We start from the raw sequence: 144,179 nt of genomic DNA on the forward strand, positions 1-144,179 counted from the left end.
TTTGCTATGTGATATGTCTTATGCCTGAATTCTTCTTTGTCTAATTTTAAAGTTCCTATTTATGCCTGCTGGATCTGTTAGCGTTCTGATTTGTATTAGCAATTCATTTCAACGGAGGAGAAAATCACCTCTATATTGCCACATCTCTGTATTTTCTATTTCCTTCTGCCTATCCAAAGACAGGAGCCAAGTCCTCTTGCCAGAGCCCAGCATAGTGTGTGGCAAAGGTGTCAGGAAGATGAGGAGAATGATAACACACATGTACACACAAAATCATTAAAAATCAGAAAACTCAGGTAAAAAGCACGTTTGTAGGAGAGGGACGCCTGAGAGGCCTCTTTTACTACCTAAAGAAAAATGTTCACCAGCGAGTACAGGAGGTAATCTAAAGAATGATTGACAAGTGCAGACAAAATCTGCCCACTGAATTCCTATCCAGTTGACTCTTAACACTGAATTTACTCACATGAAGTCATCCTGGAGCAGTGTGGTAGAGGGTGTGTGAGAAGGTGCACATGTTAGGGCTGGGAGAAAAGTAATTGCGTGCAAGAAAGATGAGAATCAGCAAGATAGAAGAATCTGATCAGCAAAGCAAGGTGAGAATTCTAGTTATTGTGATCTGCACTGTACATGTTAAAATAATAATTACTTTGTTCTCCAGTATTTGCTAACTTCCCTATTATTTGTTGAATTCTCTAATATTTCTCTAATATTTCCCACCCCACAAAACAACAAATTATCAAACAAGATGAGTTGTTTATATTAGTAAGCACAATTTATTTAAAAATCAACACAAGAAACTTTGAAACACAGCGCTATATTCAGACATCACTTTCTAGCTCTGTTTAATTACCACGTATGTTAAAAACTGATGACATCCTCTAAATGACAGTTATAAACCACAATTTCTGGACAGAAAGAGCCCCATGAAAACTTTACTCAGCCTTTTAGGCAGAATGTGGCACATGAATTATTTTTACAATTGTGTATACTGTATGTTTGGCCATTACTTAATCAAAAATTTCATGTAGTATCTTTTTTTTTCTTTCTTTCTTTTTTTTTTTTAATGACCAGTAAGCGGATCCTAACCCTTGACTTGGCGCTGTCAGCACCAGGCTCTCCCAAGTGAGCTAACCGGCCATCCCTATATGGGGATTTGAACCCATGGCCTTGGTGCTATCAGCACCACACTCTCCCAAGTGAGCCACGGGCCAGCCCCCAGGTAGTGTCTTTTTAAATGTACATGCTGAGACAGACCTGGCTATGCCTTTTCCTTAAGAGGGATCTGACATTTCTGAATGAACAAACACTGTAGACAGAACTTTACTGCAGGAACTACAAAAAGTTCAGACGGCCCAGGATAATTTCCATATAAACTACAATTAGCTGAAATAATTGGGAAAGATCCTTTAACATATAGCTTTTCTTCATTTCATTGCATCTTAATAAGCAGAACTTCAGTACTGTAAATGCTATTTATATGAATTTCATTCACATATGTCATGATTTTTCTAACTACCCACTTCTATGGCTACAAAATTTTTCTTTCCTGAAAAATCTGTTCTCTCCCACACCTATTCTGCTTGTCCCTTTGTTTCCTAGAGCCTATATTTCTTCTCTAAGCGGATTTATTTTCCTTTGAGAACAATTACTGGGAAGCCGGCTTCAGAAAGGGACTGGAAATGTTTTTCCTGTATTTTGAAAGAAAAAATTTTCCGTAGAAATATCTGTTCGATTATAGAACAGAAATTAATAGGAAATTAGAGTATGGTAGACAGAGCTTTGCTTGAAAGCCTCTATTCTACGACACGTGGAATCCTGCACTGGTGCCATGCAGGTGTCACAAGGCAATGAGGACACAGTCACATGAGTTTTCCAGCTACCTGCTAGGTGGGGAGCATCCATGCTACAGCATGCTACAGCTTTTACTCCTCTGATGCTTGTGGGCCTGCAGGAGCATCCTGAAAGCACTGCAGCCCAGCCTCACTTTGCAGACATTCCTTCTCCCCTTCCACAGAATCTTTAGGATTGGAATCCTCTTGGCAAACGCTTGTTTCAGCCTCTGGTTTTTCTTCATTAACACAATTAGAATTGACATTGAGTTTGCCATCTGATAAAAAGAAAACAAAATTGTCATTTTGTTCCTACCATCTATCAGATACTCTTCTAAATCCTTTACCTGTATTAATTTATTTAATCCTCATAAGAACTACATTACTATCAATACTTTACAAATGTGGAAACTGGAAAGAGAGGAGTTTGGCAATTTACTCCAAGTTTCCAAGGAGCAGAAGCAGTGTTGGATCTGAGGCCTCTAAATCAGGATTGTTGTTTGGAATGTGACAAAATCTGCATTTGAATGTAGCTTTCCTATTAATTAGCTTGATGTCCTTGAGTAGGTAATTGCCTGTTGTTTCCTTATCTGTAAAATGGGGGTAATAAAGCCTATCCATCATTTTGTGAAGAATAAAGGTGTCCATAACACTTAGAACAGTGTGTGGCACGTGGCTGAGGCTTAACACGTGGGCGGTCCCATTCTACTGACAATCCTATTCTCTCATGACGATTTGGTAGTACATGAACAGCTGGATTCTCTGTCCTCAGCACATAGGAAAATAAGTTTGGTCCAGAAAACTGGAGAAAGCACGGCAGTCAGAAAACCTGACTACACTTTTCACTATAAATGGTTTAATTTTGTACAAATTATTCAATCCCACCACAAGTGTTTCTCAGCCAAGCAGTAAAGGGTCATGGTTGCTTGAAGGGTGGAGGAGGAATGCCTAGTGTTAGAGTCACCTGGGCAACTTTTGCAAACTACTTACATTTCCCCAGATTATGTGATCTATTCTCCAGGGTGGGGAGTGAAGGTGGGGGTCCAATATGAGAATCATTGCTGAAGCAACTCACTGGTTTTGATGAGTCACATAACTTCATGAGGGATAGAGAGAAAAATAATAGGAAACTCACTGCTCTGACATTTGTGGAAATTTAATCTGTATATTACATCTGTAATTTAATCTGTAATTTATAAATACACTGTAATTTCACCTGCAGTTTTGAAATTTAATTAAGAAATTTTCAGGCTTCCAACCTTAAAATCTTCTCATGGCCATTAGGGGAAATTTAATTATTTCCTTAATCAAAGACCTTACAATCTTTCATGAACAAAGTATAAGTGAAATGGGACTAGAGTTCTTCCAGGGCAGTGTCCTGAGGCAGAATGCAGAATGTGGAATAAACTACATTCCTCAGGATTCTGTCTCCTTGTTTTCCATGATGTCTAGGCTGACTATATCCTGTGCATTATCCCAAGGACTCCAAAAAGAGACACGTTTGAGTTGAAGTGTGATCCTTGTGTTGGTCCCACTTCCTTGGTCCCCAGAGAAGACTCAGTTCCAGTGTGCCCCATGTTCACATCATCTATCACTGCTTTCCCCGCTAGGAAGCAGAATGAGCTCAGGTTTTATATACATACTGCTCTCCTCTTGCCTCTTTTCTTTGGCAGCCTCCAGTTGTTGCTTTTCATAAATGTCCTTCAGATTCTTACAGATTTTCTTATGTGCAAACCAGTGTATCTTCTGGCAACTTTGATCGCAATATATTACCTGAAAGCAATTGCAGGTTTATTTTCATTTCAAGATCTGTGATTGCACAATTTCCCAACTATGACATTAAACCAAGAACTACACTGTAAAAATGTTACATTTTCCATACTTTATTTTAAAACCACGAGGTGTGGGTGTATATTGATGTAGATTTGTACTTGTTAGCTTGCACTTTAAAACAATAATGGATATATAAGTCTACCGAAGACTCTAACAAATGGCTATGAAGAACCTACTATGTGCCGGAACTGGTACAGTACAACCACAAAGAAGACAGTTATTGTCCCAGAGGAAGCCAGGGTTGGGAAAGAGCAGGATGAAGCAGAACGGAGGGGGATAGACACCTCACACTGTGATTCACAACACAGTTAACAGCGATGGGAGCACAGAGGAGACACTAACTCACTCTAGCCGGAGGGAGTCAGGATGGACAGAGACGTGGGGAAGAAGCATTCCAAGTAGAGGGAATATCTTGTATAAAAATGCAGGAACAGGGAAGTGAATGACATGTTCAAGGACAGCAAGAAGTTTTTTTAAATGAGCTCATATTTTTGTAAGTGGGAGCTGTGAAGAGATGGGAATGAACCTTATTAAACAGTTATTATATGCCAAGCACTGTGCTAGATGTTACACATGGGTGGTGTTATAGATTATATTATTGGCCCCAATTCTTCACTCATTCCTGCATTCATACACTTTCCCATGTGATTTTAAAGTTCTTTGCACTGAAGAGGAGGAGATTCGAGTTTGGAGATTTGGCCATGTGACTTATTTGAGCCAACGACATGAGACGGTGTGGCAATTTGGAGGCCAATCCTCAAGAGACCTCATGTTTCTATTGCCCATGTGTACCTCTGCCACTGCCAGGAGAACATGCTCAGCCCAGCTTGCTGGTCCAAGGAGGATGAAAGATACGTGGAGCACAACTGCCCCAGCTGAGGTCAGCCGACCACAAAAGTGGGAGAAAGAATGAATGATTGCTGTTGTTTGTTTGTTTGTTTAAGATGACTGATAAGGGGATCTTAACCCTTGACTTGATGTTGTCAGCACCACGTTCTCCCAAGTGAGCTAACCGGCCATCTGTATATGGGGATCCGAACCTGTGGCTTTAGTGTTACCAGCACCACACTCTCCCAAGTGAGCCACAGGCCAGCCCAATGATTGTTGTTTTAAGCACTGAGTTTTAGAGTGTTTTTAGATGCAGCAATAGTTAACCAGTATAGGTAGTCTCATTTAATTCTCATAACTCTAGCCCCTTTTCACACATAAGGAAAAAGAGGTTCAGAGAGATAAGTAATTAAAGGATACAAAACTGGAGAAGTAGGTTACAGGAGATAGTCATGGGTTTCATACGATATACTGAAGAATTTCAACCTTAAAGTCAACAGGAAATTAATGTCACCTATGGGGTTAAGGTAACATGCATGTGTGTAATATCTGGATGTGAGAAGAACATGATTGGATATGTTCATTACAAAGATAATTCTGGCAGAAGCAGGCAGTATAGCCCATAGGGATTAAAGATTGGTGACAGCCAGGAGGAAGTTGTAGTTATACAAGAAAGAGTTGATGAAGAGATTAAAACCAACATCAGAAGAGTTACATTTGATATTTATGAAGTGTCCCATTCTAGGTGTTCATATCCACACCAACCTCAGTCCCCTTGCTCTACAGATAATTTTTTTCTTATTTTTTCATATTCACTTATTCATATCCTTTCTTTCTGTAGAGTGGTCATGATAGAAGCTGAGGAAGACTGGCAGCTTGGCAGAAGATAGACAGGGCACAGAACTACATTTACTCTATAGTTTTCTTCCAAAACTACTTTTTAAATAGATAGAATACTTTCATGTACTAGAATTTACTAGAAAATTAATGTCAATTGCTATATTTATAGACTATTAAAACTCAATCATCAGCTTGGCTGAAATCTAAAGTAGAAGTCAATGAACTTAAAAGAACCCCGTTCTTACCATTTTGCATACTGAGCATCTTTTACTTGCTCCCTTTTCTCCACAGGTTGTGCAAAATTCAACATCCACGAAACCCACCTGACCAGTGATGGCTTGGGTAAGCACAGAGAATGCAGTGGGATCAGAACCCTAGAGAGGGCATGAAGAGAAAAAAACCCTCTGAAATCATCATGGAAAAATGACAGAGATGTCACCCCATGAATAATGTTGTCCTACAATTTTGACAAACAAGGGAAGAAATCATCAAGGACAGAGATTACACAGAGTTTATGACAAAATGACAAATATCCTCTTGAGTATACCTTTTTCTATGCAAAGCATACAGGAAGTAAGTCATGGATCTCAGTAACTACAGAGAAAATAATGGCCCTATTCTAGAATAAAAGTATTTTTCAATTAGGTTTATTCAGTAAGCCCACAGGGATTTTGGATATAGAACAATGAACTCAGAATTTTCTTCTGAGAATTGACATTAAGACAACATTCATATCCTGTGGGACAATTATAGAGCACCCCACAAATGCTTAACTACCTAATTCTTAAAAGTTTGGTGTGATTTAAATATTTTAAAGACTATATGTTTTAATTGTTCATTTGATGTTGGTCTGCAATTCAAATAGTTAAATTATCACTTTTATGATCCAGATGTTTCAAACTCTTTAATAAACATAGACCAATTGCATCAGAGTATTAAGAAAAACAAAAAGTGTAAAAATTATTACAGGGTTATGGAAAATTAGAATGAGTTGTTAAAGAGAATTTATAAGTTCTGGGGGAGGAAATTATGAGTAAATATTTAACTGTGTCTGAAACGATGCTATTAAAACCTATCTAGCATAAGCAAAAATAATTCCAGGTTATCTATTTTTCTTATCTATTTTTAACAGTTTCTTGTTCTGAGTTTTTCAAATTTGCTCATATATTCCCAACCAAAATTTTTGCCACATGTCATTATTCCCATTTTTGAGCTTTTGTTTTTTCTTCCTAAGAATATCTGTTTTTCTATTACCAATTATACATAAAAGATTTTTAAAAGTATCACCTGGAAACAAAGTTCTACATTGTTCTGCATGCTCAAGATAGTCAAAATATTAAAATGTTCAAGAATTATTTAAAAAGTAGCACTATTAAAACTGTCATGTTCCTCCTGTATACAAATAATAATGACTGAGTTTGCTTTCATGTAAAAGTGCTAAGAATTCAATTTTGGAATGAAAATAGTACAGTGGTGAGATAAAACCAGGTGAAATGAATCCTCAGATACTAGATAATTAAATTAATAATTTCAACAGGAATGAAGGTCTATAGTAGTTGTGCCCAAATGCTGGAATGCATCAGAGAACTTATTAAAAGTTCAGATCCATCCCACTACCCCATACCTTAGAATTTCCAAGTGTGTAGTCCAGGTACCTGCATTACTACCAACATCCCCAGGTAATTCTAAAATGTACTAAAAGTATGAGAATTACTGGTACTTAATATTACACTGAATGCTTATAAATCTATATAATTATTTTGCCTCAAAAGTAGAGTATTGCATCAGATAACAGTCTGCTCCACAAATCAACAGAGTATGATATATTCAACACTGGCATATTCAACAATGATATACTCCAACCATTACATTTTCATGTACAAACATTTCTTCACAAAACTGCCTGATGCATGTTCAAAATCTCCCCCAAAATGGGACATTTGTGGAAGTCAAACCACATACTAACATTCTCACAGATGTAACTGAAGGTAAAACTAAAGGATATTTTGCTAGGAGCATGGTTGTTCATGTGCACTATTGCTTCAGAAAAAAATTAACGATGGTACAAATGAGTAACTACATGGAATCTTTCTTGTAGTTGTGTGACAAGAACTTTCTCATTATACAAAATCCTGTCATCTACTTTGTTAACTAAAAATCTCATTAGGTGCCAGAGCTCCTCCTATGGAAAGATATTCAGCCTAAAAATAAACAGGATGCTTTATTCAGTGTGTGCTATAAAATCAGAGACATTAGTTAACCTTCTACAAATTAAAATACACACTGTCAATGGATAAAGCAAAATACCTTTAATAGTGTAATTTGCTATGCTGGAGCAATATTTCTTAGACTTAGCCATGCCTCACACTTCCTGCTGAGTATTGTGACAGGCGGAAGCCAGAGTCCCATGCTAGGCAGAGGGAATGGAAACATGAGTAGGAAGCGCCAGGCATGAGCACTCTCAGAAAGCAACATGGATAATTCTCAGGCGGCCAGCCCAGAGAACCATTCATTGTGTTACAGGGAAAGGTTAGCATTGCTTCAGAGGCTTATGAACTTGCAGTATAATGAAATCCATTAGGCAGTAAACAGTGGCATGTGTGTCCCAAGATCTGGGACACACATAACCACAAGCATTCAAAATAAAGTTTCCCAGAGAGTAGAACATAACTCTTATGGAACAAAAATTTTTAAAAGAGAAATCTTTCTAAAATGCAATAAAATACTATCTTAACCTTATTATAAACCTTTTCTTGATGACTCTGACCACTAGGATAAACATTAATCATTATATTCTACAAACTCTAATTACATCATCCATTCATATGGGGCTAAGATGAATTGTTGATCTCTACCCTGACCTGCCTTGACTTTTTAAAAGTACTCTTGGCTGCTATTTTTAGTTTTTCTGTTTTATCCCATGAAGGCAGAATGTCACCTACCACTAGTTAGTGCAGGAAACACCCCCTAGCAGGCGCTGCTAGTTGCTTCTCTGATATCAATTCCCCCAACTTCCTCACAAACCTCAGCATAATTTCATTCAGAGCAGCAGTGTTTGGACAAGTCAAAAATATTCATCTCCCCAGACTACTGCACAGCCAAGAATGGTCACATGATGCAGGCAGAGGATTTATGGGAGAGCTCATGTTTTCCAGATATACACCCATTTGTTCTTCCTGCCTTCCTGGCACAGGAATGTGAGCCTGGAGGAAGAGCATTAAATGCCTGGCAACTATGAGCTCATAAACATGAGTATGAGAACCTACATGGTTAAGGACTGTTGGGTAGAAAGATGAGAAAGTGCTTGGGTCCCCAATCCATTTTTGAGCCACTGTGCCATACCTGGTCTACCTACCTTTGGACATTTGAGTATGTGTGAATACATAAACACTTACCTATTTAATTCATGATTGTTTGGAGTTTGATATGTGCAACCAAAACACATTCATAACTGATAAAAAATTCTCATAACTTGCTAACTTTAACCTTCTAAAAGCTTAAACACCAAATAGCCAAGTCTATTACAAAATAAGAGTAAAGAATATCTAAGTGGAAGTATGGGGAGCTCTCATAAATTCATTAATGCATGGACTTTATGAGATCATCTTTTCTGCTCAGTTCTTTCTTGTTTATTTCATGGTTCAGAGTAGGCAGTCTCAATGTATAAAGGAGCACCTGGAACCCATTTTTAGCCCTGATTTTCCACACTGAGAATGATACAACAGCTTAGAGAAGGCACAAAGAAGGGAACCGAAATTGCCAGAGGGAGGGAGAAAGCCATGGATGGGCTGAGGATCGATTTCTTGCCTCACAGATAAAGGCTGAGAAGAGATTTGAATGAAGTGTATAAAAGTATGTATGGAGCTAGCTGGTTAGCTCAGTTGGTTAGAGTGCAGTGTTATAATATCAAGGTCAAGGGTTTGGATCCCCATACCCATCAGCCAACTCCAAAACAAGCATGAATGGGTATTGATAAGGTGAACAGAAACCTATTCACAATAGGGAATGCAGGGAGTATCTTACGAAATGCTACTTAAATAAATACATGACAAAAGGGAATAAGTAATTTAAAGAATAGATGATAAAGTTAACAAAATTCACTTCTCATAGCCTCATAGCTGCGAAGTATAAATAGATTTTTTAAGTATGAAAAATTTCTAATCAGAGGCATTAAGATGGACTATAAGAAGCTGGGACATACTTTGAGATTGCTGTCAGAGACCACAATGGGCCTTCCCATGGTTCTTCCAGCTACATACCCACTGCCTGGACACCATCACCCTAGACAATTAATCCATACATTCTTCCAGTGTGAGACTCTGTACTGGTAGTTCATAGAGCTACAAGTGTATGTGTATCTGTGTTACATAGTGGATAGGTACCCACCTTAGGGGTTTCATAGAGGTATTTAGAATGTAAGTTTCTACTATAAACATCTATGTTCTAATACAGGGAAATACTGTTTACTAAACTGCAAGCTATAAAAATGTAAGAAGAAGATAATGAGAGGGAAAATGGATAAACAGAAACAGGTCTGGCAGGCAAACCTAACTTCACGTTCATTCCTGAAAATTTTCTGAAATAATAAAAATAAATACTAAGAGAACTTGCCTTTAACAGTATAATATGTGGTAATTAGGTCTTACTGATAGTATTAGCTTAGTTAAGAGGAGCCTTACAATTTCAACGGGAGCAATGCTTCGCACCAGCTGCTGGAGGAGTGTAGCTTCACAGTAAGGAAATTTTCTGATACTTTCTCTAATGATCTTTTCTTGATATATTGGAAAGCCATCAGAAGCTCGGCCTTTTAACAAGCTGAAAGATATTTTTTGAAGAGTAATTGGAGTTGAATCACTAAGCATTCCCTCCTAACTGAACCCAACAGCTTTTAGTAGCTTCTTCTTTGTTACTTAAGATTTTCACTGGTTTTTCAAGTAATGATGATGAACTTAATTCAAATTGCTGTTCAACCTGTACATTAGACTAGGCCTGATCAGGTTCTGGGGTACTGAGATGTACATGCAAAGTGACCCCCACCATAAAAAAAACTAAACATTGTTATTGAATTAGCTAGTTACTTATTACTATGTCAGTTATTTCTAATGACAATAAAAACTTTCATCAAGTCATACTTTTCTGACCTAGTTCCCTTCTCTCAGTAAAGCTGCAAGAGGATTTGATCTCTGGTGGTCAGAAAATAACAATAACACATAGCTAGCTCTCCAAGGTACGGTAACAGAGATACACTGAGTATCATTATGAATCCTGAGCAGCAGCCTACAGCATAAGGAACTTATTCTCAAGTTTTGGTATGGGTCACTTTCTAGCTATATGATCTTACACATCCTATTTAATCTCTCCAAACCTCAGATACCTCATCTACAAATCAGTGATAACAACAAAAATACCATTGTAAAGAGGAGAGAACTAAATAATCACTCAAAGTGTTTCTTGCAGACTAAATGTGATCCCAACAATAGCAATTGGAGCTAAAATGTTTAATTTTTAAATCCATGACGAGCCTTCATATAATAAATTATCATTCACTTGACTGCACTTTATACATGACATGCTAAAAAACAGTACCTCTTGATCAAGGTGTCCAGTTTATTCTCTCCATCTTTCAAGAAGTTAATGCATTTCTGAAAGATACAGCTGATGTAATGCATTTTCATAGCCAATACTTCATTCATGTCTCTTTGCTTCATACATTTCTCACAAATCAAGTCCATCACCTTATAACATTTATTCAGGGCTGCCTCTTCCACCAGTAGAGGATTCTCATTTATAAGCATCACAATCTAAAAGAAATTCCAGGGAATTTAGAAACTCCATGAGATACTTCTCTGTGCACAAATTAGGTAGTTGATTTAGTTGATTTCAAAAGATTACCAAATAAAGCTTTTCTTAGTATCCTATACTTACTATGGTAATTTGGATTAGAATGCAAATTGCCACTTATCAGTTATAATACAAACACAGAAGGACCCTGATATCATGATTCTCTTTAGCTCTGTATATCAGAATTACAATGTGATCTGTCATCTAGTTAAACCAGGGTGTTAATATGCAACTCACAGTATATGGTTTTACTATCTTTGTTAAAAGCACTTTTACTAAAGATAAACATGGCATATTTGTACATCCTTTATACATAAAATGAAATAATTGAAAAATCACTAGTTTTGCTAATATTACTGTATATAGCTCAAGAATTTCACAGCTAGAAATACCATTCTCATTAATTCTTATTAATTATAGTTATGAATTCCTTAGTGACAGGAATACATTCTGAGAAATGCATCATTAGGTGATTTCATTGTTGTACAAACATCAGAGAGTGTACAAACATCAGAGAGTATACTAACTGAAACCTAGATGTTGTAGCCTACTATACACCTAGGCTATATGGTATAGCCTATTGCTCCTAGGCCACAACCTGCACTGTACTGTAGGCAACTATAACACAATGCTAAGTATTTGCGTATCTAAATATACCTAAATGTAGATAAAGAATTTTTTCAGCTCCGTTATAATCTTATGGTACCATGGTCATATGTATGGTCCATAGTTGACCAAAATGTTGTTATGTGGTACATGACTGTACACAAAAGTAAGATTTTTACAGAAAGAAGTCTAAAAATAAAATATGTTTTACTTTCCAATTAACTACATTTCTCTGTGGAAATTTTCCTGAGGATGCTCCCAGTCACCTACAGTATTGATAACTGATCAAAGAAGAAAATAAATAGTTATAAAAGAAAGAGAGCACACCCAGGGTCCGAGGCAGCACACCCAGGGTCCAAGGCAGGAGCCAAGGGCAGCCACTTGGAAGCAGGCAAGACAACATACCTGGGATCCTAGGCAGGAGCTGAGGGCAGCCCCCTCCACTTGGAAGCAGGCAAGACAACACACCTGGGATCCTAGGCAGGAGCTGAGGGCAGCCCCCTCTGCCAGAAGCAGGCAAGAGAGCATGCCGAAGACACCACTTTTGCATGGGTGGCCCACCACAGACACTGACACAGCCACAGCTGTCACAAAAGTGGCTCACCACCACAGTAGTAACCACGGCCACCATGTAGGCAGCCCAGAAGACACTCAACTGTATAAACACAAGGAGAGTCACCAGCAGAGACCAGAAATAGAAGAGGATGTCTCTCTCCTCAAAGCCTACTCCAGAGTAATAGAAAAAACTGCTCTACCAGATGACCAGACGTCAATGTAGGGATACTAGAATTATGAAAATCCAAGAAGACAGGTCACCACCAAAAGAATACAGTAATTTTCAAATACCAGACCCTATAAAGCAGGAAAACCTTGAAATGACTGAAAAGGAATTCTGAGCAACAATCTTAAGGAAACTCACTGAGAGATGAGAAGACTCAGACAACATAATGAAATGAGAAGAAAAAAAAAAAAAAAAGCCAGGATATGCAGGAGGAAATTTACAAAGAGATTAATACCTTAAAAAAGAATGTACCAGAGCTCATGGAACTGAAAGATTCATTCAACAAAATAAAAAACACAACTGATAGCTTACGCAGCAGGCTAGAACAAGCAGAAGAAAGAATTCCTGATCTTGAAGACAGTCTTTTTGAAATAACCCAGGCAGACAAAAAAAGGGAAAAAGAATTTTTTAAAATGAAGGAAATCTAAGAGAGCCAGCAGACAACATTAAGCACACAAATGTTGGAATCATGGGTGTTCCAGAAGGAGAAGAGAAAGGAAAAGGCATGAGAAATTTATTCAACAAAATAACAATGGAAAACTTTGCAGGTATTGGGAGAGACATGGACTTTCAGATCTAAGAGGCCCAAAGATCCCCAAACAGATTTGATTCAATCCAAAAAGATCTTTTCTGAGGCAGATTATAGTTAAACTGAAAAGCTCAAAGACAAAGAGAGAATCTTAAAAAAATCAAGAGAAAAGCATCAAGTCCCCTATAACAGAGCCCCTATCAAACTAACAGCAGATTTCTCAAGAGAAACCCTACAGGCCAGAAGAAAATGGGATGATATATTCAAAATAGTAAAAGAAAAAAACCTGCCAGCCAAAAATACTATACTCCACAATGCTATCCCTCAGAAAATGAGGGGAAAATAGTGTATTTTCCAGACCAAAAAAACTTGTAGAGTTCACCACCGCACAACCAGCCCTACAAGAAATCTTCAAGGAAGTCCTACATCTGGAATCTGAAAACTGATAATCACTACCATAAATACAAAAGAAAGAACTAAACCCACTGGTAGACTAGAAATGCAAATGAGAAAGAAACTAAATCTTACCATCACAAAAAACCATAATGACAATGTAATAATGCCCCTGCTTTATTTCTGATTTTAGTAATTTTGGTCTTCTCTCTTTTTTTTCTTGGTTAGTCTAGATAAAGGTTTGAAAATTTTGTTTATCTTTTTAAAGAATCAACTTTCAGTTTTGCTAATTCTCTCTATTGTTTTTTACTTCCCTATTTCATATATTTCTGTCAAAATCTTTGTTATTTCCTACTTATATTTGCTTTGGTGTAGATTGCTCTTCTTCTATTTTTTAAGGTAGAAGTTTATATTACTGATTTGAGATTTTTCTTATTTTTAATATAGGTGTTTACAAGTATGAATTTTCCTCTAAAAAATAAAAATAAAATAAAATAATAACATGCAAAAAAATAAAAAATTGAAACAACCAGGAGCACTTTTTCTTTCATGTATTATTAAAAAAGAAAATAAAAGGAATAACTTTAAAAGGGGAATGCACAGATTAAGCTCAAATTTAGTATAATAAGGAGCATTTTTTTATTGGCTTTGGTATAGGGTAGAATACTTCAAGTATGTCTGCATGGGACCTGGTGGCATAACAGCAACATAAACGTGTGTAATGTGCGTGATTGTATGCACAGAGCAGAGTGTTAGTACTAGCTAACCTATGCGTTGTGGCTCAATACCTATCCCAGGGATTATAATGCTAGGGAACAACTGGTAGTAGATTTCATGCATTAGATTCTTTTCTTTAGCCATCTGAAAGATCATCCTTAGCCATGTGAAAGATCATCTGGAAGCTTAAGTAAGAGCCTTACTCCTACTTGGAAATTTAACATAGACTAAATATCCTTATGAAACTAAAAGAGGATTTGCATTTACTTTTGACAATACTAGATTAATATATAACCTAGTACTTTACTTAAAATCCAGCACTTAATAATAAATGATTAGAAGTAATGAAGTAAGTATAATCAGAATTCTTGTTAATAACTTTGCTGATAACTCCCCCTATCAAAACATGTATCAAAAATTAATTTGTGGCAGAGAAGAAGACTCATTAATTACCTGTTTATAATTTTGCTAACTGTAATCATTTTAAGTTGTTTGATCAATATTTTTATATATGGCATTTATAATCAGAGTATGTGATTTTAAACTTACAAGTGAGAATTCTTTTTAAAAAATCTCAAATAGAACTCAGATTGAAAATTTTCTTTGGAGACATTAGACTTTATTTATTTTGTAATATACAGCAAATATACACAAAGAAAAATGACATCATGTGTTAGACACAGGTATTGATATCCAACTTTGTACCCCACAAATATGTACAATCAATTATGTTTCATTGGAAAAAAAAAGAGATAGAGAAATAACCACAGCATTACCATGAGCTCACCAAAACATTGACACAGATACACACAAAAGAATAACATTTGGACTAGTTTCCTTCCTTTAATCTCTGCAGCATTATAAAGTAATATATTAAGGAAATCCTTATTATTAATTACTGAGGAGGAATAATTGCTGTTGGCAAAAAAACTAGATGAATCTTACCTCCCAATGAACTGCTACCTTAGAATATGTTTATGCAGAGGCATTTTGAATTCTTTTTTTTTTTTTTAATCCCATTTTCTAAGTTGCTAAATCAGCAATTCTGGACTTGAAAATCACATTAAAAATCAAAGATGGGATTGCTCTGTGCACACCTGCCTCCTGTCCACTTAGAGACCCTGCTCAGCTCTGTTGCCATAGTTCTTTGTGATTTTGTTTTTCTCCTAGATAATCTCTGTATTCTGGGCATCGGCACTATTCCCCAAGTCCCTTTTGAAAACAAACACATCCTTGTTGCTTTAGCAGCCACTTAACCCAGACAAAAATATGGCTGTGTTAGGTGCACTATAATGAAAAAGTGAGTTGTGTATTGGGGAGAATTTCTGTGCCTGTTTTAAAAGGTGTTTGACATTATACAGTGGCTATTAGTTACTTTTTTATAATACTCCATAGGAGGAACCATGCTAGCTTGAAAAGAGTAGATCAATGAAAACGGACCACTATAAAATCAACTTAGCAGGTTTTACATCCAAAATATGGGTAAAAGGAAGGGTTTCAAGTTAAGAGATTGTTTATACCTACAAAAAGCAAGGTCCAGTCTGAAGAAAGCTACTACAGTCACAGAATAGTCTCTTTTATAAGACTAAGTACTTGAAAAATATTATGTAGGCTATTTCAGATTATATACTTTTACAATTTGTCTGTATGAAGGTACTTCAACAAGTTCATGGAAAGCCTTATATTCTATTTTAATTCTATTTTTTCCACAAACTTTTTGAAGTACCCTCATATAAATATGTCCATCTAATCTACACAAAACACCTGACTTTAAAGAATACTCTTAGGATATTTGAACAGATATGATGTTGATGGGGGTGGGAAAGGGAGAGAAGGAAGGGGAAAAGGGAGGAATTGGTAAAGGGCCATGAAAATCAACTATACTGTATATAATAAATCTTTTTAAAAATTAAAAAAAAATAAAATAAAGAATACTCTTTGGACATTTAACCCTGACAGACTGGGTTCCATGTAAACATCAAAAATTATTCCACAGACCCTTATTGCAATCTGAAGGGGTAGAAACATATATATATATCTATATATATATACACACACACACACATATATATATATATGTATGAAAGTGAATCAGAAAAATACAAGTAAATTGTTCAAACCAACCTAAACCATAACATCCTGTAATGCTCAGGCACCGGGGAAACAAGAGTCTTACAAAACCACACACATTCTCTACATTGACAGACATCGTACCTCTATGAAAAAACTGTCTCCCTACCCCAGCCTGTCCCACACCTAAGAGAAAAAAATGACATAAAGAGAGAATCATCGCTACTGCTGGGAGTTCTCTCTTCCCCATGTGTGCTGGCAGGGAGAAATCCACTAACACAGAAGAGGCTACATCTTTATAACAGGCTAAATTCTAAGCCCTGTGTAATCTCCACTAGAAACATGAGCATGGATTCACAATTGAATTCCTTTTTTGTCCACTTAATATCTCAAGTGTAGCTCAAAGACTCAAGAAAGGTCCACAAGGAAGCATCAATAAAGTAATAAGATCATATACATTTTGGAATTCATATGTTCAAATGAGTATAGTCTTCAAAGGAGTTACTTTATGAGAACTGTCCACTTATTTTATTTAATGGAGCTCAGAATATTCCACAGATTCTTCTTTTGTTATAGACTTCTAAAGAAATCTATCTTACTACATTATGTAACATCTTATATTAAGAGAAAACATCAACTTTTGACCCAACTTACTATCTTGTTCACTAAACAACTCTGAATTACTATCAAATACATATATTATGGAGGCTTCCAGTCAAGATGGTGGAATAGACAGTACCCAGCATCACTCTCTCCCACAAATCAACCAATTTACAACTATTAAAAGCAATGACAGCCAAGATGGGGCTGCTAGAGCTCAGGGGAAGAGGAGGAGAGACCTATGGAATTCATGAAGGCGGAAGAAGCCATTATGAGAGAAAGAAAGGACCCCTCCAACCATTTCAAGCCTCAGCCTCTTCACGTCTGGCCCTAGTGAGCACATGGAGCAGGAGCTGGCAAAAGCCACAGCTGCGCCCTTCAGATGAAGTTGCTTGGAGTTAGCAGGGGAGAAGCGGGCCTTGGTGGACCTCAGGCCAGAAAGACCACTAACGGGGTTCCTGTGGACCCACACACGAGTGAGGAGCAACAACAACTGAAAAAAGGAGCCACTCAGAGGCCAGTGAGTCATTGCAAGGGACTGGCATGCTCCTGTCCCATGGGAAGTGTTTGGAGTGTGGGTAGTGGGGGAGAAGAGCCCATTGGGGGAACATTGGGACACAGCCTGGACAGCTGAACAGCCCCTCAATCAGCGCAGGCACAATCAGTGCAGACTGGTCAGGAATATAGATCTGCAGGGGGAGTGGTTTGCTGAAAAGACTCAGGTCCAGACCAGAGTTTCTACACAACCCAGGTGTACTGCACAAAAAGCCTTCCCCAGGGAATCAGCAGCCAAGGAGCAATTTAGCTAAACTACAGGGTTCTAGCGCTGGTCCATGCAGGAAGTTCCCCCATTTTAGAAGTAAGCAAAGGACAACAAATTAGTTCCAGTGTAGAGTTTAAGTAAAGGAAACAGTTAATAAACCAACAGAGAACTGAAAGAAAAAACAAAATACCCACAGACCAGAGACAAAGTTTGATATTAACTAGTAAAGGTCTCACTAAACCTAAGAATACCTATAAAACCTAGAAGGACCAGAAGCCCCCTCGGCCCCCAAGCCAGGAACAGGGGAGGGCCAGGGGCCTCAGCCATGCCCTTCAACACCCACAACCAGCCCAGAGATGACCACTAAGCCACCACAGGAAGCACCCCATGCCCCCAAATCAGGACAGTCGGGGGCCAAGGGCCTTGGCCATGCCTCCCTGACACCCACACCCAGCCCAGAAATGACCATCAAGCCACTGCAGGAAGTGCCCCAGGCTCCCGAGCTGGGAGGTGGGGGCCAAAGGGCCATGGTCACACCCCCCTGACACCTGCAACGAGCCCAGTGACGATCACTGAGCCGCTGTAAGAAACACCCCAGGCTCCTAAGCCAGGGCAGTGGGGGCCAAGGGCTTTGGCCACACCCCCCTGACATCTGCATTCAGCCTAGCAACAACCAAGCCACCACTGGAAGCCCCCTGGTCTCCCCTGCAGGAATGAGGGGGGTGCCAGAGGCCTCAACCACAGTCCCCCTCCTTCCTCCTTCTCCCACCCTATTTCCTTCTATGTTCCCCTCTACTCCTTCCACCAAACTGCTCTGCAACAACATCTTAGAATGTAAAAACAGATGGAGCCACGGACTGACCCCTCCTCCTGCAACCAGGCAGGCTGCCACTGCTACAGGGCCCACCCAGGGTCCTGAGGTATGGAGCAGGGGATCAATCCCTCCTCCTGCAACAAGGCATGCCACTGCTGCCACAGGGCCTGCCCAGGGTCCTGAGCCATGGAGCCAGGGATTGACCCCTCCTCCTGCAACCAGGCAAGGAGCACACCAAGAACACCACTTCCATGTGGGTGGCCCACCACAGCCACCACAATAGCTACAGCTAACGCAAAAGTGGGTAGACACCACAACCACCATGCAGATGACCCACCAGCCATTCAAGTGCATTGAGACAAGGAGAGTCACCAGTGGAGACCAAAGAAAAGAAGAGGATGTCTCTCTCCACAAAGCCCATTCCAGATTGATAGAAAAAGCATCTACTCTACGATAACAGTGGGTGACCTAAACACACCTCTCTCAGTACTGGACAGATCATCTAGGCAACAAATCAACAGAGTAACCATTACTGTTTCAGAAGGAGAGAAGAAATCTAGGGTTATCAGAGGTGAGAATGGGGAGAAAAGGGGGATGGGCAGAGATTGGATAAGGAGCATAAAGAATAAGTATGATTTGTAACAATATATATGCTAGTAATATTGATTTGATCAACACAAGTCAACATCGCACCCCCAAAATATGTATAATCAATTATGACCCAATTAAAAATACATTTGTAATAAATATATATATATATATATACACACACATACACACTATGAATAAAAGCATATGATAGACACTGAGATTAGAAAAAAGCCAGCATCACTGTAGCTCATTTGTAGTTATGTAGTTTTCTGTGATGATTCATTGAAGAAAATATATTCATTTGGATTGATAGTTTTAAAAAAAAAAAAAATCATTTTGTAAACAACAAAAGGCTGTATTAAAAATTCGGAAGAAAATAGTGGTGAAAATAGTTCAGAATGGCTTTTGAAGTTTCCCAGCTGGAAACTCATTACCGGCCCTGCACACCAGGACCCAGCTGCTGTTGAGTGTTGGCTGCTAAGGGCTCAGACTGCCGCCTTCTACAGAAAACGGCCCTCATTCAAAGGGAGCCACTTCACTTGGTACCATCTGGGAGGCTGTCCTTTCCCTCTGGGGATAGGCGCTGGCCAACAACAGACTGAAAGATACAGAAGCCTGACTCGCTGGCCTCTCTGGAGCCATTCCCGCTGCAGAGCTCTCCATGGGATGAGGTGGAAGCGAGGCTTCAGCCCAACCCACCCCTTTGCCTGGCTTTTCCTCCAGCTCTAGTCTCTTTCCCTTACTCTATTCCAGGTTTTGGCTGAGACTGTTCTTCAATGAATAAATTGACCAAGAGAGCCCATCGCAAGCTCTATATCTACAAAACTCAACCCAAGACAATTATGATTCCATACCATAAGAGCAGTTTAAACTCTGAAGTAATACTAAATGAAAAGAATTACAATAATCACCACACTACCTACCTTGACAGGATGAAGATTTGTTGTGGTGATAATTTTGTGCAGTGGGCCTGCCAACTTTGGGGGCAGCTTTGGTTCTTTATCTAGTCCCTGGGGTTTAGTGTAATAGTCCAACCTCTCTCGGGGAAAGAAATTGTTGATTATAGTCACACAATCATGTTGCCCTTTTAATAGAAAAATAGAAAAGTTGTAATTTTATTATTAAAAATAAGACGTTGTCTGGATTTTTAAATTAATTATGTTGCTGTTTTCTTGTGAAGTAAAACATACATCAATATCTGTATTTTTCAGGAAAGGTGAGAAGAGGAGGAAGAGGAGGAGGAGAAGAAGTATTATATTTTACAGAACATGTATAAGCATTTCTTATAAAGTCGAGAAATAATATTTAAAGACAAAATCTACAAGACATAAGATTATGTGGATGAAAAAAAAGTATTCAGCTTTCTCATTTTTGTATAATTGACTCTAAATGTTTTATAAAAGTTGCTTGTAATTTAAATGTCTCTTCTTCCACCTCTACACAAAAGACAGTCATGTTTCCCTAATCACATCTTGCTATAGTCACAAAAATTTTAAGTTTGCTCTATATAAAATATTTCTATTATTATAATTATTGTTAATATCATTAAACTAATTCCCCCTCGTCCCAAATTTGAGAAAAGTTTGGCCTCTCTGTGAAATGAATTAGAGAAAAAGCTTTTGCTCCCATAGGCTTGGAATCTACCTTACAGCTTCACATAGATCTCTCAGCCACTTCTCTAAGCCATCTCTAGTGTTGAAAAGGACTCTATGGAAGCCTTCCCTGGTGAAGCAGGTTGCCTGAAAGTGTGTCCCTGTCACCTCCCCCTCCCAGCTCCCTGTCCACTACCTCTCAGGAGCCGGGAAGTGGCCACTCTGGGTGGGTGGGCACAGCCTGCAGGGCAAGATCCCGAGAGGACAGACTTCTTCCTCCTTTCTGCCTGACGAGGGCCAAGGGACCTGCGGCAAAGAGTCATGGCCAGAGCGCCCAGATGCCCTGGCTCCTGCTCCTGGAGAATGGTCTGCCCTGGGCAGCCCACAGAGCCCCTGCCCATGTATACACCATCCCGGGAGTGTCTGTTTAATCCTGCCGACAACAGGTGACCTGCAGGGGGACTGCACTGTCAGCCAGGTGGACGGTGGCACTCAAGGCTGGCAGAGGGCACTGCTTGCCCCTGGGAGTTCCTGGAAGAACGCAGGAGTGGACAATTCCCCCTTGTGCCTCAGCTGGTTTGTTGACCCTGAGCCACCAGGTAGAGATACTACAGCACTGCCCTCCAGGGCTTCTTGTCCCTACCAGCTTTATCTGACTGCCTAGGAGGTACTGAGCAAAGTGCCCAAGGGGAAGGGACAACTCTGAAGAGTATGCAATGCTTCCTGGGCTGGAAGTACACTGGCAAGGCTAACCTTAACAACCACTGACCACCACCACAGCTTGTAGATGAGAGCACCTAAGTTAAGCAGATTGAATACAGTATGTAAATAGACTTTGAAGAACCGCAGAAAGATTCATATTTTAAAAACAAATAGATAAACTGAAAGAGGGAACGCTGGTTACTACTGAGAACTAAACTAGTAATGTAGAAGATCAAGTAGATGAAGTATCTCAAAACAAAGAAACATTTAGAGCTAAAAATCATTATGGAAGAGATAAGAGAGCTGAAGGACAAATCTAACAGTGAAAAATAATAGAAATCTCAGAAGGAAAAAGAGGAATGGATGAAGAATTAAACAAATGGCAGAAGAAAACTTCCCTGATTTGAAAAGAGAATTTAGAAGTGATCACAAAATCATTTTTGGTATTCCATGCTATTGTTAAGGATCAAAACACCAGTTTCTTTCACTTTGGGGGGAGGGGGGGGAAAATGGAGATGAAGGCAAAAAGGAAAGGTCTGTGGCCTGACAAGGCAAAAAGTGGAGAAATAAATGAGTTATAAGAATTTCCCCTGTTAGGGGTTGACAAAGAGGCACATACAGCGCCTGGGGATGAGGGATGAGATAGTTTTGAACAAGTCAATCAAATTAAGGAAACAAGTACACACACACAAAAAGACCAAGTAAAATAAGAAGTAAAAATGAGATTAAAAAGGAAGAAGGTATAGAATGGCTATTGCATCAGTAAGCAACAGTTTCTGCCATAATGCCTTTGCTGAGATAATTGATTAAATTATTAGTATCTTAGATTACATTAATTCAGGCAATAGTTTTCTACCAAAGGAGGTGGTGGTAGGGAAAAAAAAAATCAATGACAAACCTGCAATGAACATATTGGAAATAGAAGACAGTTGAAATGTTAAAAATATTTGGTGAATATTTTTAGGTGAATTTGGGGTCTGTTACTATAAACATGGGTCACAAACATGGTGTAAAAACCTGGGTTGTAAGTATTTCAGGCTTTGTAGGACATATGGTCTCTGTCTCATCTGCTAACTGTAACTGTTGTAGCACAAACCCAGCAATAGGCAACATGTAAATAAATGGGCATGGCTCTGTTCCAATAAAACTTTGTTACAGAAACATGGTGGGCTGAATTTGGCTGGTAGGCCACAGTTCAACAACCCATGGTACAAGACAGACCAATTTGTGATAAAACGAAATGGGCAAAAAAAAAAAAAAAAAAAAGAAGGAAGGAAGAATGCAATCAAATGTATCAGTAATTATATTAAATATGCATAAGCTAATACTTGTTAAAAGAGAGACACTATCATTTTGGGTTATAAAGCAAAATCCACCTATATGTTTATAAGTAACACGACTAAAATAAAATGATAAAATTAAAAGTAAAGGGATAAACAAAGAGATTATTGACAAATATAAAAATCAAAAACAAAAAAGGAAAATGGTTATATCAGAAAAAAATGGAACTAAAAGAATTCAACGAGACAAAGAGTAACATTACGCAGAGATAAAATCAGTAGTAACATCTTACTGAAAAGTGAAAAGCTAAAACCACTTTCACTAAAAATATGAAAAAGACTTGCCTATTATCACTACTACTATTTCTTCTTACTTTGAAGCCTGAAGCTAATTCAAATAGAAAATAAAATGAAACTGAAAAGTTAGAAAACCCAGGAGACTCTTAATAAAGATGGTAAGAAAAAAAAAAATATAGAAATCAATAGCTTTTCTCTTTATTACCCATAACCTGCCACAAGTGACAGAGTGTGATTTCTCCCAACAACTTGGCAATAAATACAAGTTACTTGAAAATAAATTTTAAAAGAAATGACTGATATAAAGGAATCTATTAAACGTTATTGAAAAACCGAAAATAAATCCCCTTCCCTAAAAAAGAAAATGTAAAGACATACTATGTGATTGGATGGGAAGCTGTAACATCATACAGATGTTAATCCTCTGCAAATAATTATAAAAGCATTTAATAAAATAAAATTTAACTTACCACAAAGGTAGTGTTTCAACTCAGTGAGAAAATTGGGGGTTTTAATAAATGGTATCATCACAATGAGCTATGTATCTGGGGAAGATGAACTACACAGAGATAAATTCTAGAAGTACAAAAAAAAAAAAAGAAAAGAAATCATAAAAAAAAAAAATCTGGAAGACATTTTGGAGAATACCTGTATAACCCCAGGTCAAGAAGACCTCTTTTAGCAAGATAAAAAAAACATGGAACCTATAAAGGAAAAACTTTGACTATGTAAAAATAATTTTTTTTTTCCATTTCAACAATAAGAATTTATTTTTTTTTCTCTTTTTTTTTTTTTAATTAAAAATAATTTTTTTATGGCAAAAATTCCCATAAAGTTAAAAGTAAAACAAGACTGGCATAAAATATTTGAAACACATTAGGTAGATAAAGGGTTAGCATCCGTAATATAATATACATAAACATCCTCAAAGCAAGAAAAGACAATCCAAAAAAATAAATAAATCAAGAATGTAAACAGGCATTCCACAGAAGAGAAAATCCATATGATCAACAACAGAAGCTTAACTTTACTAATAAAGAGGGGGAAGTAAAAGCACAATATACCATCTTTTTAACTACCAGATTGGCAAAAAAATGAAAAAAAAAATGATAATATCTAGTTCTGATGAAAATGTGAACATGAATTGCTATGCCTTTTCAGAAAGCAATCTAGACTTACATTAAAACTAAAACTATCTACCCTTTGCCTCAGCAATTCTACTTCTGGGAATATATCTTACAGATACTAAAGTACTAATATGTAAAAAAATAAAATATCAAGGATAATTATTACAGTATTTGTGGTGAAGTGGTTCAAAAGAACATGTAAAATCTGTCAATAAGGCAGAGGTGGACGAACTGTGGAACATCTTTACCCTGGGATTTACGCAGTGGTCGAAATACCTAAACTCATTTATGCCTACTGCGATGGGAGGGACTTCCACGATATACTGGTAAGTGAAGAAAACAAGTTACAAAGGAATATTTACTGCATGATTGATCACATTTTTAAAAAATGACAAAAATCTTGTATATGTGTGCACACGTGCATACACTGATCCACTTGAAGAAAGCAAAGAGGGGAGAATGAGTTTTTTAAAAGGCTAATTATATGGAAAATAGAATGCTAACTGAAAGGAAACAATGTGATTTTCTGTCTATGAAATTAGTCTATACAGATGAAAATAAGAGGAAAACATTACTCTTATTTTAGAATGGGATTGTGGACAATTTCTACCTTAGATTTTGTTAACATCGTCATATTAAGAAAAAGAAAAAAAAAAGAGCATTGTATTAGTGGTTGAAAGAACAGGCTGTTCCTCACCAGCGCTATGATCTTAGGAAAGTTACTTAACCTCTGTCTGAACTCTATTTTGTTACATCGTGGAAATAATGAAAACTTATAGAGTTAAATAGAACCTCAGAGCTCATCTAATTCCCTTGCTTAGCTGCACACAGATCAGAAAACTGAGAACCATGCAGGTGAAGGGATTTGCCTGTGATCCTGGAACTAATTAGAAGTAGACATGAACTCAAATACAAGTCTCCAGATTCCTATGTTAGGGTACTGTTTCCACTGCACTGACATTCAAAATTAGCTTAGAGGTGATGGGAGCAACCAGGGACCCCTAACTGTGGGAGATAAATATTTCTCTGAAGCTCTCACAGAAAGGCCATAACTTTCTCAAATCCTCATGAAATTAAATTAAAATAAAATGAGAATATTTGTTCTCACAAAGCTATCATAAGCAACTGAGTATCTACCTTAATCAATGGCAGCTGCTATTAATAGTTTTAAGAAAATTTAGTAACACAATTTAACACAATATACAGTTACCTTCCTTCGTACCTAATTCCCACTGTACCTCAGCTTAAACATAATTTCTCTCAAAACCCCCTTGGAATGGATAGAAGATCCCCCTCTTCTATGTATTTCTATGGAACCCTTAAGTTCCACCTTAGAATTTATTTTCACTGTCATTGTATTAGCCTCTAAGTGTCATGAAGGCATGAACAACCTCCGGCTGTTCAGCACTGTAACCAAGGCACCTAGAGTGACACTTGGTAGACAGTTTGTGGACATTAAGTATTTGTTTAATAAATTATTAGTCCCTGCAAGGCCACTTACCACACTACCAATCAATCAGACGTTTTTATCTTTGCTTTTCTATCAATGGACTCTCTAAACTGCCAATTCAATGGGGCTAAAATACCAGTGATCAAGTATTCACTCCCACTCTCTCCTAAACCCCCACATTATGCCAAATAACAGGATTAACATGCTAATAATTATTTGGCACACAAAATAAATATTTATGGTTAGTGAGTATGATAATGAAGCAGCTGCATAATATTATCAAACACTCCTTCCTAAGAAAGAATTGCATCATTACTGTGGTCAATTATTATTAACCACAGTAACTGACAGCATTTATTTAGTGCTACATGCTAAGTTCTTTAAGCCTATCATCTCTTTTAATTCTAACAATAACCCTGTAACCATTTTAGTGAGGAAACTGAAGGTCAGAATCATTAAGTGCCTCGCTATTAAGTAAAGACAGAATTTCAACTCAGGATTGTTGACTTCATCACAGTTCATATTCTTAAACACTAGGTCAAATCACTGATGTTACAGAAATAAAATATACTCATTCAAAGCATTTGACTGTAATTAAAATGGCCCCATCACTCCTTATATCTCGCAAAATAGAAATTCAAAATAGCTGTTAATTTTCTACAAGAAGTCATTAGGTGTTTCATTAAGTTAGAGTGGCCTATAAACATTTTGATTTATATTTATATTTATATTTATTTTTATTTTTTGTTTGGTGGCTGGCCTTTAAGGAGACCCGAACCCTTGACCTTGGTGTTATCAGCACCACGCTCTAACCGAGTGAGCTAACCAGCCAGCTCTCAACATTTTGTTTCTGAAAACGTGACAGTATTTGCACTTGGAGAAACAAAGTGGTATTTATTTTAAATAAAAGAAATTTGGGGTATAATCTAATTGAAACCTATAGCAAAAACTCACCCACAAAGGCTGCCATCTGAGCTGCTGTTCTTCCCACAGAGTTGACAACATCTGTCTCTGCACCAGCTTCCAATATTGTCCATGTGATGTCTTTATTACCTAGAGTTAAAAGGGAACATATCTATTAATACCAAAGAGTGCACAATTTAAACTCCCTCTTCTAAACTATCTGTCCCTCTTTTCCCTTACCTTGAGTTTCTGTTGTGTGGATATTTTTGGGTTTTGCCAAAATATGAATTATAACTACAGTAAAGAGTAAAATGCTAAGACCCTACTTAGAAATTAACCTTATTTTCTGGAAAACAAATCTGGCAATACAAAAATGGTAGAGAGTTGAATATCACTTTTTTAAACAAAATAAAGTACATTTTCTAATGATAATGCTTAGTGTAAAACTAAAACAAACATACAAGATATATCAAAAACAAAGACAGAAGAGATAAAATGAATAGAAGTCTCCCCTTTAGTATCTACTAACCCACTCTATCCCTCAAACCTACAGGTTCTGGAATAACTAATAACCATTGAAGATCTTCCCTTCCAGTCTTTTTTCTATCTAAACATGCACAGTTATTCTATTCACATTTTTTCACTAATGGAATCATTATGGATATTTTTTTGTTATAAAATAAGTTCAATGAATAGCATTTTCCATATATTTTGCAAGTTTGAACTATGACTTCCTTAGGAACAGTTCCTGGAAAACACTGCTGGGTCAAATACTGTGCATATTTAAAATGCATTTTGCTAGGCTGTTATCCAGCAAAGTTAGCCTGAATGCACTCTACAAAACAGAGCAAAGAAGTTCCTGGGCATTATCACTCTTTCTTAACCTTTGCCAACATAACAAGTGAAAAATGACAATTTATTGTTTAATTTGCAATTCTTTGATTATTGCTGAAAATGTTTTATGTTGATTAGCCAGTTGTATTTCTTTTGTTCTCTGTCCAATTTTCTATTGCAGTGTCTTTTTCTAATTGATTTATAAGCACTCTTTATATAACCTTTAAGATACATAGTAAATATTTTCTTTAGTTTTTCATTTGTATTTTATCTCTATTTATGGTATATTCTATATATAAAAATGTTAAAATGTTATTTAATTAAACTGGTCAATGCTGTCCTTTTTGGATTCTATATTTTATATAATGCTTAGAAATGCTTTCATGTTCCAGGATTATAGAAACACAGATTACTGCTTTTAAAAGTATGAGATTATTATATTACATCTGTATTTTCCTAAAGAACTTCAACAATTACAGATAACTACTTAATTTTAGATAATATTTCTCAGTTGTCTTTATTCAGCAAATAATAAGCAACATAAATAGAGTAAGTTTTTAAATGGATTTGTCATATTTAGTACATAAATGCCAGTGAGGCAAACAGACAACTCTATCATAGCAGCTATTTGATTAGGAGAACAAATTTTTATAGTACTTTAAAAATGTAAAGACATAGAACATCAAAGAGCTAACTTGAAAGAATAATAGATTCAGCTCTTCAATTCTACCAAAATATATTATCAACATAAAGACTCATTAATTTAAATAAGTAAAGAAACAGATCACCAAATTAATTATGTAACTTATTTCATGCATTATATAGCTTTTCAAAAACCGATTCCCACCATTCCTTTCTATAACACTTGACATTAAAATTACTAAAATAAAAATGTATGTAATTTTTTAATATATATATATACTCATAACAAATTTCTATACATAACTAATATTAACAAATGGAGTAAATGCTAAAACTTCACCAGAAAGTGCAGCAAACATAAGGGTTGTGTATCCATGTTCGTGTTGATGACAGTTTACGTCAGCTCCATGTCGCAAAAGTAGTTTGCACATATCAAGCTTTCCTTTATATGCTGCATGCATTAGAGGAGTCATTCCATTCTTTAATAGAAAGAACAAAATGTATTAATTTTATTTATGTACCTTTTCCTCACCTATGAACAATTCCTGTAATTAAATTAAAATCATAAAATAAACATGAATTAATAAAATCATCTTTGTAATCTGTAACATATTTTTATATTCACTTCCTCATTGGGATCTTCTATAAACTTCTGACAAAAAGAGTTGGTTTTGTCATTGAACAGAGGACCCTGAACAATACTAAGGTAGACACAGGCTAAACCCCCTCTGTGTGAGAAACCATTGACCTTCTCATAGAAACGGGAAATATAACAGACTAACTGCCCCCCCACCCCCCATGTGAGAAACCATTGAAAACAGAAACCATTGCACAGAAACAAATCATACACAATGAAAATTTTATGCCTGATTGCTTTAACTGCTCACTTTTGGCTTCTGTAACCTAGCTTGCTTTGTGCACCTGGACAAACCCATGTTCCAATGGGATGTGGGTTTTGCCTTTATAAACTCCAGCAGACCAAGGCTAGCTGCTGTTCTCCCAAAATACCTAGGGGAGGCAGTCGCCGGCCGGCTAATAAAGACTCTGTTAGAATTCTTAATTAAGGGCCGGCCCCATGGCACACTCGGGAGAGTGCGGCGCTTGGGAGTGCAGCAGCGCTCCCGCGGTGGGTTCGGATCCTATATAGGGATGGCCGGTGCACTCACTGGCTGAGTGCAGTGCGGACGACACCAAGCCAAGGGTTGCAATCCCCTTACCGGTCACGAAAAAGACAAAAAAAAAAAAAAAAAAATTCTTAATTAAGTGTTTGGTTCCTTTCTTGGGCAACAATCTCACAACATTATCTGAAGTTTTTTTACAGATTAGCAAAAGGATTCAGAGAGGACTTGCTTAACCTCATGTGACTAGTAAATGGTTGGAGCAGGGATCAGAACCCAGATTTTCGAGGGTTCTCATCTCTAGCAAATACACTTAACTCCTGGGGAAACAAACGAACAAACAGATACAAATACATTTTTTAAAAAACCCAAAAACAAAAACCTGAAGAAAAACCTAGAAACAAATAGAGTGCCTGTCAAGGAGAAAGTTGAATAAAGTATAGTACATCCACACACAAGGGATATTATAAAGCTATTAAATGAATGAATTCATCTGTATCCATTGAATTGAAAACACTTTCATGAATAACTGTCAATGAGAAAAACTATGTGCAGGAAATGTATATTATAGTGGTATTGTTTTTTAAAACAATGATCCCCTAAATCACAGATATATTTTGATCATATATATGATTTGATCATGCATATGGAGACATGGTTGGTAATATTCATACTTTCAATATGAATATACATATTCAATGTTTGGTCTTCATAAGTTTTGTGCATATCCAATGAAACATTCAACCTCACATGTTCTGGGTTCTAATACTATTTGGTGAATAAATGAATGAGTTATTCTTATAAGTGAATTTTCTTGGTAACTGAGGCTAAATTCTGTAAGTGCTGGAATGTCAATGTTGTTTTGTATAAAAACCTCTCTAAAACATGTAATCCCTTACTTTATCAAAGCTTAGAATACCAAGATAATCTGAAGTGTTCTTGATGATTACAGACTCTCATTATGAATATAAGCCATCATATTGTTAGCATAGTATGATACTATTCTTGGAAGGTTGCTGACATGAGAATCAAAGAGGGGCTGGGACCCAGTTACTTACAAGAGGCAACTCAATGGGAATAATCAACAATTCTTGGAAATAAAGAATGAAAAAATTATAAGGAGACTATGACTTTAACACTCTCTTAGTTGGGTGTTTCTACAGGGATGGAATATTTATATGTTGGAAGTACATGAATCTCATTGTACAGAAGTAGCCAGTGGAGTGCTTTAAAGGGCCAGGAATGAACTACACGGTCATTAGCTTCTGAATGTGGCATAAACGTATTGAGAGCATGACTAGGGTGATAGCCCCTAAAGGATGATATGGCCTCTACATGAAAGGCTAGTTTGTAGCCTGGCGAAAGGACGGACACAGAACTCTCAGAAGGGCCACCACAAAGAAGGAAACAGCTATTTATTTTACAAATTTTTAGGACTCTGACTTCAGCCAGGGAGTTCAGAGTTTTCTGTTCATCCAGATCAGGTGGGCAGCAATCCCTTCCTACAACTAGTGGTTAGCTACCTCTGAGAAAGAACAATCCCAAGACTGTGGAACTGTCCTATAGTTTAAAAAAAAATGCTTTCAACACAATATCATAATCTGCTTAAGAGCAAAGGAAATGTACAAAGCTTTTGGATCTTACATTGCAAACTGTCCTCATTTTCTTGTCTGTTTGTGTTTAAACTGTCACCTGTGTTAATCACATCTGCCCATTTACCTGTTTGTCCCCCTCTGTTTCCTATTAATCCTTTTCTTTAAATTAAAAGTTTTACGTCTTCTCTTTTTTCTCTCATTCTTTCTTTTTTACCAGCTGTCACCTTAGCAGGAATTGGTTTGTTGAGCTAACCAATGAGAGACCTTCTTTCCAAAAAGGTAAAGAGCTACTATCCCAATCATATCATCTGCTGTGTAATCTCTGAACCTGCTGTTTTTGTCACACTTATAATGCGGTGTATATTTTTCCCATATCAAATTTCAGTGCTGTTCTGGGTGATGTTGGGTATTAGAAACCAAACTGTGGTAAATGACAAATTTATACTAGCTTTTCAAGAATTAAATATCACAAATATTTCCTTATCTCTTAGTACGGTTTTGTGTTATAAGAATTTAGAACAATGCAAAAGAAATTATAAGTTTTTCTTTTCTTTTTTTTTTTTTTTGGTCTTTTTCGTGACCGGTACTCAGCCAGTGAGTGCACCGGCCATTCCCATATAGGGTCCGAACCCGCGGTGGGAGCACTACTGCGCTCCCAGCACCGCACTCTCCTGAGTGCGCTACAGGCTTGGCCCAGAAATTATAAGTTTTAAGGGCAATGATTACTATGCAATGTCTTGGTTTTGGTACTACCTGTTATTATGAAAATATTTCAATGGGCAAAGAAAAAAGGAATTGATATTAATAAATTTTGATGTTCCACAGAGATATAAAGCCACCATACTATACATTTTCTAGTCATTCTAGTATTTTATAGTACTTCAGTGTAAATATTAAGAAAGAAATTTTTTTAAAAAAATTGCTAATCTACTAGTAGAAGAGAATATTCCTATGTTTAAAATAAATTAAGTTCAATTTAAAATGTTATGTTTCAAAAAAATAAATAAATAAATAAAATGTTATGTTTTAGTTATAAGCATGAAACAACAGTTTCAGATTAAAAAACTAAAATACTGAAAGTCTGTCTCTGTTCAAATTAGGAAGGTAGTGATAAAGTTTCATAAATTTTTATCATAGTGTTATACATAATTCATCAATTCTAAGAAGCATGTCATTTTCATATTCAAACATCCCTGAAATTGAGTTTCAGGTTACAAGTACTAGAATTTACAAATCACCATCAGTTTCCACCCCCCTTATTTTTAACATCTCTAAAATCTAGATGAGTCTTTATATCTGTGGCATCTTAGAGTCAATGAAATGCAAAAGCAGAAATTCTCACCTCCTTGTCATTTCCCAAAGACAACCTTGGAAGAAGTCTGCTTAATTGAATTGTACGAAAAATGAGTTTCTACAGTATTTTAGATACAATGACCTTAAAAATAATTAAAGTTTCTCTCCCACAATTCTTAAATCAAAGAATTTACCAATATAGGCTGCTATGTTACAATTTTATATCATTCAATACGGCATTCACTCATTCAGCAAATATTTATTGAATGCCTAATATATATCAAACACAAATCTATACATTGTAGGTATCAATAAACAAACTCCATGCCCTTACAGTCTAAGTCCCTAGCACTTAAATTTTCATAGGGGTGACAAGGCACATGCTGATATAAGCGCTAGAGGAAAATAACATAGAGTAAGGAGAGAGGCAGTATGAGAAGTAAAGAGAAGATGATTTTAAAAAGGACATCCAAAGAGTGTCCCTCTGAGAAGGTGGCATTTGAACAGAGCCCTGAAGGGAGTTAGGGAACAAGAGAGGCAACTATATCTAGAGGAAGAATGTTCCAGGTAAAGGAAATGGAGTGCTTAACTCTTTAGGAGACAGAAGCATCTGTGCTGTGTTCATGTACGTCAAAGAGGCCGAGCCTGTCTGCAGCCCACTTGCAGAATCTCCAGGAACACTCAAGTAGTCTCCTTGTCTTGATCCTGGTTCTTCTAATCTTTTAACATGAAGTATGATGCCAATGTTTGTGGAAGGTTTCTGTAAATCTCTTAAGTTACAGAAGAGTCATTCTACCCTAATTTGTTAAGAGTTTTTACCATAAATGGTTGTTAAATTTTATCAAATACATTATAGAATCTGTTGAGATGATCATATTTGTTTCTCTTTTATTCTGTAATGGAATCACATTGAAAGGTTTTTCTAAAACTGAACCATCCTAACATTCCTGGAAAAATCTTTCTTGGTTATAATGTCTTATAATGCTTTGGATATATTGCTGGATCAACTTGCTCACATTTTATTTAATATTGAAAACACAATGATAAAAACTGCAAAATTTCTTCTGAATATTGCTCTGACCACCTAATGCAGCTTTTGATAAATAGCAGCTTTTGGGAAACATTGTATTTTCAGTTTTAGACAGGAAGTAATTTCTATTTCTATTTATTTGCTAACCTAAGAATTATTTAGAGTTAAAAAAACAAATTCCTAGATATATATTTCTTATTTGGACTATATTTTTGTTTATTTTTGAAGGTATTATATTGCATTTGGTGAGCTTTTATGTAATCAGCTAAAATTTCCTTTATAAAATACATAATACATGGATTAATTTTATCAATGTTCCATGCAATAAAAGGAGATGTACTTTTTCTGTCTAATATTCAGTCCATAGACTGTTAATTAGGTTATGCACGTTTTCTGTTCTCTGAATTACTTTTCTCCTATTTAATCTGTTGGTTTCTGAAAGGTGCTATTATAAGTTGTACACATTTCTCTTTTGGGCACTTTTTTTTTTTTATGAACCTCAAAGCTTATAAAGCTGATAAGCTTATAAGTGAAAGCTTAAGGCTGGTATGTTCTTGGTGGATTGTTAACTTAATGTATAAGAAAAATTGTTCATATATTAATTTTTTATTGCTTTAAACTTTATTTTGTCTAATATTAATTTTGCTACCTATGGGTGGGTAAGTGGTTAACAAAGCCTGTTCCCCTTCTGCAGGAGAAACTGAAGTTCAGTTAACTTTCTGGGACTAGAACTGTGCTGTGTAATATAAGAGCCATTAGCCACATGTGACTATTTAAATTCAACATTTAATTAAAATTAAATAAAATTAGAAACTTGTACTTCCAGCCAAGATAAAGTAATAGAAACTAGAGTTAACCTTCTTCCTAGAACAATAACAAAAAGCCAGACAAAATATTTGAAATAATTTGCAAGACACTATCTGTCAGGCAAAGAAGAACAGTAATCCCACAGAGATGGAAAGCAATTGAATTGAGATCTACCAGTGCCTGTTTACCACGTTAAGAGAATTCCCACATAGAGTACAGGCAGGAGTACACCAGATTGAGCCTGGCAGACGGTCTGTATTGAGGAGATACGACTGAGCATCCAGGGACAGTGTTATGAGTCAAATGTGTCCTCCAAAAGTTCATGTATTAAAACTTGACCACCCTTGTTACAGTATTAAGAGGATGGAAAATCCAATTATGGGATTTGAAAATCGGGGCTGTTAAGAGGTGATTAGATTGTGAAGACTGTGCCCTGTGAATAGATTGTTCCATTCACGGAATAATGGACATGGTTATGATGGCTTTATAAAAAGTGTGAATAAGAAAGTCCTCTCTTGCTCAGTGCACTCCTACCATGTGACACCCTGGTCACCACAAACCCTGTAGAGTTCCCACTAAGAAGACCCTGACCAGATGTGTCCCCTGGACCTTGGACTTCCCAGCCTCCAAACTGTAAGAAATAAATTTCATTTCTTTATAAATGACCCAGTTTCAGGTACTCTGTTATAAGCAACAGAATAGGACTAATATAGACACTAAGATGGCTCAAGTTTCTAGGACAAAATAACAGAGAGAAGAGAGTTGCACAGAAAGAAGAATTCTATATATCTGAGGAAGGTTCCCCTAGAGGATTCAGCTGAATACTGATAAGCACATACATGTGAGGAAACTATCCAAGCCTGGGATAAAAACTAACTGAGAGCAGTAGGGAAGTAGTGCCCAGTGCTCACACAGGGCAAGTAAGAGTGCCTGTTTTTACCAGCTAGGTTAGAAAACCTCAAGCACCAGGGAGCATTGCATAGAAGAAAGGGAAGTGTCTCGCTTCTGCAATGGGGGAAAAAATCCTTTACTAAGCATTATGCTGGTCCCACCTAACAAATGGTGAGAACTAGAACTGAGAGAATCAAACTGTCTCCAAGTAGCTGTGTTCATTAAAAAAAAAAAAAAAAAAAAAAACCTCAGGAATATTTATCAGAATACAAAAGCATACAACACCCAACAAGGTAAAATCCACAATGTCTGGCACCCAATAAAAAATAACCAGACATGCAAAGAAGCAAGAAAATGCAACCATAATGAAGAGATAAATCATTCAAAAGAAGTAAAGGCATATGTTCATACCAAGATTTGTAAATAAATGTTCATAGCAGTTTTGTTTGTAATAGCCCCCAAACTGTAAACAACCCAAAACTCCACTGGCTGTTCAATGGATTAAAAAAAACTATGATATACATATACAATGAAAACTAGTCAGCAATAAAAAGGAATGACATATGCTACAACATGGATAAATTTCTACCTATGCTAGACAGTAAAAAAAGCTAGACAAAAAAAAAAAAAATACATAATGTATGATTTCATTTATATAAAATTCTTGGAATTGCAAACTAATGTATTGTGACTAAAAGTAAATTAGTGGTTTTCTGCAGGAGTGGGGTGGGAAAGGGCAAGAAGGAGGAATTACAAAGGGGTATGAAGAAACTTTTGAGGTAATGTACATCTTCATTATCTTGAAGGCAGCAAGTTTCACAGGTATATACCTGTGTCAAAACTTAAATTTTACACTTTAAATATGTACAGTTTATTGTATGTTAATTATATATCAATACAGCTGTTTAAAAAATTAAAGAAAACTAAAAATCCAGTTCCTCAGTCAAACTTTCCACATTTGAAGTGCTTAATGGTCACACACAGCTACCCTTTTAAACAGATCAGATGTTACAATCATTTCAAAAAGTTATTTTAGATTACTAGAAAGTTGAGTTTAGTTTCAGTTAACTTTCCCTAGAAATGGAAATGTTGGATCAAAGAATATGCACACTTAAAATTAGTACATATTCCAAAATTTTCTACATATTGTTATGCCAATTTAAAAAAAGTCCATGTTTCCCATACAACAAGAAATTATATGCTTTTGGTTTAATTTATATTTATTTGATTGCTAATAAGATTAAACACGTTTCTACATGGTTATTTGTCTTTTGTGAACTTGAGCACATACGCTAGAAACAACTTTTATTGGCAGATTTTGTATATTATCCATTCTGACAGGAAGTAAAACACTTTATTAAATTTGTTTTATTTTACCTCATCCAAACAGTTGACATGAACATTCTTGCTAGATAACAGTGTTCCAGCCTCTTGGACAGTACCTTAAAAAAAAGATGAAAATTAAGGTTATTGATCTCTAGAACAGAAAAAAATCTAATATCAAGGAGATAAACTTTAAAAGGTTATCTGTGAAACTAAAACTAGTCAGGTTAGGTTGCTAAGAAATAAAGCACCCAATCACTTACTAATTATTTCACAAAGTAATGGTCCAGATAAGTAGATTTATAGAAACTAAAATAGTTCTATCTCATTTTTCTTTTCAATGATCTTAAAGTATATTAACTTGGCCACATTTTCCTTTCATCAGTAATACAATAACCATAAAGCTTAAGACCTAATACTGAAATAAATCTTAAAGGGCATCTAATCCAAATCACCATCTCAATTTTAAATTCCAATCAATGTAATACTTACAATTCAAAATGCTGGGTCTTGGGAATTGATGGATATTTACAATAGAATGCTTGGTTTGAAAATGCACAGATGAAACATATCTTTAAAGCTTGGTACTATATAAAAGTGCCCTGTGATCAGTATTCAGACCACCATGCTGAAAGTAATCTAAAGTCATGTAAACTTGAGGGTTACTCCTCTGTAAATTTCAAAATAAGCTATAATTGGACCACAACTGTCAGGTTTTTCCAGTTTTCTGTAAGGCATAATGACAGAAGCAAGTTAGTTGCAGGAGACAATGTTGCTATTATCATCATTAATACAAGCTAGCCACATGTCTGCCAAGAAATTTCTGGTTTGGGTGGGAAGAGAACAATGAAATTGAATGTTCTCAAGGAGAAAGGATGAGTTAAGACTCTCTTTTAAAAGAATAGGAGCATCCCCCAACCAGGTTATTTCTTTCCTTTAAATTTAGAATTACGGTGTGAGAATGTGCTATTACCACGAGTCTTCCAGAGTTAAATGTAGAATGCAAAATAAAGATTAGCATGCTTTATTATATATACATACATGTCAAAAAATAAAATAAATAAATAAATAAATAAATAATCAGCATGCTTCTTTCTCCCCAATCTGCTTCTCAGGTAAGTCACCTGGGTGCCCCTCACCGACACAGAAGAAACAGAGAAATGTCTCCCAGACAGAGAGAAATAGCTCTGCTGGGAAAATGTCAAATGAATGATCTACATGTCTCTGGAGTATGACAGCAGCTATTTTTGTAACTAGCGCATTTTTTCTGACCCTGTCCTCCATCCGAAGGCAATTGGTATCACTGGCTGAATGGTTTTAAAACGAGGGGAAAGCTTTAGAGTATGTAAGCATGCTCTACATGAAACCTTATCCTTACCTGTGGCTTCTCATCAGAGAATTTCTCCAACATCTTTAGAGAAGAATTAAAACAGAACAAAAACTCCTGCATCCCAATTTCTTTTGAGGAAGGTGATTTAGCTGAATCTCATTCTCCACCAATAACTAACTGAAGTTATTTTGTATCTGGCCGGGAGATGTTTATTTATTAAAGGGAGAATACCATCGGGATTGTGAGCATGTCCAAGCCTGCTGCATTTTAAAAGGAGTATGGGGATTACAATCATAAACATTTGGCTCTCATTAGAGAACAGGCTGATAATTCTTTAAAATGTTTACCCAATGGCCAACAATCTAAGTTAATCTGTTCTGTCAGAGCAACTTCAAAACAAAAAAAGATGAGGCATGCAGAAAAAAACCAAACTGTTTTCTCCTACTAAGCTCTCACTCAACAGTCTCAGTACTGTTGAGTGAGAGTGAGATGTATAGTGATTTTTCCCTACATACCAAAAAATTCTCCAGCAGACACTAATGCGGTGTCCTAACTTTACCTCAGTTCTGACACTATCTACCTGCAGTTGGAATCAGATTCCACAGGTTAAAGGTTAAGTCCCACCAGACTGCTCTCACTGCAGATGCCAATCGTAAGCCCCAGGTTGTAAGCCCTGTGTTTCTGACCTACCAGCTATTAATCAAAGTTCCATGCCCCATTCCTCAAGTTTGATAATTTTCTGGAACAGCTCATAGAACTTTACTTACATTTACCTATCAATTGTAAGGTATATTACAAAGGATACTGATGAACAGCCAGATGGAAGAGATGCATAGGGCAAGGTATACAGGAAGGGGTGCAGAGCTTCCATGCCCTCTCTGGGCCCTCCACCCTCCAGGAACTTCTACCTGTTCAGCAATCTGGGAGCTCTCTGAACCCTGTAGCTCAGAAATATTTATGGAGGCTTCATCACATGGGCATGATCAATTATTAACTCAATCTTCCAGCCCCTCTCCTCTGTCTGGAGAATGGGGTGTGGAGAGGGGAGTGGAGCTGAAAGTGTCAAGCTTCTAATCTTGGCTTTGTCTTTCTGGTGATTACAACAAAAGACACACTTAGCACCAGTATTGCTCAGGAGATTAACCATGTGTTTTAGGAGCTGACACAGAGGTTAATGTCATGGTTAATCTCCTGAGCAATAGTGGTGCGAGGTGTATCCACTATATCACACATGCACACACAAATGCACACTCATGCCACTCAATGGGTTAAGGTTAGCTGTAGTAGACTGAATTATGTCCCGCCAAAACTCCCTGAAGCTTGAATAGTGCCCCCTAAGTTTTACGTATTAGAAACTTAGCCCCCACTGGGACTGTTAAAGAGTGTGGGAAATCCTATTACGGTAATTGAAAAATGGAGCCTTAAAGAGGTGATTGAATTGTAGGACCATACAGTAGTGAATGGATTAAAAATGGTTCTGAGGGCTTTCAAAGAGGAGAGTCTGTCTTTCTCTCTCTCTGCTCTCTCTGCTTCCACCATCTTGCAATGTGAGACCTCTGGGTCACTATCACCACCCCAGATGGACTTTGGACTTCTCAGTCTCATAAACTGTAAGCAAATAAACTGCATTTTCTTTATAAATCACCCAGTTCCATGTATTCTGTTATAGCAACACAAAACGGACTAATACATTAGCCTTTCAAAATGCAGAAGCCAGAATGAGAAAAATTATCTGACAGAGCTTGGCCTTGTAGAGAATGAAAACAGATTTGGGAAAACAGATGAGCAAAATACCCTAAGAGGAAAAACTTATGATGTTTGGTGTTCCTAATTCAATGACATTAGTAGGACACTACAGAAGGTCAAGAATAGCACAGAAATGAGAAACACATGGCTCATACGGAAGAATTTTTTTTTTTGTCATTCCTTTCTGTCCATAGTAGACTTTCTAACAGTATTTTGCAATTAAGTTTAAAAGATTAATTGCTTATTCGTGGTAATGGGCATGCTGCCAGTATTGATCTGCGTATCACATCTTGGGCATGAGTCGTGATAGCCAACTTTATACCCCATGAATATCCATAATCAATAAAAAAAGAAAAGATTAATTGCTTTACTCTGGGAAACAAATGTGTTAAATCTGATTTAACGAACCTTTAAGGTGGGGGCAATGCAGTACTATAAGAAGAGATGTGCAATGAGCCAACATTTGCCTTCATTGGAGACAAAAATTAAGAGACCTAAACTAGTGAAAGTAATAATGATTTGTTTCCCTTTTGAGAATTTCTCCAGTTGCTTAAACCAAAGAAGAAAACAACACAATCTGCCTCATTAGGATGGTACTGATCAACTTATCTGGATGAACCAGCATTTTAGCAGAGTAGAGATGATGCAAAGAACAATACTGTCACTGTGATTGCCTTTTCTTCTACCACACTGCAGCACTTTCAAGAGTATTCAATTGAGCAAGACCTGCAAAACCCTCAGTTTCCTCATCTATGAAACAAAGATAGTAGCATTTATCCCACAGTGTTCTGAGGAGGACTAAGGGCTTGTCCTAAAGCACATGGTAAGCCTTCAGTGCATATTATATACTCTCGCTATTTTATCAGAGCAGCGTGATTTAATTCATTGTGATGTTTCTTTTTTATCACTTTTTTCTTTTTTAAAAAAATTTTCTCTCCCCTACCTTGTGAGATGGTTACTGTGACATTTCTAATATCTAGATTGGTACCACAGGTCTCTACTGAAGACAGCAGATGTAGCCAAAACAAACAAAAAGGGAGAAACAAATAAATGTGACAATCTGTTTCCAGCAATCCATTAAATAACCATGAGATTCAGACACATATGGATGTCAGTCATTACAAGGGGTCTCCAAAAAGTTCATGAAAAGATTTGTATTACCTTTTAATTCTGTTTTCCCATGAACTTTTTGAAGTACCCTCGTATTTAGTGGAATCCCCAAAGTTAAGGATTTAAAAATCATGTAAAAATATTTAAAGTGTCTTAATTTTAAAGAATAATATATGGATATACATTTCAATATAATAATAGATATAAAGCTATAAATATATTTTGAAAGTAGAGACTTCTAATTGTAACATGTATTCTGAAATAGTAAATTTGTATGAAGTTCTCCCACTCATGGATATGGGTATAGTGCTGGTTTCATGGATGTATACTTAAGTCAAAAATGATTTAAAAAAAAAAGTATGTACTTTAAATGTGTACTCTTTATTGTACTCTAATTGTACCTCAATAAAGTTAGTAGAAAAAAACCTTATTGTCCAAACCTGTTTCATAGCTCCTTTTATATAAATATTAAAAAAAAAAAAAAAAAAAGCAAATATATTACTTTCTTATTAAATCGGCAACAGGGATCCCAGGACTTTCAGGTACTAAACAAGATAAGTGATGGAAAAATCTTCTGGTTTAAACCCTTAAAGAAGGTTTCATTCATTTTGAAATAGTGCTTCCTCAGTGCTTAATGCTAAAGGTACCACAGCTTGTAAGAATGGGTCACTCCACCCATTCCAAGTAATATAGGCCAATTAAGCACAGTTCAGTGATTTCAATTTTCTCTTCTTAAATGTTGTGAACTGGATTCAGTCATTAACTATGATTTAAATGGGTATTTTGGAAACAGCTTCTCCTTTCCATCTGGAACATCATGGCATTCTAACGAATATACAATCTGTAGAATATCTAGCATGCAAACTCATTCAGAAGAAGAAATTTTTTTTTGAGTGTCCAAAATCAATGTATGGCATTCTTCTCTGAACTGTAAATCCCACTTGCAGACTGTCTGCTAACATCTGGAGGGCAATGACTGCTGAGTTTATTTTAGATTGACCAAGATGACAGGTCAGACTTTGCTGAAAATTTATTGTTAGTTCAAAGTACTAGAACTGTCTAGTCTAGTGCTTCTCACAGTTGAGAAATGTACCAGAAGGCGGAAAAAATAAGAACCTCACCTACTGACTTAAAGAAAAAAGAAGAATGTTTCTCATGGGCACACATATAAAACTTTACTACTTTGCTTTTCAAAAACTTTACTACTTTGCTTTTCATCTTTATTCAAGCATAAAACAAAAATTTATAGATTAAATGCACACAAAACTACAATACCAGTAATGTTTAAATTTAAAATTAAGTTTACTTCACAGATGGTGTTTTGCTGAAATTAAACCGCCTCTTAAAGTGAATATGGTATGGACTGCTATGGTACTGGTTTCCTTTTTTGTTTAGTTTGTTTTTGTGTTTAAACCATTTATTGGACTATAGGCTGTATGACACCTCTGCTCTGCCATTTATTATGTTTGACAATCAGCAAGTTGCCTAACCATTTCCTCAGTTTCCTTGTCTATAAAGTAGAAACTACCATACTTATCATAATAATGGCTAACACAAATAGTTTCAAATGCTTTACCCATACTAACTAATTTCATCCTCACAATAATGTTGTGATGTGGGTCCTGTTATGATGCCTATTTTCCACACGGAGAACTCGAAACTCAGGAAAAGTAACTTGCCCAAGGACACATCACCAGCAAATGATTGAGACAGGATTCCAAACCAGACCTACCTAGTTAACCACTACCCCATGCTATTTCTCATAATGTTATAGTTTAAAAATAATTCCTAGCTCATCAAGATTAAATGCATGAACACATGTAAAGTGCTTAGAATTATGCCTGGCTCATAATAACATTCGGTAAATGTTGGCTATAGTTGTTATTTTCTTATATTTCCCATTACTTTTCTTTGAGAGTGCCATGATGTCCCACAGACATTGACAAGAATGCATCACCTCCTAAGTCCATCTTAGTGCTTTTCCATGGGCCTGGGCCAATTAAAGTGACAAAACACGGAGTCTGTACACTCGTGCAACTTGATGCATGATGTGGGCCCAGAAATATAACAGCACTAACCAGAATAAATGCACGTTAATTGCATTATGTAATCTTCAGAATAAAAACTGGTGAGCATCTGAGAATATATATATATAATCTCCAAGAACTCCCCACTTCCTTTTCAGTGCCCCAATTTATAAAACTCCTCCCTGGTTTTCGCTTTAAAGAGAAACGTGTTAACTCTGGCCTGATCAAAATCAGAATTTTCATCCCTGGTGGATTCCGAGTCATCCTTTGTCTCGTTTTTGCACAGTAAGTGGCACACAGCTGGGACTCACATGTGTGCTAAATTGAATCTCAGAGTCACCAAAGGCAGGGAGAAATTACCCACAGACAGGTAGACAGAAAGACTGCAGTGGCAAATAGGGCAGCAAGAACCATGCAGTACAAACAATTAAAACAACCCAAAGCCCCACGATCTCTGGCAAAGAACACTTATCATAATAAATATAGCTGTGACTAACGTAGAATTGTTGAGATCAGATGGGGTGGGCTCAGCTCACCAGTACCTGTTGAGTTCAAGCCCGAATTCTTTTCTCCTTTACATTCAGATTCTACCTGTCGTTATGAAGAATAAATTTGCCTTATTCTAGGAAATTCCGGGTTTGATCCTGGCTACTTAGACAGAAAGAAGGCTGGAAACTGGGAAGCCTTAGGCTGCAATGACTGGCGCCTCTGCCATTCGAGGGTAGACTGTGGCTATCCAATTCTCGAGCTCAGAACCACCACAGTAATTGTGCTCTCAGTCCCACGCATCTCCATCCCCGCGCCGTGACGGTGCAGAAGCATGCAGTCACGCTGTCACCTGCCAGGTAACGGGACTCGGCAGGGGACTCCTCCGGGACGTCCACTCGGGGCCTGCGGGGAAAACATGGCTTCTGGCTCGTCCCCGGGGCTCCCTCCCTACGATCCCGCGCGGCGGAAGTGGGATATGCGCTGGAAGAGTGGAAGGGAAAGCGCGGAGGAGCGCGATCACAACACTGCTGCGGTGCAACGTGGGACGAGAGTGGGTGCACACGCCTCGCCAATTCTCTCGCCTCTCTGCGGGTTCCTGCGGCGGCCAGGGGCTTCTGGAAGGAAGCTAGAGAAACCCTGGGTGTGGAAGCCTCAAAGCGGCAAATTACAGCCCTAGCTCTGTGCCCTTTGCAAGAATCCCTCATGCTAAGAGCTCCCTCCACCGCCAAGCAGACGCGGGGACCAGCAAGGGATCCCGATCTTTCGGCCTCCGGAAGTCGAAAGGGCCCTTTAGACACCCGCCTAAGAACCTGAAACTACCAGGCCACTGTCGCCAAGACGGACCATGGTCAAAATCACCTGAGGAGTTTTGAAGACTGCACACAGCGGGACCCACACCCTGGGTCCGCTCATTACAATCTGAGATGGGGAGTGGAAATTTGTGCGTTTCCAAGAGCTGACTTAGAGGACAAGCCTCAGTAACCTCCGCTCTGGTCCCGGCAGTGCTTCTCCTTCCCCACCTCCCCGCCCCCGCAACCCGTCCCAGACCAAAAGGAGAAATGCTTTTGCACGGTCCGAGGCTGCCAACCTCGCAGAACCGCAACCAAAGGTCAGCCGGGCCAGGGTTGCCCCCCGGGCTCCGCCACGCCCCTCGGCAGGCTGGCGGCGCCTCAGTCGTAGCCCAGCACCCATACCTTTACCGATGACTTCCAGGAGCTCCTTCTCCTCCTGGGTCAGCTCGCCTTTCTTTATGTGAACCATTGCTTGCGCCAGCTTGAATGTTATTGTTTCTTTGGAAATATTTAAAAAGCAACGATGTGTCCGTATGAGGAATGTCAGCTGCAATGAGGCAGCTGGAGACCAGGACAGAGTAGCCAACAGCGGAAGCAAGCGCTCGACTTCTCTCCTCCCTCCTGCAGGCTGGCTGGCAGCTGGCGAGCTAGGGCGAGCGGGGCCGGCGGCCTCGGCAGGCGCAGCTGCAGCCCCCGCCCCCCGCGCTTCATTGGCCTGGCGGAGAGGAGGCGCTGCAGAAGGCGGAAGCGAGAGACTCCAATTGGAGCAGCCTGGGGTGGGGAAACCAAATGCAGAAAACTGGAGGGGGGAATTAAGTTCCTCTTACACGTTTCCCACCCCATCCTGTCCTGTTCAGATATCTGGGGACACGCACTATTTACAGTTCTCTATCTTGCAGTTCTGTGTCCGGCAATAACTTCTTGCTGCATGGAGAGGCCCCCGGGATCTCCCTTCGCCCCCCACCATGTCCCCGGGAGTGGCGCACTCCGGACGGGGGACGGGCTGGGAGGAGGGGGCGGTGCGGGAGGCGGGGCTGTGCCAGGTTCGGTGTGTCTATGTCAATGTGTCTGTCCTTCACTCCTCCATTGTCTGCCGCCTCCGCTGCTGCCGCTGTTGCTGCCGCCGCAGGAATCGCCGCAGCCCCCAGCCTTGCGCGTCGTCGCTACCTCCTCGGACAGGTGAGAAGCAGCCCAGGTGGGGCAGGGGGAGCCGGGAGGGCTGCGCGAGCCGCTACCGCCGCCCCGCCGGGGACTTGCACCCGCGCGGGAGCTGGAAGAGAGGAAGCATGTGCCTGCTGGGGCGGCTTCCTGCCTCTCGGCGGAGAAGCCCTCGCTGCACCCCATCATCACTACATATAGCATGTATCAGTGCCCCGGGACGAAGACCCCCCGACTGGCCACATTTGGCCGCCCGGGGAGACCAGGACCGCGAGCGGGCGGGGCCGGCCATGCGGTGGGAAGTGGCGGCTGCACATGGTTTCGTGCGTGGCACCGCCAGATGCGGCTCCCAGGGGCTGGGGCTCTGGGCTGGGGCTGGGGAGGAGAACTCCCCGTTACGAGCGAGGTGAGCGCATGATGAGAACGGACTCTGAAGAAGATAGTTTTCTTTTAGCAAGCCTCGCCCTCCCCACTACTTGTCAAATCCTCTCTAGCCCCTGTAGAGGCTGTAGAAGAAAACCGGACCTGATCGCCCTGTGGTGCCCGTTAAGGATATTTGGAAGCAATTTACACTTGCACTAATACTTCGTTTATGAGAGACAGCCTGGCGGAGGGGAAGGGAAGGGCCTCTCTGCCAGAGTTCCCAGTCTCTTTGTAACTCAGATCTTGAGATTTATGGAAACAGGCAGAGGAGGGTGGAGAGGGCGGAGATTAAATTGGTGTTGCAGTCTATATATAGCCTTAGATTAGCTTCTTAATCCAATCTTCATTCAACTGTATTATGTAGCCTTGAGCTTCAACCATAGGTAGAAAGGGGGTAAATACAAGCGTGTACCCTCCTGTGGATCAGAAACAGACTTGCTTGCTAAAATTTGAAGTCAGTCATTCCTCCAGGGTGCACATATTTACAGCATCAATGAATGCTTTTTTAGAAATTAGTGTTTACGTTTCACTGTTGTTTCTCTACAGACTAGTATTGATGCTTCTCTCAAGACCCATCTGTGTCAAGGAAAAATATTTGAATAATTATGTAGATGGTTTTTGTTAAGCGTCCCTAGAATCACTCTTTCTTCCCACAGTGCCATATATAAGGTGATATGCGTTTTCCTCTGGCCTTATGCCTTCATTTTGCTTGAAGCATTCGCTAACACTTCTGAAGTCCAGGGAAGATGTTCATCATTATTTCCTGTCTTTAACAAAAATCTTTCCTAAACTCCAGCTGTTGTTCCCCGCCACCTACCCCAACCCCCGGCTCCAAGCTTCAGCTGTAGAGGCTGGGGCAGATCTTAGCCGGAAGAACATCTCACATGAATATGGTTTGGAATTATTCATCTCAATGTATAACAAAGAAACTTTTGTTTGATGATGCTTTAATAATGATGTTGCTGTTCAAAGTAGAAAGGCTTTTGAGACTGACCAATCTTTTGTAACACTTAGAATGCTGTTACTGCCACAGTTACAATTCCTTATAACCTGGTATCCTGCAGAAAGAACCCATAAACCTAAGTAACCTCTCAGAACATGTGTCTTAACGTCTTACCAGCGGATGCACAGACAAAATTGGGTATTTCATTGCAACTATTTCCATCTCTTGTGCCAGATCGGGGCCATGGTTACTTGAAGGTCACACCTGCTTGTCTCACAGGGGTTGCCAGTTTCTCGAGGATAGCAACTTATTATCTATCTTCTTGGTGCTTTTATGACACCTGGTTGGTGTTTAGTCCTCTGAATACATGACTTCGGTAAATTTAGAGCCAATGACATTTAAAGACAAAGAAAAACTAACATTTACCTAGAGATGCACATAAATCACATGTCCAGTTTAAATTTCTAGAAACAGATGCATAATGGAAAGTGTTTGTCAGATGGATTACATTAATAGTTTTGTACAGGGTAAATATTTAAAGTAGGAATAATATTAGATAATGATCATATTAAAATGTGTTCACATCAAAGAAGTTATATGGATAATAAAATAACTAATACATATTAAGTGTTTAGTCTGTTAACAGATATTCTACCAGATGCTTTGCATCAGATAATTTTAATCATTGTTATAACAATCCAGGAATTAGCCAATATTATGCTCATTTCTGTAAGTAAGAGGACAGAAACCGAGGGAAGTTAATTTATTTGCACAGATCCCACAGTTAGGAAGTGTCTGATCCAGAACTGGAACCTAGATTTGTTGATCTGTCTCTAAAACCTTTTCTCTTTTCACTACTCTCTGCCTATTATTACTGCCTGGCAGTAAGAGGGAAATTATATGTTCTTTTGACTAGCTAGTAGATATTTCATCCATGTGGTTTAGCATGCCAAAGGTGCATCTGTCTCCCTCCCTGGTCCCTTCTCTGTGCCGTACAACTGATGGTATCTTCTTTTTTTCATATCCTTCCTGAGAGAGCGTATGTGTTTATAGCTTATATGAGTGCATGTATTTCCACTATTTATTTTTTTTACAGAAATGGGAGCACACTAATACTGTTGTGTAAAAGAATTTATATGATGCTCTTTTCTGTTTCTTTCTTCACCTTTTAAAAAATAATAATTTCCGAAATGTCTGAAGTGTTATTATATGTGTCTTCCCATCTTTTTTTTTTTTTTTTTTTACTACTACCTCCCTCAACCTCTCCTGGCCTATTGCAGTGGATTCCTAAGTAGCCTGCTTCTCTCTCACCTCTCTGCATCCAGCTAATTTGAGGAACTCCCAGTTCAATAAACATGGAGCACCCATCATCCTGTTAATGGCTCTCCACTGGCCACAGAATAGAGGCCCAGGTCTGATCTGGAAGGCTCCAGCTTGTGGTCCCAGCAGGCATTTCCGGTCAGCCAGCCCCTCCCACACAGTCTGCACTAAGGTCACCGCACTGCTGGTTCCCTAACCTGCCAGTAATTGCCACCCCTTGGTTCCTGCTTGTCTCTTCCTAGAATGTCCTCCCTTCATGGAATTCTCTCCTCCCCAGATCTGATAAACTGCTCTACTTTCCATATTACCTCTTTCTGTCAACTTTCATGTTCACCTCTAACACCCTATCCAGTGAGGGGAGCATAGACATTAGTAAACACATTTATTCATGTCTCTCAGCAAGGGGGATAAGTAAAATCTTTGCACAGGGGTGGTATTGCTATGCAGCATAGTTGCTGGTACCATTGTGGGCATCCTCTAATTCTCTCTTCGAATGGACCCTAGCCTCTTACCCCCTCTTACTCTCCTCTGAGTTAACATCATTGCTTCTTCATCTGGATCCCCATGAAAATACCTAAAGCAAACACCTTTCTCATCACATTCTATTATAGTTATTATTAATAATCTGTTTGGCCCCTTCTCATTCTACACTATAAATTAACCAGGTCAAATTCACCTTTGTTTCTCAAGATTTAACCCAGTGCCTTGCTCCTAGAGTATGCTCAGTACATGCTGAGTAGAATTCAGCTTGATTTCTAAGTTATTTTAAGTAGATTTGTTTCCCTGCTTGACTAATCCTTCCTGGCAATGTGAGGTGAGGTGGCACTAAGCACACACAACTATAACCAAGGGCAGAAAGCCTTTTAATGTTTTGAGTCTCAAGCTTCTTGACATTCTGATGAGTGCTATCAACTAAGAAAAAAATTGTTCATATGCGTGTTACAAACTTGGCATACCATTCCTGGATTCACGCACTAAAGCCCTTAATCTCCAGCTCTCTGCTTTAAGAGAATGCTGTTTCCTTAATTTCTTTAGGTTTGAAAATATTATGGTTATATTTTTTAAAGATCCCTTATCTTTTAGAGATATATACTGAATTATTTTAGGAGGGAATGATATGACATCTGAGATTTGCTTTAATTCTGTGACAGTGGAGGACAAGGGCTGTGAGAATATAAATGAGATAAAATTGACTGTGTTCTTAATGGTTGAAGGTGGGTGATGAGCACATTGGCTTGATTGTACTGTCTGTCTACTTTTGGATATGTTTGAACTTTTCCATAATGAAGTTTTTAAATGAAAATTTGGAAGTATTATATAGTCTCTAAGAAATTGTGTGTGTGTGTGTGTGTGTTTAGCACATCATCAGAAAGTAATATGAATACAAATGTTCTTTCTCTCTAGTTGGAGTGGAACTTATGCAATTATTCATTTAAGTTACACCTAAATATGGAAAGGACTGTCTTATAAACAGTACATTTCCATAAACCCTTCACATCACATTTTAACTTCTCCACAAAACTAAAAGGTAGGTGGCATTACTCAGCGCTTGTGCCACAGGTTTACGAATATCTTACTGGCAGTTAATCTTTTTAAAAAAAATTTTTTTAGAAACTGACTAAGTAAATTGCAGACAAGTCTGAAAAAGGAGTGCAAATATATTTACTTTAACTGAGAAAATCAAGATGTGAGTGAATTGGAGCTACTGATTTTCTTCTAGCCTCATAAACCAGCTGAGAAGGCAGTTCTCAAAAAAGGAGTACCAAACTGTTGTGAGCAATATCAGAATTGTTAGCATAAGTATGTTAATCTAGGAAAATTGGGACAGACTCAGAACACGTGCCTGCTAGGTTCTTTCACAGGGTTTTCTTAACCAAATGCTTATTTTGACACTTGCTTTCCGATTCTTACAACTTTATAATTTATATTTCTTGATGTTTAAATTTCTTTTATTATGTTTTGGGTGTATTAAATATCATTTATAACATGTCTTTCCAGACTTTGTTTGAAGGGTTTTTAAATAATATTTAATTACTATAAAACCTACCAATATTAGCAGGTCATACACAGGAATACTTCTCATTCTTAGCTCACTCTGAAGTCTATGTATTGAGGCCACAGATCTCTTTAGCAAGTATCTTTGGGGCAGTTGGGTGCCAAGTGGAATGATTTGACTTGTTCTAAATTTGGCGTGTGTTAAGTGAAGAGTGCCAAAAATGTTCAGATAGTTATATTTGTAAACTATCTACTTTGAAAATAGAGATTTAGGTAACTCACTGAATGAGCCATTCTTTGTTAAGTGCCTAAGAGACGATGCTCCCATTCTTTTCTTAATTTTTAGTATTAGGTGTTTCTTTGTTTTTTTTTTTTTTTTAAAGTTTATGTCAAAAAAGAAAGAAAAAAATGTAATGATTTTATACATATATTATACATTTATATATGAAAGAATAATGCCCCATGTTAATATTAAATAGAATATAATCCTTTGGCTGTCTTTAATTCTCTAATTCTAGAAATATTAATATTTTAATAGGAAAACTAAAATAATTTAAATTTGTGTAAGAGGTAGAATTATGTTTTCTCTTTTCTCATTCCAACATTTTTATGCTAGATGAGGATTTTTAAAAAATAATTGTTAGATGTACTGTTATATTTGAGAACTTCTAAATAAATCTCAAGAAAAGCTGTTGGGCAGCAGAAATGAGTAACAATAAAAGATAATAATACTTATCACTGTGGAGAATATATCATAAGCTACCATGAGATGTGCAATTTTGTGATATTTTACTGTCATCCTTTCTTTTTATAATACGAGTATTCACACAAAGGACTTTAATGCTTTTCAAACTAAGCTGGACAGCTTCCTAGATTTATGGTGATTTTTAAGGGAAAAATAAAAAGAGGATAACATATGTTTTTCTCAGTGTACAAGGTAATAGAATGGGGCTATTATAAACAGGAAAGAGAACCCCAAGTAGCTGGTGCAGAGGAAACTGCTGGCTAGAGGAAAAGGATGTAGTGTTGGTGTTTGGGAGCGTGAAGATTGTGTTTTTGTGAGGGTTGGGCCTCTGCAGGAAACAATTTAAAAACTAGATCCTATAGTGCTAGAAATTATGGTGCCATAAATTTCCTAATATGTGTATGTCCTTAAAAAGCAGTGTTTTTGTTAAATCCCCTCTTTAAAGATAAATGATTTTTTTCCTTAATAGAATGCTATGGAGAACTGTTTGGCATTTTGGAGGTAACATATGCTATTTGTCCAAGTGCTGAACTAAACTTTAAATTAATATTTATGCTCTCTTCTGTCTAATCCTAAACTATAAAATCTATGAGGCAAATAATGAAAAAGCTGCCTTTGAGAATCATGTAAATAACAGTACAAGATACTGCAACAACTTTGATTGGATCTTTGCAAAGTGCATTGACTGGAAGGCAGTTGATCAGGTTCTGGCCCTGATTCTTTCATGTGTGCAAGATCCAGATGGGCATTGATCTTACTGCTTTGATCTTCAGTGTAGTACCACCAATGCTAAAATGGAACGTATGACCTCAGCCAAGTGGTTTGACATCTCAGAGCCTTATCTGAGGTTCAGCTGAGGGCCAGGGTATAGATCCATGGTTTTCAGCGTTCCATTCCTCGTGGATGTCAATTATAAATTAAAAAGTAAAAACACGCACTTCTTATTAAAACATTAATCAAACAACTGCAGCCCAAATGCATCATATGATGTATTTTAACGTACTGAAGACCATTGATGCTTAACTCGGACTGCCAGATTTTTTGTGCAGTACTTGGAAGAAAGCTCCACCTATTAGAAAGCAAGAGCCATGAAACTTGCCTGATTTGGTCACTGTTGCATCCCTATTGACTAGTACCAGACCTGGTCTGTTTGGTAGACAAATAAGTGAATGAATGTTTATTTATATGTTTGAACCTTTTTCAAAAATGTAATTCAGAAAGTTTGTAGCTCTGTACAGGCCTCCCTTCCCCCCCCCCCCACCCTTTTTATTTGGGTTTGTGTGGTCCACTCCTATAAAATTGTGTCAGGGAGCACAGTCCCATATCATCAGTGTGCTGCCCCCATTAACTCCTATGCTGGGCTGTGGCATTTCTATCCAATTCATGCTCTCATTGTGTAATAGGCATGTGTATGGTACCTTTGTGTGTGTGTGTGTGTGTGTGTGTGTGTGTGTGTACACATACTCAACCTTTCAAAAGTAAAGTTTCACCTGCTAGACAGGCTTGGGCAAGTCCCCTTCTGGAAGGATGGGGGCAGAAGTTTCTTGGTTGAGTGAACTAATAAATAAGCAAATGTTTGGACTTTTGCTCACCACCACCTTTGAGTTTCCTGAATGTACATCACCATGTTTTTTTTTAAGCAATTACTCCAATGCAAAATTCTCCCATTGGTGAATGGTCTAGGACATTATTTTTCTTCTAGAAGGTTCTATTTTCCTCTTATCCTTGATTGAAGCACACTAAAGAGAGGAACACACTTCAATATCCCTTACCGTAATGATTTGTCTTCTGACTCTCCATTTGAACTAATAGTCACAAACACTCCCACCAGTTTTAAGTCTATGAGGTCCTGATAACCTGACTTGTTCTCTGGTGTGTGATACTCCACTCCTTGCTGATTTTCATCTCCTGGTTTTCCTCAGCTCAGTTAGGGAGGTCATTGTTGTATATGCTGTCCATAAACTCCTTAAGTGGGAAGTAAATCTCATATAAAAATCATCTTTTGCCTTTATTAAGTAAAGCTCAATGTCTATTTAGTTTCCTTCCAATGAAACAGCACTTTCCTACAGGAAAGAACATGGGAGATGAGAATCCTTTTTCATAAGTATTACGTCTGTCTTTTATTCAGTGTAGGTGAAAATTTCAAATGACTAGATATTTTCTGAAAGGTTACATAGACAATATTGAGGGGTTAAAATTATCCTTTCCAGGGAATGGGTCTAGGACCTTAGGTTAGAATTGAAAGGTTGGGAAGTGGACATTTTACTTTATACCATTCTATACTGTGTTACTATTATTATTTTTTGCCATCAGTATATTATCACTTTATACATTTAACCAGCTAATTAAAATAAAGGAATATAGAGACCATCTTGTTTTTTTCTAACTTTAAAACTACAGCATGATTAACAAACCTCAAGGACATATTCCTCTCTAAGAAAGGTTCATGCTCTTCCTTAGGTGATGCACTAAAACATGTCTTTTTAAAGAAAGACTCTAGAGGATGTCATTGAATCAAGTCACATAATTCCCAGTTCTAATGCAAATATTTTTTTGAAAGTCACACTTTGGTGTAATATTAGAAAATATGGTAGAACTGAATTTTAAATTTTTTCTGTTTGTATATACCTCCCTAAAATAATGGAGGGTTATACAGTATGTTTGAATGTGAGCAATGGCTATTACTGAAAGTTAAATTTACAGACAGTTTTTCCCAATTTTCCTGTAAATGTTCTATAAAATACATGATGAGCTGACTTGATTGATAATCAGTAATTTTTAAGGGAATTATTTTCTTTACAATAGTTATTTTTTATACCTTTATCAAATAATCAAGTGGCATGCATTATGATATATGAAATGTATGACCATATATTAATGAGCTAAACAAACATAATAGATAACATGAAACCAAATTTTGGGAGATATAGACCTTCTAAATCATCACCTTGTAAGTTTATATATTAACTCTGTTGATACTTCGATCAGTCAATGCATTTTTCAAATTACTTTTTGCAAAATATTTCTTGCCTTTGAACACCACACATGAAAATCATGCTTATTTCTTTTTAGTCACCCTTCATTTTCAGTTAAAAGAACTGTTATTACTCAGCTTGATTACTTACATTTTTGTTTCTTTTCAATATTTTATTATTAAAATATCATGTGTAAAAGGGGTATGAGTATTGGGGATATGGTGTGGTTTTATATTAAAATAGACACACCAGCTTGCTTAAGTGGCTACCTGCTTTTTTCAACAGATTAGCCTTTGAATTATCTCTGGTGATTTCCTAAAATTAAATTCTCCTTCAAACAAAGAAATTTCTCATCATTGAAGATAATCAAAAGAATGTCCTTTAGACTCTGGGGATAATTCTAAAAAAAAGAGGTTCATAAATCTATTAATTAAAAGGAGTTTTGATTTAATGGTAGCATATTAGCTTAACTTGTAGTCTTTATTGAAGGACAAGATTATTTTAATGGGTAACTTCTGGAATGTATGTTTTTTAATCAGTTATTTGATAACCTTTTGTACTTATATGTATATTGCTTTCATAAATAAAATATATAGGAAAAATAATGGGTTTTATTTAAACATTTTAAAATCTTTTCTGTTCAGAAATTGTAACTTTTCCTTTAGGTATTTGTTTTGCATTAGCAGTGGTTAGAATTTCTTTTCTTTAGAAACCTTATGTCTTATTTTGTGCACACACATATATTTGATTTTTGTTGGTTTTTGTTTTTGTTTTTGCTGTTGACTTCATTCTTTTCACAATGGTAATCTTATAACATTCAGTTTCATTTTATATGCTTCTGTATCTCTCCTCAATCAAGACTGTCATGTAGAAAAATATTTTCATGGCAGGAATAACAGGGGTGGTGCAGAGTGTGATTAGTAGTGCATAGCTCAATTATCCCAAGGATTTTATGCAGCCTCGGGATGCAGTGGGGTCAGGAACCCCTTGTTCTGATGGAGCAGAAGGGCATTTTTAAATATCTTCTAGTGCACAGGACAAAGAAATATTTACCAGAGTAAGGTATTTATTATATGCATCTTCAAATCAAGAGGTTTTGTTTGTTTGTTTGTTTTTCCTGGAGGGTGCAATCGATACTGTAGAGTTATTTTCAACTTTACAGCTGAGCAAATTCTAAGGGATTTGGGAGGTTATGTTACCTCTGTCTGTGGCAAGTTCTATTTCTAAGCAGTTCTAGAAAACTACAAAATCTTCATGTCATTCAGGTTCCTGGGCTTTTTCAGCTCCCCCAATTTTCCCCTTGCCAAAATTTCATTCCTAAAATATGTATGGTTTCCTGTGTTTGCCTTTGCTCCATAGTTTTATGTATACATAATAATTTTTATTTCTGAGCCATTTGAGAGCAGGTGGCAGACACTCTGTGTCTTCATCCCTTATTACTTTAGTATGTATTTCCTAAGAATAAGACACTTTCTTTACAGAAAAACAGTGCAATGATAAAATTCAGTGAAGGTAACATAGATACCATATTTATATGTCTACAGTTTATACTCCACCTTCATCAATTGTCCAACAATGCCACACTATATATGAATATATATATATATAGCATATAAATGTATGTGCATGTGTGTATGTTTTCCCAGTATAACATTCAGTCCAGGATTGTATACCACATTTAGTTATGCCTTTTCATTCTCCTTTAATCTGGAACAGTTCTTCAGTCTTTGTTTTTAGAAGACATTAACATTTTTGAAGAACGCAGGCCAGTTGTTTTGGAGAATGTCCCGAGATATGCATTTGTTTCCTCATGATTACATTCAAGTCATGTGTTTTTTTCTGGAATACCACATGAGCAATACCATGTCCTTCTCAGTGTAAAACATCTGAAGATACGTGATTGTTCATTGTTCCTTGGTTAAGATGTCCTGTTTCTCCAATGTGTAGTTACTCTTTTTCCTTTTGCAATTCATGTAAAAATGCATTGAGGCTATGTAAATATCCTATTGATCATCAAGTACCTCCCAACACACACATCCATACAGGTTTAGCATACATTGATGACTATTGCATGAATCAATTTTTGGTGTGATGGTTGGAAAATTGGTGATTTTCTAATTCCATGTTTTCTTCTCTATTTATTAGTTGGTATTCTTTTTGTTCCCATTACTGCAATGTCCTAAAGGAGGAAAAGTTTGTCTGTTTGTGCTCAGCTTCCTTTTTCTACCTTTCTCCTTAAATCCCATACTCTTGCCTGTCCTCTACCCTACTACCTCTGACTATCATAGGACGTAAAATTACCAAGGTAAAAGTAAATGTTAGTATCAGAGACTGAGAAACACTTATTTTGTACATTCTAATTGTACTTTTGATTTTAGATATGACAATCTACTTAGTAATAAATTTGTTCTTTTGAAAATTTGACATTAATGTTTGCAAATATAAACAGGTTATTCAACAAAATAACTGCTTAGTTGCCATTGGTATGTTTAGACCTGTGCGTAAAATTTTCAGCTCTTGAGAGAAGGGACCATCTGTAGTTTTGCTCACCGTTGTTCTCCCTAGAGCAGGGTTTTTCAGCCTCAGCACTGTTGAAATTTTGGGCCAAATAATTCTTTGTTTTGGGAGGCTGTCCTGTGCATAGTAGACTGCAGGTTGTTTAGGATCATCTCTCACCTCTTCCTACTAGATGTCAGTAGTACCCATCATCTCCCTTAAGTGTGACAATCAAAAATATCTCCAGATGCCCCCTGGGAGGCAAAATTACCAAATATTCTTGAGTAAGACCACTGTTCTACTACAGTGCCTGACTCATAATAGGCACTCTAAAAGTACGATGCATTAATAAATATACTAAAACCACAGATGGATATTTAGTCATTGGGTATTTCCTTGTTTTATGCCATGCTTTGCTCAAAATTTTCAGAATTTACAATTTCAGATATTTATAGGTATGCAATTGTTATCACAATCATGTGTCTTGTATACAAAGGTTCTTAAGGTCTTAACTTATCTAGATCAGATAAAGGGCATTTTGCTATTCAAATACCCTGAAACGTTCTATTTGAAGGATGGGTTTTCCAAAAGCCAAGGTGTGCTATGTGGGTTGTGTATGTGTGTGTGTGTGTGTCCTTTGAAGAGTTGAGAAGACATAAAAATGACATCAGCAACTGACCATCTGGAAGATTGAATGAGCATGGCCAGTTGTTGGGGGAAGGGCAGGGTCTTAGAGAGAGTGCATCTGGGGAAAGCTCACACCCTTAGGGCATCTTGGAGATTGGGTTAAGCACAGGGCATGAGTTCATTAGTAGAGTGAAAGTATTTTAGGAGTTCATTTATACTTCTTAAAATTTTTAAAAAATATCTTCATTGAGATAAATGACATTATGTAATTGCCTTAGTTTGTTTTTATGAAAAGATTATACATGGGCATTTAAAATGTAACTTTTGGAATATTTCTGGTTTTATTTAAAAGGAAACAAAAAATCAGCATTTAGAACATAAGTAGGTATACTAATAAGTTTAAGGTGTGCAATAGTTTGGGAAATATTGAAATGAGAACTTTATCATGGTGCCTTTATGTTTTAAGGGAGATTTGGATTAACATATTTAACTCTTAGTGTTCTTTCTTTCACAACACAATTCCTTTGGGCTTTGATAATTCTTCCCTTATAAGGTAGTTCCTTAGCACAATTAAAAATTCCACCATTAATGCTCCTCACTGGAAAATATGTTTAGTAAATTTTTGAGGAAGGAACTATTAAGTTTCATGCTTTTTGAGAAAGATTTTTTGTTCGTTTGTATTATTAAAGATAAGAATGAAGGGGACATTAATGTGACAGCAATATTTTTGTATTAAAAAACGGAGCATGTAATTTTACTTAGAAATTTTTTTATAGCTAGACTATCTGTCATTTAAAATTTAATGTTATTTTCATTTATTATAAATACTACAGCTTACATAGAATTTGCTAGAAGGTATAATTAAACTTTTTGTAGAGGCTGAGTGATGTTGAGTATGAAGAGGCTGTTAGTTACAAAATCATGATAGGATATTAAACAAGCTAATGTTATTCTGGACAACAAATTGTATAGTGTTATAGGCATATATTTAGTTTATTGCTTTAAGGTGTTAATAATTTAAACTTTTAGAGCCAATTTAATTATTTTTGTTTCTTTTGAGAAAACAATGCTACAATGTTACCAACCCCAAAAATCTGGATCTGACACTTTCTATAAAGGATTTTATGATACTTGTTCTTGCAGTTTTAGCTTTAATTGAAAGGAGAATAGTTTGTAATTATGGGTAATTTTTAGTTTCTTCTTTTTATGGCAAATGATTTCACTCATGAGAACATTGCAGTAAAGTGGCTCAATTTTATTGAGCTTTGTGTGTTCTGTTATTGTAGCTTTATGAAACAGTTTATACTTTGGGGGTGATATTGTTGCCCTGTAATTTTTAGACTCTAAACTCTTTTTCCCCTAAAGTCTTAGGCAATATTGACTGTGTAAGGAGAGTTTTACTTTGAAGTGTGCGACTTTCTTTTCTTGTCCACTGTAGTCACGTGGCTTTGAAATTTGGGCAAAATGCTCGTTAGAGCTACTTTATTTGAAATATGTCAATTTAAAAAACCCTATTCTTTGGATGTATTTTCACATTTTTATCAAATTTAAACATTTTGGGCTATAAAGATTGCTTTAGAATTGCATTGCCCAACATGGTAGCCATTAGCCACATGGCTATTGTAAGATTAAATTTTAACTAATGAAAATGAAGTAAAATTAAATATTTAGTTCCTCAGTCGCAGTAGCCACAGTTCAAGGGCTCAATAGCCAAATGTGTCTACTGGCTACCATATTAGAAAATGTAGATTTAGAACATTTCCATCATCACAGGCTGTTCTGTTGGATATACTGTTCTAGGGTAGGGGTTCACAAACTGTGACATGGAGTCCTAATCTGATCCACCACTTGTTTTGTTAATAAAGTTTCATTGGAATACAGCCATGACCATTTGTTTGCATATCATCTAAGCAACTTTCAGAGTATAACAGCAGAATTGTGTAATTGGAACAGAAACTGTATAGCCCATGGAGCCTAAAATATTTTCTTTTTATCCGTTTACAGAAAAAAGTTGTGATCCCTGTTTTAGAGTATCTATGTTCATAAAGTTGAGTTTGTTTGAATAGCCTAGTTATTATATACATAGCATATATTAGTAGTATAGCATGTTATATAAAGCAGGTTATCATAGTTCAAAGATAGGCCAGAGCAGAAATACAGTGAAAAATAAAGTATAAAACCAAAACTCTGGGTTACTAGGTAAGAACACTCATTCCCTTGTAGGAACAACTAGAAGGTAAGTTCTTTTCTGGTAGATCAGCTCCTTTCCAAAATGGAGAGAATTAAAGAAAGAATACCAGGCAAGACTGAATAGTCAACATCCAAGGTGCCAATCCACTTAAGATGCGCCGGGCAACTGGCAGGATTTGTGCACAGTTGCCATAAGACCTGTCCGTGCTGACACCTATTGTCACATCTGGGCCTAGAGTCTGGTTAGGAGTTAAGGGATGGAATCTTCAAAGGACACTAGGACAGTTAGAAGATGAATAGAGTGAGATAGGGTGAAATATAGACCTAAAAATCTTTCAATTTAAATTTAAATAGGAATTTGTTCAAAACTGCTTAATTTATTAATAGAGTACCTAGTTTCTAAATTTTTGATTGACTGGATCATTTTAATACCTTTGTGGTCTTTTTTTCTTTTTCATGGCTGGCTGGTACAGGGATCTAAACCCTTAACCTTGCTATCAGCACCATGCTCTCACTATGTGAGCTAACTAGCCAGCCCCTGGTGGTCCTCTTTTGTCTTCTGGAATATCTAAGAATTGTAGTCTCAGATGACATGTGAAATACTTAAATCCATTTTGTCTACCATTTTACATACAATTTTTAATACTATTTTAAACCATGATGCTGTTCCATTTTGAGCTTATTTTGTTTGTGTGTATTTGGCTTATAAATTTTTATCCATCCTCATTAGGATGGATAGGTTGTACCTCAGACAAATTTGTCTTTGAGGATTCTGTGAAACTCTGATTTTTTTTTTTTAACTTATGTGTTTTCAGTAAGTTGATTTTAAATTGTGAATTGTTTGCTCAGGTTTCTCTTCATATTGCGTAAATCTATAAATCTTTTGCCTTTTTTAAGTTGTAAACTGTAATGCAATATACTAAAAGTTAGCTTTTGACCTTGGCTTAATAGAACTGTCTTTGTTACTCTCTTTGTTATATCCCAGGTTTAAGCTAGCACTGTTTCTTATTCGATGTGTCCTTGCTTCTCTTATGCCAGGGCTTTTATAAGGGCTCAGTGAGTACCTTATAAAGGCTGATCCTCAGTGTAGCAGATTATAGTGTAGCATGGAGAGCTAAATTTAGAGGGAAGCCAGGCCTGTGCTCCAAATAGTAACAACTAAATGATAGATACTCCTGGTGAACAGAATATCTTCATTTAGTCTTTCACTACCAGTCGATAGGCTTTTTGGGGTTTGTTTTTTTTAATTTTGGTGTTATGTCAAAATCTTTTCATATATTTTTATGTTTACATATTATGTTATTGTCCACATGAAATATATTGAGGGTGTGAAAAATAAACCCACATAACTGAGCTATGAGAAAACTAACTTTTGTGCTTAGAAATGAAGTATAAAAGCTAAAATTTTTTAAAATAGAGTAATTCTCATGTGCTGTAGTTGGTGGTAATTCTCCATTAACAGAAAAAAATAAAAACAAAATGCAAAGATAGAATTAAAGAATTGCATGAATTTGTATCCTAAGCCTAAAAATAAAACTTTTAGAGAGGGCTTACACTTTAATTTTTTTTTAATATATTAATTACAAAATAAAAACATCTTTGACAGAGTAACTCCTTGCTAGAGAAGTTTCAGGCTACTTGGACTCTTTGTTTTTACATCTCAAATGAGACATAAACTCTTGACAGATATCTTTCTTTGCTAACACAATAATACTTTTTTATATAATTTCTGTTATATTTGGGAAGTGTGGAGACAGTGAGAGCACATATATATATATTATCATCACTTTTGCACCAATGAAATGTTTGCTGATCCAGAGTAAATCTGTTAAGTGCCAACAGGGAAATTTTGAATGAGAGTTTTCAGTGAACGTAAATAATGCATTAGAAGCTCTATTTCCAACATTCATCAAATGAAATGGGATTTTATTAATTAACTTTATAGCATTTATAACTTTCAATATGTAGCTGTTGCCCCATACACAGACAGCAGTCAATCACTTTCTCTCCTCTTGTTCTGGTCTGTGTTTCAGCTGTCAGAGTAAATTGTGTTTGGATTTCATCTCTCCCACTAAGTTCCTTGAGGGCATAGATTCAGGCTTACTCACCTTAAATCTCAAAACATGATGCATTAAGTTCATTTGACTTTATAGGATTGATAAAAATTCTATCTACTAAAACCATAAAATAAACTACTTTTTATGTTTATTACTTTATTTTTAACTAGTTTCACTTTTTAAATAATGATTAATTTGAAGTTTTCATTGATAAACAAATTGTTTATATGAAGCTATGATTGTCTCTTTCATGAGGTGGGAAGGAAGATTTGGTAATTTGGTATATAAATTGAATTATTTTCCATGGTCTTAAGGATTTCCTGTAAACTTTGAAAAGCAATTAAGTAATTCACTTAAATACTGCAAATTTTCTTGGTTGTTTGATGGTGTAAATAATTGAGGAGATCCAGACATTTTCAAATCACAATTTTTAAAAACTTTGAAAGGTAATGAAATAACTTGCTTGAATAATACACATTATATTGTTTGTCTTTTATAATTTAAGCAAACCAGATGTATTTTTAGTTTATAATATATACCATCAATCTTATTAACTGTTAAGAGTCTTGTGGAACAGGCTTTACATTTTTTCAAAGATTATTATATTTTTAAATTGTATATTAAATCCAATAGAGGAATATAAAGTACCCAAATCCCCATCCACTTAGGTAAACAAATAAACAGAAAACCTAACAGTTTCGTGTATCCTTCTTAAATTTTCCTTCCATAGAAAAGCATATATTATACATACCCCCTTTTTAACCAAAGTTATATTTTATATTCTTTTATTCAACTTGCTTTTTTACACTAACAATATGCCTTGGACATCTTTTCATATCAGTGTAGCAGTTTATTTAACAAGTATTTATTAAATGCTTAAACTTTGTTCAGTATTTAGGTGCTAAAGATTCAGTATTGAGGAAATCCTACAAGGTCCCTACCCCTGTGGAGGTTACAGTCTCATGTAAGAAACAGACCACAGACAAACAGATAAAAATAAAATGGCAGGTACTACTAAAGCCTATGAAGGAAAATAAGGCTGGGTAAGGAGAGAGAGTGGCAAGGGGCCACTTTTCATGGGATGGTCTGGGAGGCCTTTCTGAAAATGAGGCATTTGAATGAACGCAGGGAGTGAGCCATGTGAACAGCTAGAGAAGATCCTTCCTGAAAAGAGAGGCAGGTACAGAGCCTCAGAAACTGGACCTTGTCTGGCCAATTGGAAGAAAAACAAAGAGGGCAGTGTGGCTGGAACTCAGTGAGTGATGCAAAGAGATGTGGATTTAATATACATACATAATTAGGGAGGTAGCCAGGGCCAGAAATGACATACAGTTAGGTCTAATTCATTCTCTTGTAAGGCTTCATAATCTTCCGTAAATTGTAACTTATTTAACCAGAATGATATTTATGGGCATTTATCTTTCCATTTCTTCATGAATCCAACAATGCTATGATTAAATCCCTTACGCATACACGTGTATATTTGCATTCTTGTGTGGGTGTAACTGTAGGATAAATTTCTACTAAAGGAAACTAAAGCTGGACCATGGGTTATGCACATGTATATACCAAATGCTTCCCAAAAGTCTTGCATGGAGTTTAACCTCCATGCCAAAGTAGATGTTTGTGGTTGTTTTCCCTATGTCCTTTGCTAATACTGGCTATTGGTAGGCTTTAAAATTTTTGCTAATCCGATAATTAAAGTTAGGCCTCATTTTAAAAAGTATATTCAGGGCCGGCCTGTGGCTCACTCAGGAGAGTGTGGTGCTGACAACACCAAGTCAAGGGTCAAGATCCCCTTACTGGTCATCTTTTGGGGAAAAAAAAAACAAAAAACCCAGTATATTCAGTTACATGTAAAGTTGAACATAATACTTATTACCCATATATTTTTCATGTGAACAGCCTATTCAAATTCATAATTTTTATTTTCTTTGTTTTCAGAAATTTTATGAATAAGCATCAGAAGCCAGTTCTAACAGGCCAGCGGTTCAAAACTCGGAAAAGGGGTATGTCGTGTTGTCTATTTGTGAGTGTGTGGGTATGGGTGTGGGAGAAGGTATGTTTAAAGTTCTAATGAAAATATAAGATTGCAGGAGAAGAATTCAAGTGATCCCTGTTTCCACCTAACCTCACTAATTTCTCTCATTTGAGCTCTGAATGTAGAATCTGAAGTTCTGCAGCCGAGCTATAGAACCGCCAGGTACTTAGGAGTTTGAGGTTGGACATGTCATTTAACTTGTCTGAGTTGTGTGTCTTTATCTACAAAATGGGGTAATTACATCTGTTCGGGTTGTCTTACTCTCATGTGAGGTTGTAAAGGCAATTGACCAACTCCACTGTTTTTTTTGTCAGTATTTGCATTTGGTTCTGCTTTCTTAGTTGTTTTTGAGAAAGTGTTGATGGAAAAGATTGTAAAACTAAGAGAAAAGTAAATTAGGGAGAGAAATATTGAAGAGGTTTTTTGCTTTTTCAGAATTTAGGAAGTCTAGGGCCGGTCAGGTAGCTCAGTTGGTTAGAGCACTGCCAAACTCAAGGGTTTGGATCCCTGTACCAGCCAACCGCCAAAAAAAAAAAAAAGAATTTTGGAAGTCAAATTAAATCTACTGCCTTATGGGAAAGGCGGCAAACCAGAGACAGAGTGAGCACCCGACCTGGCACAGCACTGTGAGTGATCACTGGCACAGCTCTGTTCGGGGGGTGGATGCCCACGCGGCTCCCGCCTGCACCACCAGGCCACTCACCGCCCCGGTGCTGCCTCCATTTTCCCAGGTGCGGGCAGCTCTGCCCTGCTCCGCCATCACTGAGCCCTCCCACTTGCTTGGCCTGGCGCGGGGCTTTCCGGAGCCTGCAGACCGGCCTCCGCTCCCACTCCCTCCGCGGTTCTCTGGCGGGGCTGGTGGCGTGGGGCGTCCCTGGCCAGTCTCGGGAGGGCAAGGAAGTACGGGCGGGCCGACTGTCACTCCACCACACCCTGGACTCCGGCCCCAGGTAAACTCCCTGTTACTGGGAGGCAGATACCATCTCTGCGGCCACCAGTTTGGAAAAAAGCCTAACGAATTTCTGGTTGGGAATAGTGTGGTAGGAGAGTTCCCAGGTCCGCTTGAACCTGCCGGAGAGCTGGCTGCAGGTGGGCACTAGACTCGGTTTATACTGGGGGGATACAAAGGTGAACAAGACCCGAGAAAGATCTACATAGTGCTACAAAGGCACCCAGAGAGACCAGTCGTCTGTGCCTAGAAGAAACCTGGTAGACTTCCTGGGCGAGGTGGTGCCGAGCAGGGTCTTGAAGGCCCAGCTGATAGACGAGGGGTGCAGAAGAAACGCCCCAGCCCAGCACAGTACGCACAGAGTGGGGAGACGTGCGGCCAGGGAGGCGGAGACTCGACAGAAACCACACACCCGGTGGGGTCGCCACTGCACGATCTAACAGCCTGGGCCAGAGCACCCGGAACAGGGAGAAGTCCTGCACGGGAAGTGAAAGCTCAACAGAGATCACAAACCCTGTGGTACGTGATCCACCAGCCCAGCAGAGTCCAAGCTGACCAGAAAGGTGGCTCCCCGGAGAAGCCCAAGACCCGAGGCAACCACACACACAAGGCACTAGAGGCCAACTGAGCAGTCACGGAGGGAGCCATACGAAATTGGCAACCACAGCAACATCCTAGTTAGTCATTAGTCTCAAACCGGTGGTCTGTGAAACCCCCTACAACAATGAATAAACACCAAAAAAAAGATACCAGAGATACAAAAAATCAAGAAAGTACACCACCAAAAGTTAATAAATCTCAAACTCTAGATCCTATAGAACAAGAAGCCCTTGAAATAACTGATAAGGAATTTCGAGTGATAATTCTAAGGAAACTGAATGAGATACAAGAAAACTCAGCTAGACATCATGATGAAATGAGGAAAAGTATACAGGATCTGAAAGAGGAAATGTACAAGGAAATCAATGTCCTGAAAAAAGATGTAGCAGAACTTGCTGAACTGAAGAAGTTATTCAACGAAATAAAAAACACAACGGAGAGTTTAACCAGCAGGCTTGTCGAAGTTGAAGAGAGAACCTCTGAACTTGAAGATGGGCTGTTTGAAATAACACAAGCAGACAGAAAGAAAGAAAAAAGAATCAAGGACATGGAAGAAAATCTGAGAGAGATATCAGACAACCATAAGCGATCAAATATCTGAGTCATGGGTATTCCAGAAGGGGAGGAAAATGGAGATTCCATTGAAAACATATTCAACAAAATAGTGGCAGAAAACTTCCCAGGTATAGGAAAAATCACAGATCTTCAGATCCAGGAAGCTCAACGATCTCCAAATGTATTCAACCCAAAAAGACCTTCTCCAAGACATGTCATAGTCAAATTGGCAAAACTCAGAGACAAAGAGAGAATCTTAAAAGCTGCAAGAGAGAAGCGTCAAATCACCTATAAGGGAGCCCCAATCAGGTTAACATCAGACTTTTCATCACAAACCCTAAAAGCTAGAAAGGAATGGGATGATATTTTCAAAATACTAAAAGACAAAGATTGCCAGCCAAGAATACTCTACCCTGCAAGGCTATCCTTCCGAAATGAGGGGCAAATAGTATATTTCTCAGACAAACAAAAACTGCGGGAGTTCACTACCACATGACCACCCTTACAAGAAATCCTCAAGGGAGTACTGGGTTTGGTTCCTGAAAAATAACTACCACTGCCATAAAAACCCAAGAAAAATCTAAACCCGCTAGTATAATAAAAATGGCATTCATGAAGAGAAAACAAGCTAACAAAAGCACTATCTACAACCTAAGGAACCAACAAACACAGAAAACAAACAGTAAATCAGAAAGCAAGGAACAAAAGACACCTAAGACAACCAAACAACCAATAAAATGCTAGAAATAAATCAACACCTTTCAATAACAACTCTTAATGTAAAAGGCTTAAATTCCCCAATCAAAAGACACAGACTGGCTGACTGGATCAAAAAGCAGGACCCAACTATATGCTGCCTACAAGAGACCCACCTCACCCATAAAGATTCACACAGACTAAGAGTGAAAGGATGGAAAAAGATTTACCATGCAAACAGAAAAGAAAAACAAGCTGGAGTAGCTATTCTTATATCTGACAAAATAGACTTTAAACTAAAAACCATAAAAAGAGACAATGAGGGACACTACTTAATGATAAAAGGACTGATCCATCAAGAAGACATAACAATCATAAATATGTACGCACCCAATGTTGGAGCAGCCAGATTTATAAAACAAACTCTATTAGACCTAAAGAAGGAAATAGACACTAATACCATAATAGCAGGGGACCTGAACACCCCACTGTCAATATTAGACAGATCATCTAGGCAAAGAATCAGTAGAGAAACACAAGATCTAAACAAGACTCTAGACCAATTGGAATTGGCAGATATCTACAGAACATTCCACCCAACCATCTCAGAATATTCATTCTTCTCATCAGCACATGGATCATTCTCCAGGATAGATCACATATTAGGTCACAAATCAAGTCTCAATAAATTCAAAAAAATTGCAATTATCCCGTGTATCTTTTCAGACCACAATGGATTAAAACTAGAAATTAATAACAAACGAAACTCTGGAAACTATACAAACACATGGAAATTAAACAGCATTCTACTTAATGGCATATGGGTCCAAGAAGAAATCAAGCAGGAAATCAAAAAATTTCTTGAAACTAATGAAAACAATGATACATCATACCAAAACCTGTGGGATACTGCAAAAGCAGTATTGAAGGGAAAATTTATTGCATTAAACGCTCACTTCAGAAGAATAGAAAGATGGCAAGTGAACAACCTAACACTTCACCTTAAAGAACTAGAAAAACAAGAACAATCCAAACCTAAAGTTAGCAGACGGAAAGAAATCATTAAGATCAGAGCAGAACTGAATGAAATTGAAAACCAAAAAACAATTCAAAAGATCAACGAATCAAAAAGTTGGTTTTTTGAAAAGATAAATAAAATTGACAAACCATTAGCATGGCTAACAAAAAAAAGAAGAGGGAAGACTCAAATAACCAAAATTAGAAATGAAAAAGGCGATATTACAACTGATTCATCTGAAATACAAGGAATCATTCGAGACTACTATAAACAACTATACGCCAACAAATTTGAAAATCTGGAGGAAATGGATAAATTTCTGGACACACACAAGCTCCCAAAACTGAACCGTGAAGACGTAGAAAATTTGAACAGACCAATAACAATAAAGGAGATTGAAGCTGTTATCAGAAGGCTCCCAACAAAGAAAAGCCCAGGACCAGATGGATTCACAGCAGAATTTTACCAAACATTCAAAGAGGAATTGACACTGATTCTTTACAAACTATTCCAAAAGATTGAATCGGACACAAATCTCCCAAACTCATTCTATGAAGCAAACATCATCCTGATACCAAAACCAGGTAAAGATATTACCAAAAAAGAAAACTACAGGCCAATATCCTTGATGAATATAGATGGAAAAATCCTCACTAAAATACTAGCAAACAGAATACAGCAACACATACGTAAAATTATTCATCACGATCAAGTGGGATTCATCCCAGGGATGCAAGGTTGGTTCAACATATGCAAATCAATAAATGTGATACACCATATTAATAAACTCAAACACAAGGACCATATGATCATATGTATAGATGCTGAAAAAGCATTTGATAAAGTTCAGCACTCATTCATGACAAAGACCCTCTATAAGTTAGGTACAGAGGGAAAGTATCTCAACATAATTAAAGCCATATATGCCAAACCCACAGCCAATATCATCCTGAATGGGGAAAAGCTGAAAGCTTTTCCTTTAAGAACAGGAACTAGACAAGGATGCCCACTCTCACCACTCCTATTCAACATAGTGTTGGAAGTACTAGCCAGAGCAATCAGAGAAGAGAAGGAAATAAAGGGCATCCAGATTGGAAAAGATGAAGTTAAACTGTCCCTGTTTGCAGATGACATGATCCTATATATCGAACAGCCTAAAACCTCTACAAAAAAACTGTTGGAATTGATAAATGATTTCAGCACAGTAGCAGGATACAAAATCAACACACAAAAATCAGTAGCATTTCTTTTCTCCAATAGTGAACATGCAGAAAGAGAAATCAAGAAAGCCTGCCCATTTACAATAGCCACCAAAAAAATAAAATACTTAGGAACTGAGTTAACCAAGGAGGTGAAAAATCTCTATAATGAGAACTACAAACCACTGCTGAGAGAAATTAGAGAGGATACAAGAAGATGGAAAGATATCCCATGCTCTTGGATTGGAAGAATCAACATAGTGAAAATGTCCATACTACCCAAAGTGATATACAAATTCAATGCAATCCCCATCAAAATTCCAAAGACATTTTTCTCAGAAATGGAAAAAACTATCCAGACATTTATATGGAACAATAAAAGACCACGCATAGCCAAAGCAATGCTGAGCAAAAAAAATAAAGCTGGAGGCATAACACTACCTGACTTTAAGCTATACTACAAAGCTATAATAACCAAAACAGTATGGTACTGGCATAAAAACAGACACACTGACCAATGGAATAGAATAGAGAATCCAGAAATCAACCCACACACTTACTGTCAGCTGATCTTTGACAAAGGCACCAAGCCTATTCACTGGGGAAGGGACTGCCTCTTCAGCAAATGGTGCTGGATATACGGTGCATATCCGTATGCAGGAGAATGAAACTAGATCCATACCTCTCGCCGTATACTAAAATCAACTCAAAATGGATTAAGGATTTAAATATACATCCTGAAACAATAAAACTTCTTAAAGAAAACATAGGAGAAACACTTCAGGAAATAGGACTGGGCACAGACTTCATGAATACGACCCCAAAAGCACGGGCAACCAAAGGAAAAATAAACAAATGGGATTATATCAAACTAAAAAGCTTCTGCACAGCAAAAGAAACAATTAACAGAATGGGAGAAAATATTTGCAAAATATATATCTGACAAAGGATTAATATCCAGAATATATAAGGAACTCAAACAACTGTACAAGAAGAAAACAAGCAACCCAATTAAAAAATGGGCAAAAGAGCTAAATAGGCATTTCTCTAAGGAAGATATCCAAATGGCTAACAGACATATGAAAAAATGCTCAACATCACTCTGCATCCGGGAAATGCAAATCAAAACCACATTGAGATACCATCTAACTCCAGTTAGGATGGCTAAAATCCAAAAGACTGTGAATGATAAGTGCTGGCGAGGCTGCGGAGAAAAAGGAACTCTCATACATTGTTGGTGGGACTGCAAAATGGTGCAGCCTCTATGGAAAATGGTATGGAGGTTCCTCAAACAATTGCAGATAGATCTACCATACGACCCAGCTATCCCACTGTTGGGAATATACCCAGAGGAATGGAAATCATCAAGTCGAAGGTATACCTGTTTCCCAATGTTCATCGCAGCACTCTTTACAATAGCCAAGAGTTGGAACCAGCCCAAATGCCCATCATCAGATGAGTGGATACGGAAAATGTGGTACATCTACACAATGGAATACTACTCAGCTATAAAAACGAATGAAATACTGCCATTTGCAACAACATGGATGGACCTTGAGAGAATTATATTAAGTGAAACAAGTCAGGCACAGAAAGAGAAATACCACATGTTCTCACTTATTGGTGGGAGCTAAAAATTAATATATAAATTCACACACACACACACACACACACACACAAAAACCGGGGGGGGGGGGGAAGAAGATATAACAACCACAATTATTTGAAGTTGATACAACAAGCAAACAGAAAGGAGATTGTTGGGGGGGAGGGGGGGAGGGAGAAGGGAGGGAGGTTTTGGTGATGGGGAGCAATAATCAGCCACAATGTATATCGACAAAATAAAATGTAAAAAAATAAATAAATAAAATAAAAAATAAAGTTTAAAAAAAACAAAAATAAAAATAAAAAATAAATTAATCTACTGCCTTAAATACCCTTAAGACTCATGATATTTTTAAGTGTCTTTTTGGGGGGGAAGAGCCGTCATAGACTCAGTTTGATGATGACTTGTAAAATTTCTATTTGTGTGAGTGACTTCTGTTTTTTATATAATATTCATATTACCTTTATGTGTAAAGAATATTTTAAACATGATTTTATATTTAGTCAGTTTTGCACAATTGTGTAGAGGTACTATTGTATATAAGAATAGTTGAACTGCATCTTGATAGGGAAACTCTTCCAAAGAGGAACAACTGAAAAATATTTAAGGAAGTGTCATGTATCTAGATAAATGATGTTGAAGCATAATCCCACGTAATGATGTTTGAGTGTTAAATCGTTTTAGTGATCACTGACTTTTATGCGCCTTTGGCATTACCAGTGCTAAGGTGGCACCGGCAGCCTATGTTCTCTTGCTGTGCTGTGTCCAATTAGGTAGCAAGTCTAGTCATGTAGAGGGAAAAGAAGTCCCAATACAATAGATCGTTTGGGTCAGAAGAGTTTGCAAGAGTCACTGGATAGCACTAAGACTGAATTTAACTGTAAATGCTGCCTGCTAGAAGTCTTCACATTCACACTAAAAATAAAAAATATTAAAAGTAACCAAGAAATGGTTACTTTGTATAGTATTTCTGCCTGGTGCTCGCCTTTTTCTATTTTTTCCAATCCTTGGCTCATCTGCATAAACTGAGTAAGTACAAGCATGGCTTGACCCACCTTCCTCTATTTAGTCCTCATCTTGGTCTTACAACTTGTGTTCCTGCTATATTTCCCCCATGAAATCTGGAAGCAGATATCAAACCCAAGGTGCTAACTAGCACCCATTCCTTGTCTCATTGTTTAAAGCAGTCTTGGGGAAAGATAAAACACATGGATGATTTCAAAAGGACTTACAGGTAATGAACTATATGGTTCAGAAACCTAATTACCTTTAAGGTATAGTGGGGCCTCATAACGTGTTACTGGTTAACATATGCCCAGCTGGGAGGTCAGAAAGGTTTGCCGTTGCCTGCCCACTGAGCGATTGTTAATCTGGGGCCTGGATCTCCAGCTCAAGTGGCTTCATAAGTGTGACGCTGATTCACTGTAACTGAGCTCCAGAGCCAAGGAAGGGCCTGAGAATGTGTTGCACTAGAGCAGACGGGATTCAACGAGTACTCTGTCTTCAGTTTGGAAGGAGAAAGGTTTTCTATCATTCTGAACAGGTTTGCCCCTGACTCATCCGGTGGTCAAGACTGCGCTGCTGGAGTACTCCAGACAGCTGCTGAGAAATATATTATTTGTCGGTTGATCTGGATTTATATGACTCAGGTCTGTTGGGGATTTAAGCAACACTTGAGCCATTTTGTGCCAAACTGCTGACTGGAGAGAAAAAATCCAGTCAACCTCATTTTCTGCTTCTCACAGTAGTGAATTGCCTCCTGACGATTTATCATGCCTTGGCTTTTCTTTGCTATTTTGACGGGGCTTATTTCAAATAAATGGTTTGCCATTTTTGTAAAGCAGAGAAAAAAACTGCTGAGGCTATTTTAAGGTCATTATAATAGGCTGTCTTCTGAAGATCTGTCTTCAGTTTGAAACTGTTTCCTAGCAAAGCTACTGCTCTTGCATGCCAAGTTAGTATAAAGATGTATTTCTTATCATTTCCTATTAAAACATAAACATTGTGGTAGGACACGTCATGTAGAACTGCATTCAGACCCTCTTTATGAAATGTGCGCATCTTGTTTATGATATGTTCTCCAAAGAAATTATGTTTTCTAGTGTGGCTTGTGGGAATCTGAAAGGATCAAAGTTTCTCCCCTGGGCCATAGTTATGCTTTGCTAAACGAAATATTTAATAACTGTCCTCCTTGTAAATTTTGTAGGGAAACTGGGTTGAAATTAGTAAAAATTGGAAAGAAAAAAATGATTGAATTCTAGACGGACCATGTACTTAGGTTTTTCCCTGAGACTTTTGCTCTATACTGTTATTTTAAGCCACTCTTAGGTTTACAGTAAGTGGTGGTAGTAACTGAGTAAGCCTTTAAATCTTGAAATATATACGTATGTGTGTGTATAGTTAGAAAACACATGGCATTTCTTATTCATTTACTATACCTCAATGACGTTCAGAAAGGGAGGTAGGTTATGTTATTTATCACTTTGTTAACAGGTTGGAAAAATGCTATATTAACCAGTTACTGTAGTCGATGTAGATAACTTAGAGGCACATTTTAGTGTCAGAAATAGGCCCATTTCTCTTTGTCAGTATAAGGGCTGTTGTGACTAACTCTTCAGTGTGTCACACTTGTGATTCACCAACACGGTATAAATCTGAGACCCTAATTACATACTTTCCATTTCAAGGATGGTTTGAACTGCCAGATGGAAAGTCAAGGACGCAGTGGCATATTTTTGTTAGGATTTTGTTAGCATTTCTGCTAAACTCTCCTCAAATGAAGTACAAACTACATATACTGTTGTTTCAGATGAAAAAATATCTTTGGATAAAATGTTTTCTTGTATTCCCAGACTTCCATTAGTGTTCTTGCCATTTTCTTGTAAAGGGATTTTCTATTCCACTTGATGGACACTTCGTCTTAGCAGGTGGGAGCTTTTTCAACCTGTAAAAAAATTATTAGTCCATTTATGCCATCATAACTTCTTAATATTTCCAAACTATAAGTGAACTGTTTGACCTAATGCATTATTATTTACTATTGAACTATCCTTTGCCATCTACGCTATCTTTGTTCCCTTACTTTTCCTCTTCCTTAGTAATTATTTTGGAAAATTATAACGGGAATGTGAAAGTCTTTCTAAAACACAGGTTTTTCAGTTTCCTCTTAAAGTCAAAGCGAAGTCTTCTGCATGGATTCTCGACATAGTCTGGAGACTACTTACCAACTTACTTTCCTTACTTACCAACTTATATTTGCCCAATACCTCGATTTGCAATTTTCAAATGATCACAGTCTGTTTTGCCACCTGGGTCAACATCTAAGCATGTTGTGCCATTGTGGGGGAACGGCTCGGTTGATTTCAGAAGCTGCTCACCAGACTGCATAATCAGTCTGTGGTCTTTTTACTTCTGGTGTTCTCATATTATGGGAAAGAAAACATTGTTCTCTAAGAGGGGAGGAGAATTACCCTTCCACCAGACCCTGAGTAGGAGGCAAAGCTTTCTTTGCTTGCCAGTGGGTTCCTCTTGCGTAGAAACAGTTATCCCCTCCTCCAGCTCTACATAATATATTCCTCTAGAGTTCTTATCCATTTTCCTCCCCCTCTACACAACAAGACCCTAATTATATTTTTTCTGCAGTCGACATTTGCAAGTTCTTGGCTGCATAATGTTTTGCTTATGGCATCAAAAGGACTTTTTATCTTTTGTTCATGATGGATATTGTTCCAGTTAATTTATGTATGTCTTTACTGTATCTCACACTGCTGCATGACTCTGACTGGTACTGGGAATGACATTCTTCTCTGGTTCTGGTGCTGATGTGAGTACTGTTAACCCTTTATAGCCCATCCCTTCTGTTAGACCACTTACAGGTAGTCAGTAGGTGCAAACCAGACAATCACTGTGTGGTTTTTAAATGTAGTTTTAAATTCTGTCAAAGTGATGCATGCACCTGGTTTAAATAGTCAAACAGTTCAGCATGACATTTTAAAACAACAGGTCTGCTTCCCAGAGGAACTCTTTCAACTCTTCTAACTGTTCCTTTTGATATTCACATTCATGAAGCCAAATAGCATCCTTGTGTGGCTATTATTTGATCTTTCTGGTGGAGGTATTAAATGTATACTTTCTACTCTGAAAGATGAGGAATCAGCTCCCTTTCACTGCCCCACCACCACCACCTGCATACCTCCTGTCCTTCTCCTTTCTTTATATCATAATACCAGCTAGACCAGTGTTTAGGGTTTATATTATTATGACTTTGTACATACTATCCACAGCTGAATTGTTATTTGATAAAGTTTTTCTTTTTCTGAACATCATTTTGTTATCTCTAGATTAGTAAATTTAATAATTTATCCTTTTTGGCTTAGTTTTCTGTGTCTTAAAACTAGTCAACCTAACCTTTCCCTTTGTTGTGTAAATCTCTTTATACAAACACATTAGGAATTCTAGCAATGATAGTACATTAAAGGAATTTTTATATAGTATTGTATTATTATATTGTAGAACTCTCTTCTGGTTGGTTTGCTGTCTAGGTTAGCTGTAGAGCTGTCAACTTGAAATGCTTGAGATGTCCTTCCATCATTATCCACAAGAGTGATATTGCCTGTCTGTTATGTTTTTTTCCCCTTTTTCCTGGGATCTCATGACTTATTCCTTCTTAGTTATTCTCTATTTTTGAGGCCTTGAATGTTTTAATATATGTTCATTCTGCTCTTATCCTTGGTTAATAGTTTGGCGTGAACACTAGAATTCTAGGTTGGAAATTGTTTTCCTTTAGAATTTTGAACATTGTTTTGAGAAAGTTAGTGCTGCTCTGCTACTTTATATGTGGCTTGGTTTTTGCTCCAGAAGCTTCAGATAGTTACTTTATTCCCAGAATTCTGAAATTTCACAGTAATAAATGTATCTGGTGTGGATCCATTTTCAATCAATGTACCAGGTGCCCAGACAGGCCTTTGTTAGGAAACACATCCTTCAAGTCTGTGAAACTTTCTTGAGATTTTAAAGATAATTTCCTTTTCTGTGTGTTTCACTCTTTTTACTATACTTACTTGGATATTTGATCGGTCTGATCTTTTTCTTATCTTTTTCCTCCTATTTGCCAGGTCTTTGACCTTTCTTCTAGTTCCTCAGAGATAGTCTCAGCTTTCTCTTTCAATTCTTTTATTGAATTTTTCACTTTTCTATCATATTTTTTATATCCAAGAACTTCGTTTTATTTGTTAAACTTTTTTTTTTTTTTTTGATGTATTCTCCCTCTCCCCCTCCATCTCTTTTTTCTTCTTCCAGTTGCAATATCTTCATTTATCTCTCTTAAGGTATTTATGATAGGATTTTTTTCTTGGAGTTTTATGGTCATCCTTTGCCCCTCTCTCCCCATATTCAGACTCATGATCTGTTAAGGGAAAAAAAGATGGATGTCCTTTACTTTTAATCTACTCATTTTTTTCTGCCTAGTCCGACCTCTAGTTTGTCGTCTTCACTTTTTTCCCACAATATGGGATCCCTGCTTTGTTCTAGGTCTGGCTCTACCTTGACCTTCCACAAGAAGTCTCTCTGGAGCCTAGACCAACACTCCCTCCAGTCCCTGACCTCTGGTCACCACCCTGTACTTCTCCAGACTCTTGTATTCAGTTCACTGCCGCAGTTCATTTATGCCTGCACCATATGCCTTTGAGATTGTTCTATAGTTGACTTATCAATGTTTGCTGTGGATGAAAAGCTATATAATGTCTATTTGCCCTTAAATTGTTTCAGGGGGTCAATAAAATCAAAACTGTTTTGATAACATTACTAGGATATTATTTGCCCTTTTCACACATTCTGTCATGAATTTACAATGGAGTTTTCCAGAGTCTATAGCATGTGTGATATTGCAAAAGATTGAATGCAGTAGATAGGGGGATCTATCTGTTTGCTATTAAGCCAGACGTTAAAGAGATTTGCAAGAGTGTAAAACAATACTGCTTTTCTTACTAGTTTCTCATTTATTAAATAAATATTCTAAAACGTGCTGTTTTAATTTCTAGTAAAATAAGTATTGTTAGGTATAATCTCCATAAACAAAAAAGCTCTTGGAATCCTTAGTACTTTTTAAGAGTGTCAAGGGGTCATGAGACCAAAACGTTTAAGAACATCTGCTCTGAAGCTATAAATATACATGTATAGCTCATGACATATATTAAATATTTAAGTATTCCAGACTGATTTATCTTGTAAAAGAGATGTTTCTCCTTATTTTCTCCTTTCCAATCTTTATTTGTTCGTTTATATTTGTATATTCTCCTTTATTCTTTGGTGATTCTCTTGTGGATCATTTTCTTTCTCTATCTTAGATGAAACAAAAATTTAAGTTTTGATTATTATACTCTTTATTTTTTCCCCAATGGTTAGGGTTAGTAGATTAGATGAATGACATAAATGAATGAACAATCATCAATTTTATTATATATTGGATAGAGTTAAAATGTTTACCCTTTGAACAGAAATAAATTATTTGCTTGAGTTTAAGCAAGGATTTTAGAACGTGGAAATCGGATTTAAAAGACTTAAATTGTCCTTCAAAGCAAATGCTTGGCCAGTCTTTTTGGGGAATATAATGATTTTATACATTTTTTATTTTAGATGAAAAAGAGAAATTCGAACCCACAGTCTTCAGGGATACACTTGTCCAGGGGCTTAATGAAGCTGGTGATGACCTTGAGGCTGTAGCCAAATTTCTGGACTCTACAGGTTCAAGACTAGATTATCGTCGCTATGCAGACACACTCTTTGATATCCTGGTGGCTGGCAGTATGCTTGGTAAGCCATGCGTTACATGTTCTTGTAGTATATATATATTTTCAATTCTATTGAAATATTTCCTTATAAGATAGAGCTTTATAAGCTTACATTTATTAAAGCTGATAAAAAGATATGTCTACCATTTTTATCTAAATTATAATTTGGAATGGTATTAATGTGGGTGTGAAATGTTATAAAATAAATAAAGGAATAGAACTGAGGGTTTTTGTTGACACTACAACACAGATGATCACTTTGCTTTAGATAAAAGCCAATTATTCCATGTGTTCCTAATCCTGAAATGTTTTTGGAGGGCCCATAGGAGAGGTAATTTCTGCAGAAGAATATAACTTTGTGTATGTCATCTAAATCCTTCCTATATACTTAATGAACCCAAATGTCATATAGCAGCTTCTCTTTTGAACCCCACCACTTTTTTTTGGTACATTGAAATGTAACTGTCAATAAATCTAATAATTTCCCAGGTTTGGTTAATACCATTTCATCCATAAACAATAAAATGTCTAAGAAATATAGTTTAAGCCTAATTTTTTAAAAATCCTTTTCATTGTGAGTATATAGCTAAAAGGATTAAAGACAGAAGATTGGAACTTATTAAAGGTAGTTCAAAGTAAAATAAAAGCTATGTCTTACAAAGCAAAGGCATCAGGAAAGAAGACTTTAGAATACTATTTAAGTGCAGTAAGTAGTTGATCCAAATGTTTATTAGGTATCATAACCAGCCATTTTTCCTCTAAGTCATTCTTATAATTAGTTTCTATGGTAGCCATAAATCACTAAAGGTGGTCAAATCTCCTAGGCCAGTGATTTTCAAGTTCCAAATGTGTGGAAGTATTTTGATTGTTACAAAGATTTCAGGGTGGGGACAGGTATGCTGCCTACTCTGCTAATCAAGGGACATTCAACACAAGGAAAGGTTGCCTCGCCCAAAATGCCATTAGTGCCTTCCTCTGAGAAGCACTAATTAAGCCAACCTACTTGACACAGAGTGTATACGTTCCTCCATTTTGAGGTGGAGCCAGTCTTAAATTCCTCTTTCTCTGAGCTCTCATTTCAAGCTATTTTGGTACATGGTCCCATTTACTACCCCGGTCCCCTGTAGTTCTGCATTGATGGTTTGCATCCCATACTAAATGAATTTTGTTTGTTGTTATTGCTTCTAAAGAGCACACATTATCACCATAGATGAGCTGTATATATTATAGTGTGTTCCAATCCCAATACCCAGAGATAACTGTATTAGTCTGTTTCTGTTGCTTATAACAAAATACACGGAACCGGGTATTTTATAAAGAAAATGAATTTTATTGCTTACAGTTTCTGAGGCTGGAAGTCCACGGTGCAGGGAACACATCTGGTGAGGGTGTTGCTGGTGGCAACAGTGACAGCAGGGTATTACATTGCAAAATGGTGGAGCAGAGAGAGAGAGACTAACCTCCTCATTCACTCTCTTTTTAAAGCCCTCCAAACCATGCCCCTGACCGCCATTATTAATCCATTCACTACATATGGTTCTATAATCTCATCACCTCTTCAAGGCCCCACCTTTTGATTACCATAATAGGAATTCACAGCCTCAACAGTTACAGTGGGGATTAAGCCTCAATGAGGTTGGGGGACAGAGGAAGACATCCAATCTACAGCAATAACCATCGTTAATATTTTGGTTAATTCCCTTCTAGAAATCTGTTTACCTTATAAACCTAGAATGGAGTATCTTTGTGCTCTTATCAGATTATGTCTTTAAGTATTTAGTAAGGGATTAATGGATTAAAGGATGGAGATATTTACATCTATATCTACTTGAGAGAGAAAACCAGTCTTCCAAAGGAATGTTCTAGTAAACATTTTGTCAAAAATCATGAGTTCCTATTAATATACAACTTTTGCACTATTAGGTACTCAATTTTGTCTGTTTTTTAGAACTTTGTCAATAGGCAATGATAATTTTTAACAGTGAAGTTGAACATTTTCTAAGATGATTACTGGCTTTTAGAATTTCATTAGATATGATATATTTCTGTCCATATGCTGGTAAAACTCCATGCAAGAATAATCTTCACTGAGTTTTAGTTCTGGCCAAAGTCACACATGACTGCATTAGGCAATCATATGGATTTTTGGGGGGGTCCTGAGTGACCTCTGGGCAGTACTGTTTACCTTTCTGTCATTCTTGGACTGTTTTACTTTTTTCCCTTACATGAGACCACTTAAACATCCTCCTACCTCTCTGGGTGCCACTTTTTACATGACTCCTGGTTTCCTTCTTTAATGCCCCTTCCATATACATTAAATTATCTATATATTTTGTATTGATCATCTCAAGGCTACATTTACCGTGACCAGCAGATTTATCTCTGCAACCCAGATTTTGCTGCTTCCCTCTATGTCCATACATCCAAGAATAAAGTAGGGCAAGATGTTTGGTACAACTAGCTTAGCACAGGCTGTGCAACCCCAGATGTGTACTAAGTCCAGACTTATGATGTAATGAATGAAGCTGGCCAGTTGCATTCTTTTTATATAAACACTTTAATTATCAAGTATGTAGAAATTTTTTCACATCTACAAAAAAATTTCTCCCATTGTTCTTAAATTAACAGCCATCTTGTTCTTTCAAGATGTTCAAGAAATATTTTACTTTTCTTTTCTTTCTATCTTGAGAAAAACAGCAGTACCTCCAAAAACTTTTGAAAACTTTTGGCTATTAAAACTTATTTCCAATATCAGGAAAAACATTTTATTTTAAATGTAAGCTGTAGCAATATTATTAATGTGTAACAAGTGTTTGTTTTGTAAAAGAATGCAATTTTTAAAACATATCTAAGAGAAAAAAACTACAATTGCAAGATCAGACTCTTTAGTTATGGAATTTCTATCAGGTAGGAATAATCAGCCCAAAGTTGTTAGATTATTATCTTAATAAAATTTTGTTCAAGTAGTTGTATTCATTAAAAAGGGCTAATTAAATCTCATGCATAAATTAATTGAGTGAAAATAGATTCCTGAAGAAGAAGACTTCTTCCAAAACTAATTTACTTACAAAACCATGTTATGGAGTCTGAAGCCCATAGAGGTGATGACAAGCTAAGGAAAGTGTAACTCAGTTGAATTCTCCTTTGCCTGTATCTAGTAATAAAGGTGGCTGTGTGTGGCCCTTTTCATCCAAAAATTTGAAATCACAAGCTAAATCAAGGCAGTTATACAATAAAATACACAGATTAATAAAAGGAGTGGCTGATAAGTAGATAGTATTTGTCTTTTCAGCTTCGGTCATGGTTGTATAATTGGTGCCTAGCACACTAGTTACTGTAAGTATAACACTACAAATATTTGTTGACTGTATGAAAGATATTAATCTAACTTGGCCTGCTCAAACCTTGTACCCTAATTGCAAAGAAGTAGAATCAGAAAACAAAATACCAAACATTCATATTCCACTCTTCTAACCAACCAATTCTTGTAATGGTTACGATCAAAACATAGGAGGAGCCTTTGAATATGGAAAGTTGAATTGGAGAAAAAAGGCATTCTTTTGTTCTAGTCCATTGGGAAGAAGAATAAAATACTCTCTTCTAGCCAACACAGCCACTGGGCGACCAGACACAAATGGTGAGGAATCAAGAGTATATACTGCTTAACCATGCATGTCTAACTGGGTTAGTGAAGGAAGGAACACTTTTAATACCTACCCAAGTAGAAGCAAAAAGATCTACCATAACAGTCAGGTCTGCTCAATCCCACAGTTGGTGAGCTGGAGTCCAGCAAAATATTATTCTATGAAATTTTCTGTGACTCTTAGATTTGATGTATTCTTTCATTGTTTTCCTTGATGTGTAGGAATAGATATGTTTTGCAACTATTTTTCTTATTTTTGTATTCTCATAACTGTAGTTATCTTTCTCTTTTCAGCCCCTGGAGGAACACGCATAGATGATGGTGATAAGACCAAGATGACCAACCACTGTGTGTTTTCAGCAAATGAAGATCATGAAACCATCAGAAACTATGCTCAGGTAGAGCCTGTCATTGGGAGATTGCCCCTGTGTTAGAAGGAAAGCATTTGAACAAGATTGAGGAAAACATTTAAGTTCCGAAACCCTACAACTCACTTTTCAAGTAGGAATAATAGATAGCTCTTAAGCATATGAAAAGATACTCATTTGCCTTCACAGTAAGATAATGAGCATTAAAGCTTCAAGAAGATATCATGTTTTTAACCTCTCACCTATAAGGGATGTGGGCAACCAGATATTGACAGCAATTGCTGTTCGGAGTGTAAATCAGCCCTACCTTTAGGCAAAGCAATTGTGTAGTCTTTCAGAACTAAAATTGCATGTTCCCTTTGATCCAGCAATCCCAATTCTAGGGTGTCATCTCGCGAACATGTGTAAAATGACACATGCAGTGTAGTCATTGTAGTATTGCGTATAATAATATCAAAGGATGAAAATGACATAAAAATCCATAGAGGACTGATTAAATAAAGTTTGGTAATTTATGTGAGTAGACTACTGTGTAGCTGTTAAAAAGAAAGAGGCAAGAAGATATTTATAATGCATAAAACCTATAAAATATTCATATCTAGAGGAAATAAAGAACTGAAAGTCAATGAGAAAAAGACAAACAACCTATTAGGAAAAGACACATACAGGCATTTCCAAAAAAAAAAGGAAATAACTTTCCCTTTAAGTATGAAGCCATGTTCAAAGTCATTAGTAATTACGTAAATTTAAATTAAAATCATGAGATATCATTTTGCATGCATTAGATTGGTAAAAATGAAGAGTCTTTAGCCTTAGTAAAGGTCAGGAAGTGGTGAGATTGTAAAATGGAACAACCTATTAGACATTACCTTATAAAGCTGAACATACATGCATCATGCCTAGCCAGCTTAAGGTTGGTATGTTTCTATTCTGGTTGTGTTACTGACTCTTAGAAGTCAGTTGTTATTCCCAACTAAACTACCGGGGCAAGTCCTAGGGCAACACGTCTTTTTTTAATACACATTTCGCTATATTAGATGAAAAAGATTATAGGAATTAACTATGGCTAAGTGATCAAATTTCAGAAGCTAGAATCCATGTCTACTTTAGTTATTAAAATTTGTAAGGCATGCTATGCCAAGTAATTTGGGATATGTGGCCATTAAGCATTTAAACTTACAAAAATTATTTTTAATTACATGCTCTTTTAGCAAAGATATTTCTTTACTTTTTCATATTTACGAAATTTGTAACAGATAGAAACAAAGGAAATATATTTTTAATGGTGCAAAAGGATTAAGCAGACAGGATTGAGTGGTCCACCCTCTAACCCACACTCTAAAACTCTTTGCTCTAGGTATGTAAGGGTTGTAAACACCTTGAGGTATAGACTGAAGTAAGTATACTCAGTTCCAAAGCTGGTCTTTAAAATTGTCTCACTTCTGTTGAATCACCAAGGTCATCTTCTGACCACATTAACTCCTTTGGTTAAAACCCTTCAGTGGTACCCTGTCACCTACAGCAATGTCTTCAGACTGGTGTTTGAACCCATTCTAAAGGCATAAGAGTTCTTTTGGATCCTTAATAGTGGCCTAAATTAGTTTTATTTTAATTTTACCTAAACACAAAGAAACATAACCCTTAATACAAATTCTTATGTTTATAGCACATGCATTTATAAAATCAAAACAAATTTATAAAGGAACCATAAAACTGTAAAGTCAATAAAATTTGAATTAACAACATTAAAAAAAAAAAATCCCACTCACCTTTTTGTGTCTTAGATAAGGGCAGTTGGCTAGGGATCACAGTTTCTAAGTTCTACTTCCTGATCTACTTAATAGCAGTTTCCAGGCTGCCAAATAATAATGATGCCTGCCTTACCTTCCCCACAGAATTTTTTTTTTCAGGATCCAATTCATGCAGACACAAGGTGTATTATTCATTATTTGATTTCCAATAGAAAGAAAGATAGAGAAATCCTGGAAGAAAAATGAGTGCAGCTGTCCCCGTAAACTTAAAATGATATAGAGTTTGCCTGTTCATTACATCTAAATAGGATAGCTTCTTTTTACAAATGATTTTATTTTTCATACAGAATATGAATATTTGAGGAAAGACCTTTTGATATGTTGTTGTTTCTGAGTTTAAAAATTATTGCATACTTAGAGACTGACAGAAAAACCTACTCAATGGGGTGGTCAGGCAGAGAGAGAATTAAATGGAGAGGGATATTAGGGTGGAGATTAATTAAGCTGTGATACTTTTGTAGTATGATGACTTTTGCTTTCCTATTAGATATTTACCGGAGGGGAGTTTAGATAATCATTCTTGGATAAGGAGAATTCTTTTTCCTGTTAATAGTTACATAAAGAAATATGAATACTGGTATAAGTTGGAAATCAAATTGGGAGGATTTTATTTCTTTTTCTTATTGCATATCAATTTTCTGCCTGGCTCGTTATTCTTTCCCCGTAAAGAGCAACTATAATTTTTTGCTCTTGGACTCCATCTTGAATATATTAACAAATAGACACACTAAAAGTTATAAGTAAGACTATATCATGTGGATATAAGAGAAAGGAAGTAGATTCAGAAATCATTTCCAGGAGCCAGGCCATGGCTCGCTCGGGAGAGTATGGTGCTGATAACACCAAGGCCACAGGTTTGGATCCCTATATAGGGATGGCCGGTTTGCTCACTTGGGAGAGTGTGGTGCTGACAACACCACGTCAAAGGTTAAGATCCCCTTACTGGTCATCTTTTAAAGAAAAAAAAAAAAGAGAGAAAAATCATTTCCAAAGTTATTAAAATAATCTATTTATAAGAGCCCTATTTAAATAAAAACATTCCACTTACAAAACAGTCTAGAATTCCATAGACACAGTTGCAAACCTTGCTTCCATGTTCTAACTGGATTGCAGGGGCAGGTAATCCTTTAATGCCACCAAGTTATAACATTTCTTGCTCATCTGCTCAAAACATGTTCGTAGTCCCTCTAGAGTGTAATCTCTCCTGCACTCTCCTCTCCATCATGTCACTATCTAAGTGATTATATATATAACCCCTTTATTTCAGTTATTTTTGGTCTCTGCATCTCATTTTTAAAATCACATTCCTTTTATTTTCATCAAAGCTATTTTGGGTTTTTCTACCTATTATACTCATGAAAGAGTTTTTTTTTTATCCTGCATGAGCATTTTGATCCTATTTTTTTCCTAGGTGGTGATTAACGCTTTTACAGTGCTTACAGTTCTCATGTTACAGTATGAGCATGTTTAACTATGTGTTTTCATTATTGTAGGTGTAGTTGTGGTGAATTTCTACATCTCTTCTATGCCTTTTTAAGTTGTTAACATAATATTTAATGGTTACTTTTTATGTTTAGGTCTTCAATAAACTCATCAGGAGATACAAGTATTTGGAAAAGGCATTTGAGGATGAAATGAAAAAGGTAAAAATTCGAAATGTAATGCATATCTGTTTAAAGTGATGAAATGGAAGGAGACAAAAAATTTTCATAGACAATGTATAGTCCAGAAGGACCATGGACAAAATAAGTCTTTAATAAATGTTTGTTAAATAAATGAATGAGTATGACAGATTATTAGCTAGTAGCTATAGGAAGAAGTATGTGAGTATTTTGGACCTTTTTCATTAATTCTTAATGTAAGACTGTGCATTGTTCAGTAGTAAGAATAGTTTTACAGAATATGATCTCCGACCTCACAGAGCCTAAAGTGAAATCTAGCGATTCCAGATATGCAAGAAAACATGAATATGTCAAGGTAAGAATCAAGATAAGGTGATTTAATTAGTTAAAGCCTGTAGAAGGACATAGCACAGCAGCTAATACTCAGTAAAATTCTTTAATTTTAGAAGACACAAATTTAGCAAAGGAGATAAAAGCACATCTTTGAAGATAGGGTGTTTGGGTGTAAATCTTAGTGCGTTTTCTCATCAGTAGGATAGCTGTAATAAGAGAATATACCCTATGGTTGTGGAAATAAATGAGGTAACATAAGTGTGCTTAACAGAATACCTGACCTTTTAGTAAGAAGCCAAATCAACATTAGCATCTTCTTAAAGAAGTCCTCTTTTCAGTAATTGCAACATGTCCACTCTTCTAATTTGTAACTCCTCTGTATTCATATATAGCTCACTGTATTGTTATAGAGTTGTATGTTGCTTCGTCATTGCTTGCAAGTTGAGATATCTGCATAAGTTATAAACAGCATGAAGCAAGTAACCGTAACTTCTATTTTTTTGCTACTTACTTCATGGTGGTTCTGTATATAATATTGAAGAACATATTATTTAAAAAAAAAACAGTAATTCATGACCCAACTGTCCCATTTATAAGAATCCTTCAGTATGGATATATAAATCTATATGTATAAAGATGTCATCACAGTACTGAGAAATGACCTGAATTTTCACTGGCAGGAGACTGGTTAATTAAATTACGGTCTGTCAATAGAGTGGAATACTATGCAGTCTTTTAAAATAATGAGGCATAGCTACATGAAGTGATAAAGGAAGATGTCCATGACAAATTAAGTGAAAAAGCAAGGTGAAGAGCAACCATTTGATAGTAGTTTGACCTTGGGCAACTTACTTATTTTCTTTGTGCCTCAGTTTTTTCTCTGTAATTGTGGATCAGAAGAGTGTCTGGTCCACTCAAGTTTTAGCTATTATCAGCATATAATACAGTAAAAACAATATGTATGTATACATGTAATTATTTATAAAATATAGACATACTTAAGTGCATTAAAAAATCTAGAACACACATCAACATATTAATAATGTTAATTCTAAGACAGTAGGATTAGAGAGTATTTTTCACATCTTTACATTATTCTGCATTGCCTGATTTTGTTCAATAACGATGTATTGCTTTTTTTAATATGAAAAAAATTTTAATTGAAAAAAAAAAAGGTCCACCACTCAAGTGCTCATAAAATAAGTTCTTGATTAAATAAAGGAATGGAAATAGTGAGGGAAAAAAATGATGTAAAGAGTTCAAATAAATTAAACATTGCTTTGTCTAATAATACCACTCGTGTTTTCACTTCTCTCAGCTCATGTGAACCTTGAAAACGTTCTTAACTTTCATTCATGTGGTGAATATACTCTCAAGAATGATTTCTTTTTCATAGTACTCTGTCTTTCAAGGTCAGCTCTGTTGCAGAACATGCAACATCTGACTTTAATGTTGATCAATATAATTGAGCACAGTGATTATTATTTTTAAAAGAATGATCTAATTTTTGTCCCATTTCAATATGATTAAGTATATATTTTTATTTTAATTGTACATATTTGTGGAGTACAGTGTGTTTCAATATATGCATATATTGTATATTGATCTACTCAGGGTCAATAGCATTTTCATCACCTAAACTTTTATCATTTATTTGTGGTGATTACATTCAAAGATCATCTTTTCTAGCTATTTAGACGTACACAATATATTATTAACTATAGTCACCTAGAACACCAGAACTTATTCCTTCTATCTGTAACTTTGTACATGTTGACCAATATTTTTTAATGACTATGAGTATATTAGTGTGCTTAAAGAAGTAGTGTTAAAAATTTATTTTGAAGACTATTTTTTCATTATTCACTTTTATCTGTTATTTATTTTTATAATAGGAGAAAAAGGCCAGAATAGATATGAATTGTCTATATTTTTGTTAGTTCTTTTACATTACCCCATTTCTGGTGCTCCCTGGGCACCTCATTTGATACCCTCGTTCTCTCACTTTCTGGAACTTGGATGGTGACTTTTTAATTTGTTGAGAATTTAATAGGTATAAATTAGAAGTCAGATGCACTGGTTTGGTCCTAATTCTGCTACTTACTCATAGTGCAAATATTTGGAGAGTCACATAACCTCGCTGTAACATAATAATCCTTCAATTGTTGGAAGATAGTAAATTCATATTGTCCTACCTGCCTCACAGAGTTAGTGGAAGAACCATGTCATTAGCGATGTAGGCACTTAAGACTATATCAATGCCAGTGACTTTTCATTGGTGCAAAGTAATGGAAAATCAGCAAGACCCCTATAGTTTTTGTTGCCCCTGGGGAATCTCAGTGGCTTGCCTAAGAACTAGTGAGATGGAGAGTACAGCAGTAGAACATAGTCAATGCACAAGGCAGAGGAGAGTTAGGAAAGAGGGGGGCATTTCACAGACTGATGATGGTTAGAATTACAAAATAAGAAGTAGGGTATAATCCCCTTTGCTTTTGGCTTTCATTCAAACTTTCAGCGGTTGCTAATTTTTCAATTTCCTAGCTCCTAGGGCAAGAGAATTGGAGCAGTAGGATGCAGAGGGCCCAAGCAACATGTTCACCTGCTCTCATTACTCCTCTAAAACTACTCTTTCCAACTCATGTCAGAAAACTTCCTATAGCCTGTCTAGGACTTCCTTTACCTCATATATTTCACTGCCTCATCACCAAAGCTGGTCGTAAAGCTGTGTGATCCAATAAATACCATGTTTCAATCTAAATGTTTAAAAAAAAGAGCATAAGCAATTAAGAAAACCCTTTCCTCCCTCAACAGCCTTGCTTTGAAGACCCTTGTATGCTGTGAGCTCAGAAAAGTTTATATTGGACAGCAAAAGCTTAACATTGACTCCTGGGTTTTTTGGGTTTGTTTTTTTTTTGTCATTCTATTTCTTCCTCCCCACACCTCCCCACCAAAGACAATGGGTGTATGTAGCAGGGGGATGGGCAGTCACACAAAGAAGTGAAAAAACATGGAAGACAGACAATATATTTCAGAAAACATTATATCTATTGTGTATAATTACCCTTTTTCATGTACATAGTCAAATGTAAATTATTTATCTACTCACATGTTGTCCAAATGTCTCTTTTCCTTTCCATGAAGGTGGTTATCTACACCTGTGTGGAAATGAACTTAGAAGAAAGGAACTATACCTGATAAAGTCACTTTCCATAGCATCCAATTTATAATTGAACGTGTTTCCAATTAATAACAGTGCTTCGCATATGACCTACTCCTTGTGTACCACCTCGTCATGGGTGCACATTCTGTTTGTCATTTTCCTACTTTAGTCCTTTGCTTTATAGACATGGTTTCTTTTGTTTGACCCGCAGCTTCTCCTCTTCCTTAAAGCCTTTTCGGAAACAGAGCAGACAAAGCTGGCAATGCTGTCTGGCATCCTCTTGGGCAACGGCACCCTTCCTGCCACCATCCTCACCAGTCTCTTTACCGACAGCTTAGTCAAAGAAGGTAATTAATTATGCTCATGACTTCTCACCTGTCAGACGTAAAGAGAAAAGTAACACCACAGTTATAAAAATACTAGTAGCTATTTTTAGTGTCCCTACTACCCATCCTTCACATAATAGAATAAATATTTGTGCATATATCCCTTCAAATAATAAAAGGAATGCACATGTTCATTGTAAGAAACTAGAAGAAAAAAATATACACACCTGTACAAAGACATATAAAGACAAATAGTGAGTTGAAATCTTAGGTGTGAGACTCAATGCCTATGTCAAACACCCTGAAATTAATCTGGTCCAAACCATTTCTCTCAACTTAGATGCTCCTGGCATATTTTGTTGGGACAGTGCTTCATTGTGCAGGACTGTTTTGTGCTTTGTGGGACATTTAACCTTTTTGCCCTCATACATAAAATGCCAGCCTATAACACCCACCCCTATTTCTTATAACAAGCAGAAATGCCCCTTCATGTTAAAAATGTCCCCCAAACAGGACCACTCTTCTAAACTGTTTCCTCCCAAGGTCTGGGAAAATTTATACTTAGATGTTCATTTTGATCAAACTTTTAAGATATTCATTGTCTCGGTTTTAGAAGTCAAGACTGCTACATCAGAAAGAGTCTTGTTTTAATTTTAAGGCATTAAGAGTTTGACAGGCATGCATACCATGATTTGGTTATATAATGAAACAAAAGCAGGCTGTTTCCTTGTAGGAGGATAATGATATTCAAATTATTATGCAACACAAAACACAGTTGTTTCTCCTTAAAAATAAATTAAAGGAGCTTTGTAAGAACATCTGTTTCTTCTGAGAACTTAGAAAATTTTTCTCCTATGTATATGAAGTTCCAGCCTCATTCATGCCTGTAGTTAATGGGATTTTAGCTTTCCTATAGCTAAGAAAAGAAGAGTAAATCAAGAATCAAGGGTACTATTCAGAGAATCTCTGTAGTTTTTGGCCTAACATAGCTCAGTTTTATGACAATCATATGACAATTATTGTTAGAATGTTGTTAATATTCTGGCATTTTAAAGTGTTTTCCTTAAGAGATTCATGATCCATCACTTATTTAATTATTGGCCATTTTACATGCAGAAAAACAAGGTAGAATATAAACATTAAGTGTTGATTGTATTCAATTATCCTAGCCATCATAACAGAAAATAATTGCTTTTCAAGTTGTATTAAAAACATAAGGGATGACTTCAACTTCCTTTGAAATGTATCCAAAAATTGAATTAATGGATGGATTGATGGGTAGATGTGGGATAAAGCAAATATAGCAAAATATTAGCAGTTGTAGAAAGTAGATGGTGGGTATATGAGTGTTTACTGTTCAACTTTTTTATATATTTAAAATTTTTTATAGTAAAATTCACTGTATTTTACTATAAATATAATAAAATACATTTATAGTGAAAAGGAGGGGCGTGAGGAGGGAAATACCTTTGCTGTGGGGGTAACACAGTGCTTGTGTCATATGGTTTTTCTTTATACTTCACCATCTTTAGAAAATAGTGATTTAAACTCTTGCTTCCTAATTAGGAAAGGATTAAGAAATTATACATTTTCCCAACCTCCCATCCAACAAATGGCCGACGGGGATGGATCGTCTCACTCAGTAGAGGAGTGACTACAAAGAAATTTCCCCAATTTTCCACCCAGAGCCACTTACAATGAAAAGTGATAAGTTTAAATCCAGATTTTAGACTCCTTGTTTCAAACCTACTTTATTTTTCTTACTTACAATACAATTACAGCCTAGTGTTAATTTGATTTTGGTTTGATTACATAAGTGTATATTAAATTTTATGTGACTTTATGAACTAATGATAATGTTAAAAATCCATGTTAACAAATTAACACCAGCTTATAATGCATATTTCATTGTCATGGCCATAATATATATTTTTTTTTACTTAGTTCCTCTGCTTATTCAAGCAAAGAAAATTAGACAAACTTTGTGTCTATATAAATGATAGACCAATTGAATGCTTTTGCCTGAAAGTAATTGGAAGACTTGGGTGAAATTGGCATACAAGGACATTTATTTCTTAAATAACAATAAATATAAAAGTAGGGCAGATTTCAGGGTGAACAGCAATATCATTTAGGACTCAAATATTTTCCCCTATTACCATTCATAGTATCAACTTCATTCCAGGAATGGTGCACCTAGGCATCATTGTAAGAAATCTGCTGGTTACGGCACATGCTTCCTTGTTCAGGTTCAGTGGAAAAGCACTTCTCCCGAACATAGGATAATTAACATTTCCTTCAGTTGATTGGCTGACGTAGGCCACATGACCAGTGCAGGCCCAACAGTAGTTGCTAAGGGGATGCATCTTAAGCTTAAGCCAAGATCATTAAACTAATCATGCAGAAGGAGGTGGTACCAGGAGTCACCTGGCCTGAACAAAATGGGAATTCTCTTTGGAAGGAGATAAGGAGAAAAGTTGCTGAGGCCACCAACAATAGTGAAACCTTCAATTCAGAAATATCAGTTAAATATATCAACTACACCTTAATGCTTCATTAAATAAATACAACATAAATTTAGGAATTTGAAGTGTTCACAGAAGAACCATCTACTATTTATCTGATTATTTCTATTTGGAAATAAACCATAATGTAAATGTGGATATGTGATTGGGTGGTTTCCTGATTAACATAACTATCTTAATAACCATTTTTAAAAATCCAGAAGAGTGTATCTTGAAGCAGCCTTAATATTTTCATAAATTAAGCCAAGAATATATATATATATTTATATTTATATTTATTTTTTTAAAGCTGACCGGTAAGGGGATCTCAACCCTTGACTTGGTGTTGTCAGCACCACGCTCAGCCATTGAGCCAACCGGCCATCCCCAAATAGCATCCGAACCTGTGGCCTTGGTGTTATCAGCACCGCACTCTCCCAAGTGAGCCACAGGCCGGCCCAGCCCAAGAATATTTTTAAATGCTTTTTACAAAAAGTGAAACTGTGAAGTGAATGATGCATGTTTATAGCTATACTTAGATCTGTCACTATGAATGTTCATTTACTGGCATCATTTATCAGCAAATTAGTTGACCAATGTTGACATTACAGCTTTGTATCTTGTGATTTACTTTGTTGTGCCTCAAGAGTACTGTTACAAACATGAAATGCTGATGAACCACAGAGTGAATTGAAGGCAAAAACACTGAAGAGACTGGGCTTTAAAAATGTTTTTGACCAAGGTAAAAAAAAAAGAAAAAGTCATAATAAATTTACTGTTATATCAGGTTGCAATCAGGTAGTTAAAATTTGAAAAATATTTTAACATTTTTTCCTTCTTGTGAAAATGTTCTCTTTTGAGTAATAGAAAGAAGAGAACTATGCCTAGAGATCTATTCATTTTTCCTTTTTACCAAATCAAGTCTTTTAGTTATTTACCCATTTCAGGAAACCTAGCAAAAAATGTTGCTTTTTGCATTATTGGAAGTGGTTTTGCTTACAGAAGGAATGAAATTTTTTCCTTTTTCCTTTTTTTTTTTTTTTAAACAGGCATTGCAGCCTCATTTGCTGTCAAGCTTTTTAAAGCATGGATGGCAGAAAAAGATGCCAACTCTGTTACCTCGTCTTTGAGAAAAGCCAACTTAGACAAGAGGCTGCTTGTAAGTGTTTTCTGGTAAAAAGGGTTGTACATTCAATGCTTCTGTGGGGCCTTCGGCAATGCCTGTGATGTAATACTTGACTAAGATGCCCGGGCTTTGTTGAATTGGACCAGTGTTCGTTTTATTTCTGTATAATTGGCAGATAGAAACTCATTCTATCTTTATTGTGTAATCTTTATTGTGTAAATAAATGGCATGACAAAATTAAAGAGTCATAAATGCAGAGACTTTCAAATTTGGAAGTTTGTTGATGTCGTATTAACATTTTATCAGAATTAAAACTTTCTTTGCAACCAATAACTTTATAGAAATTTAAGAGTTTCCTATGTTAAAAATACCATCAATCCCATATAATTAGATACTTGTGGTGTCTTGGGTAGGAGTCAGACTACACTGATCTCAAAATGTGTGTTGAATAGTTTACTAACAAAATAACAGTTTAAACAAGATTCCTCTGGAAATAGCTATTGAAGAAAGCAAACAAGTTAATTGTAATTAATTTGACGCTTCCATTATCACGATTGCTTGATTTTCTTTTTATTTCTTCATCTTTGTATTTTTCAAAGAAAATCAAGAAAAAATATTTTGTTCTTATGATTTCTGTCTGCTCCTTATAATTTCTTTCTGCTAGAAGCAACAGCTATAAAGTGACAAAGATTTATACAAGTAGAACTCCTTTGACAATTTTAGGACAAAATCTGCAATTAAGATACTCCTGCCATCTTCTTTTCAAACAGTCTGTTCTCTATTTTTCTCTTCCAATTTGTTCCAGTGTACAAGGGTGTCAGTCCCATGGGACAATCTAAAACTGTCTCTTTCTCCTAAGAAAACCTGAAAATAATTTTTTTTTTTTTTTTGTCTTTTTCGTGACCTGCACTCAGCCAGTGAGTGCGCCGGCCATTCCCCATATAGGATCCGAACCCGCGGCGGGAGCGTTGCCGCGCTCCCAGCGCCGCACTCTCCCGAGTGCGCCACAGGCTCGGCCCGAAAATAATTTTAAATATAAATGCTTGCAATTTCCAGTCACTTGAAATTCTTTGGTCTCTTGAAGTTTACCTTAAAATTGCCCTATTTGTGTTTTTAAAGTCTGTAGTTATGATAAAGGAAAACGCAGAAGTCTAGATTCTGGTTCATTTCTGCTAATGATGATCATTTTCATTCAGCGTATGTTTATTGAGGGCCTGCTGTGTGCCAGGCGTGGTCCTAGAAGCTGTGGAGCCAATAGAGAACAGGATAGAAAAGTTTCCTGCCCTCATGGAACCTACATTCTAAGGGACTTAGGGCAGATGCCAGTAGATAGAAGCAAGAGTCATAAAAGATGAGTGAATAGGTTACTGAGGAGGGTGGAAGTTCATATGAAGGCAACATTTTACTTGTTCATAAGCCTGTGGGTTGTCTGTGGATTAGCCATGTCTTGGCTAGGCCTGGCTCAGTTCCACATGCCTTTTCATTCCAGGACTCAGGCTGAAGCAGCAGCTCCCATCTGGTCTCCATGTGGAGAACAGGAACACAGACACTGAACTAAACCCTCACGTGCATTAAAAACTCAAATTCTATTGGCCAAAAGAAGTCACTGACAAGCCTTGCAATAGGGTGGGAAAATCCAGTCAACTAGTAGGCTACTTCTCCACCCTGGCAGATAGACATAACAAGGAAGAGCTTCTCTTAATACTCTTTTCAAGGAGATGGGGAGGTGATTGGGAACAGAGATAGCATCTATCACAACTTGCCACAAAAGACTCAGTTATTTTTTTAAAGCATAGTTCCTTAAAGCTATCAATAGCCATAGCTTGGGTAATTCAATTAGGTCACTTCCTTTAAAAAAAGTATTTCCTTTTTGAAAACATGTTATTTAACTAATTCTTACAAGATTTGTATATCTATATATATTTTGGGAATGAGAAGTATAGGTGGTGGTTTCTACCAAAAACACCATAGCTGGGTGAGGACAGGATAATTGTCTATACACCAGTACTGTGCCAGCCTGATATTTGCTAAATCAATAAATGAATGAGTAACTAGGGAATCGGTTCCATTCTCAAGGAAGAAATTTTTGTTTAATGAACATATGCCACAAAGTTCTCTTTAATTCTGAGCTACTGCATTTTAGAAAGATGACAGATTATCAGACTTTAGCAGTCATCCGCTAGGAGATGGGTTAGCAGAGACCATCCCCCATCACTGGGAAAGGGAACAGTAATTAGGAAACTGGAGAAGTAGCTATCTTCCTCTATTTATTCAATACTTATATTGATTGTATTATGTGCCAGAGCACATAATACAGGAGCTGTGGATATTGAAAGGAACCAAACAAATAGACCCCTTCTTTATAGGGCTTATATTCTATTTCAGGGGAGTGGGGAATAAACTAATTAAATAAATAAAATATATATTATGATAAAAGGGAAAAAGTCCTATGGAGATGACTTGAAATAGGCAAGAGCTAAAGAACGTTACACTGTGGGATGCAATTTTCAGTGGTCAGGGAAGGCCTCTGTGATAGGTAACGTTTATGTAAAGACTTGAAGAAGGTGAGGGAGTGAGCTACATAGATATTGCAAGAAAGAATATTCCAGGCAAAGGGAACAGAAAAGGCAAAGACCTCAGGGTGTATGGCATGTTGAAGACAGCAAGAGGAGAGTGGGACAGCAAGAGTAGGAGATCAGCTCAGAGAAGTAGCAGGGCCCATTTCATCGAGGGACTTTGGCTTTTATTCCAAGTGAGATGGCAAGTTTTTGGAAAATTCTCTGCAGAACTGTACATCATGTGATTGAGAGTGTTCACAGGATCAATCTGACTGTTGCGTGGGAATAGACTTGGGAACAAGGGCAGAAGCAGGGAGACTTTAGGAATGAGATGATGGAGATTTGTACCAAGGTGGGATTTCTCTAACAAATACAAACCATGTTCCAAGCCAGAAAATGACATGGTATGATTTAGACTGGCTTTGCCTCAGTTTAATCTGTATAATTATTTTCAATATATTATATAACACTCCTAAGGGCTTTGGATATAGTTCATAAATAAACTATGAGTAATATGTTTGATGGCATATGGCTCTGAACATAACTTCAGATCTTTGCAGTCACACTCTTCCCAAATAGAATATTGAGTGCCAGCAAAGAGTAATGGATTAACTACAGACTGTTGAGACTTAGTTTATCATCTAGAAAAATTTCTTTGGTTTGTTTTTTCTTGGCAACTGGCCAATGCAAGGAACCAAACCTTTGACCTTGGTGTTACTAGGCGGTGCTCTAACCAACTGAGCTAACCGGCCAGTCTTCATCTAGAAAAAGTTCTGTGTTACCAAGTTATTATGAGGAAAGTACCAGTACATCTTGATCATGGAAGAAACTCAATAAAATCGTTTCCTGCCCCGCAAATTTCGAAGATCTTAAATGATAGTGAAAATGTCAGTGACAAAATTTCAGTCTGAAATGTTTGCTTTAACATGAATGTGTGTTTGATGGCTGCTCCCACTAACTCTGTTCTGACATTTTGAAACATATGACTCAACAGGGAGAATTTGGGATGATAATGTAGGAATTTGAGTCCTGACGTAGAAGCCCTCTGGCTATGTTCCTATATGTGGTGGAAAACCCATTACAGATCTGTCTAAAGAGACTTTTATGGGATCCATGTAGCCATTGGCCATATGTATGCAATCTAACCAAAGTTTGGAACTCTTTTTAGACTCTGCAGCAGTCTGAAAAATGTGAGAGCTTTGAAAATTGCCTTAATTTCATAGTTGGGTGTTGAGCTCATACAGGATTAGATCATGACTAAGTGTTACTGAGACTCTGCCAAGCTGTGTAGGGTAAAATGGAAATGAGGTGAAAATATGAGAGCAGCCATGGTGTATTGCTCATTTTTTTACATTTGCATCAGAATTATGTAATAAACTGAAGAGCTGGTAGGGTAAGTTTAGATCTTGTTGTGAACTTAATTGACAACCACAAAATTAACAGATATGACAAAATTCTCTGTAGCTCCTGAGCTAGTATTTTAGAGTAATAGCATTTTCTCAGAATGTGAATAGAGGTTCTTTCTTAAGATGATAATAGTCGATGTTGTTTTTCTAGTATTATTTCCAATCATTTCAGGATTACTAAAACTGACTTTTGTCTATCAACCTGTAGCTATGGAAACAGTGTGATTATCTAATGATTTCAATTTTTCTCTTGTCAGTTGAAAACAATCCAAATATTTTTCAAGTTAGTATCTTATTTGCATTTAATTTAGCAAATTTAGCTCTGTATTTACACATACTAGATTAACGTTAAAGAAAAAAGGAAATAATGCTTAAAAATGAGTGAAGCTAGTTTATCTAAGTTGCTTAGCATTTTGAAACTGCCTAATTTTAAAAGGTGCTTAGCTCAATAAATGTACCAGGGATTTATTCTTTTGGAAACCAGTCCTTATTCTTTTCTTCCAGAGATATTCTAAGTGAAATGAAAATTTGTCCCTTATGCTTGCTGAAGTTTGATTAGCTTGCCATATAATAGTCTCTCTTTTTTTTTTGTTTTCAGGAACTCTTTCCAGTTAACAGACAGAGCGTGGATCATTTTGCTAAATACTTCACTGACGCAGGTCTGAAAGAGCTTTCTGACTTCCTCCGAGTGCAGCAATCCCTGGGCACTAGAAAGGAACTGCAGAAGGAGCTCCAAGAGCGTCTTTCTCAGGAATGCCCAATCAAGGAGGTGGGAGACCATGGGCAGACATCACTGGGAAATATACAAATGAGAGGAATTATGTAGGCTGTGTGGCTCAATCTTTATCTCCCTATGATTATTGCAATAAGCTTTATTCACTTGTTTTTACCATTTAAATTAGCTCAGTTTCAAAGTATTAATTCAAAATCCTTCATTTTATTATACTCCAGAATGTTCCAGAAATTAATGGTTATAGCTTATTTTATAGGTTGCTGTGATTATCAAAATATTTCATCTGTCAAATAGATTTGATCATCTACTTTCAGTATACCCCATTATATGGTGGTTTTTCTATTTTGTTATGGACTATCTAATCTGATTAAGCATTTGGTTAGTGTTTGGAACTCACACTGGGTATTTTGTGAAGCACTGGGTATGAATATGTAGGCTTCTTAGCTGAAGAAGGGAAGTTTAAATTATTATTATGGAAATTTAAATTCATATCAGTTGGATCAGTGGCTTGCTTGATTCCACTCAAAATAATTGTGTATTCTCATAATGTAAGAACTACATTTTTTATAACTGTATATACATAGTTTGTATAGCTATGGTTCATATAGCTATGAGTATATCCTTTTTTTTAATGTTCCTGGAGAAAACTTCCTAATCAAAATTTTAAAAACTTTTACATGACAATCTAAAAATTAAAGGAACAGTTCTTTCCTTTTTTTACTTATTCCCAAATCTCTGACCCTCACCACCTCCTACCATGCTCTAAACCCTGCACGGTACCTCACATGGTTTAAGGCTGGAGAATTTCAGACTGATAGTATCCAGCAAATGGAGGTGTTGGAGCAAAAAATACCCTTAATCTCATGGCATTAGGGTTAGCAATACATTCAATAATATATCTCCAAGCAAGAACTTGTACATGATTTCTCATGGGGAAAAAAAAGCAAAAACAAAAAACACTGTGATGCTCTTAGATGCAAGGATGTCACCCTTCTTTGAAATGTCCTCCAGCCAGCTTGAAGACTGGGACCACACAACTCTGTCTGCTCTCAAAGGCTGCTCAACACACTGCTGACATTTCTGCAGTCCAGGCCAGAAATATGGAAAGCAATGTTTTCACTAAAAAAGGAAAGGAGAGGGGGAAAAAAAAAATAGTATACTACTATTCATGAAGTAGTATACTTGAGATATATTATGATTTTTTAATCATTCCTGAGGCCTAAACCTCTAGCTGTGATTTTATTTCAAAAGGAAAAAGCATTTTAAATAAGTTTGATATAAAATACATTATGTTGAGCAGACCTGTCAGAGTTTAGAATAAATTTGCATATTCATACGTAATTCTAGGGAAAATAAGCCGCTGAGTATTGCTGAATTGATATGTATCAAATAAAAAGAATTCTGTTTGTATTTTATAATTTATTTACAAATTAATTTTTCATTGAGATGGAAAAGGAGAACCATCAAAAGTAACAATTGAAAGATAAATTGTGGAGTATGAACTTGTATATACAAAAGAAATTATTCACCCGGAGGTTTAAAGTTGAGGGATGGAGTTAAGAATTCACCGCTCTGTTTCAAACCCAACCCCAAGAAAGTCAGACTGGCTTGTGCATCCATCCCTACTCTCCTGGACCCCAAAATGTGATCACATTTCCTCCATGTGAAAGAACAACTCTTAGAAGACAAAGATTCTCTCTTATTCCATGTTATCCAGCAGCTCCTGGCCAGGGCTAAGCCCATTAATTTTTTGGACTAAAAATAATCATATGTTTTTCCTCCTTGTAATCTGAGAATACGTAGCAGGAAAGTGGAACTGAGCAGAATATTTCTTATCTGCCCCAAGCCTTTTACTGACCAGTCAATGGGAGGGGAATTTTCCATCCACCTGTTCCTTTATGGCCTGACCCCCTTTCCGTAAAATGTAGGTGGTGCTTTATGTCAAAGAAGAAATGAAGAGGAATGATCTTCCAGAAACAGCAGTGATTGGGCTTCTGTGGACCTGCATTATGAATGCTGTTGAGTGGAACAAGAAGGAAGAACTTGTTGCAGAACAAGCTCTTAAGCACCTGAAGGTACAGGGTCTTAACTTTACCTGTCTCAGCTTCAGGACAACTGCTGCTCTTAAGAGTATAACAAATGGGTTCCAAGAGTAATTCCCCCAGACTCAGGCTAAACACATACTTCCTATTTTTTCTCTCTTCAATTTGCCACTGCCTAAAATGTTTCAGATGTAAGAGTTTATGAAATACCTCTGGGTAAGTTCTTTTTAAAAACAATGTCAGAAAGCCCACAAAATCACCACATACAGTCTTTAAAGAGAGATTTGTTCTAACTATTGGCTTTCTTTCTGTTCTATATGTCAAAAACACTTGCTGAAAATTTTTAAGTAAACCAAGAATTGATATTAGAATTTGAAAAGTACCTGAGTGATGGGAGAAATCAACAGATTGTATTTTTGTGCATGGATACATATGTTTTTGCTTTTATTAATTGGCTTCTCCCTACAAAACTGTATTAAGACAAGTGGAAGACTTAGATCCTGCCTTCAGTTTCTACTTGGGCTGGGAAGTCAAACACAGACATGTAAACTGTGTAGATTAAGTTGATCAGGAAGAGGTAAGTGTTGATTTGAGTAGATCTTAGAAAAAGCAATCAGTGACTAAAAGCCAAGGACATTTGAGGGGTCTGGGGAGGGAGAATTCCGTGTTTGTAGTGACAGAGCCACACTCCGTTGATGCAATGGATACTGTATGAGGATGTGACCTCCTCCTCACAATATCCACTAGACATCGTAGACACAGCAGTTATCTTTGATATAGGCAGAATCTCATACTTGGTCCCTTCTTTTAGTGGATATAGCGAGAGAAATCTGATAAGATGCTGGGATAAAACGAATTCATTTTAGTTGGACACAATGCGATAAGAAGATGATAATCCTAAAAGTGAATGTTTTCGAAGCAGATCTCCAGATCACTGTTATGAGTCCATCAGTGTTGTTTCTGTACCCACTACACAAGTAATGGTTTTCACTCTCTTCTTCTGTTCTAGCAATATGCTCCCCTCCTGGCTGTGTTCAGCTCCCAAGGCCAGTCAGAGCTGATCCTCCTCCAGAAGGTTCAGGAATACTGTTACGACAACATTCACTTTATGAAAGCCTTTCAGAAGATCGTGGTTCTCTTTTATAAAGGTATGCATCCATGTTGTCCCATGCTGTTTCTGTGTTGGGTTCAAGCTCTTTGAGGGGCAGAGCAGGGTGTGAAGCAGAGGCAGAGGCATGGGCCTCTGTTTATGGAGGGACAGCAAAGATGCTAATTTTTGAAAGTTTTAGGGAGGCGACCAGATCATGGAGAGAGAAGGCGCACAGGCTCCTGTGCTTCTCATGGGTGGAAGTTGCCAGAAGACTGATGAAGACCTGGTTATTGTTTCTTGGGTGAAGGAATGTAATTATATAAAATAATTGAGTCTGCCTTTGAATTGTATTAGGTCTAATAACAATGAGTATCAAAAGGCTATATATATACATAATGTTCAGAAGCTTTTAGGTGCTATAAAGCTTACTTCAAAATTACTGAAATAATTGGCCTTCTCACTTGGAATTTTAGTTATTTGGCCTAGCCATTCTCCTATTTTCCAAGGAAATGGCTATTTTTAGGCTTTAACATTTACTGTCTTTTCATTGTATTTGTAAGGATTAGGTTGCCATGACAACTGGCATTAAAAAAATGAATGCTAATAGTTTTAACTGATCCCGATTGCTATACCTACAGTATATAAAAAATGGTCCTGGACAATTCTTTGGTCTAGATTTATGTAGTTTTATGAGGGGAGAGGGGAAGGAGCTCATATATATTGAACATTATAAAATGTTTATTAGCAGTTACTGTAATCATAAATGGCATTTTCAGAAAAATTGAACTATAAATTAATACCAGCCAAATGTTCATTTTTCTTTTGATGTATTCTTAAATTTTTCTATTTTGAGTGATAACTTGGGAATTTGGAATATAAAAATTTTACATTATTAATAGCTGTTTTTTAAATGTTTAATAGCATTTCACAATGAATTTTAATTGGCCATCCAGATTGTTCAAATGCATACATCTTGCCCATAGTGTTTGGGTGATATTTTACTTTTTCAGAACACTAAAATACTCAGTAACAATTATTATTATATCAGTAAGAGAATGTGATTCTTAAGTCCCATTTGAAGTTCAGTAGTTGGTGTTTTCTCTGTCCAGATCTGAGTTAGGTCTTCCTGAATGTGGTCATGAGATAGCAGTTTCCTAAAACTAGGGCTCACCAAATGATATCCAAAGTGACCCATCAGAAACAAGCCTGCGGTCATATTGCCAACCCACATACAGTAGCCAGCAGCCAAGAGCAAGAGCAGGGTCCTCCCAGCCAATAGCCATTCTGTCCACATTAGCCACAGCTGGCTCCATTGGTAAGACTGATAGAGAGACCTATGGCATAGGTTTCACATTTGCTTTGAGGGTAGTCAGTGTTTGTCACTACAGAAAAACAAACTGTTTATAAACTAGTTGCCAAACTGTTTTTTACCAAAATTTTTTTTAACCGAGACATAGTTGTTTGAGCTTCATCTATGAGAACAACCCATTCCATTATTGTACTTAATTCATAAAAGAATCAACAAACCACTGCTATTGGTAATAGCATCTAGGTGACATGTGAACTATTCAAATCCTTCTTCACATTCTCATTTTAACAATGAATGTCAACATCCTTCCTCCTTATACTCCTTATAACAACTACTGACAGGTAGCAAAACTGGCTACTTTGGATTATTTCTTATTCTTCAGCCCCAAGTGCTATGAGACAGTGACCTGAAATTATAAAAGAAGAAGCATTAGCTCTTCTTTAGGCCACTGATTAAATAGGTAGTCAACTTTTAAATAACCTAAAGTTAGTAAGATCTGTGGCAAGTGTGAGCAGGCCCAGGGGAACACAAGAAGGCTAAGTGTCAACACCAATTACATTCTGGCACATTTATTTTTGGAAATGAAATCGGTAAACTTTTTTAAGAAATGGAAAGCTGAAATATATCACTGAAATGTTAAAACTAAATAACATTTTCTAAATAAAATCATAATTTTCCACAAAATTATACATATAGTCTGTTTTCCTGGGTGAAATAATTACGTTTTCTCTTGAGAATGTATAATCCCCAAAGAGTGATTGTTCCATCTCACTATTAAGAGCGTTACTCTCTTTACCTTCTTATCTCTTTTTTTAAAGTTTTTTACTTTGACCTTAGATTGTCCAACACACACTTGTACACCAGGAGATATATTTCATCTGTTTTTATAAGGCTTTGGATGTTCTTGTTCTATATTTTATATGCCTAGAAAGGCTTGATGAACAGTGAGTTTTAAAGTACTCTTTTCCTGACTCCGGTGTGCATAACAATCACCAGGAGAACTTGTTAAAACACAGATACCTCAGGGATTCTGATTCAGTAGGTCCAGGGTTGGGCCTGAGAATTTGCATTTTAACAGGCTTCCAAGTGATGCTGTGACTGTGGTACCAGGACCACTGATGTGAAGGGTATTGAATTTGAGAAGCAACAAATTCCGTGAACTACAGTAAAATGTTCAAGATTATATGAGGGTACTTCAAAAAGTCTGAAAAAATAGACATAAAAGATAATACAAATCTTTCCATGATCTTTTTTAAAGACCCCTCATACTTATAAATTCCACGTATACATACATATTGTACAAATATTGAATAGGGTTCTATCTGCCTCTTTCATCTAGTGATATGGATTTCTTTTGTTGTAAGGAACATTTTGTTTTAAAGCAGGTTTTAAAAAATGTAATGAAAACCATTGCTCCTTTTTCATTTTTATCTTTCTCTTTTATACAATACACATACTGTATTAGTCAACAAAATACCTGGAACTGGGTACTTTGTAAGAAAACAAAATTTATTGCTTATGGTTTTAGAGACTGGGAAGTCCGAAGTCTAGGGAACACATCTGGCAAGGGTCTTCTTTGGTGGTGGCTTTACAGCAATGCAGGGGGGGTCTCACATGGCAGAAAGTGGCAGAGCAAAGAGAGAGAGACTCTCACTTGCTCTCCTTTTAAAGCCCTCAGGACCATGTACCTGATCACCATTATTAATCCATTCACTACTGCACAGTCCTACAATCTAATCACCTCTTCAGGCCCCATCTTTCAATTACCATAATAGGATTTCCCACCCTCAACAGTTACAGTGGGAATTAAGCTTCTAATATATGAACTTTGGGGGACACAATTCAATCAATCCACAGCACATACACACACACTCTTTCCCCATTTCCAGAACTTGAGGAAAACAAAAATTGGAAGATATGATTACCCATGTTCCCTTTGACAAACATCATTACTTAATTGAATGCCATTATTGAAAGATTTTTAAATCTTCTGTATAAATAACTGGAATAAAAGTGAGTAAGCTATAAATAATGCTTTTTATCAGTGAAGGAAAAAAGTGGTGGTTATCTAGTGAAGATTCACTTTTTGTATTAAAATCTGGATTTATATTTCTAAGGCAATAAGAAAAAATAGTAAGTCATCACTAACATTCAAACATCACATTATTCGCTTTTTAAAATAATTTCTTTCCTCCTGAAGATGAGTGCCATAGTCTCAGCCTGTTGTCTAAAAAATATAAAACTATTTTCTCAAATACTGTTAATATCTGTCATGGGTTTTCTCGTTTATGGACATTTCTTAGGTTAAATTCTATCCCCGTGCAAATTTTTCTAAAAGGAGTTTCTTATTCTCATTCTAAAAAAGGATTGTGCCCTTCTCAGTGTTCATTCTCAGTGTTCTTAGGGTAAATTATTTTTCACTTGTGTCCCTATTTGATATCCCTAATAAGAAATTCTGAATTTCCTGAATTCCAAATTACATAGTTTTAGACTTAACTGCCTAAATAACTAACATTATGTAAAGCTTAGCAATTCTCAAACCACTTTTACAATATTGTCTCTTTGATCCACATGAACACCCAAATTTTAAATTAAAACTCTATAAATTGAGAAATATTTTTCTCATCAAGTTAATAAATTTGTCCATTATACATGTATTGAATGCATACCATACAGTAGGTCTTACATTAAATGCTGGAAAAGAGATGTACAAAATAGTCCCTGACTTCCTGAATTTCAGGATATAACAGAAAACAAAGAATTAGTTGCCATGCCAATTGCTAAAATAAGCCTCCTACAGAGAGTATAAGTTGTGGGATGACAGAAGAAGAGAAAGTAGTTTCTTCCTTTTTAGATTAGATTTTTCACTAAACAGAAGTTGAATTTCTTCTTAAAATTTTTGGTGCTTGTGCTTTGCCTCATAAGTTGCCCTGCCTAGTTGCTTCGTTCCCTTTTAATTATTAATTCCCTGGTACTAAAAATTTGGTCTTGCAGCAAGTATTTATTACTAAATTGGGATCTTAACATCTAAGAATGCAACTTTGCATTTTTATCTGATTTTCAGTGGGTAATGCATTTGATAGGTTTTACATATCATTACGTGTTCTCTTCACAAGCTCTGTCATTGACAAGCATTTTAGTAGTTGCATGGCCTCTTTCAGCCTCTGTGGGGCAATAAAACACAGGAATGAGCTCTCAACCTTTAGAAGGAAACCTCAGACAAATAGTACCACAGTCTAAATCCACTTTCCAGCATGTACTTTGTATCATCTCCAGTTCATTAAAGTGTGAAAGAAAAAAACCAGAATTTCCCTTGACATATTTGTCACTTTCTTTAAATTCCATTTTTTGTTTTACAACATTAATAATAATTGTTCAATAGTGCATGCATATAATTTATAAATTTGAAAATGTACATATGTTGGGTGTACATGCTCAAAGTTGTCTTACTGATAAGAAAGTGTGATCAAAACAGTTTGGAAGTTACTGATCTAAATCACAAGTGTCTGAAAGATAATTTACAGATTATATAAAAGGAACTTTTAAAATCCCTAATTTAGTGTTCTTGAAAAATCTTTGCAAAGCAGTCTTGTACAACCACAGGTCACTTTCCTCAGGCCATAACTGCCTTCTCTTTGAGTATGAAAACTGGGCTTTAATAGCTAGTGGAAATTTCTTTCATCACTCTGAGTGGAGAGTGGAAAGCTGGAAACAGAAGCAGCTAAGAGTGGATGATATTTTAACTGCAAATACATCATTAAAGTGGTTTCTCAACTTTGCATAGATTTGTCACATTTGAATGGATTGGGCACACATTGGGGACAATAACAAATGTTTTTAATCTGTTTGCCATCTCATTTTCCACTCAGAAATCCCAAAAGACAACTCACTAGAACACTGGCAGAGTCTGTAGGCTGCTATTTTCATATTCCTCTTCCTATTCTTAACATTACATATTCTCAATTAATGGTAATGAGGGTATCAAGGCGCATTTGTAGGATTTAGAGTTTTAGATAATAGATTGTTAACACTTTTTGTTAGAAAACTATAGAAATATGAGTATGTCTCTGTTTTTTCTGTTAATGTAGTACAGGGAAAATATTACTCTTGTGATTTAGAATATTATGCTATAGGAAAATAAATTAATGATTTAGTGATGGAGTGAGTGTAGCATTTTAGATTATATGTGTATTAACCCCATGACATACCCAAGAAGCTCATCTTTATATCAAATTGTTATCATTATTGCATCCTATCTACTTTTTTTCTTATTTGCCATTTTCTTCTAAAAAAGAAAACCCCCTTAAAAGACAAGTCGTTTGAGGTTACTCCTTAATCAAGATATTGTAGAAATTGGCAGAACAGTGTTTTGAAATGCTGGAATTGCTGATTCATTTGCAAAATTACAAAATAACCCTGCTTCCTACCAGCAGATTAGTGCTATGAGATTTCCAAGTCCCAATAGTGACCTATAGGCTTGCATTATATCATGCCTGATGAGATGTATATCATCATTTTCACTAAAGCATTTATTAAGCTAGCTGTCAAAATATGGCTGTGTGCTACACGGAAAAGAGTTCAGTTCTTCTCTTCTGATAAGTTTCAGATATGGATTTTTTTTTTTTATAGTAGAGGTACATACTGTTAAAAGAGATTGCTTTGTATTAAAGACACGAAGTTGTTTTAAAACATGACATTTATGTAGTAACTTTGAAATCTTTGATTTGAAATTGCAGCTGATGTTCTGAGTGAAGAAGCAATATTAAAATGGTATAAAGAAGCACATGTTGCCAAAGGCAAAAGTGTTTTTCTTGACCAGATGAAGAAATTTGTTGAGTGGTTACAAAATGCAGAGGAAGGTATGATTCCATTTAACACTTTGGTGGTCAGTGAACAAATACTTTGTTAATATAGTTCAAAATAGCTGCTTCTTCCACAGATTATTCTTGCGTTCCTAAAACTAAAGTTCTTGAAGTATCTTCCATATCAAATATTTTGCTTACATCTCAGCCCTCCTTTCTGAAACCAAGGCAATAAAAATATCTACATGGGAAAAAAGAAAGAAAAGAAACTCAAATTATCCACACTAATGGAGGACAATAAGGAAGAAATAATCAATAGATGTGAAAGAAAAAAATACATTTGGCTTAATCACACATTATGGGATTACACAGATTTTTATAGCACCTTTAACAGTTGACTGGTGTTTAAAATGGGAACGCAAGGTGGAAGACAGAATAATAACGAATGAGCGTGAATCCAGCTAAGAATGAAAAGTCTATTTTAGGTGGTCCAAAGAATCAAAGAAATTGATGTTCTTCGGTACATATGGGCATGTTACATTTGTAGAAAGGCAAAATTCACTTGAAAGCAAACAGGAGCAAGAGTTTGCTGTGTGCCCCGATACACAACAGTTTAGCCTAATAAATGGATGCCCTGGATGACAGTGTCCAGGGGTGGTGGCAGGATTGGGGTTAGGGGATTAGAACTCTTCCATGACCTTCTTTAAAGGAGTCTGGGGGGGAAAGCTGACTTCTCTCTTTCTTCTCTCCTAGAATCTGAATCGGAAGGTGAAGAAAATTAAATGGCTCAACCAGCACAATACCGAGGTTACCACACCACACTTTGATTGGGAATGCTGAACCATTTGGGAAGAGAAACTTGGCTTCTGTTTTCACAAAGAAAAAAAAAAAAAAATAGGATAGACTTCCCTTGTGCAGACAGGGAAATGGTTTTGGCTTTTGTTTTGTTTTTAAATGGAGCCCTGAGGCGTCAGCTGTTATACTTGGGACTCTACCTCTCACTATATGCTAACTTAAAGCCATTCAACAAGGAGTCAGTAGGAATCTGAAATTAAATACTCAACAGACTCCTCTTTTTTAGCCGTATTTTTCAGGTACTGTTTGGTGAACGCCCCACTGGTGTCCATTATGGGGCCACTTTGGTAGTTGTGTTTCTGCTCGTGTCTGTGATTTGACAAACCAGTTTTTTAAAATAAATCGCTTTTTAAAAATCTGGGCTTATATTCTCAGAGCTTTGATTTCTTTACTGTATATGACTTTTTAACACAGATGGCATATCAGTGTTATACTTTTTTTTTCGCATCGAAAATGTTGAATGATTACATATCTCATCATCTATAAAAACTACTCTGTTCTTTTTATTATTGTAATAAATATCAGTTGTCATTGTAGTGAAATAGAAATTATCCCAAAATACATGCACATTAGCATTCATACCATGAAGTAGTATTTTAATTATTATTGTTAAACATGTAAATATATAGTTCCATGCTTCTCATATTTTCCTCGGTTCTCTTTCCTCCCTATTTAGAGGGGAGATAAAGCATTTTATTTATAACTAGGTGATCTGAGTCTTTAAATTACCCTGTTCTCAATAATGTTGACCTAAAAGAAACTGAGGTTGGACATATAAAGCATAAGATTTTTTTTGAGCCAATATGACAATTGTAACCCAGGGAAACGCTTAGGTCAGGTCACCCTGAGAAATGTGCTCAGAAGATAGCCAGCAGAGCTTAGCATTTTATAATCGCAAGAAAAGGGAAGAATCAAAAGAGAGAGGACAGCCCCACTAATCACTTCATCAGTTTTTCTATTGTACATGATGTATAGATTTGGGATTGTTACTAGGTTACGTTCTACATGCAGGAATCCAAGGTAAGGGTTACAAGATGCTTTCTAGGTTATTTTATAACTTTCTGGTGCCAACATGCCTGCTTCTAAGTAAAAATGGTCTTATAACATTTTCCAGGACATGGGGATATAACTATGGACTTATCCCAGATATCCCAAAGCTCTATAATTTAGCTGACCTGGTCAGAGCAGATTTTTTTGTTATCAATAGTAACAGTGTGAAACATCTGATGGTTTGGGAAAACTTACAGTTTTGCTACAAAAGTCTTTTTTAACTCTTGAAAAACTTAGGGCACTGACCTATTGCTGTTAGGGTAATAGTAATCTCCAAGCAGGCAAACATTTTTATCTAAATAAGGTTGAAATAAGAGGAGGATACAGTGGTAACCAATGTATTCACCACGGTAAGTATATGAAAAACTTCATCATTGTTGGGTCATCACCCTGTAGCAAAACACGTTTTCTAGTTTCCTGTTTGTCTTCAGTAAGAAAAAACATTTTCTTATGACTTGAGAACATACCTAAATCTGTAACATGATGGTTTTCTCCCATCTTTTAGATACTAAGCCCTTGTTAAATGCCTTTCTTCCCATGTAGTTAGAACATGGAGTTCTCTGTCCCAACAATAGACAGAGAAATATCAATTTGAATAGATCTTTTTGAAAAATTATCTATATTTGAGAATGCTATTTTCATTACAAAGGAGATAATGACAAGACAGCTCTGGCCAAGAATGACGGAAAGTCATAGAATGAAGATCTTTAGAATTCCACACCATGCTTTTTTTTTCGTACTCAGAATGAATTTCTATAGTTCAAACAAAAGTCTTTTCAAAACCAGCACTTCCATTGAAGATATATCTGGAAAACCTATTTTCTAATCTATAACTTTAACAATTATGGAAAACTAATATTTTCTAGGACAGAACATGTTTCCCAAACAGAACTTGAGAAAGTGATTTTAATGTAAGTAAACATGGGAGGAAAATGCTGAAACAGCAAGGACTTAGTTAAATTAGTTATATCTTGCTGTGTAACAAATTATCCCAACATCTAGCAGCTTTAAACAACAAACATTTACTATTTTGCCGATTCCATGGGTCAGGCATCAGGGAGCAGTTCAGCTGCGTGAGCAGGTAGCTCGCCTCTCAGGAGGCTGCAGTCAAGCAGTTGGCTGGGGCTATAGTCTTCCGAAGGCAGCAGGATCTGTTTCCAGGCTGACTCGAGTTTGCTAGCAGATCTCAGTTCCTTGGTGACTTGTTAGCCAGAGCTTCCACTTAGGCTCCCTGAATGTCATGACATAATAGTTAACTTTCCCCAGACAGTGATCTGAGAGAGAGGGAGCCCCACGAAGAAGCATATTTAATAACCTAATATTGGCAGTCACATAGCATCACTTCAGCCATATTTTATTGGTCTCAGATACCAACCCTATACAATGTACAAGGGAAGTACATGAGGATGTCAATTCCAGGATGTAGGGATAATTCAGAGCCATCTTGGAGACTGGCTCCCACAGTAGTATATATACACATACAAAAATAATTTCTATATAGTTTAAAATCTTCACTTAATGTTAAAACAGTGAAAGCACTAAAAGAAAATATAGAAGAATATAATCCTGGCACGGGGAAAGTATGACACAAAAGCCCCCCTCCAAAAAAAAAACACAACTGATTATAAAAACTTCAAAATTTTCTATAATGAATTGTACATAAAATGTTAAAAAAAATTTTCATACTTAGTATAGAAAGGTACATGAATGATAAAAACCAAATACATGTGGGTTCAGCAGAACTTCAGATTGATCAGTAGAGCTTCAGCAACAGATTGGTAAAAAATGTAATACATTATATTGTACTGTCAACTCTGTTACACTTATAATAAATTAATAAAAAAGAAAATAAACAATTCAATTGAAAAAATACAAAGAGTATAAAGTCTATTCAAATGGGCAATTAACGTGAGATGTTCAACCATACTATTAATCAAAGATGTGCAAATTAAAACAATAAAATGAAATTTTTTACTCATTAGGTTGAAAAAAATTACTGAAAAAATTTCCAACTCGATGTTGGAAAGATGGATTCTTTGCACACATGGCTTTAGAGTTAAAATTTGGCAACAAATATTAATGTTTAAAAATTGCATATCTACTGACCCAGTGCTTCCATTTCTAGAAATCATTCCACAGGTGTACTTGAAGACGTATGTGCAACAATCACTGCATTAGTGATAAAATTGGTTAATCTAAAATGTCTGTTAGAAGGGAACTAGTTGAATAAACTATGATAAATCCATATCAGGGAATAAAATAGACTCAAAAAGATGTTCATAATACAATCTTCTGATATCCACGGAGGGTATCCTCCCCCCATACCAAAATCTGCAGATGCTCAAGTCCCTGATATAAAACAGCATAATATTCACATATAACCTACGCACATTCTCCCGTATACTTTAATCATGTCTACATTACTTATAATACCTAACACAATGTAAACAATATGCAAATAGTTGTTATACGGTATTGTTTAGGGAATAATGACAAGAAAAAAGTCTGCACACATTCAGTACAGACACAATTCTCCCCCTCGCCCCCAAGACTACTTTTGATCAGCATTGGTTGATTGAATCCACAGATGTGGATGGAAGGCCCACTGTATATCATCAAGGGAAAAATGCAAGTTAAAAAGAATGTATTTTTTCCATTAAAAAAAGCTATGTGGGGCCAACCCTGTGGCGCACTCAGGAGAGTGCGGCGCTGGGAGCCCAGCAGTGCTCCCACCGCGGGTTCGGATCCTATATGGGGATGGCTGGTGCACTCACTGGCTGAGAGCGGTGCGGCCGGTCACAAAAAAGACAAAAAAAAAAAAAAAAAGCTATGTGTGTATATAATATACCTGTACAAACACAAAGAAAAGGAATAATATTCTCTAATATTTGTAAATAATGGTAATTTTAGAGTAAGTCTTGGGCATGGGTGGGAAGGAAAAAAGGAGAATTTTTTTCTTTTTATTCTTTGTACTTATTTGAATTTATTCAGAAAGCACATCCAATACTTTTATAATTTAAAAAATTAATACATACTTATTTAGAAAAATATTTAAAAGTTTTTGGAAGAAATACACAGTATTCAGCCACAGAGACGAGCACTTCTAATGTTCTTATATTTTTACCAATACGGTTTTGGGCTGATCTGATGGTAATGGGTATCAGAATTTACTAACATTCTTGCTACTAAAGTTGGTATACAACCCCGCACTTCTAAATTTGACTGGCTTAAAGAAACAAAAAAAAAAATATTGTTTTGCTTAATTTGTTAAAAAAATTAAGTCCATTTCATACCAGTTTTATGTCCTGCTCTATAACAGTATTCTGTAACATTTTACCATATTAATAATTATTCTTCAAAAACATTATTTTTATACATATATAATTGTTCTTGGTATGAATGGGGCATAAGTTAATTATTTCTAATGTTCTGTACAAGGTATTTTACAACATTTTGCTTTTAAAAATTACTATTTAAGGGCCGAGCCCGTGGCGCACTTGGTAGAGTGCTGCGCTAGCAGCGCGGCGACGCTCCCGCCGGTGCACTCACTGGCTGAGTGCCGGTCACGAAAAAAAAAAAATTACTATTTAAAATATTTTTGCATAAATTTTTGTTCATTTATAGTTATTTAGAAAAAACAAATGGAATTTGGGTCAAAAGGTTTGAACACATTTTTTAAATATCATTTTTAACACAATGACTATGAATTTGCATTTATACATTTGAATGCATTTTATTTTCTTTTTGGCTTCAAGGCAGTATCTTTTTTCTTTTTAATATATTGCAGCAAGCAATTTAATTTTGCGGTTTTAAGCCCTCAAGAGACGTTTAGACATAGAAGTTGCTCTAAGATACACGATGTAGTAGAAATGCATTGGGAAAGAAAATATATTGAACACTTCACGAATTTGCATGTCATCCTTGCACAGGGGCTGTGCTAATCTCTGTATCATCCCAATTTTAGTATATGTGCTGCCGAAGCGATCCTGGCAATATCATTTTAGTAAGAAAATTTAAAAGTATCTGTTAACCTCTAAAACTAGGAAATTTTGGATTTAGCAGTTTTCCAATTTGTAAAATTTTGTAGAGGTAGAAGAAAGTAAAAATCTTTTTTTTTTCTTCTAAAAAAGAATGGATCCTGCATGGCCATAGAATCATTTGATTTGAGCCAACATGTGTCCGATTACTAATTACTAAAACGCCTCCCCAACTCAGGCTGATTCAGTATCTGTGACCTCACCTTCTCTGCATTTATGACAATTACTTCCTTTCTGTTCTTTGCACTTTAGAAAAATGGTAGAATTTGGGGTCCCTCCTGGTAGATGCACCTACACTGCCATGGCCCTCTACTTGTGGAATAGTTGGGAATAAGATGTTTCTTCCACACAAAAACAAACACCATTCTAGAGCTAATCTTTGCATATTTAAAATCTCTAAACCTTGGTTTTGTGTGTGTTTTAACTATTTTGCTGACATACAACATATAGAAAAATGCATCTAAGTCTACATCTTGAATGGAAATTGAGCTCAACTGTGTAATCAGCAATCAAACAAAGAAACCAAACATGACCCCTCATTTGCCCTCCCACACTCAACCTCCACACCTCAAGGGAAATCATGATCCCTAATACTGACAGCATACACTCATTGTGTCTGTTTGAAATGGATGCATATTTGCTAATGCCTTCTTTTTTTTTTTTTTTTTTTTTTTTTTTTTTTTTTTAATTTTATTTTGTCGATATACATTGTAGCTGATTATTGCTTCCCATCACCAAAACCTCCCTCCCTTCTCCCTCCCCCCCTCCCCCCCGACAGTGTCCTTTCTGTTTGCTTGTTGTATCAACTTCAAATAATTGTGGTTGTTATATCTTCTTCCCCCCCCCCGGTTTGTGTGTGTGTGTGTATGTGTGTGTGTGAATTTATATATTAATTTTTAGCTCCCTCCAATAAGTGAGAACATGTGGTATTTCTCTTTCTGTGCCTGACTTGTTTCACTTAATATAATTCTCTCAAGGTCCATCCATGTTGTTGCAAATGGCAGTATTTCATTCGTTTTTATAGCTGAGTAGTATTCCATTGTGTAGATGTACCACATTTTCCGTATCCACTCATCTGATGATGGGCATTTGGGCTGGTTCCAACTCTTGGCTATTGTAAAGAGTGCTGCGATGAACATTGGGGAACAGGTATACCTTCGACTTGATGATTTCCATTCCTCTGGGTATATTCCCAACAGTGGGATGGCTGGGTCGTATGGTAGATCTATTTGCAATTGTTTAAGGAACCTCCATACCATTTTCCATAGAGGCTGCACCATTTTGCAGTCCCACCAACAATGTATGAGAGTTCCTTTTTCTCCGCAGCCTCGCCAGCATTTATCGTTCACAGTCTTTTGGATTTTAGCCATCCTAACTGGGGTTAGATGGTATCTCAATGTGGTTTTGATTTGCATTTCCCGGATGCTGAGTGATGTTGAGCATTTTTTCATATGTCTGTTGGCCATTTGGATATCTTCCTTAGAGAAATGCCTACTTAGCTCTTTTGCCCATTTTTTAATTGGGTTGCTTGTTTTCTTCTTGTAAAGTTGTTTGAGTTCCTTATATATTCTGGATATTAATCCTTTGTCAGATGTATATTTTGCAAATATTTTCTCCCACTCTGTTGGTTGTCTTTTAACTCTTTTAATTGTTTCTTTTGCTGTGCAGAAGCTTTTTAGTTTGATATAATCCCATTTGTTTATTTTTCCTTTGGTTGCCCGTGCTTTTGGGGTCGTATTCATGAAGTCTGTGCCCAGTCCTATTTCCTGAAGTGTTTCTCCTATGTTTTCTTTAAGAAGTTTTATTGTCTCAGGGTGTATATTTAAATCCTTAATCCATTTTGAGTTGATTTTAGTATACGGTGAGAGGTATGGATCTAGTTTCATTCTCCTGCATATCGATATCCAGTTATCCCAGCACCACTTGCTGAAGAGGCAGTCCCTTCGCCACTGAATAGGCTTGGTGCCTTTGTCAAAGATCAGATGGCAGTAAGTGTGTGGGTTGATTTCTGGATTCTCTATTCTATTCCATTGGTCAGTGTGTCTTTTTTTATGCCAGTACCATACTGTTTTGGTTATTATAGCTTTGTAGTATAGCTTAAAGTCAGGTAGTGTTATGCCTCCAGCTTTATTTTTTTTGCTGAGCATTGCTTTGGCTATTCGTGGTCTTTTATTGTTCCATATAAATGTCTGAATAGTTTTTTCCATTTCTGAGAAAAATGTCTTTGGAATTTTGATGGGGATTGCATTGAATTTGTATATCACTTTGGGTAGTATGGACATTTTCACTATGTTGATTCTTCCAATCCAAGAGCATGGAATATCTTTCCATCTTCTTGTTTCTCTTCAGATCGTATAAATCTTTCGCCTTTTAATGCCTTCTTTTACTCAACTTTGTCTTACTTTGTTTTGTTGTCCTTTGTGTTAGGTACTTTCTGGTAAGTGACTAAGTTAACATGGTTGATCTACCAAAAATAATACCCAGCTCTTTGAGCAAGAGCACATGAAACATGAGAACATTGCTTTTTTAATGAGCCAAAATGTCTCACTATTCTCTTGGCACAGAGAATAATTCCTAGGCACGTGTTCGTTTTTCAGAGATAATTTTGGGGCACCCACTTTTCCTCATTCTCGTCATTACAAAAAAGAAAGTCATCCTTGCTTTCTCTGAAGAGACAAGTAAGATAGATTTTTAAAAAATAAAATGAAATAAAAATGTATTAAAAATAAAATCATAGGTGACTGTGTGTATTGCTAAGGGTTAGGGCTCAGAGACCCTTCAAACCTGTTGTACAGACTGGGTCACAGACTCCCCACATGCCTGGCTGGGTCACCAGACCCCTCATACATGGGTCCACGACTTAGGTAATAGGGAAAGATCCTGGGAGCCATTGGAAGATGACACAAGATCAGTCCTCAGCCTCCTCAGCAGCAGCTTACAGCAGCGTTCAGTAGATGCAGCGGCAGCAGCAGTGACATCCTGGAGCATCCCGGGGGCCCTAGCAGCAACAGCAGTGGCCTCCCTGTGTCCCCCCTGGGGCATCCTGGAGGCAGGGGGGCCTTGTGGATCAGAGCCACTTGTCCTTTATACTTAAATCTAATAACCCAGTATAGGGAAAATATAGGAAGATGATCAGGGCCCCTCAGATGTTCAGAATCTTGCCAAGCATTTGATGTAAATATGCACATTCACCCAGGTGTTCCTTGGCTATTGACTAATGTAATTGCGTATGTGCACCCAGGTGTCCTGGGTTATGAACTTAAGTATAAAGGAATAGCGGCTCTGACCTGTGGCACTCCCCCAACTGCTCTCCTGTCCCCTCCCCTGAAATACCCCAGGGAGGCCAGCAAAGGCTGCTACTGCTGCTGGAGGCTGTTGCTGTCAGTGCCCCCAGGATGCCCCAAGAGGCCACTGCCACTGCTGTTTCTGCTGCTACTGCTGCTGTAAACTGCTGTTGCTACTACTGAGGACTGAGCTCTTGTCATCTGCCAATGGCTCCCGGGATCTTTCCCAATTACCTAGAGCGTGGACCTGTGTGTGAGGGGTCTGGCAACCCAGCCAGGCATGTGGAGGGTCTGTGACCCAGTCTGTACAACAAGTTTGAAGGGTCTGTGGGTCCTAACTCCTAGACCTGACAATACAATTGGAAAACTTAGTATATCTAAAACAATGAAATGTTTTGGCTTTAGTTATGAATTGCCCTAGCCATACAATTGACGTAGCTATTGCCTCAACCTGACAACTGATGTAGTCTCTAGCTTTACACCTAGGAACTCCTGGGTGGAGTCAAACAACCAAAGAACACCTGGGTGCACATGTACAATTACATTAGACAACCAAGGAACACGTGGGTACATGTGCATATTTACATTGAATGCTCAGCAAGATTCTGAACGTCTGAGGGTGCCCTGACCATTTACTTTTTATTTTCCCTACACTGTGGCTGCAGGTGTTTGTACTTCCTGTGTTTGGCTTTTGCTGTGGTATACATGTAGTAGAGCGATGAACTTGGAATTGGGTGGCTTGGAGGCACCATTCTGCCATTTAATTAGCTGTTTAACTAATTAGCAAGTCAGTTAAGTCTTGGTATCCACTTTCTTAATTATGAAATAAGGGCCTGTACAAGATCAGTTCTTAAACTGGGACTGTGAACCACCTAAGTCATATGCAAAATTCTGTTGTCATGAGATTCTCAGTGGCCTGTGACCTAAGAAAGGTAAAATATAATTGGGCTGATCCTTACACCTCAGCATGCATCAGGATCCCCCAAAGGGCTTATTAAGATTGAGTGTCTGACTCAGTAGGTTTAAAGATTTCCATTTCTAACTAGTTCCCAGGTGATGCTGACCCTTCTGTGTCAAATGGCTACTAAAGTCCATTCCTGTGTTGACTTCCTGAAGTCTATTATATCTGCAATAAAGGAGATAGATGGTATTTTGCTCAGCTCTGTATCTTTGATTGCCATACAGCCCAGGACATAGCTTGGCAGGAAGTTGGTATTCAGTGAATGTTTGAATGAATAAATGTGTGAATATACATTAAGAATTTCTTTTTAAAGGGTTGATCAAAATTCATCCTAATGTGTTTCTATACCTTCTTCTAAAAGTTCAGTATTGGGACCATAATCTGACTGCTACTTAGTGAGAATTTGGATTAATTCACTAAATAGAAATGCATCATTATTGATTGTGTCATTCTCCAAAACAGAGCCAATAAAATGTGGGCCCATAACTTATTTATAAAATGATTCTGACACTATTTCTTAATGTTTCCAAACAAAGCAAAAATACTGTCCTGTAAGGATTGCCTAACCCAGGTCTGTAACAACACATTTGTAGGTGATGACACACAATGCTGACCTGGTAAGCCACTCAACCTACCTCCTGCATCCTAGAGCAGGTCTAGGAAAGGTAAAATATCACTGGCTAGGTGACTCCTTCTCAGTCTTTAGTATGCATCAGCATCACCTGGAGGAATTGTTAATTACAGATTGCTGGCAACAGTCCCAGAGTTTCTGACTCAACACACCTGGGGTGGGACCTGAGGATTTGCATTACTAACACGTTCCCAAGTAATGCTGCTACTGCTAGTCCAGTGACTACACATTGAGAACCACTGGGCTAGATGGTTTCTAACCTCTCTTAGTTACAATCACATTGAAGCAAACAAGCCCCATAGAATGGGATCCTGATTTAGATCAGCTCAAAGACCTACTGATTCTCTAATTCCTAACTTAGCTCTCCCCAACTCCTCCTCTGAAATCCCAAAATATTCTTAAGAGGTATGGGAGGGTTGGAAGTATCTCGGTTCAAACAACTTTGACTTCTTACAACACAGTAAATCCTTTGAATAAACCCTAGACCCTTTCCTAGCATTCTCTTTCCCTTTTAGGAAGAAAACCCCATGGTTTTCTAAGTGTAGTCCCCCAGACCAGAAGCCTCAATATTACATGGGAGCGAGCTAGCTCGAAGTACAAATTGTCAGGATCCACTCCAGATCTGCTAAATCAAACTCTGGGGGAGGGCCTAGCAATCTATTTTAACGAGCTCTCCTGGTGATAATGATGCATGCTTAGTTTTAAGAATCACTGGCCGACCCTAAACTTCAGGTGTCATACCATCTTGGAACACATCCCTAAAAAGATATAAGGGTAGGGGAACAATTAGAGCAAAGGCAAGACCAGGTTTTGGCACAAAATAAGGGATTAGTGAGATGGTAGATTTTACTTTTCTTGAAGGCTGGTTAGAGATTGAAAAATATCTCTGGAGGCAAGATGACCTGGCATCAGTCAGCAGTTCTTACCTGATAGAGAGGAGAGAGGAAGTCAGTATCCTGTAGCTATAGGACTCAGATCAAGCTATGAAAATAGCTGGCAGCTGATATGATCTCATTCTCCAGTGCATGGGAACACCTTCTGAAAAGTATGGTTCTTGTAAAAACTGGGTTTTCTCAATTTTTAAAATCTTCTTAAGTAATAAAATGAAAATGTATTCAGTTTTATTCTTTCCAGTATACTCATCAACAAGCACAAGAGCAAGTTTTGTAGTAGCCAACAGCAACTTTTTTAAATACAATGGAATCTAGGAGATGAGTATTTACAGCATGTCTCAAAATAAACTTCTGGATAATAGAGAGGAAAACCGGGGCAATAGCATAGTAAAAAGTGAATTTCATGTGTACATGAATGTCGAGTCTGATAGGAGAGTACCGGGATAACTAGCCTGTAACGAAAGGTTTAAAAATTCTGAAGCAGCATTAGTGCTGAGGATAAAATAACAAATGAAATATTTGACCATTTCATTTTTTGCCCGACGTTAAAATTTTTTCATGAATTTTAGAAAAGCTGTTCACTTTGTCCATGTGGTCTTTTGTTCAAATCAAAACATGTTTCATATCATAGCATGCACATGTTAAATGGCTTCTGAAATACGAGCAATGACAATGGTCCATGGATTATTTACAATAATTACAAACACATATTTGGTGTTTTCTAGTATATTATTGTTATTGCTTTCTAGTTTAATTTCATTGTGGTCAGAACATACACAGTGTGATTTCAATGCTTTCAAATTTATTGAGACCTGTTTTACAGCCCAGCATATGGCCTATCTTGGTGAATGTACCATGTGTTCTTGAAAACAATGTGTATTCTGCAGTTGTTGGATGGAGTGTTCTTTAAATATCAATGAAGTCTTAGTGGTTGATAGTGTTGTTCAGATATTTTGAGCCTTAAATGAATTTTTTATTTTTTGCCTAGTTGTTATATCAATTCCTCAGAAAGGGAGATTAAAATCTCCAGCTATGGTTGTAGACTGTCCATTTCTTGGTTTAATTTGGCCAATTTTGCTTCATGTATCTGGGAGCTCTGTTATAAGGTGCATATGCATTTGTGATTGCTACGTCCTTCTCATGAACTGGCCGATTTTTCATTATGAAATGTCCCTCTTTACCTCTGGTAATGTTTGTCTTGAAATCTACTTTTTTGGGTATTGGTATAGCCACTCCACCCTTTTGGGCATACTGTTTGCATGGCGTATCTCTTTCATCCAATTACTTTCAACCTAACCATATCTTTATATTTAAAGCATGACTCTTGCACACAGTACATTACTGAGTCTTGCTTTTACAAAAAAAAAAAAAAAAAAAAAAAGTCATTCTGATAATCTCTGCCTTTTCAATGGTGTGTTGGCTCCATCACTGCTCTGGTTGGATTTAAATCTACAATTTTATGGCATTTTTTTCTGGTGTTCCCTCTGTTTTTATTCCTCTGTCCCTCCTTTCCTTTCTTCTTTTTGAATTAATTGAAGGTTTTTTAGAATTTTATTTAAATTTACCTATTGCCTTTTAGCCATACCTCTTTATGTTATCTTTGTAGTGTTTGCCCTAAGGATTACAATATGCAACTTAAATTTTCAGTCTAGTTAGAGATAATATTGTAATACATTACATAAAATATAAATACCTTTTAATTGTATGAGTATATGCTCTTCCCCATCCTTTATATAATAGTTGTCATATATATTACCATCATAAACATCATAGACTCCAGAATACAATGTTACTAATTTTTGTTTTAAACAGTTCTATGCATTTAAACAAAAAATTCAGAAAAATGTGTTTTATGTCTATCCCTTTATCTACCACTTCTGGTGCTCTTCTTCCTGAAGACCTGAGTTTCCATCTGGTATCATCTCTTTAACTATAAAACAAAACCAAAAACAAAACCCTATTTTTAGAATTTCTAGTACTGTAGATCAGCTGACAAATTATCTTACCTTACTTTTATTTGTAAGTGTCTTTATTTTGCTTTCATTTTTAAGTAATAATTTTCACTCAATATAGTATTCTGGATTTGCAGTCTTTACCTTTCAGCACTTTAAGGATCCTGTTCCACTGTATTATGGTGTCCATTTTTTCTGATGAGAAGTTAGGGAGCTTTCAAGCCATTGTTCTGGACCTGCCCATAGGCCCATAGCTTTGTATACCATATGTATTTAAAAGAAGTGGGTAGGAGACTCACCCTTACTCTATGAGTCAACTCTCCACCCCCACCACTGACAGTATCTGCCTGGTTTTTGGTCACTCTCCAGTGCCTTCAAGTAATTGTTTTTCCTATTTTGTTTAGAATTTATAGTTGTTATCTATGTAAAGTTTGGTCTTATAGGAACTACTCAGACATTACTAGAAGCAGGAGTTTAAACAATAAGTTCTTTTAGGGATTTTTATCAAACGGCCCATATTCCTGCTTGCAGAATAGCTACACAATACAATATCCACAAATATCCTTATTCATTTATGTATTTATTAGATATAAGGTATTTTTCAGCACCACACTCTCCCAAGTGAGCCATAGGCCGGCCCTACCAGATATAAGGTATTTTTGACTGTGCTACATTTGTCTCATTAAAAATCCTGGACAAGGGCCTCCCGTGGCTCACTTGGGAGAGTGTGGTGCTGACAACACCAAGTCAAGGGTTAAGATCCCCTTACCAGTCATCTTTAAAAAAAAAAATCTTGGACAGAAGTCTGTAGCTTTCACATCTGGAGAGGTAACTTTAGGAACAATATATCATGTTCTTGTTAATGGCTTAAAGTGAGGTTCGATTTGCCCCTTCAAGTTGAGAGAGATCTAGGAGATGACACAGTACAGCCTGTGTCAGCTATGAACTTGGCACCTAACTCTACAACACCCAAACCATAATTCACATTCTATACCATGCCAAGATCTTCGTCAAAGATATGTATGAAGGTCAGTTGGCTCACCTTCAACTGAATTTCTCACAATTTCAAAGACTCCACTTCCAGAAACCTTCCTTCACCTTTCAATTGCCATCTCTATCAGCTATTAATGACTTTGGCAGAAGCAAGAAAAACCTAACGTTTTATTAAAATCATATTAGGCCCCATCAGATAAGAATCTTGATTAAAACTTAGGGACTGGGAATTTATGCTGTTATGAGGGATGAGGAATTCCTTTAAGTCACAGCTTATCATATCACAAAATTAATATCACACAGTAAATGGGCATCAGAACCACACCATGGGGGGGGGGGGTGGCTGGAGGCATGGCAGTTATCGAGATTCATCATTTTGTGCACTTGTAGTCACCTTTAAAATCTATTATATCTTGATATGGTCCAGTTGATAGGAAAAATACAAAGTTACAAATATTGGCATATTTCCTGGTAGTTTTAGTGTCACCTCTACTGGCAGCTTGTTCAAAGCACTTAAAGATAATGATGATAAACCACTTTAGAAATAGATTGTGGGTTCCATTACATTCCAGAAGTCATTCAACAATTCAATATTTTTTATCTTGGTATAATATCAAGATGTGACGATACCAAAAGCTATATTAATTAGATTCTACCAGAGAAACAGAGCCAGGAGGATATAGGAGATATATACATATACACATACATACATACGTGTGCGTTTGTGTGTGAGAGAGAGATTTATTGCAAAGAATTGCCTTAAGTGTTGTGGGGGCTAGATAGGCAGGTCTGAAGTTCATAGAAAGCGTAGGCTGAAACTCTTTGACAAGAGCTAATGCTACAGTCCACAGGTGGAATTTCTTTGTCAGAAAAACCTAGTTTTTGCTGCTAAAACCTTTCAGCTGATTGGGTAAGGCCTATGCTTTATGAGGATAATCTCTTTTACTTAAAGTCAACTGATTGTAGATGTTAACCACATCTTAACCAAGTTGACACACAAAAGAAGCCATCATATATATACATATTTAAAAGCAGTAAGTACTAAATAGGACCAATCTTGGAAGAACCAAAAAAATTGTAGCATACAAACCTGTTAGAAATGCAAAAGTATAGCCGAGTAGGACACAAAATAAGATTTGTTCGTTATGGCAAAAGTCGCAATGATGTTGAAATCCTCCCCTGATAAATCACCCTGCTCTTCCTCCCCACCTCTATTCCTTACCAGGCTCCCAAGAGAGCCATGCACACAAAAATCAAGAGTAAATAGAAATCACGATATTACTGTATCCTGTATAAACAATATTCTTCACAGGCTATGGGCAAAATTGATTAAGAGCACACTGAATACACTCTGAGCCTATTCCTTCTCCTTACTCCCCTCACCTATCTATAGCTTGGTTCTAGCATATAAGGGATATCTGTAGAGAGAAAGAGGTCAGGCTCCAAGAGGGACCCTGAGACTACTTATATACCAAACCATGTGGAGAAAAAAAGAAATGGCTGGCCAGGGGGCAGGTTCTACTATCTCTACTTACAACATGGAGTGAAGAAGAGCTTCAACACTGAGATGTTCACTCTCTGATACACATGATGTCCCTACTTACCAGCAACCATCTCCTCATCCGTGTCATTAGACACAATGACAAAATCAGCAGCGTCCCTTCAGTGAAAGTAGGGAGGAGGTGTAGGGAAAAGGTAGACCGAGACAGTTTAGCATAGACAGTTTTAAGATTCCCCTCCTCCTATTTAACTTTTAGTAAAAATTTAAACAAACTGAATATGCTTAGGAAGAAATCAGGGAAACTTACAAAAAGACTTTCATGTATATTAAATTCTTATTTATTAGATGGTTTTCTGCATATCTTTTACGGAAGTTCAAATTTCTAACAATCTTATGAAAATACTACCAAAAGATTTCTTTTAGGGCATAATTAAATTTGGCAAGAGTATGGATTTTTTCATTTTTCTAGATTAGAATAAGGTGTATATTCACAGATTGTTTCTATTTAAGGCTCACTTCTAGTGCTCAGTAAAAAGAAAATAAGTAGAGATAGGTATAAAAAATTGAGCAATGACAAGATTTTAATTTATCTCTTTTTAAATTCACCATATTAATACATACAGATTTTAATTACGGCCAGGACAAAGGGGCTTGGAGTGCTGACAAAATTTCTATAGCAGAGTCAGTACACTTTAATAAATAGGCACACTCATCTTTATTATTATGTTTTATATACATGTGTGTTTCTTTAGTCACTGTCCTTTTAAAAAATATGGTAATCATTGATTTGTCCACTAATTCTGTAGTTTACTTTCTGTTCAAATTAGCTTCTTTTTTATTTCAGTTTAGTGGGGGTGAGAGTAGGGCAATCGAGTAACAACAGAAAAAGCCTCTTGTTTTCTCCGGAAGATCATGTCTTTCTAAAGGTAGTCTTACTTGGTAGGGAAATTAATATCTCTATATAGTTATTAACAACAACAAAATTAATAATAACTCATGTTTATTGAGTAATTTCTATATTTCTAACAACTGTTAAACACTGTGCATACCTTATTTTATTTGATCTTCAGAAATAAAATTTGAGGTTAATGCAATTATATTTGATAGAAAAGCTAAGTAACCTACCCAAGTTCATACAGATAATAATAATGAATCCAATATCATCTTATTTCAGAAACCATGTTCTTAACCATTAGGCAATACTACCTCCTGTGGGAGTACATATACTATTTCACACGGAAGTTATATGGAATAACAAAATTGTATTATATAATCCCATTCTAAAGTGTGAATATTATGAATTCAGTTTTTCTTCACATCAAAATCGTACCTCCCCCCAAAATGTCAAAGATAACCTCAAAATGGGTGTTATTGTTGGGAAAATAAAGGAAAATGGTCAGGGACTTCAGATGTTCAGAATCTTGCTGAGCATTTGCTGTAACTGGGCATGTGCACCCAGGTGTTCCTTTGTTATTGTCTAATGTGATTGAGCATGTTCACCCAGGTGTCCTGAGTTATAGACTTAAGTATAAAGGATGAGTAGGTCTGATTCATGGTGCCCCTCCCACCCCTGGGGTGCCCTCAGGGGACCATGGGGAGGCTGCTCCTGCTGATGGAGGCTGTTGCTGCGAGCTCTTGCTGCCTAGGGCCCCCTGGGACCCTCAGAGGCCACCACCACCACCACTGCTGCTGCTGAAGGCTGAGCTTGTGTTGTCTGTTGACGGCTCCAGCATCTTTCCCCAATTACCTAGCATGGACCTGCATGTGAGGGCTCTGGTGATCAAGCCTGGCATGTGAGGGGTTTGGTGACCCAGTCTGTACAATGGGTTTGAAAGGTCTGAGCCCTAGCCCAGATAATACAAATGGAAAATTAGTATAACTAAAATAATGAAACATTTTGGCTTTAGTTATGATTTGCCTTACCCAACAACTGGCGTAGTCATGTAGCTTTAAAGTTATAACACCCTTTTCATTCTTATAATCATCTGGGGGGCTATGTTTATGTTCAAAGTTGGAAGTAATGTGGTTTGGGGAACAAGTACATCAGATTGGGATTCAAAAGATCATGACCTCTCTGTTCTTTTTTATCATCTCTTAACTTGGGTTCCTTCTCTTGCAAAATCAGAGTTAGACTTCTAAGAGCATGCATCTAAGTGTCTGTGTTTCCATAACTTCATAAATAAGAACTGAGACTTGGAAATGATCCAAAACTGCATTCTGACCTCTTTGAACCTGTACTCTCGGGACACCCTAAAGAATGGTTATAATAGGAAGATTTAAAGACTTGCTAATTTCACAAATCCCAATTTTTTTTACTGCTCAAGGAAACATAAAAGCCACTGATAAGGTCCTCTACCAACCTGTAGTTGAAAATAATCATTTAAGTCAAACATTAATGCCTGAAGTTGTTTTAGGTAGAATCCAAAGGTTTGTTTATTTTTCCCCCTTGTGTTAAAAAGTGATTTTCTGTATGCAATGACCAACAAAATTTGAAGCAAAGAGATTATCTCCCCAAGAGCTATTATGATTTGTGCATTAATTTAGATGTAGGGAAAATATTCTGGTTCTTAAAATCATGTTGAAAATAAAGACTGATTCTAACAGTGAAAGATTTGTGAATGGCCAAAAGAATATAGTAGATGCCTTTGAAGATTGGACTGCAAAAGATGTTAAAAATGTGTGCATTCAGGAAAATTACACAGAACACATGAAAGAGTAAGCCGCTGCTAAGGAAAACAAATGAAGTCCACCTGGGGAGGGCTTGCCAAACAGTGGCGCAAAGGTAACTCATGGAAGTTAGTTGTAGCTGGACAGCCTGCCTGTTAGGAAAATGGTCAGGGCCCCTCAGATGTTCAGAATCTTGCCGAGCATTTGATGTAAATAGGCAGCTGTGCTGAGGTGTTCCTGGGTTATTGTCTATTGTAATTACGCATGTGCACCCAGGTGTCCTGGGCTATGGACTTAAGTATAAAGGATAAGTGGCTCTGATCCATGGTGCCTCTTGCCCCTGGGATGCCCCTGGGGGGTGGGAGGGTACATGGGGAGGCCATTACTGCTGCTGGAGGCTGCTACTACTGCTAGTGTCCCCGGGACCCTCTGCAAGGCCACTGCCATCGCAAGACCTGTAAGCTGCTGCCGCTGAGGAAGCTGAGGACTGAGCTCATGTCTTCTGCCAACAACTCCCGGAATCTTTCCCAATTACTTAGCATGGACCTGTGTGTGAGGGGTCTGGTGACCCAGTCTGTACAATGGGTTTGAAGGGTCTGAGCCCTAGCTCTGACTATAAATGGAAGCTTAATATAACTAAAATAATGAAACATTTTGGCTTTAGTTAATGATTTGCCTTACTTTATACCACCTCTCATATAAATGTGTGTGTGCCATTGTCAATATCAGAGTCCCCTACTGTCATTTCATTCTTGTCCTGAGGCTCTTCTTCCTTCCGATACATTCTTTCAATGGAAAAATGAAGAGGAAAGGGGGACAAAAAGTATGGAGAGTAGAGGGATAGAAAAAGAACTGGTGCTGAGATAATGAAGTTCCTGTTCCCCTGGCCTACTCAGTTAAGAGTTAGTCTTAGAACACTACAGGATACTGTTTCAAATAAAAGCAATGGCCCGTTTTCCAAGAAACAGAGTAGTGTAGATAACTCACTTCATATTTGTTTTTTAAAACCTAGGTAATAAATTTGAGTTGTCCAACCCAATAGCCCATTAAGGAATATGGTCCATTAGTATCTCTTTTGGATGCTTTCTTTTTTCTTCCCCTTTATAAACACTGAAAAAGAATTTAACAAGTAAAATACAGTGCTGAAGGTCTTGGTTTTCCAACTCATTTGGAATCTGTAGAAGTGGTACTAGCTTCCAGGATTGCAATACCTGGAGTGAACTAAATTTCATGCCTTGCCCTTTTAAAATTTGATCTCCCACAGGCCATCTCTCAGCAGGATTTTAGCAGAAAATGCTGAAGGACACACACAGCAGAATAGCTCTCAGGTCTTTATCTCAGAAGATCAATGAGAGATAGGATGAGAAAGCAATCACAGAATCCAGCCCAGAGAATGAAAGGAAATGAAATAATATTCTTAATTCTGCTTGGAAGCAGAAGCAAGCTATGGACAACCTGGGCTTTGAACCAAACAGATGAGAGTATAGTCAGAGAAAACATCAAAGATCAATATTTAATTAAGGAAAATAAAAGTATTTCAGTTGGGAAACATTTTTTATATCAATTGGGTCTGATAATTCCAGACTTAAATAATAAAGATTCAGGGTAAGTCAATTCTACTCAAATTTACAGGTAACCCAAATTAGATTCAGCAGTGACAAACAGTTAAAACTTACTGATTAGAATCACTAATTGGTCTTAGGTATTGGTGTTTCCTTGAATCTTCCTCTAAATTGTCTATATTACTTAAAATTAATTTATTAGTGTTTTTGTTGCAGTGAATAAGCCTTCTAGTCTATATCTTAGTTCATCACGTGTAAGACAATCCTATTTATTTATTATAAGACAGTTTAGGCAACACGATTATTCACCTGAGGTTTCAACTACCCTTCAGTTCAGTAAATGGAGGCACTGGCTTGAACAGCGTTGGCCTTGCAAACACACCTGAAAGCAACACCACAGGCTGAATGTGCAGATCCCACAAAGGAGATGAGTGACGGCTGATTACAGACCATTGTTGTATATGTTACCTATAGGCATTGTAACAAATCACCACAAATGTAGTGGCTTAAAAGCACACACATTTATTACTTTACAATAGGCAGAGCTGCGTTCCTTCTTGATGCTGTAAGGAAGAATCCGTGTCTTCAGTGGATTGAACGGTCCCCAAAGTCATTGACACTTAATCCCCACTGTAACTGTTGAGGGTGACAAATCCTATTACGGTAATTAAAAGGTGGGGCAGAGGTGATTAGATTGTGAGGACCATGCCATAGTAAAAGGAATAATGAGTGGATGGTTTAATTGCAGTTGTGGGCATTGTTTTGAAGGCTATAAAAAGAGCACATGAGCAGCTGTCTGATCCACCATTCTTGCCATGTTACACCCTGCATTGCTGTAGAGTCACTTCACTAGAAGTGTTCCCTGGATTTTGGACTTCCCAGCCTCCAAAACTGTAAGCAATAAATATTGTTTCTGTACAAATTACCCAGTTTCAGGTATTTTGTTATAATTAACAGAAATGGACTCATACAATGTCCTTTCCTTTTTCAGCTGCTAGAGGCTGCCTACTTCCCTTGGCGTGTGCCCCCTTCCCTCCATCTTCATAGCCAGCAGCAAAGCCTCTGCCTCCCTTGTTACCGTGCCTGCTCTCCCTCTTACAGGCCCCTTGGGATTAAATGGGGCTCTCCTGGATAATCCAGGATACTCTCCCCATCCCAGAATCCTTACTTAATCACATCTTCAAAGCCCCCTTTGCCACGTAAAATAAAATACTCACAGGTTCCAGAGATTAGGACAAAGACATCTTTGGGGCCATTTTTCAACCTTGACAATCACCAAAATGCTAATTAGAATATGAAAACTTTGTAATAATGCTCATTCACAATAAATGAGGAAAATGAAATTATAAGCCCCAGATACTTTAATTCAGTCTTGATGAATTATTCTAGAAGAAAAATCTGAAAGGATGAAAAGCGCCAAAACAATTGACTTCAAGAATGCAAAGCACTATGTTAGTCATTACTAGGGCTTAGAAACCTTATAAGGAATAAAGAATATTTAACCTTTATTCACCATAAAAAGTAAGTTAAATCTACGTTAAGCCTGTACCTTATCGTCGTAAAACTGAATATCTTTGTTTACTAAAAGAAGAAAACTTTCCCTTAATATTTCAATTTTTATTACATTTATATTAATTATTTTTATTAGTTATGCTCTGAGAACTGTTGACCTTAGAACCATTATACAAAACAATGTTTCTGAAAATATTTATTTTAGAGCATCCTGTTTGTTTACTTAAGTTGTAAGTAGTTTGCTTAGAAGGTTGAATTTCTTTACCAGCCTTGTGATCTTATTGACTATGACTTTATTGATCCTGTTAGAATTAACTCAGCTGATAAAAAAAGTAAAAATTTAGGCATTTAAATAAAGAGTGTCTCATAATCTTCTAATCTGTAAAACTTTATCTCCATGTATATACTTTATAGATTTTTAAAACAAGACATTTTTTTCTCAGTAGCACAATATTTTTATGAGTCTTCTGATCCATCTATCATCTCTTTTCAATAATGTGCACTTGTATTGTGCATGTGGGTATCCAGTTGTCCCAGCTTCTCTTCTTTTTAATAGGTTAAGTTTGAAAATAATAAAAAGTAAAAAATTTAAACTATTCTTATGACCATTCAAAAAACATACATTTGAAATTATACTTTAAGAATCTAATGGCACTGCATTTCTTTCATTGCCAAATGTAATATTAAAATTTTGGTGATAACACAAATGGATTTTAAATCCAGATAAACGTTTTAAAAATTAAGAATTTCAAAATAATATTGAAGCTTACATTTGTCACATGGATTTTAGAGCAATCACACTTCAGATAACCTAAACCCCACGAATGGTGCACACCATCTGTCAAAAGGAGAGAAGACCCAAAGCATAGGATATCTCAAAAGTCCTAATGTAGTTTTAAGTTTTAATAATCTCAGAAGAATAAATGCTTCAAAATTTTAAAAATCATTTGAAAATTTAATAATTTAAATTTATTATACTCCTAGGAAGTTTTGAGAAAGTTTAAATAATACATTTTTTTATTGTGGTAAAAAATTATGTAACATAACATTTACTATCTTAACCATTTCTAAGTGTACAATTAAGTAGTGTTAAGTATGTGAACATTGTTGAGCAACCAATCTCCAGAAATTTTTCATCTTGCAAAATTAAAACCTTATACTCATTGCAAAGGACTGAATGTTCTTGTCTTCTCAAAATTCATTGAAAGTCTAACCTCAATGTGATAATGAAGAAGGGCCTTTGGGGGGTAATTAGGTCATAATGGCGAAGCCCTCATCATAGGATTAGTGCCCATGTAAAAGGGACCCTAGAGAGCTGTCTACCTTTCTTTCCCCCATGTGAGGTTACCAAGAAAAGATGGCAGACTGCAACCTGGAAGAGGGCCCTCACTAGAACCCGACCATGCTGGCACCCTGATCTCAGCCTTCCAGTGTCTGTGAGAAACAAATTTCTGTTTTTTATAAGCCACCTGGTCTGTGGTATTTTGTTATAGGAGCCCAAATTAAGACACCCATTAAACAGTAACTGCATTTCCCACTGCCCCCAGGATTTGTCTTTTTGTAACTGTTTTATTTTACTTAGTGTAATATCCTTAAGGTTCATCCATATTGTCCCATATGTCAGAATTTCACTACTTTTTAATAAAATTCCATTGTATGTATATATCACATTTTGTTTATGCATTTATCTGTCAATGGACATTTGGGTTGCTTCTACCCCTTGGCTATGGTGAATAGTGCTGCTATGAATATGAGTAGGCAAGTTTCTTTGAGACCCTGCTTCCAGTTCTTTTGGACATACACCCAGAAGTGGAATTGCTTGATCATATGGTATCTCTATTTTTAGTTTTTTAAAGAACCACCATAATGTTTTCCACGAGCAGCAGCCCTATTTTACACCCCCACCAACAGTGCACAAGGGTTCCATTTTCTCCCACTTGTAATCTTCTGTTTTCTTTTTTTTTCCCTGTGATAATAGCCATCCTAATTAGCGTGAGGTAATGTCTCATTATGTTTTTTATTTGCATTTTCTTAATGATTAGTGACTGAGCATTTTTTCATACCTTCGACTAAATAATAAATTTAATCTTTTGTTTTAGTCAATGTCTGCCATCTTCAGAGGGACCAAAACAAACAAACAAAAAAAATTAAAATTAATTTATCAAATATCTCAACTAAATAAGTGTAGAGAAATTTAAACAGTCTTCCCAAATGATGCTCATTTTGTAAGTTTGTAGCATCTATATTACTAAAGATATAAAACTTAAAACAGAACTAAGACTTTTGAGACACCATGTACATAAAATCAGAGTTGTACCTGGAGCAGTACCTGGCCTGAGTCCCCACTGATTCAATGGGCTTCACATCCCCTTCTCCCAAACAGCCACACCTGCAACTACTTGACTGGCTTCTTGAACACCTAGAATGAAACTCCTCCAAGTTATCCCTGGGTTCCTTGTTCATGATGTGCAGTGTCACCATGCCCTCAAACTCCTTTACCTTCAGGAGTCCCCAAGCAGTTGCCCAGACTGGGGACTTCAACACCTTCAGAGCCTGCCTGGTTACCAATGAGCCACAGATGTCCAGTTGCATTAGGTAACTGAGTCTTCTTTTTTTGTCTGAGATTATGACTTAGCTCTCAAAAATCTATTTGTATTATCAGCCTAATTATTCTCCTGTGAGCTAGTAAAACTTTCAGAGCTTCAAATTTTTCCAAACTGTTAAGTGAGTATTCAGAATGCTTCCAGCATCTTCTTGGCTTTCGATCTCATCAAAGACTACGTTAGCAGGAAGTTTTCTCTAAAAGCTAATCAATACAAACCCAAAGAAGTAAGGTCATAGCAGTATTTTAATTTACCCTAAGTTACTATATGCCAATGGACCCAAATCTGTAAAATGTTACTTGCTAGTTCTTTCTATATCATTTGAATACCCTGAGTGGTACATAAATAATTGAGTAGTGACTTTTAATTAAGGATCTGTAGGGAAAGCTGCTTTATGCAAAATTAAATGATTTTTAATAGCTAATTCAGAAACCACATTTTAACTCTGGAAGTACCATATCAGGAAACTTGGTAATTTGATTTGGCAGTATTCTCAGATGACATGTAGGATTCAGGGGTTTTTTGTTTGTTTTTCTTTTAAATAAATGAATGTCACTTACACGGACCTTGGAATTTTATTTCAATATTACCAATACTTCTTATGGAAGAAAGATATCAAGTGAGAACTTAAACCACGTAATATATTAAGTAATATTTCATGATAAGGTGAAAAAATAATATAGCCTATGAATATTCGGGAGCTAAATAATGTTTCATATTCTTATCTAAGTTTTATGGATATTAAAGGTAACTAGGTGTTATGGGTTGAATTGTGCCCCTACCCCCAAATTCATGTGTCCTAATCACCAATACCTTAGAATTTGAACTTATTTGGAAATGAAGTCATTTTAGATATAATTAATTAAGATGAGGTGGTAATGGAATACAGTCATAAGTGGTGCCCTTATAAAGAGGAACAATTTGGATACAGACATGCAGAGGAGAGAACAACATGTGATGATGAAGACAGAATTTGGGATGATGCCACAGAAGCCAAGGGACACCAAAGGTTGCCAGTGACCACCAAACTGTGAGAGAGCACCATGGAACAGAGTCTCCCACACAGCCATCAGGAGCAACCAACCCTGCTGACTTGATGTGTTGATTTCAGACTTCCAACCACCCTAACTGTAAGACAATAAATTTCTGTTGTTTATGTCATCCAGTTAGTAGTACATTGTCACAGCAGCCTTAGCCAAATGTTACAGACTCAATGTGTTTCCCCAAAATTCATATTTTAAAACCCTACCCCTCAATGTGATATTTGGAGGTGGGCCTTGGGAGGTAATTAAGTTTAGATGAATTTAGGAGGGTGGGGCCCCAGTGATGGGGTTAGTGTCCTTATAAGACAATATACCAGAGAGCTTGGTCTCTCTCCACTCTGTGAGGACATAGCAAAAAGGAGGAAGAGAGCCCTCACCAAGAATCCAGCCATGCTGGTATCCTGATCTTGAACTTTCCAGCCTCCAGAACTGTGAAAAATAAACATGTGTTTAAGTCCCTCAGTCTCTGGTATTTTGTTAGAGCATTGGAGCTGAATAAGACACCAGTGTCTTGCTAGGTGACATGCTAGGAATCCCACGTGGAACTCCAAGTTGAGTATGAGCCACAAACTGCTCTGCTGGTTGTCTGAAGTCAAGCTTACATAAAAATTTCTTTTAAAGTATTTCAGATAATTATAAGAAAATGTCAAATAAGAGAGCATCCTAAAATTGATTACAAATTGCTTTTAGAGACAAATGATTACAACACATACTATTAAATATGCAGTGTAATACTGTGTTCCAAAATGCTTCAGTAATGGTCACCTTGCCATTCAGACCTAGTTTAAACATTGGCCAAATTAAAATATATAGTCATTAAATAAATAGGCAGGCTTTTGTAAATGTGACTAGGCAAATATTATTGTCATTCAGTAATTATACTTTATTCTCTATGGCTAAAAAATCAATTTTCTCTTTAGCTTCAAAACAACCCTGTAGGTTGTTATTAACCTGATTTTCCAGCTGATAAACCTCCTTAGCAAAGCTGTGTTACCCACATTTTTGCAGATAGAAAGTCATGGAAGTTTGACTTCCAGGCATGGGTACTTAAAGTACATGCTACTCTTAAAAAAAATGCATAACTTCCAAAATTCAAATTCTCAAGTTTGTTTAGCAAGTCTACTATCATTGTCTTAATTAGAAACTTAAAAATGGAAACTGTCCTTGGAATTTATTATTGCCAAAAGTGAAGACTGGCTCTTTGAAGTATGAAATTATGTTACAGTATATTTAAACATATTATCTCAGTGAGTTCTTTTTTTTTAAGTACAGAACTAAAGGAAATTTTTTAAACTAGGTGGAATTCCTATTTCTTGTGGGTTCTTAGAGACTCTTACTTAGGATCTGATTCTTAATTTTTCCATCTAGTATTTTGAGAATTCTTTAGGATGAAAGTAAGATGTGTTTTCAAGTACAGATTGCTGTTTATTATCAATGATACAACAGAACATCAGTGTCATCTTCATAGAGAAGTCCCTTATCTTCCATTCTGTTTAAGATCTGTTGTCTTTTCCTACCAAGTGCATTAAAACAAACTCTTTTGCTCTTAAAGCCCTCTTCTGGGCTTGACCACAGTTATTACCTTTCCACAAATGTTCCCCAAGCCTCCTTTTATTAATATTACTGAAGAGTTTTATTATAAAAGTTATTTAACCTCTTATGGGGTTGCTGTCACAATCAAATGAGATGATGAAAGTTATTTCATTATACAAGTTCTCTCATATGCAAGATTATGCATGCTGCTTAGTACTATGGTTTAAATGTTTATGAACCTACCAAAATTCATGTTGAAACTTAATCCCTGATGCAACAGAATTAAGAGGTGGAGCCTTTAGATGGTGATTAGGTCATGAGGGCTCTTCCCTCACGAATTAATTAGTGCCTTATAAAAGGGCTTGTGGAGGCAAGTTCTCCCCTTCTAATTCTTCTGCCACATGCAGACACAGTGTTCAATCTCTTTAGAGGATGCAACAACAAGGTACCACCTTGGAAGCAGAAAACAGCCCTCACCAGACACAAACCTGTGGGCACTTCGATCTTGAAATTCTCCGCCTCCAGAAACATGAGAAATATATTCTTTTCTTTATAAACTACCCAGTCTCAGGTGTTTTGTTATAGCAGCACAAACAAAGACATTTAACCTCTCATGGAATTGTTGCCGCATTTAGATGAAATAATGCATATCATATGCTTAGCATATTGTCAGGCACATAGTAAGCTCTCAGTACATATTACCTACTAATAATAATGAGATGATATTCTTTTAATAATGAATAGAGATTTATGTTATAATAATGGGTTGTTTATCATTCACACATTGATTAAAGAGTGGTTAAAAATGGGAAATAATCTTTTACCTATGCTTAATAAATTAAAACCAAAAATAATTTTTTTTTTCTTTACATCTGTAAACCTTCATACTTTTACCTGTTCATCATAAGGGATACCCCAGAAAGTTAAGCCAAGAGACCCAGATTGTTCATGGGGACTTTAGGGGAATAATAGTGCCTATATCACTATTAGAGTTGGAACCCACAGGTACTTCCTGACTCGGGTCTCATTCTCCAGGGCTCCCTGGAACCAGAAAATTGGTCTCCAAACTGAGGTTGACTCTATTTGATGACTGTCCTGAGATTGTTTCCTGTGCAATAATTGCTGACTAGAGATGCTAAATAACTTGAAATGTGCTGCTTCTCATGAAGATGGTGGAGCTCATGATATCAAATGCCTGGAAGGATGAGGGTTATCAATTCTTCTGCTAGATGATTCCTTCTGAAGTCCCCACAATTTCCTTGGTGAGTTCTAGAGCTTAATTAACTGTGTCAATACCAAAAGGCTAAAGCCAAGGATAATGGAAATTATGTGTATACTATCTTTTTTCATAGTTCTGAGAACTATGCTGTCACTATTTTTTTTTTGATTGATTGCCATAAAAAAGTAAATTGTTTTTTGATTGGTGATTAAATGATTGGATGATTGCCAAAAATAGAGAAAAAGAATAGAGTGCTCTTTGATGGTTTGAATATCTGGCACATATCCTTGGGTCAAGCAAGATTGGCAGAAGCATTTTAGATTTCTGTGAGTAGCCTCTGAATCAAAAATGATTCAACTCATAGAATTAAATAGAAACTTTAATTAAATGGCTAATGCATTACCAGAGGAACTTCAGAGGCACTCAGGTAGTAAAAGGTAAAGATGGTTCTGGATTGTACATCTGTTCAAAAAGACAGATTTATTGATGTTGCTGGACCAGGGAATGGAATCACAGAGGAGGGTTAGTGATTGGAAATCTCTTGTTTAACTATTCTCAGTGAGTGACTCAGGTGCTATGCCTCCCTGCTGTGGGTTAAATGCGTACCCCAACATCATGTATTAGAAACTTAATCTCTATGATTAGTGTTAAGAGGGTGGGAAATCTGATTATGGTGTTGGAAAGGTGGGGCTTTTAAAAGGTGATTAGATTGCAAGGGCTCTACACTTGTGAATGGATTGATTGATTCATGGAGTAATGGGTTGATGATTTACTGGGTAGTAATGGGCGTGATTCTGATGGCTTTATAAGGAGAGCGAGTGAGCAGGTTAGCTCTCTTGCTCAGCCCATTCTCACCATGTGATACCCTGCTTTGCTATAGGGGGTCACCCCACCAAGAACAAGGCCCTCACCAGATGCGTTCCCTGAACTTTGGTCTTACCAGCCTCCAAAACTGTAAGAATAAATGTCATTCCTTTATAAATCAGCCAGTGTCAGGTATTCTGTTATAAGCAACAGAAATAGACTAATATATTCCCCCACTGCTTGTGTCCCATTACTTACATCACGCCCTACATGTCAAACCTCTGCTTTAGAGTAACACTGCCACAGCAATCAACTAGAACTCCCTGGGCAAGCAAGTACATTTTCTTTTTATCTATCAGTGAAGGCAATCTATCAAACATAGACTGGATAAAAGGGCTCACGGTTTATTAGGAAACCTCAGTGCTACACCTTCCTAGTTAAGACCCTACCTAGAGTTTCCTGCAATCTTGCTTTCTTCATCCTAAGCCCCTCCCCTGTGAGAGAAGCAAAGCTTAGAATCATGAGTGCACATCAATCTCCCAACGCTAAGCAAATCTCATGGATATTGATACCATGGAAAGAGAAAGCTCCCATTTTAATCATTTGTTCAATAAATATTTACTGTTTGACTACTAGAAGACCTGCATTGTGCTAGATGGTAGGCATCTAACACTAATAAGACAGACCTAATCTGTGACCTTATGGAGCTTAGATTCTACTAGGAAAGAGGAATACATAAATACATTTATCTCATTGCAATTGTTGAGAATGCTTTGATGGAAAAGTACAGAATGTTAGAGCATTTATCAAGTAGACCTAATTTAGAATAAGGGTAACATTTAGCTTGAAACTAAAGGGTAAATGGAATTTAGTCAGGCCAAATGGACAGGAAAGTGGTGTGGGGGCCTGAGGGTGGGGATGGGAGAAGGAGAGGAAGGATGTGAGTGGACAGTGTAGGCAGAATGAACAATGATCCTGTATGAAGGTGCTTCAGGAGGCTAGAGATTTGAGGAGGTCTAGGGAAAAAAAAGAAACAAGGTCAGTGAAGAGAGTGGGGGGGGGCGGCGGTTGGTGTAGAATTGGGCTGGGCCTAGTAGGTCAAATTAAACAACTTGGGTTTTTTCCTTAAAACAAACAAAAAGAGATCTGAAATCTCTTCAACATTAGTGTGTCATAATAAATTTTGTGTGGAGAATGAATTGTAAAGAAGAGGGGAAGAAGGGAAGCTGGTTCTGAGACTGTCACAGTAACCCAGGTGCAATGTGAAGGGGAATTGGGGCACCTTGCAGATAGTGGAGACACAGAATCGGGGACAGATTAGAGATATGTTTCTTGACAGTAAAAGCAACAGGACTTGATGACTGAATGTGAGCATGAAGAGAGGCATAAGGAAGCATCGTGATCTTTTTCACAAGAGTCTGGTGATAAAGTTTATTTGCAGTAATGGAGGAACCTTCGAGGAGAGGGAGACCACTGAAAAAAATGAAGTTGGATTTCTGAGAGGTGGGTATAAAAATCAAGAGTTAAGTTTGAAGGAAAACAATACATGAAGTTATCAGTGTGTAAGTCAGAAGAAAACTGTGGTCGTGTAGATAGAACAGCAGACCATCCAGGGCAGAGGTGCTCAATCCTCGGTGATCTTTAAAATCACCTGGAGGGGAGTGTGTGTGTTTGTGTGTGTGTGTGTGTTCAATATGGATATCCAGGACCCACTCTGAAGCAATTGAATCAAAATTTGTTGAGGAGAGGCCAAGAAATCAGTATTTTTAAAAACTTCCTGTACTAGTCCATTTCTGTTGCTTATAACAAACACCTGACACTGGGTGATTTATAAAGAAAACAAAATGTATTGCTTGCAGTTTTGGAGGCTGGGAAGTCCAGAGTCCAGGGAATACATCTGGTGATAATCTTCTTGGGGATGGCTTTACAGCAATGCAGGGGTCTCACATGGCAGAAACTGGCAGAGCAGAGAGAGATTCTCATGTGCTCTCCTTTTAAAGCCGTTAGAACCATGCTACCGACAACCATTATTAATCCATACGCTACAGCATGGTCCTACAATCTAATCATTTCTTCAAGGCCCCACCTTTCAATTACCATAGTAGGATGTCCCACCCTCAACAGTTACAGTGGGGATTAAGTTTGGTGGGCGAACATTCAACCCAAGGCTCTTCACCAGGTGATTCTAATAAAAAAACAAGATAAAGAACTACAATCTGTCAAACGACAAAATCACAACAAATTTAGTTAAAAGATCTCAATTGGCTTTACTGCAGTTCTAGAATCAGGCAACTCTTCATTCCATTCAATAGAATAAGGGTTCCAATGAGCTGAGCAAATGAGATCGGTTTTATAGCCAGAAAAAAGGCTGAAAAAGCAGAAATAAAGAACAAAAGTGGAATGATCACTTGAAAGTTACTTTCCTCGTAAAGTAGGAACAGGGAGACAGAAAAATGGAAAAATAACTGATTGGTCAACATCAGGTTACTTCTTTTGTGCAAGGATTGACGCAGTGAGAACCTCATTATCATGCCCATTGAAGATTTAAACTTTTTTGGGAAATTGGCAGTTATCTTTCTGTCCTGATTTCTCAGAAGGTCAGACAACAATTTTTTTTTTTTTTTTTTTTGTCGTTTTTTCCTGACGGGCACTCAGCCAGTGAGTGCACCGGTCATTCCTATATAGGATCCGAACCCGCGGCGGGAGTGTCGCCGCGCTCCCAGCGCCGCACTCTCCCGAGTGCACCACGGGCTCGGCCCTCAGACAACAATTTAGTTTGGGTTTGGTGATGTGGAACTTTTAGCATGAGTGACTCCATTTTGATTTTTAGTTTGGTCTGTTGGAGCCTACTTCAGAAACTTAGTCCAAAACAATGGACTCCTATAATTTTTATTCAACATAGCTAAAATGAGGTAAAAGCTAAATTAGGTTGTTGTTTTTCACTGTACAAGTTTCCTCTTGTTCTTGTGAATCTTAGTGCTAACTTATGATTAATGTCACTTCCTTAAAGCCCATTTCTTTCGTCTATTTAATCCCTGAACACAGGTTCTTGCTATTTATTATTGCCTAGAAAAGTTTCCTGAGGTCAAACAAGAACAACAAAAATTTATAATAAGAAAAATCAAAAGGGGAGACATCATCTATGAAACAACTTGAAGGCTTAAGTATCTTCTGAATAATTTATGTTCAGAGGCCTCCTTGAAGAGTGTGCGGCTATTGATGACATCTCCAAAACAAAAAGAATCAATTGTGTGAAAGAGAACAGTGTTACTGTGGTGCTGTGCAACATCTCTTTTCAAATGTAAACATATCAGATACTGAGGTATCTCATTTACTCTAAAGAGAGGGTAGACAGCCTCAGACCTTGGCAAGACTTTACCCCCTCACCTCATCTTTCATTGTCAGTTCAACCAAAAGGATAATTTTCCCTTCACCGAGCTGCTGTGGCCAGGTTTTGAGAGTCATTCTCTAAAACTGTAAGTATAAATAACTCCAGAGTGTCTTTAATCAGTAAAGAAGCAAGATCTTTTAAGTCTCTTGAAGTCTCTCCCATCTCTATAGAGAGTCACCAGGCTAGCAGCTCAGATACCTCTGGTCTCTCTCTTTCCTGTCTCTTTCTCTTTCCTTCCCTCTGTTCTGTGGCTTAGTTCTCTTCCTCTCCTTACGCCCCTCCAGTTCTAGGAAGATGCCATTTGTTTCTTTCCCTTCGGTGGTGTTAAATTAAGTTGGGCCCCAAGGTTTCTTTAGACCTAGTGAACTATTACCTAACTTGATGTGTAAACAGACTACAATCTACTCTTGTAGCAAGTAGCTGAGTCTCAGTCACAGGCAGCCAACTGTTCAAACCAGGTCCAAATAAGGCAAATGCTCAGCTGTAACCAATCTAGTTGTTTCTGTCCCTCATTTCCATTTTCAATACATCGCTTTGCTTTTTCTGTCCTAAATGCTATTCCAACGTGTGGCACCTCTGGGGTCTCTCTAAACCTATTCTAGTTCAGGGGGCTGCCTGATTTGCAAATCGTTCTTTGCTCAATTAAATTCTGTTAAATTTAATTTGAAGTTTTTCTTTTAACAGTGGTTATTCTATGATTGTCTTTTCCTCTTTTCTGTGCCCATCTAGCTGTCCTTTCTCCTGTATCTCTTATTAAACAAATATTTATTAGCTTCTACTTTGTATTAGGCTCTGTGCTAAATTCGGGATATTTAGCAGAAGAAAAAACAAATATGCTCCTTGCCCTCATACATATTGTATGTATCCCTCATGTGTGCACTCCTCTTTCCTTGTCTGTCTGCTTTTTCTTTCTTTTTGTTTCTATTCTTCAACCTTCATTAACTAGATATAATGAAGAATTAATTTTTTAAAAATATCCCAACCCCATGCTTTCATGCATTTTTCCTTCAAAAATCATAATAAAACAACAACTCAAGCTAACTAAGCAGTGCCTGGGAAATTGCCCAGTGTTTAAGCACATTAATGATTCTCAGCAAGATGTATTAAGGCTATTCACATCGAGTGGACTAAATAAATACTATACTTAGTATCATGTCATTTTAGGTCAAATTTTGCTACCAAAAGAATCTCAGCACTAGATTTATAAAAACTTTCTATAATTTTCACAGCTTTTTATTTTAGAATAAAAATAAAGAATTTTTGACTTGCCAAGTACATGCCTGGCACATAGTAGGCAATCTTAGTAATAGCAAATGAAATTCCACCTACTTTATTGTCTTGAGTACACCACTTCAAATTAAAATATGCACATTGTGTAAGAACAAATGCAAATTAAAAAATATCAGGCTTCAAAGGAAAGAGATTTCCCTCATCTTTTTTTTTTTGAGCATTTACTCTAGAAATTTGTAATCTGAAATATTCTTCTCTTTTTGAAATGTGTATAAATCCTTTAGAAGTCTACATTGGCATTTTGCCAGCTTTATGACCTATGAATGCCTTTCTCAAGGACATAGGAGCCATCTCTTAGAAACATATACATCAAGGAAGGTAGAACACCTATTTACCAGTTTCTATGGAGCCTACTTCTGTGGGTACCTTAACGCCAAGTTGCAAGACTATCTCTTTTAACAAAGATTGGAGGTTTGTTTTTTATCTAGGTAAAGCCAATTAGCTAACATAGATAGTCACCCCAATTACCAGGTAAAGTTAGGATGAACTATGGTGACAAATAATACTGTCAATTTCTCTGACTTGAGGTCTAGTTATTGTTTATCTTGAAAACATGTATTTAATGGGTTGTATCTGCTTTGCTATATAAGGGGGTGACATCTCTTTCTGTCTTTGACGTATTGGCAGATTGCCCGTGATGTAAATCACATTCTGGTTTAATGCTTATCCAAGAATAAGTGTTTTCTTTCTCTACTGCGTTTGTGGAGAGGATTTTTTTTTTTTGCGAGATTTTATTTTTAACTCTATTTCCTCAACAATTTACACCATGATATAGTAGCCACATTTTAAAGTTAATGTTCAGCTAATTTTAATTTCTTCCTAGTATGATTTTTGTCTGCTGATAATTTTTAGTTAATGTTAGATTCTAGCATAATTTCATTTATTTGCTAATGATGCCATGTTGATATTTACATAGGCATTTTATATTCCATGGACTAAAAGTAATATGTTGAGTGAACTGGCTGAAATTTACCACTAGGTCCAGCAGTTGGTAGGTGTCACTTGTGAAACTAGTATGTGTAACTCTTGAAAACTGCTGCATGAAGCAGAGTCTGTGGGTCGTGGGTAGTATTTTAGGAACTGGAAAAAGAAAAGAAAGGGAATATTCTAAAGTCAATATTAAAAGCTAAAGAGAAAAAAGGAAGCTATCAGAGCTGAGTGAGTTTGAGGGATTATTTTTTATAATAGCACCCATTACAGTGTTCTAGTAGAGTCATCGATTTTAACTCATTTAAGATCATGAGCACATATGCTGCCATATAAACCTGGTTTTATCCAGAACTTTGAATAAAGTTTCATTGGTTACCTCACTGTGTATATTTGAACTTATTGTAATTGCTGTAGATCTGCAGGTGTTTTCAGAATTTAAGTCTTTAATCTGTTAGTATGTCTTTGGCTGCACATAAGAGAATACCTGACTCAATGGCTTTATGAAGACATGCTGACTCATCTGTCTGCAAGTTTAGAGGAAGGACAGGGTTTCATGATTGGCTAAATTCGGTAGCTCACTCCATTTCTCTGTTCTATTAACTGTGCCGTTTTTGTGTTACATCATTCTCATTCTCTTCCCTTATAGAAGAAATTTTTGCCCCAGTACTTAAAGAGAGACTTGTGAGAGATTCACCTTGATCAGATCTCTTAGTTTACATGTATTCCCCTGAATCAAAGCCTGTGGACAAGGGCTGACCACTAAGACATCTAAGACCCATCGTTGTAGATAAGGTGGGATCAACTTCTTTCAAGTTACAAGTGCTGCTTCGGAAAATGGTCTGTACTTTAAGCCAGGGAGAAGGTGGTGGGAGTAAATGGATACTAGGAAGGCACCCAACCATAATGTGCAGTATAGGCCAGCACATGTCTGTTCCATAAAATTGTACAACATGAAATCTACTGTAGAACATATAAGTTAGTTCTTTTCCTTTCTTTCTTTCTTTAGAATGAAAACAAAATTTATTGCTTATAGTGTCTGAGGCTGGGAAGTCCAAAGTCCAGGGAACACTTCTGTTGAGAGCCTTGGTGGTGGCAACAGTGATGGCAAACTATCACACTGTGAAAATGGTGGAACAGAGAAAGACTAACCTCCTCATTCACTCTCCCTTTAAAACCCTCCAAACCATGCCCATGACCACCAGTTTTAATCCATTCACTGCTGCATGGTCCTACAATCTAATCACCTCTTCAAGGCCCCACCTTTCAATTACCATAATAGGATTTCCCACCCTCTTACCACTGTCACAGTGGGGATCAAGTTTTGGGGGGAAACTCATTCCAAGTCATTCCACCCTTGACCCCTCAAAACTCATGTCCTTTTCACATATAAATACATTAATTCCATTCCCAAAGTCTTAACTTGTTTCAACTCGAAGGTACAAAGTCTGAAGTCCCATCTAGGAAATCAAAACAAGTTATCTACTTCCAAGATACAATGGTGGGACAAACATAGGGTATATATTCCCTCTCAAAAAGGAAGAAACAGGCCAAAAGAAAGGTGTTGTAGGTCCCAAACAAGTCCAAAACCCAGTGGGGCAAGCATTAATTTCTCAAAGCTGGTGAATCAAGTACCTTGACTTCATGTTTGACATCCTCTACATGCTGGTGTGGGGGTTGGGTCCCCAAGTCCTTAGGCAGCTCCACTTCTATGGCTTTCCTGGTGCCAGGTGATGCTTTAGCTCTCTCAGGCTGGCATTCCACTCTAATAGCTCCACAGGTCTGGGATGTCCATGGTGGTCCCACTCTCATGGCTCCACTAGGCATGGTACTGGCGGGGTTTCTCTGCTGCAACTCTGACCCCACATTACCGCTCAGCATTGCTCTAGTGAAGGTTGTCTGTGATGACTCCACCCCTGTGACAGATCTCTTCCTGGGTCCCCAGGCTTTTCCGTACATCCTTTGAAATCAGGGTGGAGGCTCCCAAGCCCCCACAGCTCTGGCATTCTGTGAGTCTGCAGACCAAACACCACGTGGATACCGTGAAGGCTTCCAACTTTTATTTTCCAAAGCTGCAAGTCCAGCCACACCTGGGGCCAATTTAACCATGGCTGGATTAGCCAAAGCAGCTGGGGTGCTGGTGCTAGAAGCAGCTTCCTGAGGTGGCCCTGGGCAGCGAGCTCCTGGAGGACATCTCAGGCCTGTTCCCTAAGACCATTCTGTCTTCCTAGGCCTTTGGGGCTGAAATGGAAGTGTTGGCTCCAGAGCCTTCTGCAATGCCTTCAGGGCCTTTTCCCCCTTCTCTTGATAATCCCTTTCCTTTGTAGTGATCTTCTTAGCACCATTGCATTTTTCTTCTGAAAATGCTCTCTGCTTCTCTACCACACGGCCAGGCTACAAATTTCCTAAATCTTTCCACTCTGCTTTCCCTTTAAATTCTGATTTTACATCACGGCTTTGCCGCCATAAGTCAGTATAGACTATTAGAAATAGCTTGCCGCTTCCTGAATGTTTTGCTGCTTAGAAATTTCTCCCACCACATACTCTGGTTCACAACTCTTAACTTCCAACTTCCACAGAGTCCTAGGTCATGGACACAATGTAGCCAAATTCCTTGCCCATTCATAGCTAGGTTGATCTTTGCCCCAGTTTCCAAAAAGTTCCTTCTCATTTCTATTTGAGACCGTCTTAGAATGGCCTTTACAGTTCATATTTCTATCAGCATTCTGGCTGCCACTACATAACCAGTCTTTAAAATATTCCATACCTTCTCTAATTTTCTTGTCTTCTAAACTTTCACCAGCATGTGGGCTTTTTCTAGCCTATTCCTCCAAATTCCTTCAGCATCTCCTCAACACCCAGTTCCAAAGCCATTTCCACATTTTAAGTATTTGTTATAAGCAACACCCCACTTCTCTGGTACCAATTTTCTGTATTAGTCCATTTATGTTGCTTATAACAACATACACAAAACTGGGTAATTTATAAAGAAAATGAAATTTGTTGCTTATGGTTTCTGGAAAGTCCAAAGTCCAGGGAGCACATCTGGTGAGAGCCTTGTTGGTGGCGACAGTGACGGCAGAGTATCACATTGTGAAAATGGTGCTGCAGGGAGACCTAGACCTAAGTTAGGTGCTGGGGAAGTCTCAGGGTGTGCCTGCTTTACATATCTTCTCATGCTGGTGTTATCATACTAGCAATGACTCATCAGCATGTGACACACCTGTGGCAGAGATGAACAGTGCTCACTATATTTGGTCCTTGTGGAATTTATTATATATTAACAGAGGGTAGAAAGATAAGTGATAAGACATGGGTGAAAGTGTGATAAATGTGATAATGGGGTTGGTGGAAGGCATGAGGAGAGTGGCTTGGATGGGTAATGTGACTAGGTTAGTGGTCCACCAATTATTCCAGCCATCTGATTCATTCTGGCCAAGGGGCCATAAGTGGAAGTTGCCTGGATCACTCTTGAGTGGAGGTTTTAACAGCATATGTGTGTTCTCCAGGCTCTCTCCCCATGGTGTGACAGGATAAAAGCTGCTTGGATTCCTGGGTCACTGCATGGAGGACAGTTGTTCTGACTTTCAACTTTGCAGGTGTGAGGAATAAACTTTTGTATTGTTATAACTACGAAACTTTAGAGTCAAAATTTCTATTACAGCATAGTCTACCCTACCTGACTAGTACAGTGCCTAAGCCAGACTTAGGAGTTAGGAAGACCCAGAGTGAAAAGAATATCAGGGAATTAAAAATAGTTTAGTGTGATTGGATTAAAGAGTGCTTAAAGGTTAGTAGAAAGAATTGAGTTGAAAGATAGAAATGGCCCAGGCTATGAAAAGCCCTGTAAGCCATGTTAAGGAATTTTTTAAATGGCACAGAGCCATTGAGAATTTTAAGCTGAAATGACGATCAGGTCAAATTTATGTTTTACAATGATCACTCTTGTTGCAGAGTAGAGAATGGGTGGAAGCAAACTAAAGCCTGAGGTGAGGAGACTAGCTACAGCAAAGAAAGCTATACTGAAACGAGGCAGATGCTGGATGGAGGTGGAGGGCAGGAAGGGAGTAGAAGAGTATAAATAGGTTTCTTCCAAGGCCTTGGGAGGGATTCTAGCTGTGTGTTCGCATAGTCCTATGTTTTTGTAAAATTTGCAAACATAAGATATTTTAGTTCCAATCAGTTAAAGCTACTGAGTCTGTCTACTCCAACTTCCCCTGTTGCCACTTCTCCTCTTGCCAGGTGGCTTTGTAGAGGCTGTCAACATATTTGGGTTTAGTTGGGGGTAAGTTGAGTAGGTGATATATTTACGTTGGGCTTAGTGTGTTATAGTTATGTAGTCTGCACTCACTTCCATACATAATTAAGTTGTTGCTAGTCCCGTGTATAAATGGCTTTCAGAAAAATTCATTCTTCCACTGTGTCGATTTATCCCACATGACACAAAGGTGAGGCCAGAAATCATAAAGAAACTCATTAGGGTGTGTTGGCTAGTCTCAAAGGTGGCCCCCAGTGCCTCCTGGTATAAATGTCTTTGTGTAGTCTCCTCTCCTTAAATCTTGGTTGACCATGTTATTCAGTTTTTTTTTTGGTTGTTGTTGTTTTCGTGACCGGCACTCAGCCAGTGAGTGCACCGGCCATTCCTATATAGGATCCGAACCCGCGGCAGGAGCGTCGCCGCGCTCCCAGCGCCGCACTCTCCTGAGTGCGCCACAGGCTCGGCCCCATGTTATTCAGTTTTGATAAAAAAAAAAAAAAAGGTGGTAGAAGTGATTACGTGACTTCTGAGGCCAAATCCTAAGAAGTCTTGGAGCTTCTGCCCAGATCTCCTGGAACGCGTCC

General features: G+C 37.0%; 2 protein-coding genes and 1 pseudogene across 2 annotated transcripts; 1 reads left to right on the forward strand and 2 right to left on the reverse strand.

Annotated features, from left to right (window-relative positions):
* Positions 1–774: 774 nt before the first annotated feature.
* ANKMY2 (ankyrin repeat and MYND domain containing 2) lies at positions 775–44,091 on the reverse strand. Its single transcript, XM_063099900.1, has 10 exons — positions 43,818–44,091; positions 35,977–36,041; positions 28,206–28,344; positions 26,441–26,539; positions 19,962–20,122; positions 10,920–11,134; positions 10,013–10,148; positions 5,579–5,707; positions 3,476–3,605; positions 775–2,110 (listed from the first exon to the last, which is right to left on the reverse strand). Exons 1-10 carry the CDS (start codon positions 43,882–43,884, stop codon positions 1,926–1,928), a joined length of 1,326 nt encoding a protein of 441 aa, XP_062955970.1. The 5' UTR covers positions 43,885–44,091; the 3' UTR covers positions 775–1,925.
* Positions 44,092–44,471: 380 nt separating this feature from the next.
* BZW2 (basic leucine zipper and W2 domains 2) lies at positions 44,472–105,845 on the forward strand. Its single transcript, XM_063099470.1, has 12 exons — positions 44,472–44,594; positions 62,289–62,353; positions 75,642–75,818; positions 79,734–79,837; positions 83,196–83,261; positions 86,945–87,080; positions 90,613–90,722; positions 95,252–95,422; positions 97,315–97,461; positions 98,438–98,576; positions 104,564–104,686; positions 105,383–105,845. The coding sequence occupies exons 2-12, from the start codon at positions 62,296–62,298 to the stop codon at positions 105,409–105,411; spliced, it is 1,260 nt and encodes a 419-aa protein (XP_062955540.1). The 5' UTR covers positions 44,472–44,594; positions 62,289–62,295; the 3' UTR covers positions 105,412–105,845.
* Positions 105,846–110,418: 4,573 nt separating this feature from the next.
* On the reverse strand, positions 110,419–110,518 carry LOC134381361 (U6 spliceosomal RNA; annotated as a pseudogene).
* Between the last annotated feature and the right edge of the window lie 33,661 nt (positions 110,519–144,179).

The sequence above is a fragment of the Cynocephalus volans genome, chromosome 6, assembly GCF_027409185.1.
Source record: "Cynocephalus volans isolate mCynVol1 chromosome 6, mCynVol1.pri, whole genome shotgun sequence".
Lineage (NCBI taxonomy): Eukaryota > Metazoa > Chordata > Mammalia > Dermoptera > Cynocephalidae > Cynocephalus > Cynocephalus volans.

Excerpts from the sequence above, each read along its gene's own strand:
- BZW2 (XM_063099470.1), top strand. The coding sequence starts at position 62,296 with ATGAATAAGCATCAGAAGCCAGTTCTAACAGGCCAGCGGTTCAAAACT. Across the intron at positions 79,838-83,195 it reads CCATCAGAAACTATGCTCAG|GTCTTCAATAAACTCATCAG; the intron begins GTAGAGCCTGTC and ends TTTTATGTTTAG. Across the intron at positions 90,723-95,251 it reads ACTTAGACAAGAGGCTGCTT|GAACTCTTTCCAGTTAACAG; the intron begins GTAAGTGTTTTC and ends TTTTGTTTTCAG.
- ANKMY2 (XM_063099900.1), bottom strand. The coding sequence starts at position 43,884 with ATGGTTCACATAAAGAAAGGCGAGCTGACCCAGGAGGAGAAGGAGCTC. Across the intron at positions 11,135-19,961 it reads CAAATCTTCATCCTGTCAAG|ATTGTGATGCTTATAAATGA; the intron begins GTAGGTAGTGTG and ends AATTTCTTTTAG. Across the intron at positions 5,708-10,012 it reads GCATTGCTCCCGTTGAAATT|GGTTCTGATCCCACTGCATT; the intron begins GTAAGGCTCCTC and ends TGCCCTCTCTAG.